Raw genomic sequence first — 144,179 nt, forward strand, 5'->3', positions numbered from 1 at the left:
CAGGTCAAGTCCAAGAATTATTCTGGTGTCCCGCGTTTTTGCCTCAATAATCTGATGTTTGAGCTGAAGCATTACATCCTGCGTAGAAAGTTTTGGTCGAAATCCAATCATGGTTGGAGGGTACAGCTCGTTCTCCTCCATAAACCGGTTGAGGCGGGTATGAACTACGTGCTCCATGAGCTTACCTACACAAGACGTGAGCGAAATCGGCCTGAGGTTCACAAGGCTGAGTGCCTTCCCTGGCTTTGGGATGAGAATGATCTCTGCCGTTTTCCATATTTGTGGGATGGAGCCCTCCGACCGGCATTTCTGCATATACTCAGTTAGTAATTGTAGCGACACTTCATCCAGGTTGCGGAGGATCTTGTTCGATACTGCATCTGGGCCAGTGGCGGATTTGCAGTTTAGCCTGGCAATCTCTGCCCTAACCTCATCCACAGTAATGGGGGAGTCGAGCTGCGTGTTTTCCGGACCAGCATAATCTGGGAAGGCTTGGATAGGAGCATTGCCAATATATCTATCTTTAAGTTCAAGGAAAAGGTCCTCTGGTGGGCCTGCATACTCATGCACAAGCTTCTGCAGGTTCTCCCTCTGGGTGGTTCTGCTACCTGTAGGGTCAAGTAGATGACGGAGCAAGTGCCAAGTCCTAGAGACTCCCATATTGCGATCCATTTGGTTGCATATGTCATCCCAGTTTTGTTGAGTAAGTTTAGCTGCATGATCCTCGATCTCCTTGTTTAGCCTAGCTATTCTTCTGCGCAGATTGCGGTTCCACCGCTGTCGTTTGAGTCGGTTCTTGAGTCCTCTCTTTGCCTCCCATAGGTGAAGAAGCCGGCTGTCCGCAATCTCCAGGTGGTCAGCCTGCTCTAACGTATGGTTGACTGCTTTGGCATCTTGACAAAGATCCTGTGCCCAGATATCTATGTCTAGTATTTCGGGGGTATCAGCTTCTCGGGCGGTTCTTTTAGCGCGGAACGTGTCCCAATCGACAAGGGTGGGGGCTCGAGCGCTACGACGTTTGGGGCCAGTTGAGGTCACTATTTCCAATATGTAGTGATCACTGCCGAAATTTTGTTGAGTGTTTATCCATCTTGGAGTGCCCGAATTTTTAGCAAAAGTCAGATCGGGAGACGTATCCCTGGAAACACTGTTACCGCAGCGGGTGGGGACTAGTGGATCTGTAAGAAGAGTCAACCCACACTGTTGTGCGGTGAGCCACAGTTTTCTACCTTTAATGTCCTCCTGTGCGTAACCCCAAGCCGAGTGTTGGGCAATAAAGTCTCCCGTGAAAATGACGGGGTGATTGCCTGCGAGCTTCAGGGTCGCCTGAAAAAGCGGGCCGAAGCTTGCTTTCCGTAACTTTGGGCTGCTATAGACATTCAGCACAAACAGACTGTGGTCGGGTTTCCTAGGCGGAATTAATTCGACTAGCACGTGTGTGACATTCGTGACTGGGGTATCGTGCTGTACTACCGTAATATTTCGTTTGACAAGAGTCGTGACTCCAAGCGTTCCACCCCCCGATGAAAAGGATTGATACCCAGCTAGCTTGCTATTAGTTTGTGTCTCTTGTAGTGCGATTAAGTCCGGTCCGTCCCTATTGTTGAGGAATTGTTGGAGTACAGCTCGTTTGCGGCTAAATTCTCGGCAGTTCCACTGCCAGATGGTGTAATAGGGTTGTGGCGCCATGTTGTTGCTAGTCGGATACCGCTTCAGAAGAAGCGGGTTTGCGAATTTTGTGAGGAAGGAGCCTGCTCTCTGCTTCCTGCTGCCAGCTGCCTAAATTAATTAATTCCTGCCGGTGTCTGCATAATTTTTCCATGATGGAAGTCATTGTAATCTGCACTTGAATGAGGGTGCTGTTAGTCTGCGTTTGCGCGTCTTCAATTTTGTGAATGGTGTCGGCTAGTGTTTGGCCTTCGGACAGGGAATCGCCTGCTTTTCGCTTAGGCGGGGGTGCCCGCGTTGATTCAGCATGCATGTCCGCTCCGGCGGAGGTTGAGGGGGTAGGGTTATTGGCGCCATCAGTCGTAGGCGGTGACTCAGCCTGCATTTGTTGCTGTTTTAGAGCGGCATTTTCTTTCTTTAGGTCCTCGACCTCACGAAGTAATTTCCCTACCAGCACTTTCAGGTCTGCTAGCTCAGAGTGGTTGGAGTTAGATTTCTGGGAGGCTTTATCTGCCCAGCCTACCTTTTGCGTGCCGACGGCGTCCTGGTTCAAACCGGGGTTCCGTGGCTGGTGTGAAGGAGTCCTGGATTTGGAGGCCGACCGGTCTCGGTTCCAGCCGTAGAAAGGAGCTGGATCGATTTGTTCGTCCCCTGCTTTTGGAGCGGCTGCGTCGCTCTTTAGACTGCGGCGACTCTTGGCTATGCTGGGTCAGATGTTGGCGTTCCTGTTCCCAGCGGCGTTTGCTGACAATGTATGGAGTGCGGTAGATTTCGCGGCATTTGTTGCTGCCCAGTTCACGGCCCTTACCGCACAAGGCACACTCAGGCTCGCAGCTATGTGTCTCAGGAGGATTGGCCACGCCGCATCCACGGCAGCGAGCGTTTTTCGGGTCCGGGCAAACGTCTCTGCCATGTCCGAGTTGTCCGCACAAAGAACACACTTCGTATTTATTTTGTAGAGGCAGCAGCGAATCATGCCACCACCGAAGCTGATCCAACGGGGAACTCGCTCACCGTTGAAGAGAATGAGGACCGTCTGCGACTGCGCACCCATGCGCCGGACTCCACATATTGGAGTATTCCTTGAATGCTGAAGGTTCGCAAGGATGTCAGCGTCCTATAGATGTTTCGGAACGCCTTGGATCACTCCTTTACCACTGCCATCCGGCGTGGCGACATACGAGGTGATGGCGATCTTGTTCGCGCCGTAGATGAGCTCCTTGATGTTTAAGTAGCGTTCCACTCGTACCGCAGAATGGGTGGCCACCAGTATGGTGTGTTGCTTGAAGTTGAGTAGCATGCAGTCTTCAGATGATTCTGCCAAGGTGACGCCCGCGGCGTCCCGGATGAGTTGAAAGATGCCGAGTTGGCCACAGCTCTCGAGTATACGGAGGCCGCCCGATGGCCGGAATATCACCTTGGTTAGGCCCTTGGGTAGGCGAGGTAGGTTCGACGCCACCAAATGTCGAGCAAGTCGTCGGCCAAGCTTTTTCGCAGAGGAGTCGGCAGAGTGCCTCATGCTGCCCTGTCCCAGGGCGCGATCGGTTCCATTGTGTGCCGCGGGGTTATTCTTTTGGCGTTCGTGACCGGAGCGTTTCGATTCACCGACGGTGAACCAACCATATTGGTGCGAAACTTCTTCGGGGCTAATGTCAGTCCCCTCCACGGTGACTTCCATGTCCAATGTTGGAAGAAGATCCCACTCAGATAATGCGGCACAGCCCCGTCAGAGCGGGGTCGCTAGGCCTGGCGTGGGCCTAGCGGGCCGTGCGTACCAGCGAGAGCCAAAATGCAGAAAAGTCCGCAGAAACAGGCAAAAAGGGACTTGCCGATGCGTCCGACGGCGTTATCCGAGCTTCAAAGACGAAATCCAGGCAAGAGCGGTGTTGACCGTCGCTGAATTCAGCGGTGGGCATGGGTGAAGCGAGGAGCGTTCGTGCGAGCGTCCTATCCACGCCACGTCCGAGCCGGTTCTCCTAAAAAGGAAGGAAAAGATTTTTGCTAGCCCCGGCATCTGCCATCGATACTGAAGCACCTGAGCTGGGGCAGCGGAAATAAAGGACAGCAGGCAGAATGGAGAAATGAAATGAAAGAGGTGAGGGGACAGGAATAGAGGACAGGGGGAAGCCGGAGTCGCACAGCAGATGAAGCAGCTTTGCCCTTTTCACAGCGAGGTAGGTTTGAAATGATTTGCGTTGAGCTTCAACATTTCGAACATTTTGCAAAAATGCTCACTGAAACATAAACATTAACTTTAAACTTATCGAAAGCCACGGAATGCATAAATATGTTGTGCACCATGTGCCGAAGCGTTAGTAATTTTTCGCAAAAAATGACATGTATACTTGAAATAACCAAGCCCTTTCAAGCGTTCTGAGGAATGGCCTGACTCGCATAGTATAGGAGAGAGTGGCTCCATGGGCAGGTCTGAGGGAATTGCTGTTTCCGGTTTTATAGAAGGATATGTGCCCCTTTTTTGATGGGCGTCTAAAAAAACAACAGTTGTGGGCAGTACGTTGCCATTTTTATAGTCACAAAAATTGCGGTGAGAGCTTCATCGGGGAACACTGAATAGTATAAGGAAACTACCGGAATGTGTCATCAAATATTTAGATAGCACTTAAGGATGTTTACGTGTCATTGTGCTGAATCCACTAGGATCCGAGTAAAGCACTCCGACACACGTTTCAAATACCACTCGCAAGCTGCTCTCCATCATTATCATCTCGAAAAACTTAATAAACGGCCCCACCGAGCTCAAGCTTTTGTTCCACCTGTCCTTAACGCTGACTGCCCGGTCGATAGCGATGGTCTGCACGACCTGGCCTTCGGAAAGCCAAGGATTCTTCCAGTCCGGACCTCCAGGTCTTAAAGTTCTGATGGCCTCACGGGGGACAATCCGCCGTGCAATGAGAATGGAGATGAAGCGCAGGAAGGGCAGGCTCGAGACAGAAAGTACAGGACGAATTAAAGGGGGTGAAAGCTTGCTAGTTTGACACCAGGGCGAGAATCACAAGCTATGAGAACTGAGAAACTGTATGACGCCACCCTCAACAGTGTGTTGCGAGCGGTTGCGTCGCAACTTCGAAACCGATTTCTAGGAACAAAAAGAGAGCAGTAACTGCGGAGTATCTCCAAAGATACAAGTGGCCATAAGGGAAGGCATGCAATCAAATGTTCAGAAGTCGTCGGTTTAAATCCCTGCCGCAAGCTAGCCCAAAATATGACTAGCGCATGTAGGCTATATGCAAAAAACAAATTAATGTCGATTAGCCCAGCTAATACAGCATATACAAAGCGAAAGCGAGATTGGGATCGCCACTGACCCACGGAGGCGGTTGTGTGCCTTTCCTTTCGTGAAAATGAATGGGCTTTTCAATGTTGTCAACGACAATGAACTCTATGAACGCCGTCGGCTCGCTTGTCTTGATTGATTTTGGGGAAAATGAAATGGCACACTGGCCGTCTCACATATCTCGACGGAGACCCAAACCTCGCCGTAAAGAAAGGAATAAAGGATGAAGGGAAAGAGGAATAATAATAATAATAATTGGTTTTTGGTGCAAAGGAAATGGCGCAGTATCTGTCCCATATATCGTTGGACACCTGTACCACGCCGTAAGGGAAGGGATAAAGGAGGGAGTGAAAGAAGAGAGGAACAAATAGGTCCGTAGTGGAGGGCTCCGGAATAATTTCGACCACCTGGGGATCTTTAACGTGCACTGACATCGCACAGCACACGGGCGCCTTAGCGTTTTTCCTCCATAAAAACGCAGCCGCCGCGGTCGGGTTCGAACCCGGAAACTCCGGATCAGTAGTCGAGCGCCCTAACCACTGAGCCACCGCGGCGGGGCAAAAGAGGAATGAGAAGACTGAAAATTGAAAGTTGTATTTTGAGGAAAGGCGCGGAGCAGCTGCGGAACACCTGTGGCTGGGTGCTGATAGTGGCTCATGCGCAGTAGCGACTAGGCAGCGAGAGAGAGAGAGAAAATTTGCATCGGCTTTTGTCGGCTATGTCAGTATGTACGTAGCGAAAGCAAAAAAATAGCGTTGTTAGCCTTGGTTGACCTTGATTGCAAGTGCAGGATAGTCTGGTTGTCTAGCTATGTTGCTCTCGCGTTGAAGACGACAGAGCTGTGGTTGCGGCGCATGCGAGCTCTCCTTTGCTATCCTCCGGCATGTTATGAGGCATGCGGAGGAGCTGGTGAAGCGAGCGGAGGCGAACGCGAACACAACGACGAGGAACGCTGTGTGGCGTTATACCAAACAGCGTCGGCGGCGAGCCGCGTGGTCTGACGCTATGCAAGATGGCGCGGCGAGTTCCCAAAGCACAGTAAGAATTTCACATGTGTCGGTGGACACCCGAACCGCGCCGTAAAGGAAGGGATAAAGGAGGGAGGGAAAGAAGAAAAAAACAACTGAAAATTGAAAGTTTCATTTTTAGGAAAGGCACGGCGCAGCGCAACGCTAGAACACTAGGGTGCCTCGATGCCAGTGTGTCCACGGGTCGAGACAACTTAAGCGACCCCGCCATATTGAAACACAACTGGCCTCTCCCATGTACCGCAAAATGCACGACTGGTAGCCCAGTGTAGCTCTCGCTGCAAAAGGCCGTTCAAGTTAAAGCACTTTGAGGCGCGCCGAGAGCATGAACGGCGCCGTTACAAACGCTAGCGCCGCTGATCCCGTATGATTCAATATGGCGGCGGCGCTGAAGATGTCTCCACGCCGGCGCCGCTGGCATAGAGGCGCCCTAATAAAATAATAATAATAATTGGTTTTTGGTGAAAAGGAAATGGCGCAGTATCTGTCTCATATCGTTGGACACCTGAACCGCGCCGTAAGGGAAAGGATAAAGGAGGGAGTGAAAGAAGAGAGGAACAAATAGGTCCGTAGTGAAGGGCTCCGGAATAATTTCGACCACCTGGGGATCTTTAACGTGCACTGACATCGCACAGCACACGGGGGCCTTAGCGTTTTGCCTCCATAAAAACGCAGCCGCCGCGGTCGGGTTCGAACCCGGGAACTCCGGATCAGTAATCGAGCGCCCTAACCACTGAGCCACCGCGGCGGGGAGGCACCCTAGCTAGCGGAGCACCTGTGGCTCGGCGCTACTAGTGGCGCATGCGCAGTTGCGACTAGGGAGCGAGAGAGAGAAACACGCCGTGTGTCGACACAGCTCCTTGCGCATACTCAGCACGGTTCTCCAGGATCACGCGAAAGTGTTCAACCTGCGGCCAGTAAAGATTTCGCTTTAAAAATGGTATGAAGCAAACGGCACAGTTGTACGACGAACGGCTGCTCAAATTTTTGGTGCGAATGTAGTCGGCAATATTGGCGCAGCATTGAAGTTATTCAATGGGGGATGGTTTCGGCGAATGAAAATGAAAATTGGTTGTTTAGACAAAGGAATGGTCGCAGGATCTGTCACATATCGGCGGACACTTGAGCCGCGCCTTAACGGAAGGGATAGAGACGGGAGTAGAAAAAGGAAGGAAGAAATAGGAGACGTAGTGGAGGGCTCCGAATTAATTTCGGCCACCTGGGATCTTCAACGTACACTTGACACCACACGTTAGTCATTCCCTGAAATTGCGAGGCTCGGCTTGCTGTTTGCATCGCATGGCCGCATGATAACGGTAGGCGGTGGTGGTAGTGGTTTTATTAAAAAAAATAGTAAAAAGGAAGGAAAAGATTTTTGCTAGCCCCGGCATCTGCCATCGATACTGAAGCACCTGAGCTGGGGCAGCGGAAATAAAGGACAGCAGGCAGAATGGAGAAATGAAATGAAAGAGGTGAGGGGACAGGAATAGAGGACAGGGGGAGAAGTAATATGTACAAACTATTTACACAATAAGTAATGTGTCCAGGTTGTGCGCGTGATAAGTTCAGTTTAGAGGAATTAAATCACACACGCGCACAGCACTGTGTAGGTTACAACTGGAGTGGGGCGTCCAGTTATTAATCGTTCAAGGTAGAACTCGCGGAGCGTTCGGTCACTGCGTGTAACTACCTGACGGAGAACAGACGGGACGTCAAGCCCGTGTGTTCGAGGAATGCACAGAGGCTCACCAAAGTTCGCTCACGAGTGCGCGCACTGCCCTGCGGCCACAATAACGTCTTGATGGAGTCTGGTAGTATGCCCTGCGCCCTATAGGCCGCGAGCATATCGCGACGAGCATCGGCGAACGCGGAGCAGCGAAGGAGCAGATGTTCTAGTGTTTCCACTGCACCGCATCCGTCACACACATCACTCATCGCGATTCCGTGCCGCACCCGTCGTTCCCCGGGCCACACGCAGCCAATGCGCGCGCGGAGGATCATTGCACGTTGCGACCGTGTAAGTGCGCGACAGCCGGTGACACTGTCGATGCGCTCACCTCCCGCGATGCGTGGGTCGGGGTGCTGCTTTCGGAGATGGTCGTGAATGGCCGCACGCACGTCCTCCAGCGCAAGGGGCAGATCGCTGGCAGGTAGTTGGTGTGCAGCGGTCGCGAGGTCGCCAGCTTCTTCGTTGCCGGCGATGCCGCAGTGACCGGGCACCCACTGTGCACGCACGGCACAACCTCTCTGCGCGAGGCGCTCGATGCGCGAGCGAATTTCCCGCACTAGTGGGGTACCGCGGCCGTTAGATTGCAGGCGGCTGAGGGCGGCGCGGGAGTCGCACAGCAGAGCACTCCTGGGCGGCGGAGGGCCGAGGGTGAGCAGCAGGTCCAGCCCGAGCCGGATCCCCATCAACTCCGCCGTGGTGGAGGAGCCCAGGAAGGTTGCGTGTTGCTGGCTGTGCAGTCGCAGGGCGGGGATGGTGGCCGCCGCAGCAAGGGAGCAGCTGTCGCGGGCCACTGAGCCGTCGGTGTACACGAGGAGATGGTCCTGGAGCTCCTCGTGTATGACGGCTCTGGCCAGCTGCTGCACAGCGCAGAGGGGTGTGCTCCGCTTTCCCGCGATGCCGACGATCTCTCGCTGTACCTCCGAGGCAGCAGGCCAGGGCGCGCAGGAGCCGTAGGGGGGTGGGCCTTGGGTCAATTGCTCATACTCGAGCAGCGCCGCGCCCATTCGTGAGCGCGGGTGCGAGCGCATACGCTGCAGCAGCGAGCCGCCGTCCGGTGCGCGGTGAAGCCGGTCGATGTGATTCAGTGCCCTGCGCGCTGCTTGGAGCTCAAGGGGCCATGCTCCTGCCTCGGCCAACGTTGCGGCGCACTGCGAGTTTTTGGGCAGGCCTAGGCACACGCGCAGGGACTTGCGGTGCTGAAGCTCGAGCTTCTTCCAGCACGTCTTGCGCACCGTGACGAGCGGCAGCGCATAGAGCACCGCCCCCAAAGCTGCGGCATTGTATAGACGCAGCGCGGCTTGCTGGGAGATGCCCTGGCCTCGAGCGGTGAGCTTGTGCACGGCGGCGGTGATCCTCTTCATCTGCAGACAGGCCTTGGTCGCCGCGGGGCGGAAGGAAAGGCGCCAGTCGATGTCCAGGCCAAGGTACCGCACCGATTTACGCCAAGGAATTGGAGTCTCGTCCAGTGACAATGGCGCAAGGTGCGCGCGCGAGCGCGAAACGCAGGCCATGGCCACCGATTTGTCCGCGCTCAGTGACAGACCAACGCCGCGCAATCTGGCATCGATTGCGGTCAGGGCTTCCTGAAGGCACCCCCGCACGCGGAACGCCTCGCCCGGTGGTCCCCGGCACCACAGAGCTATGTCGTCTGCATATATGGACATGTACACATGGTGTCGCCCGCTCGTGGGGAGGGAGGCCGGCACCACCGACATGGCCACATTAAACAGAAATGGTGATAGGACAGAGCACTGCGGCACGCCCATGTCGACCGGGCGAGGCTTGGAGAGCTTACCCCCTACTCGTACGCGCATGGTGCGCCCGCTCAGGAAGCCATGAACGTATCGCAAAAGGCGCCCGCTCACACCGGCCCCCTCAAGCACCGCGAGAATTGGTGCGCGGTGAACGTTGTCAAAAGCGCCCGAGACGTCCAGCAGCAGCAGCAGCGCAACCTGGCCTGCTGCCCTGGCATGCTCCAGCGCTGTAACAACGTCCGATATAGAATCAGCCGTGCACCGCATCCCACGGAAACCCGTCTGCCGCTCGTCAAACAAATCAGCCTCCGCAGCCCGCTCGTTCAGACGCTGCAACGCCATATGCTCCATGAGCTTACCTGCCGCCGATGTTAATGCCACTGGCCGGTATCCGCTCAGCTCCGTAGGTGGGCGCCCTGCCTTTCGGATGGGACAAACGACCGCGGTTCGCCAATCCTCCGGAAGCTCCCCGCGTTCCCACACCAGGTTGATCTGCTGCAGGAGGATCTGTCGTTGCTGCGCATCCAGGTTTCGCAGCATTTGGTATGTCACCCCGTCCGGTCCGGGCGCCGAGCGGCGGCGGCAGCGCTGCAGCGCATTGTTCAATTCCGCCGCGGTGAACGGCGCATCACATGGACCTTCCGAGGCGACGGGCGAGGGACTGGCGTCGCTTCTGGGGCTCTCAGGAGCAGCTATGTTAGCGGCGTTTGCGGGGCTGGGCGGCGCGAACCGATCGGCAAACCGCTCTGCCAATTCTACAAAGCTGAGCCCGCTGGAAATTGTGAGGGCGGCCAGCGGTTGACGGTTTGCCTGTGGTTCGGTGATGCGCCGCAGGGTGTCAAACAGCCTCCGCGAGCTGACATCTTCCTCCATCCTTTGACATAGTGAAGCCCACTGCCGGCGGTATAGCTTGTTGGCGTGGCGGCGCGCTGCTGCGTCCAAGCGGTTGTAGACAGTCCAGTCGGCGGCTCTGTCAGTCCGTCGCGCCCGTCGCTCTGCGCGATCTCTCTTCTCGCGCAGATTGAGCAGCTTCATATCAGGTGTGGGCTGCCCTGCCCTTACCTCTGCTCGTTGGGTGGCTGCGAGAGCGCTTCGGACTAGACTTGAAAAGAAATCTGCGCCAGTGGCCGCCGCCTCGTCGACCGCCCGCCTGAACGCACTCCAGTTGGTAATGGAGTAGGCACGTTTGGGGCGCGCCTCCATCGCAGTGGGTTCAATTAGGATGAGGTAATGATCCGAGCCCCAGAGAGATGGTGATCGGCGCCATGTCGCCTCGATGCCTCTGGATGCGAAGGCAACGTCGATGCAGGAGCCGGTTGTTCCGCGTCGTCGAAAGGTGGGCTCGCCGGTGTTCAAGGGGGTGAGTCCCAGCTGCGTTGCTGCGTCGTGCAGGTCGTCTCCCCGCGCAGAGTGGCGCGCACTGCCCCACGCACTATGGTGGGCGTTAAAATCACCACAGATGATTTGGCGCGGGGCACAGCACGAAGACACAGCACGAAAACACAGCGCGTTCCACGCGACAGCTGGACGCACATAAACACTGGCCACCGACGTGTCAACACCACCGACGCGCACTGTCACCACCACGCACTCCTGGGCATCAGATGTCGCCGCCGCCGAGCCGACGAGGGTGTGCTGGACGTCCTGCCGCACGTATATCGCGCACCTTGATTTCCCGGGGCGATGAGATGTGACACAACAGGGCACTGCAGCACAGGTGGGTTCCTCGCACGTGGTGGCTGAGTGGTAGCCAATATAGCCAGGTAGCCGCATCTGGGGCTCCCCGTCATGTGAACGTACGTACGTCTCCTGCAGCGCGATAACTTCCGGCGAATCCTGTGCGATGCGAACTCGCATTTCGGCGTACCGCGCCGCAAGTGAGCGCACGTTCCACTGCAGGATGGATGGTATGCGGGAGGGAGTGCGGCGGCTAGCCATCATGCTGGCTTATCTGTGCGGGAGCACCCGCTGCTTCTAAGCAAGCCCGGTGTCCATCGGTGCCCTCCGGGAAAAGTGCGCTGAGGGCGCGCAACGCCATCTTTAGGCGCGCGATCTCCGCGTCCCGTGCGTCAGGGGGCTGGCCGTGAGAAGCGGCCGCAGGCTCGGGCCGCCGCGCTGTACGGGACGCCGGGCAACCGGATCGCCGCTGCCGCTGCCGGCGCTGGCGTTGCTTCTGTGTCTGCTGCTGCTGCTGCTGGGGTGCACCCCTGACGACCTGCGCATAAGAAAGAGCGCGCGGCGTCTGCTGATGTTGCTGGGCTGGGGCCGCTGTCTCAGCCTGGACGACGGCTCGGACAACCCGCCTGGACATCGGGGCCATGGATGTGGCCATTAAAGTGGCCACGTGACGCTCTCGCTGCCAGTGTGGGCACGCTGGGTCAATGGCTGCGTGCCGCCCCCCGCAGTTAATGCAGCGGGGCTTGCTCGCGCAGGTACCAGGCTCGTGTGGCCCGCCGCAGCGCGTGCATCGGGCAGGAGCACGACACACCTCAGTGGCATGCCCCAGGCTGGCGCACTTGGCACACTGGAGCGGCCGGGGACGGCAGGGGCGGACCGCGAGCCTGCGCTTGAATATGGTGATGAACGCCGGGGGTGTCGGCGCCGCAAAACGGAGAGCGAGTGTGCTGCCCGACAGAGACGCCGACACCATCGGTACCGTTGACTCCGCCGCCGCTAGCAGCTCCTCCGCCGTCCTGCGCCCGTCCACACCGAAGACCAGGCCGGAGCTTTGATTCCGAGGAGGAGGCTCCTTGGCGCAGACCGGCACGCCGCGGATGACGGCCGTGGCTAGCAGGGCCTTGAGAGCATCGCTGCTCCCCGCGTCCACTGCCACCACATTTCGCCGCATGTTTACCCGGACGGCGAGGACGCCCGGGCGGGATCCGATCTCCTCGGCCAACTCCCAGCCCTGTTCCCTGGTGAAGGCGGTGCCCCGGTTCGCCGGCCGAAACAGCACCGTCCCCACAAGGCTGGACGGGACCTCCACTGCAGCCGCGGCTCGCTCCAGGGCAGCTCTCCGACGCCGCTGCGCCTTGGTAGTGATAATGCTCCACGGGACCCGGCTGGCCCCAGCATCAGCGTCGCCGCTGCCTGCGGGGCATTGCTGCGGCGCGCCGCGGAGTTGGGCGCGCTCGGTGCCAGCAGACGAAGCCCCAGCCGCAGCTTGGTCTCGTGCGGCGGGATTTGGTGAGGTCGCACCAGCAGCAGCATCAACAGCAGGCTGGAGGTGGGCTCCATGGGGCTCCTGCTGGGAAGGCCCTGCTCCTTCGAGTGTAGAGGGAGAGGGAGCAGTGACGGTGGGGGGCCTTCGAGCTTCCCGCTTGGCCACCGCGTAGTCCCTTTTGGTTTCCGAGTCCCTCTCCTCCTCGGACCCCGTTGAGCGTCGCCGTTTCCGGAGAGCAGACTCGTCCATTGGGGTGCACATGCTCTCCTCGGCTGCAGGTGTCCGCGGTGAGCCCGCAGCAGCAGCATCAGGGGGAGAGGGCAGCACAGCCGGTTCCCCAGGAGCAGCAATGGCGGCAGGAAGCGCAGGGGTGGCCAGAAATGGCGGGGAGGGAGCCGCCATGGAGTTCTGCGTCTGGTGAGCGAGCGCCATGGCGTCCCGCAAGGCTAGAACGCGTGGGTCCGCCGGCGACACGTCCAAGGTCCCGATGACGGACTCAAGGTTCTCCAATGTGGTGATGAGCGCCGCCGTCAGGCACCTCACCGTGTCCCGCAGATCAGCGATCTCGGCCTGCAGTCGCCGAATGGTGCTGGACGACCTTCCTCTGGACGGCGTTCGTCTCCGTGATCGTGAGCGAGAGCGGCCTGCCCTGCGTTGCTGATTGTCACCGCCAAACACAGGCCTTCGCTCGTTCACGGTGTCTGTGGCCTCCATGGGGAGACCCCGCAACGCCGCGAAGCCTTAGGCCCAGCGTGGATAACCACTGCAAATGACGGCCAAATAGAGGATTCCCGGCAGCAGGCAGTTGACATAATTGAAAATTGAAACTAACGCGCCGGGAGCGGGCCTTGAGTGTTCGCACTTGAAATCGAAACCACTCGTTCGTTTGTCAGGCCACGCGGTAGGAATTCAATCCTGACCCCCCCTACCCCTCTGAATGTATATGTGTAAAGACATCTGGCGAGGATGTTCGAACCATACGCATACTGCGCATGTACATACAGAACAACCGAAGAAACATCTAAACAATCAACCGACTCACGGCCACGGTCAACCAAACTGTGCGAATAATCAGGCGGATCTCCAGCAAAAGACGAGGCATGAAAGAGAAAGATTTATGTCTTAATAATAATATTTGGTTTTTGGGGAAAGGAAATGGCGCAGTATCTGTCTCATATATCGCTGGACACATGAACCGCGCCGTAAGGGAAGGGGTAAGGAAGAGAGTGAAAGAAGAAAGGAAGAAGGAGGTGCCCTAGTGGAGGGCTCCCGAATAATTTTTACCACCTGGGGATCTTTAACGTGCACTGACATCGCACAGGACACGGGCGCCTTAGCGTTTTTGTCTTACTTGTGCAGGCTTTCGTGCTGAGCAGGATTGTCTATTCCCTTCCTTACCTGCAACTGTAGTTCGCAGAAAAACACAAGGTCGAAGCTGCAATCATGTAGGCCTAGAAGGCGGCACTTTGGCTTGCTCACAGTACGTCCGCAGAAAGATTGCTTGCCCTTAGGGTGCACAACCCACTCTTGGAGCTGTCAGAAGGGGAACTCGCTTCACAGCCAAGACGACTCCCTCGTTCGAGCGCGGGAAGGGCCGTCCTATATACTCTAAAATTTCCGAACAGCTCCAAGAGAGGGTTATGAAAACGTAGGTACCCACACACACCAGGAAAGCTCTTTTGATTAAATCCCTACGCAAGAACATGCTCCCTGCGCACCACGAAAACAAGCACACAGGAGGGCTCGCGACCTACACACCCAATACGGCCGACACGAAAATGTGGCCTGCGTGGACGCAGCGGAATACCGCGAAACCTCGAAAAAAGCTTTGCACTGGTCGCGGTGACCGGAAACGGCGCCCAGTTGGCGGCCGCTTTGATAGAAACCATCTCCTCCGAGATGTTGGAAAAATAGACAATAGCATTAGCTATAGCGAACGCGCGTGCTGGTATTATATTCAGCGAATACAAAACAAAGAGCCATTCGCATTTTGGAGAGGGGCCGTATCACATATAGCTCACTTCGCATCCTTCAAATTGCCCCCATCTGATTAGAGAAGTTGAATTGATGTGGGTCCCGGCCGATTCGTCTAATCCCGGGAGTGAGGCGACTCTTGCGCAAGCCCGATGTTTTGTCGACCAGACAGTGAGTGCGCCTTCCGACCAGAATTTCACGAGGGACGGGTTGATTTCATTTCATGACTTAACACACCACTTTAGGCTGATGAGGCGGGCACATCCGCTTCCCCACAAATCGTTAACAAAAGCGCAGGAAGTTACCTGGCGCCGACTGCAAACACGCTGCCTTTTGACTCCGCCAGTGCTTGCTTTGATGCACCCTTGCGGCGCGCGATTAGTTTATAAAAAACTGATATTGTTCTTGAAGAAACGAAATGACGCAGTTACTTTTCACATACCTCGGTGGACGCCTGAACACCGACTTAAGGGAAGGTATAAACGAGAGACAGAGAAGAAGAAAGAAAGAGGCACTGTAATCGACAGCTCCGGTATAATTTCGGCCAGCTGAGGATCTGCAACACGTACTGTCATTGTACAGCACACGGGCCTCTTTGCGTTTCGCCTCCATCGAACGGCGGCCGCCGGTGTCTGTCTGGAACCCGGACACTATGGATTAGTAGCCAAGCGCCCTAACCACTGAGCCACCGCGGCTGGTAATGCCTGTTGTTTGCAATCGAATCAGGCAGCATTATGCATACTTTAAAAGCTCGAGGAAAAAAGCCTTCCTCACGGTGGTGGTGAAAATGTTTTAAATGAAAATGTTTAGGAGGTTGTAGTGGCAGTTATAACACTCGGTCCCGAACCCCATTGGCGTACGCTGCTGTGTGGGTTCTTTCCATGAGTTCTTTTCCACTCGTTTCGTTCGGGTTGGTCAGAGCTGCCTTTTACCCGTCCTGCGTTGGCTGGTTGTTAACAGTGACCACCTGATTTGGTTGGCAGGAACGTACTCTGTGGAACAGGTCCGCCTTCTTCCTGTAGAATTTGCATATTGAATCAAATGACTGTGGATCTATTGCGTGTAGTCTTTGTGGGAAGCTTTAAGTGCTAGTCTGCAGCTTTCGGAGCAATAGTTCTTCCCCTTTGTCTTGTATCTTAGCCTTCGGAGGTTAGACGCGACGGTATAATCTTAAGGGCTGAGGCATGTCGATGTAAGCTTGTGGGGGGGGGGGGGTGTACGAGCTTCCACGACATCCGTACTGAGTGCCCGGGAAAGAAATGCTCGGGCTGAGGTATGTACGTTCTCATTGCCTGGGATGTCCTGATGAGCTGGTACCCTTATTACGTCTTTCTGTGCAGTTGCTAGCCCGGATTCAGCTATCTTGCAGGATTTCAGCGGCAAGGGGTGCGATTCTGCCCCTCAGGTAATGGCAATACGCTGTCTATTCGGCGATATATATTGTAGTTGAATCGGGAAGTTTCTAAACATTTATCATTTTTTTATTTTGTTAGGCGCAGTGTGCGGATCCCAAAATATTTTCTATATTTAATTACAGGTTTCACCACGGTGTTTTAAGGGAGTATTTTTGCATTGGGAGTTGCACTACGGATTTTGCGTCTTAGTGCCCATATTGCTTCAAGCGCTTTGGATCATACGTTTCTTATGTGCTTATCTCGGTACAGGTCAGAAGAGAAGTTTAAGCGGGGATACTTGCGCGTTTGTATCCTGTTATTTAGTTTGCCTCCAATGGATTAACTGTATATTATATTTAATATTTTTAACAACAGATATATATATATATATATATATATATATATATATATATATATATATATATATGAATTAGTCTTTGTTTATCACCATTTCCACTTAGAGAACAACTTTTCTATTGCTTGTAGATAAGCCTTCAGTTGTTCTTCATCAGATGGGGTATCCATTCTTTGGTATAACAGGCAGTATTCAGCGAATATTCTGATTGAAACTGTGCTAGACTTCGAAATATCAATTATAAAAACCAAAATTAAAATAGGGTCCATAAAGCTTCTCCGCGCACTAGCTTATACCACAGGGAAAAAGACGATGTATACAAACTGCTCATGGGAGGAGAGGTAGGAAGACAACCAGTTTGCTATTGAGTTTCTGAATATAGCATTGTTTTTAGTAACAACTTTTGATGGGACAACCTTTGGAACCCTTTTATAAAGTCCAGGAATAGTATATCAGTTTAGCCACGACAATTTATTCCTTCGTAGAGGTTGTGAAAGGGGTCTATAAGCTGGGTAATTGTAGAAAGTCTTTTTCGGAACACGTGTTGAGAAGGATAAAGTATGTTATTACTTTCAAGGTACGCCATAAGGTGTCTAAATACAATATGCTAAAGCGACATAAAACATGTAAAAAGGATATAAATTTGTCGGAAAAAGTTGACAACAATTCTACAACCACTATTATGAATCGGAATAACTTTTGGCATATTTCGACGGAGACCGCAAATAACCTGTGGTGATAGATATTTGAAAATACATTTGTGATGTATTTGGCAATCCACTTGGCATATATGAACAGGAATTCGTTGGGGATTCCGTGAAGACTTGGGCTTTTATTTGCAGACAATTGAAGCAGGAATTTAAGAACTCTTTGCTCTCTGAAGTCTCTGTCTTGAACTGGAGCCTCCTACATTTGGGGACAAGTCTTTGTCAGAAGGAAAGACAGATAAAAAAACGAGTTATTGTTTCAGCTCCTTCTGTGTTATATTTATCTCCATTACTTCGAGTCTTCGCAGGAATATCAAAATTCTAAAGTTTGCTAGGTGCATCAACTACTCAGGTGCATCAACTTTCATTGTTGCATTGCAGAACTTGCCCTTAGCAACCTAGAGAATATGCTTGAGTTCCTTACTCATTTCACTAATGACATTACTCTCACCAAGAACATACTTTTTACTCTTATTCCTCCATTTTTGTTTTAATTTCCGTTTCATGTGTATGATTTGCCTTGTGATCTAAGGATTCTTCCTCCTTGTACATCTGAAAAGGTTGGGAGTGACGTGCTTAATAGAGTGTTTCACGATGTTTAAATGTAATGCAATGGTTTGTCAACGGTCTCACCGCTTTCAGAAAGGTACATAAAATAACAAAGGAGCCCTTGAGGCATTCCAACACACCATAAATGTAAATGGCTGAAAAGTTTTCAAACGAATTAAGTTTATTGTTGTAATGATCTGGAAACGTATAGAAATCAATTATTACCATCTTGTGATCAGATAAACTATTGTAGAGTTCACAGGTTCAATGTTTTGGCAGCAGTTCAGAATATATGAACACTGTGTCAAGTAGCGCTGATGTTGCTTCCATATGTCATCCTGCTTTGAATACATGTCCAATGGAGGAAAAACGGTAAGGCGCCCGTGTGCTGTGCGATATCAGTGCAGTTTATTAATCTCCACATAGATTTTCCAGATGCCCGAGCGGTTTTTTGGTCGAATTTTTATTCATACTGGTTCTATATTACATGGAACATCTAACACAGGTGATAATATATCGCTTATAACCAAGATTGCCACTAAACCTCTTCTTTGTAACCAAAATCTTATTATTATTTTGTTATCGGGCGGCGTGACCTCCTCATCCGGTACGTCCTGAACAAGCTTATTTTTTATTTTATTTTAACTTTTTATATTTTTTGTTTTACTTCTTATTAATATGCGTGTTTCCTGTTCCAAGGTAATGTATTAGTTGGCGGCTGCTTTGTTGACTTTTCTTCCTGCGAATATGTTCATCGCCTTTGAGCATGCATTGGGAGCATTATTGAATCACTTTTATTCTCTTTCGGTTGGGGTATGAAACTTCAATCTCTCACCGTCTGCTTCATCCCAAACCTAGAAGGCGTCGAAAATTTTAATCTTGTCCAAAACTAATTTAACTCTGGCCCGTTGATCCTTTCAGCATCTGATGAATTCCACACCATTTTGCAGATATCAACATCTTTTTTGGAATGGACTTCTGATATCTTCATTTGACTATCTTGGAGTTTTGTGGCAGTTCTGCATGTTATTCTTATCTCTAAAATAATTTGACTTCAGGGTAACAGGACGGTCCCTGCCTAACGTTATTTTTTTTGTAGCCTATGAATTCTTTCTATGGAATTTAGTTCTCAACAAGTTTTTCACCTGATCTATCATCTACCATCTTCAGCAAAGTCTCTGCAGATTCACGCAATTCGTCTATTACACCTTAAATAAAGAGGTTGCTGCGACCGGGTCAATTTTCTAAATTTTCAAGCTGCCTGGAAATACAATTCATGGTCAGGCCTCGGTATTCAACAGAACTTTCTTAGTCGTCAATGCTTTTGTGTGTTCATTGAAGGCTCTGCAATTTTTTTCAATTATCTGAAGCCTTCTTTGCATTCCAATAAATGCCTCAGCCGATGTTTCGCTTTGCGAAAGTTAAGAGATTTTGGACATTTCTCTCTAGGTGGTAATCAGTTCATAGAACATTTTTTTCACTAAGAGGGCTGGGATTGGACTCAATGTCTCCAGACAAGTTGAGTGAGTGCCATCCAGACACAGTCACAGACATAATGCAAAAAGCTATGCGGATAATGCAGCACTATTATACAAGGCTTTCCACGAAGAAAAAGGTACTTTACATCACCAACATTCCCAGGTAGGAGTACGTTTTGTCACATTGTCACGGCTCTGCCGCCGTGTCAACTAATGCTGAAGCTTGCTGGAGCGCCTTTTAAGTCTAATGGCTTTCTAGGCGGTGGTGGTGTGATGTCAGCATGCCAGAGAGCAATCGAGCTCGATAGATCAAAATGGGTCTAGAGAGCCACAATAGAACCCTTATTTTTAAGGTGCCCCGCAAAACCACCGGCCAAAGAAATTCAGAAGTTTTTAGTCTCGCAGAAATCGACTACCCATCTTGCGAGGTGTGATCCGGAAGAAGTTCGGGACACAGCATGAGCCCAGGAGGTGATGTTCAGCGCTGACTGAGGGCCATCTGGTTGGGTCGACAGAACTCATCACTCCCATTCCCTATGTTATAGTTTTATGACTTACAGACTCTATAGTTCTCGAAAACTTCGTGGGCATGTCTTGTTTTTCACTGCGCAGTGTTGATCAAATGACATAGCTTGAAATGAACAGTGTTCCACCCCTTTATGTTCACAAACTGGAGAGATCGCCAACTTGATTCTATTCGACATAACACGACGACAACTAGGGAAGCTACACATTTAAGTGTGCAGTTATTCCTCCTTGAGAAATAAATAACAATTTGTGCAGAAAATGGAGTTAACTTTGCGAACAACTCAACTTACAGGTTTTTTGTTACTTCTATACGACCGATTCTTCAATTAAAGTCGATCGACACATTAGTATCTAAAGCAAAGAAAATTCTGAAAAATACTTATACCAATAGCCTAAATGAACACTTTGAAGTCCTGTGAAAAAGAAGAGATTTGGTCCATCGCGGAAGGAATGTGAAAAAAAATTGTTGAACAAATTGCAAGCATTGGAGTAACCCACAAAATCATTCGGTATGCTGTGCTATAGCAAACAAGGCATATCGGAAACCGCATTCGACTTTTGCGAACATATTTTAATAAACTGCAGGGCTCCTTAGTAACCTGCCTAAACGAAACGAGAGAGCGTTGTGAGGTTGGTCTGTCTCCTCTCCACCAACAAACATTCGATGGGAGCTACATAAATGAAGGGAACCCATTATCTCCACCTTAAAGATACGACCCGAAAGCTTTAATGGGTTAATATATATATATATATATATATATATATATATATATATATATATATATATATATATATATATATATATATATATATATATATATATATATATATATATATATATATATATATATTTATATATATGCTGAATTGCTAATTCTCGACTTTACATTCTTAGATCGCCGGGAGTACTCCTACCACTACTGGCGCAGACGTGCAGTGCTTAAGCGATGCGCCGCTGCCTTGCGATCTCAGGTCCTGCCAAGTTTTGGGGCTTCTTGGACCCGCGTGGCTCATTAAGGAATGGTAGTTGCCTTCTTGACATCTAGATTTTAATCAGAACGCCTTGATAGAAAGCAGACTCGTTTACATTCAAAGTATTAAATTCAGTTCTGCTTGAAGTGGTTGGGATTGTTGAAGATTTATGGTTTTCTTTGTTTTGTTTGCTGTTTGTATTAATTGGTGATACTCTAATGATTACTTGCTATTACTAAAACATTCTGCACTAGGCATTAGACAGGGTAGCTGTGAGATAGTAAAGGAAGAAAGAAGGTGAATGTGCTCACAGTATATTTTTGTTCAAGGCGGATTGTTTAGTTGTAAGGTGATTGGGTGGTGGTCATGTTACTCGGTGGCCTCTATATATTTGAGTCCAGATCTGTTAAATAAACTGTTGGTAGTCAAGTCTCTTGTCTTCTGTTCCTCCCAGTTTTCAGTGTGCCTCTTCGTTTGGCTCGGGTTATTAACCTAAATGCAATGGCTAAACTCAACCCAAAAAGGTGTTTTACTAGAGTACCGTTCATCGTCGGTCTGTTGAAGCCAAGCATGAAGTAATAGTGACTTTAGCTGCACCGGTACATCCGGTGTTTCATTGTAGCAGGGCTAATTACAGTGACGGTCATCGACAGTTCAGTTGAAGCCAAAATGAGGCTTGCGCGCCCAGACTAGCTGCAGCGACTTTAATTTGAAGCGAACCGAATACGCTGTGAGGAAAGTACCTATCAGGGCTATGACAATGGGGTGTGGGAGCAATTGGCGGGCGATCTAAGGTCATGAATGGCAGCTTACAAGAATCCCATAAGTGCAAAGTACACAACAGTTCTGTCTGGCCAGTTCTCAATTAAGAGGCAGGGACGTGGAGGCTGATGCTAATGTTTGGTCTTAAGTTCAGGAGAGCAGAGTCAGCTATAGATTGCAAAATAGTTTGCGTAACGTCAAGAGATAGGAAGAGACTCGAGATATTCAGCAAACAATATTGAGCTCTGATAGTATAGTCGAGCTCGAGCCTTAATATGGCCATAGGCAGCGTATGAAACAACACGGTAAGAAAATCGATAGTCGTTAAGAGTAACGGACTAGATAATAAAAGAATGCAAACGCAGTAGGAGGAGGCAGCAATTCTGGAAAGTGGACGTCAAGAAAGTTAGGCTAGTAGGGCGGCCTCAACTACGTCATGAGAGGTATAATTGGAGGTATATGAAAAAAAAGTCCTTTTTCCAGCAGTGGGCTTAGGCTGGCTACAATGAGTGCATATTGTTAAGCTGATCATCGTATGCAAAGGATGCCTTTGTTGTTTCCGGAATAATGACTGGTCCGCAGGCATGTTATGGAAGCATGTAGTGTTCTTTCACAATTTTGTGAACATGAGGGCTTCATATGATTTTGGTTCGTGGTTTACGCTGGGTGTTCTTGCTGTGTGATATGTGTCTGTGTGTGTAAATACTAAGTCCATTCGTCTTCATATTATTTTGCACTGTCGAGTTCTCAAGTCATGTTTTATGATTTTACTTCTTTTACGCAATATCGAGGAGGGAAGAAAATGTTGTGAAACGCTTCCAAAATACTTAAACAAAGCGGAAGGGTAGGTGCACTGAAATGTAGGGGAAATATGCTGAGCTTGAATCTTCTGCCGGCAATTTGGTAAGTATTTTCCTGGCGGGTTTTTGATGGACACAAAGAACAAATTCGAGATGGTCAGATGTCGCTAAGGGTAGCTTTGTCACAAAGAACTAGCTTTTAATGACAAATATTTATTATAAACCAGACAGGGCTGAATTGCAGGTGCCGTTAAGGTGTATCCAGGCGGCGCGCCACGGACTGGCCTGCGGACCAGTCACGTGGGGTCGACCGCGCGTGGCTCAGCCGGGTCTGGCCGGCGACAGCATCCACACGACGGACCAAAAGAGCAGACAACAAGGCTGGCCAAGCCTCGGTGATCAGCCTGCAGCAAAGCTCGTCTCACACTTCGGGATTCGGCGGCCAGAACAAGCAGAAACCGCGGCCGCGGCAGAGATTCCGCCGAAGTACACAGCGGAAAGCTCGATCGGTACGGGACACAATTCCGCCGCGGTGAGGAGGAGGTAGCATTCCCGCGGCGACAAACATGGCAGCACGCTTCCAAGCAGGACCGCTCGCTTCGGACTGTATTCATTGTTGTTACTGCGTTTTTCTTTGCGTTCACTGGCAATAAATGGCGCAGCCATTTCTTGTTTGATCTAACCTCGCCTACAAGAAGACGTATGAGTGAAATAATAGCTTTTTTTTTTATTTAGAGCGACGATTGTGCCCCTTCCAGGCTTAGGCGGAGCGAACGTTTACCCGTCCTAACAACTACATGGCGCCTCAAGGCTGAGCGTATCCTTCCGTCTGTGTTTGCATACGCTGAAATTAAGGTGGGAAATGTGAGAAATGCCGTAGCGTGCTGAAAAATACCGGCGTTTAGCGTACATGAGAGTGCATACGCTCATTTCACGTAGACAGCGTCAGTTGTTCTTTTCTAACCATATCTGTCTACGTCGTGAACGCCAACGTTTCGACTAATTTTGCTCGCTCTCGCCGCCGAATGGCCACTTATGATCACGCCATAAAACTGTACTTAGGCTAAAAAGTAAAACGTAGCGTAGTCCGGCCACGTTGACTTATTAACAGTGGAACTAAAGAACTTTTCTGGTGTCGCCTCGACTGCTGGGAGCACTGAGTTGGGAAAGACCAGTGTGGTGTAGGTGCCAGACTTGATGTGTGCGAGTAGGCAAAAAGTCCGTGGTCATCCACCAGAAAAAATGCCCTCGCATTTCTCGCGCTATCCGGCCCGCGGACCATGCGCAGACCTCGTAGACCGGAAGCGAAACCTCACGGGACCGCTAGTCCGCAGGCCAAAACAGGTCCGTGGTCCGTCGCCTGGATACACATTAACGAGAGACCTATTTCACTGGTAAACTTCCATGAGGTGAAAGCTTCAATTTTACTGACGGATCTCCAGATCAATTTTACGGACGGAATGCCTGACAGCGGTCCATGGGCGAGGCGGTCCACCACCTCGTTGCCTATATGATCGGTGCCTATGTTGCCTATTTGTGAAGGCATGCATTGCAGTTGCATGCAGATGCCTTCGCTGTGAAGATTATCCACCATGCACAGAGAGCTATGAGACAAAGCTTCATTAAAGAGACCACATTCTAACCCTTCAAGGCAAATTTTCACTCCGTCAGGATCACAACAGATTGAGTCAGAGAATACACTGTCTTGCGTAAAGCCGACTGAAGTGTAACGCTCTCAGCCGATGTGGAGGGCACGACATCAGTAAGGCGTACAGACCAGGCAGTATGCAAAGAAGGAATGCTAAAAGATGCTGGGCTAGGTCCTCTCGCCTTGTCCACAGAACGTCAGTGAATATTTGGAGATGACAGGCATATTCTGTTTCAAAGGTTTGAGCACGAGAGAGCATGTTACCGCCACAGAAGAACTGCGCTTAGCGGCATTCCAAGAGTCGAGACCATAAAGGCGCTGCTCGCATAAGAACAGAGTTGTTTCAAGAGCTTGCTTTGTTGACGGACGTTAGGCCCAAGCAACTAAGAGTATTATGGCCTAGTAGGCTCGGTGCTCAGATATCTTTCGAAGTCGGTGCAGAAGGGTTTGACCAGCACCGTCTCTTCCAGGCGGCCAAGTGGAAATAGTAACCTTTGCGAACCGATTACGCTAAGAAACTTTTATAGCGACTTAGCAAGAATTTCATTGTTCGCTGCTGCCTGCAGAACTCCAAGGACTCTTCTTGTTAGGCTCTTTCTGTAAGAATTTTCGGGAGAGTCAAGCTCTGATACCGAGGGGACGATTAAAGGCATTGTGTGCAATATGCTAATGATCACCACTGCTTCGTGAAGTCTGATCATTGAGGTTTGGTGCTTACACCTCTGCTCACTTGCAACTGTGCGGGTCAGTTTCAGACGCGTAGATTAGATACGAGACGCTTCCACATGCGTGCTTCAATTTATTTCCGTTATAGTGGCGGAATTTAGCGTATGATCCTAATACGGGATATTCTTAATGTCACAGCAGAAGCTCCTTTCTTGGCTTCTTTTTCGGTTTACGGTGTAGAGCAGCAGTGGTCTCCTATCTCTATGCTTGTTTTTTCATGTATTGTAGATAATGAAGCAGTCCGGAATAAATTAGCGGCTCAGAACGTTTTCTTCTCACAGATATACATACGTACCTCAACGGTATCCGCGAGAAGGCCTAGAGAGTAATTTCGACCACCTGGAGCTCTCCACCGCTTAAATATTAAATTCACGGATTAGATTTGGAGTCCTCCCAGATGCCCCAGATATGGGGTGATCGTTTCAGTGCTTAGAACCCGCGCGCTCGTTTTAGGAATAATGTGGTATTTTTTCCGAATGGTCACTGCAAAAATATACTCGCTCGAAGAATATTTCGTTTTCATGTTTCACTAACACCACTCTTCTCAATTCCTTTACGGACCGTAAGCCGACCGTTCGCCAAATGCAAGGCACGTTGTGCGCCTGGGTACCGCTTGAAGTGTACTCGCGTAGAGTGCGTATGAGGCAGAAGACAAGAATGAAATAAATACGTATACAATCACGTTGTTTTATTTTCGCTGAATCACGTAAATGATGAAGAAAGTGGCTGTAAAGAATTTTCGAAACGATATCTAGACGGGGCTGAAACATCTCCGTCAGCAGTGACTGGTAGTCACGGAGTGAGGGCGCGCGAGTGTGCCTGATTATTCTACCTTCCCAATTGTTTCTTTTAATGACACTGATATCAGTGGGCTTTATTCTTGCGTTGCGCGATTGTCCAGTAGTGTGTTCTTTCCTGACGTGTCTCTGTCGGTTTGGTTCCGCCTATATACATTGGAGCTCAGACTGAATTCTTTTAGAAAGCCTTTCGGGGAAATCTTTCTTTGTGTGAAAATCTTGTCACGTTTTCGACACCACATATCTCTACTTTCCGTGAGTTCTCTTCTCGTTCTTGGTTATAACATACCGGCCATCAATTTAGCGCGTGAAGAAGAAATTAACCACGCACATGAACATGTTGCCTAGAGTGTCGCCCAATCTCGCCCTATGTACGTATTTGACGGACCTCCATTTTTCAAGCAGCTCAAAGATGCTGTTCTCTGTGCATTGTCTTCAGCTCCGCACACGTGTCCCAAACACACGCAGAACGGCACTGTATGGTTATTACTGGGTCGAGGAATCGACCTTACACAAAGACGGACTTGGCCTTAGAAGGAACAATTGTTGAGATCTCGCTGTCATGTGTCGGCCTTAAATTTAGCCCGTGGCTTCTCCTGCTTCGCGGTCTTCCTCCTGGTTCTGTGCTGGCGTCATGGCCGCCATCATGCCATGGCCACTTCTAAGCCTAGAATTGTGTCTATCGCGTGCGCGTACGCAGTGTAGCGAAAAGAACGTTCCTGCTTAGCAAAAGGAATTGTAAGAATCAAACCTTTTTCTAACTTGTTAATAGTCTTGTTATCTTTTATCTGCCTTCTCTCGACTCTGCAGCTGCCCGCACCTCGGTTCAAGAATAATTTTCGGTCATGCGCTGAATAAAGATAACGTTCCGGACCTCATGTTGCTTGTCTCGCCACAAACATTCCGCTAATCACTTTCTCGCAATCACTGGTTTTATTGCATATGTGTTGTTTCACTGTTACACAGTCGCGTGGGCGAAATTTTCAATTTACACAGAGAGGAGGTTCCTAGGAGAAGGCCTTCTGTGGTTTTACTTTCGTTTCTTTGTTTACTCAAACTGCAGTGGAGCAGTGCTGTGTCGTCTGTATCTAGTTCTGGATCGAAAGCTCCGCTTCTGGCGTAATTTTCTTGGAGGGCATGTTACGGCGCAGGTATGATATTGAAACGGCTTCAGTTAATAAAAGTACGAAAGGTAATTGTGGGACGTTTCCACGAGAACGCTTTCAATCCGCCAGGATTGACTGTTCTACTCTTGGAAGTGAACGAAGAAGCGTCTATAGAGATTGCACAGATGTCTAGAAAACGCATATTGGAGACATGTACTAAAGTGTGTTTGAATAATATAATAATGAGCATGCAAATACAGATGTCCCAACTAAGCAAGTAGCGAAGTACGTTTCCGGTGAATCTGCTTCGTGCACGGCGTGCAGTTGTAGCTTGATCTTTCAGAACGCACTGAATCCGCAAAACGCAATGTACTGCAACGGTCCAACCAACTAACCATGTTGTGTCGATACCAAATGCAGCCCCATTTCTTCTTGTTCTGCCACGTGGAGCGCGCCTTTCATGATCGTTCTTTTCTGGAAAAGCACGCATATTTGGACAGTTGTGTGAGTTACCCGAAACTCTACTTTTTTTCGTAAAGAACCTGTATATGACAGGTGTTTCAGAGAAGCCGTCGCCTAATTTTTAAAAATAGGCCATTTGAAATAAAGAGAATCCTTTTCCCGCATAGCAATAGCAGTGCCCAAAATCAGAGGCTTCTGGCCTTAGACAGAAAACAAACATGTCGAGAAACTCTGCAAGGCTTTCACGTAAAAAATGCCGGTTCAAATTCTGTTAGCGGCACATCTGTTTATCTCTGTGAGGCTGTGAAGAAATTCCATTCACGCCTTCTATTGTAATGCCTTTTGGTCGTACTTTCTTGTCCTTGCACACGTGCGCGAAAGTTCCGAAAGGTTGTATATTACGCGAGCTTTCACCTCATTAAATAAGCAGTTTTAAGTAAGTGTCCTTGCAGTCTATTTTCCTGTGTGTTGTACGTCTTGATGCAACAATGGTTTTTTATTTTGTTCGCAACCAAGTAGAAGCAGCTAATCTTTCTAATGTATTTCTTGTAAACTCTGTTACATGGCAGCGAAGCTTAGCAAGTTTCTGCCTGGAATAGGACTCAATTCCAACCTATGTACTAAAGGGTATCGTGCCCCAAACAGTCTAAAATAACGCTTTTCGGTAGAACAGTGCAGCGCTGCACTATTCAGGCTTACCAGACACAATGAAGTAGCGGCGTGCGCTGACGCGCTGTTGTGGTAAGAACGCTCCCGGGTAGCACAAGGAATTATAAGCATCAAACTTTTTTCTATGTTCTTGTTACTCTTCCTATTCTTTTATTATGTGCCTTCTCTCGACTCTGCTACTGCCCGCACTTCGCCCTGAGATTAATTTTCGCTCTCGCGAAAAATAAGATTACTTTCTTGACCTCAAGTTGTTTTTCTCGGCACATACGTTCTGCTACCGAGGAACCCTCCCTAATTCATTTTTGCACAATGTTTGCACAGGATGCTTGCTCTACCTACATATAGCACTCGCATCGAGTCCTTTCGCCAAGCCTTATCCTTTGGGGATGGTCAGTTTTCCTGAGTGTCTGTTGTTTAAATTTTGCATGTGTGCATACAATAGAAAATCGGACACCTATGAGCGTTGTCTAAATAAAAGTGGTGCGCACTGCAACACCCTAGTATATTAATGCGAACACGTTAGAGCAAACGTTTGTAGAAAATCCATGCGGTTTGTCGCCCTAATTCAGGATTGGTCATGAGGTTTTTGACGCCAATCGCTTAGCTAGAAAACGAAAATCATTACGACACAAGTTAAATTTCGAAGTTTAAGGTAAAGCATGCCTTAAAGGTCATTACGACATATAAGGATGCAAAGTAGTTTATATACGCTGGAAAGAAAATTGGGATAATTGGTCAGGGAGGCTACACATAGGCCATAGGGACTCTTTGGTGTGATTTTTTTAAAGGGAGACATGGTATGTCTTGCTAAATGTGAAGTGGCCTAGTATGCGTATTTATGAATGCTGTAGAGCGTGTGCAATTAGAAATAGGTACTAATTAACAAAGAAGTTCAAAATATTAAGCAACACTGTAACGTCATACTTTTGAGGCGGAGCTTCAGTGTCATAATTTGTACCTCTACAGACTCGAATGAGTTTGCTGTCGATACCCAATGGAAAGATAAATAGAAATAAAAACAATACTGGCGAGCGCGCACCGCCTAATCCACAATGCTCTGGATATGCTGTGGAGTGCGCTTGTGTCCGACCATACTTTGCTCTGTGATGTCATTCCCGCCCCTATACGCTGTTGAGCGTTGTCGCTACCTCGGCCCCTGTTAAGCTCCTAAAAGGAAGATGTTTACACGCAGTGAACAGCAGAGATGGAGTCAAAGCTTTATTATGGATAATGTTGTAGCTTTAGTTTGAATAATGCCCCGAATGGGGGGCGTTTGCAGCGTGCAGACTTTGGTAAATGGCGACACCAAGGGTTCCCGAGCATCCGCAGGGACGTCCACGCAGGGGAATGATCGTGAACAGTAGATCACCACGGACCCGAGCACCCGCACCTAGCCGTGCGTAGCATCGCCGTGAACAGGAAAAATGGGTTCTTGCTGGTTGAGCCGAAGCCGAGCGTTTGGACCCTTAAGACCCCTTGGTGGAGGCAAGACACCACATTGGCCCCAGTTTCCTGTAGACGGCACTTCCGCCCTACCCGACCGGGGAAAAACGGCAGTCGCCTTTTCCTATCTTGCCCTCTATCTTTTGCTTTCCTATCTTCTTTCTCACAACTGTTTTGTCTCCTATTCCCATCTCGGTTGTTCCGCTTTTCTTAGACGGCGAGCGTTAACCTTGTGTGACTGTACCTGAGTTGTGTCATATTTGGTTACAGTTAGCGTGTACAGCTGTCGTGGGCAGGGCTTGCTAGCAAGTTCCTGTGCCATACCCTCGTTGGGCTCCATGATGGGCGACTGGCACCGCGGCCGAACAATGCACATATTTCATGGCTCCCGCTTCTCCACAAATTATAGCCCTTAAAAGAGAGGGCGCAACAAGGTAGCAGATTTTTTTCAGAAAAAGAAGGTACCATTTCGTAAATAAAATGTAGTATACAGCAAAGTAGATGAAAAACCAGCTAGAGTTTTATCCCTGTTCGTAGTTTCAAAGACCTTGACGGATGCCTTGGGCCCAGGTTACAAAGTAAAGGAAATGGCCTGAGGTGATTTGGTACTCGAGCTCCAGAAAAACGTAAAGGACTCCCGAACTTCCAAAACTTCCGAACATTGTGGTAATAGGAGAAATCGTTGCTTCCATCACAGCCCATAGATCCCTGAACACAACCCGCGGTTTCATATCTGGGAGTGACTTTCTTCATTTGACACAGGAGGAACTGCAGGAAGGTCTCAAAGACCAAAATATAAGCGACGTGCACAGATTTAAGATCCGGAAAAATGACAAGGATATCTCTACCGAACACCTTATCCCGACGTTCAATACCAGTGCACTTCCTGAAACAAGAGAAGTGGGTGCGTGAAACTTCACGTGCGCCTCTACATGCGAAATCCCAGCAGGCACTTCAAGTGCGAGAGATGTGGTCATGTATCACTGAGCGGTCGCGGCCACGAAATGTACGCGAAATGTGCATTAAAGTAACATCCGTCATACAATGTTTAAGCTACACCTTATTGTGCAACCTTCGAAATGGACCGCCCGGCGTATTCCCGGGCATGTCCATCCTGGAAAGCGAAATAGAAGTCATAGCTATAATTACCAACGAGAATGTGTCATTCAAGGAAGCCCGAACGCGATTTGCACTCTCACAACACTCTTTCTCATTCACAGCAAGAACAAACTAAGCTGATGTAGTGCGCAGGGGCGTAGCACCACACTGAACTCCGTCACCTGCCGAGGCCACTTGTACCGAGCCTATGGCAGGGGCATCGGCGCCCTAGGAAGGGACAGCGAAGGCTGCAGCGCCATCTCCAAAGCAGGGAGCGCCGTTCCATGGGTCGGCATCCCGCAGGACTTTCCCCTGTCGGGGGACGCCTGAAACCCACACACCAGCGGCGTCCCCGCGGACCTCCAGCTCCTCTAGTGACGTGACGGATGTAACGTTCAGTGCGCCCGTTTTAAAGCATCGGAACAACTCTCTTGAGCGAAAAAAAGACAGACGCCTCATAACGGGCCCACCACATACGTGCACCCCATTTCATTCTCTCTCAAAATCATAAACATGGCTTTTTTCAGTTCAGTGGAATTCTAGAGCACATTTAAGGAATTACAGTGATATAACACTTATTCTAAGGTCAATGTTGCCCGTAGTTTTGTCTTCAGAAAACCAATTTTGGTCCACTACATATGCGTATCCTGAAACATTATTAAACTTTTAGACGCGATAGTGAGCAGGAGAAACGACTCACGGGACGCGTTCATGATAGTCGATCTAAGCGGCGCCCCTGGCAAAGAAATCAAACTCAAAACAAAACTTGAGGCGGTTGCACCTAGCATCATCAGCTACGAAATACTAACAATCTGTTCTGTATACATGCCTCCAGATTCACTATTAACAGTCCATAATCTACAAGAATTGATCAGTGAACTTCCGGAACCATACTCGTTAGTTTTGGATTTTAAAGCTCACTCCTCCCTTTGGGAAAGTGAAAGCTGTGACGCTAGAGGTCAATATTCGAAGATTGTACCCTTGCAAATAAGGTATGTCTTTTAAATATGGAAAAAGCCACATACTGTTCCAGGGCGTCTGGAAAAATTAGCCCTTTAGACCTCTCATTTTGTTTACGGTCTGTATTTAGCGATTTTAAATGGACTGTTTTGGATTGTGATCGCCTGCAAGTTTTTATCAGCCTAACGTCCTCCCCTGCAGTCATCCCAAAAAAACCACGACGACGGAAGCTCCATTTACTTGACTGGGCGCTGTTTATAGAAAAGGCCAGTTTAGAAAGCGGTTTCTGAGAAACACTTAGCATAGATGAACTCAATGAAATTCTCACAAAGTGTATCAACGGTGCAACACACCAATCTATTCCCCAATCAACAAGAGTGGTGCGCCAGAACCACAAGGTATGGTTGACGCGATTATGTAGGGAAGCTAAAAAACAACAAAATAAAGTCTTGGGTGTATTAGTAAGGTATCCTACTCACGCGCATCTTATAATTTTCAAAAAGACAAAATCTAAAGCCCGACATAATCAGTGGAATGCCGAAAAAATGTCTTGGAAAAATTATGTGTCTTCTATAAAGAGCACAGTTATATATAAAAAAACGTGGCAGCCGGTTAAAAAGTAAATGGCAGGTACTCCCCAATCACGCTTTTTCTGCTGACAGACACTGGTATAGAGACAAGTTTTAAAGAACAGGGAGACATTCTGGGTCTTTATCGCTCACGGACCTGCAGCTACATATGCGCCGTGCCCTTCTGGATTTTCGATCATCAGTGACGTCGACAGGGAGGCGTACAAAGGACGACCTTCAACGATTCCTATTCAGTGGGCTCGCCGAGACTGTGGGGATCAGGTCGCGCGCCGCTAAATTCCTGTTTTCTCTACAGGTTTGTGATGTTTTGTCAAACAGAAGTGATCGAATGTTTCTTGTAGTTGTGCCGAGCCGACATCTGTTACTAGAAATTGGTTCCAACTGCTTTTGTGCACTAAAGTTATTGCTTGGCGGTGATATTGATCTCAACCCCGAGCCTGACAGCGTTGAATCTATGTTGCGCGAACATTGGACAGGGCAGAAGGTAATAAGGGAAGACGTCAGAGAAATCAGAGCCGCGCAGATTTCGTTCTCAGATCGCATAGACGCAACGAATAGTAAAATATCGGATTTCGAACCTGCAATGGATCAGGTAAAAATGCACGAAGAAAGATTAAAGGAACTTGAAGAAATGCTGCAAGGTATAGAAAGTAACGAGCTGTCCCAACTAGAAAAAACAGCAGAGCTAGAAGACCGCTGCCGACGAAATAGTTTGATCATGTTGCGTATTGAGGAACAGATCAATGATAGGAATGATGACGTCAAGAACTAAGTACTGAAGGAAGTATTTCACGAACGCCTTGATGTGAAGGTTAGCAGAGTGGAAAGAATCCACAGACTAGGGAATAATGGGAATATAGTAAGGTCGGTCTTAGTAAGGTTATTTGATTACAACGAAAAAATTCGGATATTCAAGAACTGCTAAAAAACTGAAGGATACGTGTATGTTAGTTTCAGACAACTTTTTTGCAAGGACACTACGGAAACGGAAAAAACTCTGATACAGCGCTAAACAAGAAAATGATGCGGGTGCAAAGGTGTGGCTTGGGTGCGATAAGATTATAATTAGGGACGAAAAATTTTAGTGGGATGACGTGAAAGCATGCAGAATCAAACTAAAAAAACAACTAAAGAGCAAAGGCAAGCCTGAATGACTAATCAGAAACGAAAGTGATGATTTCACTCTGAATCATGTCAACGGGCGAAGCCTTGTCAGTAAAACAACTGAACTAGAGCACTTGCTGATACAATACAATCCCGACATATTGGTCGTGACAGAAACCTAGTTGCGACCAGAAGTCCAAGACTGTGAGATAATTCCAGCCACTTACAAAACGGTTCGATAAGATCGAGACTCACGCGATGGGGCGTCGCCGTTATTTCCAAGATTGACGTTATTCTCATAGCGATGGTAGGGAACCTTGATAAATTATTTCCTGCAAAATAAACCTTTATCACGTGCCTTGTATGGTAAGGCGGGCTAAAATGAGACATTTGGGAAAATGAGACGGGCCTCGTCTAGCGACATCAAGCGCAAATTATTTGAGATTAAACAGGTTTCTTTAGCTACCTTTAGGGGCCGCTAAGTGTCCCCTAAATATATGTTAAAAATAGCTGCAATCTTGCTTTGCTCACTTGCGCAAAAAATTCTGGAGCGACTTCGTGGAGTGGCTGTCCCGTCAAAAAGGTACGAAATTCTGAATTCCCGTTTGTTTGGACCTGTGCAACAGCGTAGCCCTGAATTCCTGCGACAAAGTACGTATTTGTGTTGTTACTGAATCAACTTGGCTAGCTGTGGAAACAATTACAGTTCCCCATGTGGTAATATTCATAACGATAAAATTGATTCAGTAGGAGCCTAAGGAAGGGGCAAAGCGCGACAGTTCATCGATGGGGCGAGCAATTGCAGTCTCTTCTCACGAAAAGTGCATTCTTTAGCTCTGATTGTTTTTTGTCAAGTTTTCTAGAATTGCCCGCACGTACAAACCAAAGACGACGAGGACTGCATGGAGCGAGGCCTATATGGCCTGGCGGCTTCCTCATTGTGCCCTTTATGTGCCGAACCTAACAATAGATCACTTCCAGCTGTTCTGCCGCCACTTCTCTCATTTGAGGAAGCGTCTTTTGCAAATTCCATTCCATCAACTGGGCTTGCCTGTGTCTTCCGCAGTTGTTATTTCAATTGGCGCTTCTTTGCTTGGACGAAGCGACAGGAGTGTGCGCTCTGCTGTGCAAAATTTTCTTCCAGAAACGCAGCGACTCCCATTCTAACTCCTTTTTCCCGCTCTCCGTCAGTAAGACATTGAAACACTACAGGCATTGTATACTATTATGCACATTAAGCCATTGTCTCGTATTCGGCCTCCAACCTAACAGGACCCCTGTCCTTCCGTCTTCCAATCTATCAGACTACACACTATTACCACTCGTTTTCCCTTCAAAACTTTACGGTACCTAGCATTAACCGCCTGTGTCTTGGCCACTCCCCCGTAGTTGGTATGTGCCAGCAACGTCTGAGGCATTCCTTCCTTCCTTCCAATATGAGGCTCTAGGAAGCGTGCGCCAGCGAAAACATTCTATTCGCGCTCCACGGGAAGCCTCCTCTGTGACTAAGGATGCTCTTCAACGGCGAGCAAAACGACTGGAGACGCATGGTTCATACGAGCTTTGCAATAAGCAGCTTGAATCAACCACACAAGCTGCAGTCACTTGACGTAAGCTTTTTCAAAGCCTTCAAAGCTGCCTACAACAACCCATACCGGTAGTGGCTGCTGAGCAACATTGCGATTCGCATCACGATGGGAATGTAGGTGAGCTGGTAAGCAAATCCTTTGAACTATCAGGAAACATCTGTAACATAAGGAATAGATTGCGGAAGTATGGTATTTGGCAACTTTCTCTTGCGCCGCATGATGATACTGTTTTCGGTGAAGCGCCATTGGGAAGCGCAGCGGGACATCAGGCTTGCGGTCAACACCAAGAATCCCGCGCTAACTGCTTCCCACCTACTTCTTCCGAAGACAATGAAGAGCCCGCTCATAGTGACACGACCTTTCAAGTTCTTTCTCCTGTTCCTGCTATAGAAAAACCAAAAAGTGGGAAGTCGGAGACAAGCACCGTTTAGACCCCATCGCCATACGAGGCGAAGCTAGTTTCAGCAATACCTGTCAAGGAGTCAGGTATGGCCTCAATAAAACGAAGCGGGAAATCGAATGAAAGGGCTGTTGGCGGCAGTGTTCAATCGAAGTGTATCGCACTGAAAGGGAAACGTTCCGCGAAGTGATTAACAAGCAACCAATGTCACTGGGAGTGCCTCGTGCCCAAGTAATTAAGGAGCAATACAGCGCCTCGTTCTGTGTGGATCCAATGCACGATGAGTCACGAGTGGGCTTACGAAGAGTGTGCAGGGCCCCATGGATTGTACTTCAAGTGGTCCGAGTGCAAGAGCTGAATTTGTTCGGTTTTGACAAAATGTCTTGTTTTGCCCCACCTTATGTCTCGTTTTGCCCCGTGGGTCGTGACAAAATGACACAAATTGGTCTTTTTTTTGTTAATGATCAATATTCATAGTTGTGATGTTGCAAGGTTTCTCAGTCTTGCTGACCGCTTAGCTAAGATGCCAAGGAAGGCTGCTGTACAACGTTTTCAGGTTTTGAAATAAAAGAGCAAAAACAGGATGAGTTTGCAATTTTTGTCTCGATTAACCCCGCCCTACCCTATACATGGAGCAGTGTACAGGCCGCCCAGTTCCCCACTGCAGTTCCTACAATCAGTAAAAGATTTTATTTTCGACAGAGTTAATTCTATCACGCACATCATTATAGCTGGAAATTTTAATCTCCCAAATATTTGTTGGAAAGATTATGACCTGGGTACTACAAGTTCTACACATGCCGAGGTAGTCCTTGACATTGCATTTAATCGTGATTTAAAGCAAGTAGTACAGAAAGCTACCCGCATTAGATCAAACACACAGTCATTGCTTGACCGGATATTTATGGATAGTAGGATTTCTAATTGTGATATTTGTGTTTCTTATGGGCTGTCCGATCACATGCTCATATCGTTTTGTGTGAAAAAGTTCTTACTACGGAAGGGAAAAACAAGAGGAATTGTGTGCGTTAGAGATTTCTTGAGAGCTGATGATGTTAGCATTCTGGATTACTTGGAAATTTCACTGTACTGTTTTGACAGAGCAAACCACGTTAATGCAATGTGGGTGGAATTTAAGAATATACTTTGTTATTGCATAAAAACTTGATTCTAAAGAAAATAAGGAGTGTCAGGAAAAGTAACCCTTGGGTAATCAGAGAAATCATTCAGCTCCAGCGAAGAATTAGACGTAGGAAGAAAACAAATTCAGAAATCACGCGATATGTTATTCTTGTCCGGGCTTCTTAAGGAGAAGTTAAAGAGTGCAAAAGAAAATATTACTGCTTTACACTAACAAATTTTATAAAGCAAGCACCGCAGCGGTTTTGGCGTCACCTTGCACCGTCAAAAGAAACAAATGATTATATTGTAACAGTTTTTACACTGAATAGGAACTGCAGCGGCTGAACGAGGGCACCAGAGAAACGGACCTACACTTCAGGGTCGTCTACTTCTAGAGGCTGCGATCTCTTTCTTCTTCTACTTCCAATCCTCGTGTCACTGCCCCCTCTTCAGGAGCATCGCCCCGATGCGGTGTTTCCGTCAGACCGAATAGCGGGGAGAAAAGGTGTTCAAGAGGTACACCACGAGTCTTACATCACGGAATATGACTACATGCAGCCGGAAAGTCACTCGGGGGGTCGCTCGTAGTACGGCTTCATTCGCACCACATGCACAACGTCGCTGCGCTTGCCTTTGTGCGATGAACGAGCTGGCGAGGCTGGTGCAACTTCGTACGTTACGTCGCTGAGGCGGCGGACAACAAGGTAAGGGCCGAAGTAGCGGCGCAGTAACTTTTCGGACAGCCCGCGACGACGAACGGGCGTCCAAACCCACACATAGTCGCCTGGGTGGTAGGTAACGTAGCGGCGTCCAAGGTTGTAGCGGTCAGCATCGATCTGCTGCTGACGATGAATGCGGTGTCTGGCCAGTTGCCGTGCTTCTTCCGCGCGCTGCACATAGGTGGCAACGTCGACAACAAGTTCACTCTCACTGTCAGGGGGTCCACGGGTAGCATAGCATCGAGGGGGGTGGTAACCTGTCGACCGAAGACTAATTCGAACGGAGTGAACTGCGTCGTCTCTTGCTGCGCGGTATTATACGCGAATGTTGCGTATGGGAGAATTTCGTCCCATGTCTTGTGCTCGATATCAATATACATGGAAAGCATGTCCGTCAAGGTCCTGTTGAGGCGTTCTACCAAGCCATTTGTCTGCGGGTGGTAGGCTGTTGTACGTCTATGGCTGGTGTGCGTGAGCTTGAGTACAGCCTGAGTGAAGCGGGCCGTAAATGCAGCTCCATGGTCAGTAATGATAGCTGCAGGAGCGCCATGACGCAGGGCGATGTTGTGGACGAAGAAGTCGGCGACTTCAGCAGCAGTACCGTTTGCAAGTGACGTGCTCTCAGCGTATCGGGGCAAATAATCTGTCGCGACCGCAATCCACCGGTTTCCTCTGGTCGACTTCGGAAAAGGGCCGAGGAGGTTATGCCAATTTGCTGAAAAGGGGGTTTTGGTGGTGCTATGGGCTCCAGAAAGCCGGCTGGCTTCAGAGGAGGAGATTTGAGCCGTTGGCAATCCTGACATGTTGTTACGTATCTACGCACGGATGGGAGTAAATTGGACCAGCAATACTTGAGCCGAATCTTTGCCAGTGTGCGACTAACCCCCAAGTGGCCGGCGGATGGTTCATCATGACAAGCGCTTAAGATTTCGGAACGTAACTGGAATGGCGCAACAAGCAGAAACGTCTCTTTGTTGCTGTCAAAGTTGCGCTTGTAGAGGACTCCACGCCGCAGAATGAAGGTCTGTAGTCCACGGCAAAACACACGAGGTACATGCGAATTCAAACCCTCCAGATACTTAACGAGTGGCGCCAACTCAGAATCAGCTCGTTGAAGCTGCGCCATACGGGAGATGCTAATGGCACAAAGAACAGGGCAATCTTCGGGGATGTCTTGCGTAGCCGGTTCCACGGGCGCTCGTGATAAAGAGTCCGCGTCCTGGTGCTGCCGACCCGATTTATAGACGACCGTAACGTCGTACTCCTGTAAACGGAGGCTCCATCTGGCCAACCGGCCAGAAGGGTCTTGAATGCTGGCCAGCCAGCATAGCGAGTGATGATCGCTGACAACACGAAGCGGTCGGCCGTAGATGTAAGGTCGAAACTTACTCAGAGCCCAGATGACGGCAAGGCACTCTTTTTCGGTCGTCGAATAGTTCCGTTCCGATCGAGAAAGTGTGCGGCTCGCGTAGGCGATTACTCGCTCTGCGCCGTCCTGCCACTGTACGAGGATCGCTCCGAGGCCGACATTGCTGGCATCAGTGTGGACATCAGTCTCTGCATTCTCGTGAAAATGAGCAAGTATTGGTGGACTTTGAAGGCGGCAGCGGAGTTCCTCGAAGGCTGCGTCTTGGGCACTTCCCCATACGAAGGGTGTGTCATCTCGAGTCAAGGCAGTCAATGGCTCAGCTAGGCGAGAAAAATCTTTAACAAAGCGGCGGTAATACGAGCAGAGGCCCAAAAAACGTCGAAGGGCCTTCTTGTCGGTTGGGCGTGGGAAACTGGAGACGGCGGAAGTCTTGTTGGGGTCTGGAAGAACACCTTGTGCGCTGACAACATGTCCTAAGAAACGGAGCTCCTCGAAGGCGAAATGGCATTTCTCTAGCTTGATCGTTAGTTGTGCAGACTGAAGAGCTTGAAGGACAATGCGCAATCGCTGCAAGTGTTGTTCGAAGCTAGACGAAAAGATGTCCACGTCGTCCAGGTACACAAGGCACGTCTGCCACTTCAAACCAGCTAAAACAGTGTCCATCATGCGTTGAAATGTGGCCGGAGCGGAGCAAAGTCCAAACGGGAGCACCTTAAATTCGTACAGACCGTCGGGTGTCACGAAAGCGGTTTTCTCGCGGTCTCGCTCGTCCACCTTGATCTGCCAATATCCGCTTTTCAGATCTAAGGAAGAGAAGATCCTGCCGTCCCGGAGTCGGTCAAGGGCATCATCGATCCTCGGGAGTGGTTTTACGTCCTTTTTGGTAACATTATTCAGTTTCCTGTAATCAACACAGAATCGCAACGTGTTGTCTTTCTTTTTCACCAGGACCACCGGCGACGCCCACGGACTTGTTGACGGCTGTATAACGTCGTCTGCAAGCATTTCATCGACTTGCGTCCTAATAGCTTCGCGCTCTTTAGGCGAAACGCGGTATTGACGCTGATAAACTGGTGGCGTGGTCGAATCGGTGACAATGCGATGCTTGGCTACCGGCGTACGTCCGACCTTGGAGCTCGCCGCGAAGCAATCTTTAAAATCAAGTAGCAGCGACGACAGAAGGTTCTTCTGATGAGGTGACAACTCCGGGTTGATTTTAACCTTCTGAAGGGCGTTACTTGGTGCGGCATCGTCGCGAAGATTCACCTGTACGGGGCACAGATTCGGCAACCTATCCACGTCGTCGAGGAAGGCGACGGCCGTTCCCTTGGCAAGGTGCTGAATCTCGTTCGTAAAATCCGTCAGAAAAACTGTCGCACAGCCGTCATTCAGTTCAACAAGACCGCGCGCTATAGCCACACCCTTCTCGAGCAACAGCGAAGGGTGACTGTCCGCAATACCTTTGTAGTCGTGAAACGAGTCGTTCCTCACTAACACCAGCACACTGGACCGTGGTGGCAGCATTACGTCGTCTTCGACTATACGCAGAGTGTTGACTCCTGAGCCTTCTGTGTTACTGTGCGCACACGGCTTGCTTCGTCGAAAATATGACTCGCGCCTCGTGTAGATCGATCACAGCACCGTTTGCCTGTAGAAAGTCGAGGCCCAGGATCAAATCTCTCGAACCCTCGCTCAACACGACGAATTCACCCACGTAGACGAAACCGCGGATGCCGACTCGGGCTGTGCACCTTCCGGCCGGGCTAATGAGGTGACCTCCAGCCGTGCGAATTCTAGGGCCGAAACATGGTGTCAAAACTTTTCACAATTCCTGGCGAAGGTGTGGCTCATCGCGCAATAGTCAGCCCCAGTATCAAGTAAAGCGATGGTGTCAGTTCCGTCAATCGTCACACGGAAATCAGAAGTAGCGCGTCGGATGCTGTCGCTACCCTGCCCCGGTGAGGAATCAGCGTATCGGTATATCGGTGGCGGAGGATCTTCAGTTTTCTCGACAGCAGCGGCCTTGCCTCCGGAGACCGCTGGAATTAGTTTTCCCGGCGCGGACTGGGAGAACGCCGCTCAGGGTAGCCGGCGTCTCGGCGAAGGCTTGTGGAACGGTAACGCCAAGAGGTTGTCAAGAGGCCCGAACTCAGGTGTCTCACCGCGGAGGCGGCGGCTTGGGCGCTGATGGACCGGTGTGAGTGCCATCTTTATCTCGTAGGCGTACGCAGGTCGGGAAGCGTACCCAGCACTGCTCCACCAGATGTGTCACAGTTGTTACACTGAAAAGGAACTGCAGCGGCTGAACGAGGGCACCAGAGAAACGGACCTACACTTCAGCGTCGTCTACTTCAAGAGGCTGCGATCTCTTTCTTCTTCTACTTCCAATCCTCGTGTCAATATTGTAGATGATGGATGCGTGATCAGAGACCTGTGTCCTATAGCACATAAGTGTACTTCATTTTTTCATTCAGTATTCGATCATACTCAAGCACTGACTGTAAATTTGAATGAACTTGATGTTGAATGGCACATGGCTATGAAAGACGTTATTCTTTCCGAAGAAGAAATTCTTTCACTTTTAAATATTTGGACATAAAAAAGTGATCTGGTCCAGATGGCATTCCTAACGAATTTTTGAAACGCTATGCTGAATTCATCGCGAAGTACCTTATTGTTATCTTCAAGCAAATCTAGAACAGCAAGGTTTGCCTGCCGACTGGTTGCGGGCATGAGAGGTCCCGATCCGCAATTCTGAGAACAAATACAATGTTGAAAATTAAAGGCCGATTTCAATAAATAATTATGCTTTAAAATCCTGGAGTATATCTTATCAAAAAGCATGCTTCACTGCTTCGAGAATTCTGATATCTTCCCACCAAATCAGCATGGATTCAGACGCCTGTCAACAGTTACGCAGCTCACTATAACAATTCATGATTTCGCATACGCGATTGATAGCAGAAACCAGATTGACGCTTTATGCTTGGAGTTCTCCAAGTCGTTTACCGGGTCGCGCATTCTCAGCTGTTTACAAAAGTATCTTCTCTTGGCTTTTACAAAAAATTTTTATGTGGATAAAATCTTACCTGGCAGACAGAACGCAGTTCGTAGTAGTACGTGGCGCAAAATCTGAAATGCTGCCAGTCACTTCGGGAGTTCCCCAGGGATCTGTTATGGGCCCGGTTTTGTGCTTAAGTTATAATAACGACATTCCCGAAAGTCTGAACACCAAAATTACAATTCTTCCATTTGCAGATAATTGCCCTACTTATTCAACAGTTTCTAGTCAAAAAGATCAAGTTTTGTTGATCCAGGGCTTAAACAGTATCCGACAGTGGTGTTCAAGATGTAAAATGAAAATAACTCAAGATAAAACAGTTTTTGCAAGGTTAACTAGGAAGACTAAATATATTTTATTTTTCGATTACCAGATAAATGGAAAGCCTATAACACGTGTCAGGCATTTCAAATATTTAGGCATGACTATATGTGAGAATTTGATTTGGAAATTACATGTGAATAACATGTGCATAAGCTGAGAAAAAACTGGTATTTGAAACGCAAACTTCGACTTGAACTCGTAGATGTCCGACTCACTGCATACGTGACTTTAGTGCGCCCCAGGATGGGGTATGCAAGTGTTGTATGAAATATTTTAGAAAAAAATCAAATAGATAAGACTGAGAAGGTTCAACCACGGGCTGCAAGGCTCATGCCCTCAAAATGCAGGTCAACAGACACGGTCACCGAATCGCTTGATAAATTAAACTTGCCGAAGCTTTCGCAACGACCACAAATAGCCAGACTAAAGTTTTTCTGCTAATAAGTAAAGGCCAATTCAATTTCAACACAGAACGGTACCTTCAAAAACAATCATCGCGTCCTGTACGCGGTAGTCATTATAGACAGTTCCTTCATCTACGGGTAAGAACAGATATTTTGAAGTTTTGGTTTTTTCCAAGAATAATTGAACATTGCAACACATTACCGTAGGAAATATTAGAAATTATTTCCTTTGAGAAATTTGAACAATCTATCTTTTCCCACTTGCCGCCGATACACTAACAGTATAGCAGTCAGACAGGTATCACTTCCTCTCTTTTACGGTTATTTTTATTTATAAAGTGCGCTGTAACCTGAACTGCGGTACCTCTGATACCTCTGTAACCCCAATTTTTGATGTGAATTGCCGACATTTGTGTTATTGTTCGGAGAGCTGACTTTAAGTGTCTCCGTGAAGAAAATTGTATGTATCGAAAACAGGCGCTTGCTTCACTTGCCGACTTAAGTTGAATTTACTGTACTCTGTGTGCGTTGCTACAAAAAAGTCATGGAATACCCACCCTGTGTCAGCGCAAGAAGGGCAAGCAGTATCAATAAATAAAATAAATAAACATTATTTTACAGTTTATACTTCCTCACACTATACACAGTCATTCATAAAATACAAAAATACAACCGAAAAACAAAGGCTCTCTACGGCCGGCTGGGCAAACGAGCCTTGCAATAATTTGATTACACTTCAGTACATAAAAAGCGTACTGTCTATTGGTAAACAAACATCACCAGACCCCAATAAAATTCATTATCAAATGCTGTCCCATCTAGTTGAACACTCTGCAGAAGTGCTGTTAAATGTTTTCAAAAAAATACGTGTACAAGAAAAATACCAGCCGCTCAGAAAGACGCCATTATTGTTCCAATCTAAAAGATTGAAAGCCACAAACCTCCGCAAGTAGTTACAGGCCTATTACCCCTGCAAGCTCTCTTGGCAAATTTTTTAAAGTGTTATATATATAGAATTATTGTTTATTCCAGAATCCCGTGAGCTTTTTGATGACCACGAACGTGGTTTTAAAAAACTTGTTCAACAGTTGACCATTTAGTCCGCCTGGAAAACACAGTCCGAGAGGCTGTTTGTCACATATATTAGGAAGTCCAGAATAAACGTATGAATGAAAGAGGTGTCAAGAAGGCGACGAGGATGGTGTGGATCAACCGAAGAACAAAGATGAAGTATTCAATGAGGTGGGAAGACATGATTGATGGAGAAGAAAAGGAGAATAAGACGACGACAAGGCTGACGTGGACTAACGCCAAGGCTATAAAAGGGCCAGAGAGAGAGGGAGAGCGATGCAGAGTGTGTGGGAAGAACAGAGAAGCGGGGGCTTCGGCAGGTCAGGGACGCTTCGGCTGAAAGAGGGCAACACCGTCTACTACTCTGGTGAGCTCGAGTTCTAGGACTTCACAACGGAGGCTTCCTGCCGTTCCTGGACCTGTTCCGGGGAGTCAGCGGAGGGCGCTACCACGTGCTACGGCCATGGGTGTCTCTAGCGCTGTTGCCAAACGTCCGGGTGGTGCCCGCAACGCCAACATCACCGGCATCACCTCCATGAGCCCTTGGAAGGGGAGCTTGCACGACGCAGCCTACGTCGCCGCCAGCCACGCCAGCCTGAACACGTCTACGGCCACCACGACGCCAGCTAGTGGATCCATGCAACGCCGCATCCGCACCGACCAAATCGTGAGCACGAACGCCGACAGCTAACAGTGGAACGCTAGTAGTAGACGCTAGTAGCAATGTTTCCAGGTAGTGTGTAGTAATGGTATTTGTGTTTTGTACAAGTTTAGTTAGTTTAGTGTGCTAGTGTTGGTGTCACGTAGGGTTATTAAATGTGCGTGTGTGGATGCACCTGTCGCCTAATCCATTCTTTCGGTCCGAGTGTTCTTCGTGGAGATCCATGACAAAGTTATGTGCCAAAAGAACTCCTCCGTGATCCTAGCCACCGTCTCTTGAATACCCTGGTGTCCGGCCATAAAGGCATCATGTCCTAAGCATAACACTCTCATATCGTTCGGTAACACCAGCTGTTCCACCCACCTTCGTGAGCTAATTATGCAATCCCTGTGCAGAAAGCAGTTTGCCAATTGATATTCGAATGACATACGACTTCTCTTTTATTTTTTCATGTTTCCCCAACTCTTTTGAAAGAGGCTGTCTTGGCCCGGGAAATATTTATTGTTCGTCCGGTGTAAAGCTGACACATCGCTACGGGAATAGAGAGCGGACACTGCGTTGCTCTCGCTGTCGATTGAGGTCGTGTCCTCACTGCCGACGAGAAACTGACTGTCCCATCACCCGCTTGAGCTGTCGTGGGCCTTTCCTCCATTGGCCGTTCTTCAACGTCGAGCAACCTCCACTTGGGATCGGGGTCCTCGACATATTTTGCACCCGTAATGTTTCCCAAGCTTAGATCGTAGATGGGTTGCTGTAGAAAATTTTCCACTACCCGTCCAGTACAATATGGCGTGGACACTAGAATCCTGGCTTCAGGAAGGTACCTGAGTGTACTATGTACAAGATTGATGGCCGATGCTTCCCCTGTAAGATCCTCGTCCTCTACCAGGCTTCTCCGAACCAAGAGAGTGTTGGCCAAGCTGTCTCTAAGCACCAATAAATGACGGTTCCCTGTTTACCCAACCAACACCGGCATTGGTGGTTTCGACATGGGTGTTCCACTCACCGTTACATTTTCCAGCGGCGTTTGCACTCCTTTCCGCTGTGAAACTCCAGGTGGTGCGACAAGTTCTGCCCAAGCGTCGACAACGCATGCAGCTTGGTCCTGCGTTCTGTATGTGCACTCATCCAGAGTATGACCCCGCCTTTTATCACCTTGACACACAACATGTGTCCTTTGGGCAACGCTACTATTCCGACAGTCAACTGCACGGTGACCCACCTTGCCCCAGAGGAAAAACTTTACTGGCGCCTTAGATAAACCGCTATAAGCTCTTGGTTGTATCGCATCTGCCTCTAAGACGTTTTGTGTTTTCTCCTTTGTCTTACTCATATTTCCCTGCCTTTGAGCCTCGAGGAATTGGTTTGCAGTGTCGGCAAACTATTCCAGTGAACACTACTTTCTGTCTTTCAAGAATAGCGGCAGCTTTAGACTCCAACATGCTAAAAAATGCTTTTACACAAGCTTAACACGCACTCCTTCAAACCTCTTGTCTGTGTTTGGCATATTAAGCTACCTATCAAAGTAGTTAGTCTGCCTACAGGAAAGCTGCTTAAAAAAGTAGTTAGTCTGCCTACAGGAAAGCTGCTTACCGGTTTCAGAATCATCAGGTTTCGCGGTGCAGAATCCTTCAAGAAAACCCTTTGCCGTAAGCCTGAATCTTTGGAGGAGTGTCTTCTTAAATTTCTCGTAGTCATTGCAATCAGCAGCAGGCATTCTCCCAAACACATTCAGTGCCTTCCCGACTATACACATGTTCAATGCCGTGGCTCATTCGCTATGCTCCAGATTTGCCCCAAAGCCATCCGCTCGAATTTGTCGCAGCTATGCGTCCAAATCATTTCTTTTATCATTAAAAGGAGCCATCAGCTTTATTGGACAAAGTCTAGCTGGTCTAGAAGATTCTGTACCCGCTAAGGAACGCTGATAATTGTGCGTGATCTCCTCATAACCTTCCGCGACATGCGTCTGCTTCCAAAAAAAATTAACTCCTCCCGTTCTACCCTTCTTTTCTCCTGTTATTCTGCCTCGAGAGCTCTTCTCTGTTCCTCGCGAGCTCGTTTACCTTGCCGCTCCTCTGCTGCGCAAGCGTCTTCACTTGCTTGCTCCCTTTCCTCTCTCTGCCTTTTTGCCTCGTCTTTATAATGACACATCGCCTCTTTCTTGCTCTGCCCTAGCTCGAGAGCCAGTTCTAACGCTTTTGCCAAATCCGTACTTTCTGCCGTCGACAGAGACCAGAAAGATCTGATAAAAAACAAAAAGAAACAGGGAAATGTATCCTGACACAAGCTCAGCACTTAAATTTGTCAGGGATCTCCCCGGAGAACACTCGGGCCGAAACAATGGACTAGGCGAGAGGTGTACCCACACAGACGCACATTTAATACACCCTATGTAACACAAACACTAGCACAAAAATGTAACAAAACTAATACAAAACACAGAAGAGGTGCCATAGTGGAAGGCTCCGGAAATATTTTGGACCACCTGGGGATCGTTAACGTGCACTGACATCGCACAGCACACGGGCGCCTTAGCGTTTTTCCTTCATAAAAACGCAGCCGCCGCGGTCGAGTTTGAACCCGGGAACTCGACTACTGATCCGGAGTTCCCAGGTTAAAACCCGACCGCGGCGGCTGCGTTCTTATGGAGGAAAAACGCTAAGACGCCCGTGTGCTGTGCGATGTCAGTGCACGTAAAGATCCCCAGGTGGTCGAAATTGTTTCCTGAGCCCTCCACTAGGGTACCTCTTTCTTCCTTTCTTCTTTCACTCCCTCCTTTATCCCTCTAATTACGGCGCGGTTCCGGTGTCCAACGATATATGAGACATACTGCACCAATTCCTTTCACAAAAAAAACAATTAAAATAAACATGACCCTGGAACACCTCTACTAGCGTCTACACCTAGCGTTCTACTGTTAGCGGTTGGCGTTCATGCTCAAGATTGGTTCGGTGCGGATGCGGACTTGCATGGTTCCAGTTACCGGCGTCAAGGTGGCGTTCGATGTGCTCAGGCTGGCGTCCCTGGCGGCGATGTTGGCTGCCTCGTACAAGATCCTGGTCCAAGCGCCCGTGGAGGTGATGCCGGTGATGTTGGCGTTGCGGGCACCACCTGGGTGGGTGGCAACAGCGCTGAAGACACTCCTGGCCGTAGGACGTGGTAGCGTCCTCCGATGACTTCCCGGAACGGGTTCAGGAACGGCAGGAAGCCCCCGTTGCGAAGCCGTAGAACTCGAGCTCACCGGAGCTGTCGCAGGCGTTGCTCTCTTCTGGTCGAAGCGTTTCTGACCTGCCGGAACCACTGCTTCTCTGTTCTCCGCCGTGCCACGTTCTCCGTCGCGCTTTTATAAACTTAACGTTAGTTGCGTCATCCTTGTCGTCGCCCTCTTCTCTTCTACGCCAATCATCTCTTCCCACCTCACTGAATACTTATCCACCTTCTTTCTTCTTCGATTAATCCACGTCATCCTTATCGCCATCCTCGTCGTCTTTGCACCTCATTCTCTCGTAACTTTATTCTGGACTTATTATATATGACACCTTTATACACAAACAACAGTGCCTAGCAGTCTTTTTAGACATGAAGAAGGCATATGACACGGCCTGGAGGTTCAGGATTCTTCGTGACCCGGCAGAGCTTGGCATCCGAGTTCGGATTTTTAAATTTTTGAGCGACTTTTTGTCCAACCATTCATTCAAAGTTCGTCTCGGTGCCACTCTCTCGAAGTATTTCGCTCCGGAAAATGGTGTTCCGCAGGGATGCATTTTAAGAACTACGTTGTTCATAGTAGATATGAATTAGGCTGATATAATTCCACAGTCCCTTATGTACTCCATCTACGTCAATGACCTTCAAATTGCATTAACAGCTTGTAGCTTGTCAAGTTGTGAGAGACAAATACAACTCGCAATAAACAAATTAGCATTTTGGGCAGAGAGAAATGAATCTAGGTTTTCACCACAAAAACTGTTGCGGTTCTATTTTAGCTGCAAAGAGGACTGCAGATTAATCCCACCATCCATTTAAATGACACCGTATTTCCAGTAAAATAAGGACAAAAATTTTCAAGCTAACTTTTGAGAGAAAGCTCACGTTCCTATCGCACATAAGCACCATAAAAAAGAAAGCAACCCAGTCCCTGAATATACTCAGAGTACTGTCACGATAACGCTGGAGTTTCAATAGGATGTGCCGATTGCGCATCTATCGCTCACGAATAAACTTTTCCTTAGACTATATATGCATAGTGTATGGGTCTGCGAGGCCATCGTACCTTAAAAGTCTGGAACCAGTACAAAACCTCGGTTTGCGCCTTTCAACTAATGCTGACAGAACATCACCCGTAAATAGTTTTCACGTAGAAGGGAATGAACCGCCCTTCACTGAGAGGAGAACAAGGCTTACCTGGGCGTACGTACTGAATATAATGTCGCTAACAACACATCTGTTACCCCATGATTACTAAATGCCCATCCAGAATACTCTTCACCAACAAACTTCAAGCTGTAATACCACTACTTCTCAGCTTCGACGAAAAATGCCAAGAAATGTACATACTGGACGCACTTCTCGATGTTGCCCGGACCCCCGATCAATTGCCACCTTAGTACATGTTTCCTACTGTATGTGAATTCGCACTGACACACATTCATAAAGGGCATACTGCACATGTATATATATATATATATATATATATATATATATATATATATATATATATATATATATATATATATATATATATATATACAGCAAGAATTTTTTGGAATAAGGAAAAAATACAACAATTACATCGATTTCTACACAGACGGGTCTTAAACGGGATTCTATGTGGGAAGCGCGATAATACAAGGGAAGTGGGAGAAATAGTCAGGCTGTCTCCGTGCGCTTCGATCTTTACAGCTGAATGCCGCGCCATTGCTGTAGCTGTAGAGCAAATATTAAAGAAAAATGTAGGAAACATTGCGATCTACACTCACTTCCTCTGCGTATTTACAGCAATAAACCCCAAAATGCAGTCGAACCCTCCATATAAAACATAATATGCAATGTAATACGAGCTGATACACAAGAACATACAAAAAAGCTATGCTGGGTTTCAACTCACGTGGACATCAGCGGAAACCAGAGCGCTTATTCAAGCACCGCACTTGACCGAAATACTAAAGTAAAATCAGTAAACGTACCGCATAAGGACTGCATCAAGTTAGTCCAAAATAAAGTGAGTGAAAAATTTCAGGCTTCATGAGACAACGAGGTTAACAACAAGCTGCACAATGGAAGACCTGTAGGCACCAGGAATGATTTATTGAAGTAACTTTATGTGGCATACGCATTGGACATACCCACATAAAACATAATTTTTTACTCAGGAAGCAAGACAAACCAATTTTCGAAAGAAGTGTAGACGAACAGACATTTAGCCATAATTTATTCTCTTGTGCAGAACTCGGAAGCTCAGAAAGAAACTTTATTAAGTTTTGTAATGAATACATTGCTTCGCACCCATCGCTGCTCTTAGGTGAAAATGCCATTGTTAACACGTCTTGTGGTTTCGCTTTTCAAATGATGAAGGTGTTCTTGAGGAACACTAAATTTGGATCCACATCTTTGCTTTTTTATTTGATACACTTCATTCATTTTAACACCTGAGAAGAAGGCTGAGGTACTTATTTGATTGCTTGGGAGCGTCAAGATCCTTGCCCACCCAAGGATAGCAACTGAGGTTACCTGGCCTTTATTAAAGCATATATTATTAGCCATTTATAAAATTTCTTTCGTCTCATATTACTAGTAGAACGAATTAATATTTTAAGTCCTCTGCACCACCATGTATCCTCCAGTCTACAGAAACAGTTTCCTCTACCTTGAGCTTGGCGCATGATAGCCTTAGCTGCTTACGTGTCAGTAAGCCCAACACAACAAAACACATAATTTGAATGATCAGTTTGTAACAGCAAAAAAATGTGACCACAGCGTCCATAGGGCAGCGTTTCTGGGACGCTTGCACAAATTGTTTATAGACAACAAAATCAATAGTATATGAATACTGGATAAACTGCAGACTCCAACTTTGTAACCATTGCTTGATTGTTTGATTCCGAAAGGAATCCCCGGCTGATATAGAACACCTTTCAAAATGGGTGAATACGCTCACGAAGGACATCGAAAGTGCCACGTCCCAAGACCCGAGCAATTGGGAAGCGGAAATTGTGGACAGCAGACTTCTCCAGATGCGGGAAGCACGCTCCAGTATTCAAAAACAATGGTTCAAAAACAAGCACAACATACCTCTTAAACTAAGGATAGCGGGCTTAGTAAAAAAATCAAAGCACATGCAGCCCACCTAACCCGCCAACAGTGTGGAGACATTTGCAACCGCATGGTTTGCAACCCGCCGCGGTGGCTCAGTGGTTACGGCACTCAACTACTTATCCGGAATACACGGGTTCGAACCCCACCCCAGCGGCTGCGTTATTATGGAGGAAAAACGCTAAGGCGCCCGTGTAGTGTTCGATGTCAGTGCACGTTAAAGATCCCCTGGTGGCCGAATTTATTCCGTAGCCCTCCACTTGGGCACCTCTTTCTTCATTTCTTCTTTCACTCTCTCGTTTATTTTTTATTTATTGAATGCTGCGGACATGCTGTGTGGCCAAGCAGGAGAGTGAAATACATACAGGGGAAAGGAAAAGCAAGTACCGAACAATACATATGCCATAATCCCTTACCTTACGGCGCAGTTCTGGTGTCTGCCGAGATATGAGAGAGATACAGCGCCTTTTCCTTTCCATGCGGAAACCAATTAATTTTATCAATCGCATGGAACGAAATCTGGGATTGTAAGACTCGTGAAATTTTCTATTTTGCTTCGTGGAAACAGAAAAAAATAGAATGTAAGGTTCGACGAAATCTCGTCTGGTCGGGTGAATACATTTGCGAAAATAACGAAGCGCCGACCAAAAGGTGTTGCCAAGATGGAAGGACGTTTCGACTTCCACACGGAAGTCTTGTTCACTGATGAAAGAATTTCGCACACAAAGCTTAAGTACGTTGTGCTAATCGTCGCAGGCATCTAGCGTACGCGGGCGGTAGATTGCCGCTGTTACGGTTGAGCGTCTGATCTGTTGTCTGGATAAACAAAGACTCCAGATATTGGCGTGACATCCAGTTTTTCTCACGGCCGATAATTGCCGCTTCTTCCCAAGCGATATCATGCTTCGTGTTTTCAACGTGTTCAGCCAGTGCGTTGGAACAAGCCTTCTTTTTCTTGACATCATTCTTGTGCTCATTCAGCCGTGTTTCAAAGTTTCCGCTTTCACCTATGTAGGAGTGATAGCAGTCTGAGCAGGAGATTTTATGAACTACTCCGGGAAACGTTTCCTTCTTTAGCTGGTCCTTTACGGACACCAACTCGTGACGAAACTTGCACGCAGGCACGTGAGCTATATGCACATCGTAGGTGCGAAAAACGCGGGCCAATGACTCGCTCATGCCTGGCAAATAGGGTATTGCAGCTCGGGCACGGCAAGGTAGGCGAACGGGCTGAGCTTGTCTCGTTGTCTGCTGTATTACAGCGTTCACGAATTGCTGTGGGTAGCCACAATTGTTGAGCTCGCGTCGCTATTGGCATATGTACGATTAGCACAACGTACTTAAGCTTTGTGTGCGAAATTTTTCCATCAGTGAACAAGACTTCCGTGTGGAAGTCGAAACGTCCTTCCATCTTGACAACACCTTTTGGTCGGCGCTTCGTTATTTTCGCCAGAAAAAAATAGACTTCCAACAACATAACGTCACCCGCATTATCCACAAATTAGGTGTGGACGACTGCACCTTGACACAAAACTTAAAAGACAGGTATCTCGTAACCACAGATATGCCCCACTCTCCCAGTGCTCGGCCCACCGAACCCCGAGCTCAACGAAGAGATATCAAGGTGGGAAGTGAGAGCAGCTAGGCACAAACTGCTCACCACGTCGGCGCCGGGCGCAGATGAAATTCGTAAAAGAACGTTATGGAGCCTGGACTAATATTCGATTCCAGCCGCAAACCAAACTGTCCAACAAACACTGGAGCGAGGACACCTTAACCCCGGAAAAAACCCACGCTAAGGTCACCTTTATTCCAAAGTCAGAAAAACCACTTCAATTGGCGAACCTCCATCCCATATCGCTGACCTCAGGCCTGGGAAAATCTATCGAACACCTTATAATCGTCAATCTCTAAACCTACATACACGAACAGGACCTTTTCCCCCATACGATGCTGGGACTTAGAACCAACTTGTCCACGCAGACATGATGCTTCAAATCTCGGAATAAAATCTACACCCCCCGACAAGGAAAGCGCACAAGTGGACTTCTAGCCCACTGCCTAACGAAAGCGTTTGACAATGTCCAGCACGAAGCCATACTAAACGCCCTACCTGACTTAAGCGCAGCAAGTAGAACACACGCTTATATAACCGCCTTCCTGAATAGCAGCGGAGATAAGGTTTCAGTCCGCGGAATCATCCCTCTCCCCTAGGAAGCATGGGCACACCCCAAGGCTCAGTTTCATCTGCATTACGCTTAAACATTAACATCACACCGATGGCCCGAAAATTAGGGCGCATCCCACATCTATCCTATTCCTTCTATACAGATGACAACAATTTGTGGACGACCGTGGGAAATGTCGGCGAAATGGCTTAATCCCTACAAGTGGGAGCGCACGCGGAAGCCGAGTACGCTACCTGTAAAGGCCTCGCATGCGAGCCGACCAAACCCGAAATTCTGCTGCTCCAGCCGACAGCGCACCGTCCCAAAAAGGAGAACACCTCTGTTAAGGTGAAGGTCGACGGGTTTCCCAGTACCGGAGTTACTGATACACCGCATTCTGGAAACATTTATCCAAAGCAACGGCCTCCATACAGACACCATCTCCCAACTGGCAGTCATGACATAACATAGCATCTGGCTAATCAAACGAACAGCAAACAAACACCGAGGCATGCGAGAAGACAACCTCCGGCGGTTAGAGCAAGCATTCTTGATTAGCCGGATGTCATACTCTCCTATCTTCGCCTGACAGAGGCAGAAACGGCCAGAGTAAACTCTATTAGACAGGCCTACAAATTGGCGCTAAATCTCCCAGAAGGGACATCAAACCACAGACTCCTCCACATTGGCTTACACAGCACTCTGCAAGAGCTGACCGAAGACCACCGCACAGCAGAGTTGGACAGACTATCCTCCACAAACAAAGGCAGACACATTCTATCCGCATTAAAGACTCAACCAACGGGTCCCGCTCCTGACAACCCCCCCCAGCATTCCTAAACAACTCAAAGAAAATGTAATCGTGCACACACTACCCAGGAACGTTCACCCAACCCACAACCGGGAAAGACGCGAAGCACGCGCAAAAGCGTTGTATAAAAACACGCGGACAGCGGAGACGCAGTTCACCCAGACGCGGTACAATATCCATGCAACTCAGCCTACGCCCTAAGCGTGGTGTCACACGACCTCAAATACAAGTCTTCGGGCTCGATTAGGGCAACCACCTCCCTCGAAGTGGAAGAGGAGGCCATATCACTTACCATAGCATCTTCCACTGCCACAGATATAATGACCGACTCCAATACCGCAATCAGGAATATTTCATCGAGACAGCTCCATTCAGCCAACTACAAAATTTTCCAATAAAGCCTCTAGCCCCCCCCCCCCCAGCCCCCCAAAAATTGAACTATTTTTGGTGCCCGACCACATAGGCAACCCCCGAAACAAGGAGGCGCACTCTACTGTTTGAGCATACGTCTACCGAACAAGCCAAACAGTCGAGAGGGATTGTACGCGGGCAGACTAATTACTTACTATGAAATCAGCCTGCAGTACAGAGGGGTAAGGCTCACCTATATGGAGGCAACTCCAATCCAGAACGTTTCCTTCACCGGCCTGTCTGGCACTCATACACCCGGGTCAACGCATGCCCGAATGCTGTGTGTGTGGGGCTCGGGAGCAAACTTCGAACACACTTTTCACATGCCAAGAACTCCAGCCACCATCTTGCTGCAACCTCACAGACCTAGCAGGTTGGCAGACCGCGGTCTCTAGCTCAGAGCCGGCCTCACAGGAGAAGCTATTGGAATGGACGGAGAAGGTCGCCAGAAGTCATGGACTGATGGCGGCCAACCGAGATTAAGAACCAAGCCTACCAAACTTCCCCTAACGCCTTCCGTTATCTGGTTCGCCAATAAACCTTTTACCTGCCTACCTTCCTGCCAGCCAAGCAAAGCCGCCTCCCAGTCCTCTCGGGTAAGCGAATGGGTTATGGCGGGGGAAAGAAAGATGTCCAAACCATGTGAAAGGTGTCAGCCACCTCCCCACAGAATTAGCAGCGGTGTCAAAAGAAGAATCAAAGTCCTTGAGAACCGCCGAGCACAGCAGGTTGTTTGTAAAGAGCCTAAGAAGAGTTCGTTCGCCAGGTTTACCCAGTCCTTTCATAGGAACCGGGTAGCGCCAGTGTTCAACTTGATAGTGCACAGTAATATCTTTAAATAAAGAAGATTGCTGTGATTTGAGTTAGGGACCTCCCAAGAAACGCCTGGTGCCCGGTAAGTGAGTGTGCAAGTTGCCTCATGTATAGCTTATTCACCTGGCATGCATTGGTAGCCGGTGACGCATATGATAGAGTGATAAGTTAGATCGCAGTCGCGAATACTGTAGTGACGAATTTGGTGAGCAATTAGGATGATCCAACCGAACTCAAAGTTACGACAGGCTCTCGAAGAGTCTGTGACGATAGATTTAAAGTCGGGATGGGAAGCTGCGAGGGCGATCGCAACCTCCTCCTCATTAGTTGAGATGACAGCTCTGAACGAGAGGCCGTCCACCCGGATTCAATCGGGTATGACTGCAGCCGTACACCATTCCCCCTGGAGAGGTAGAGGCCTGCAGTGTCAACGTAGAATAGGCTTTTCTTTGAGCCATAGTGACGATGCAGGGAATCCACCCGCTCATGACGCCGGCCATTATCGGCAATCTTTAGGCTTCTACGTTTTCAATGAAAAAATTTTGGTGGTGGTAGTGGTTTTTGTATTGCGAAGCAATACTAGTTTAGGTCGCACTGCAGACCGTTCCGTGGCGAGGCGGTGGTAGGCACCGTTGACCTTTAGCGTTACCTCGTGGCGTGACGTCACACCACGTGACCTAGAGTGACGTCACACCAGCTGTGTAAAAACGGGGCCCCATCTCACGCCGTCGCGAGGTGAGGCGGTAGCCACCAACGACGGCCTAACTCCCGCTCCTCTCACCAGGGGCGCTACGGTCGGTGTGACGTCACATCAGCTGTGTAAAAACGGGGCCCCATCTCACGCCGTCGCGAGGCGAGGCGGTAGCCACCAACGGCGGCCTAACTCCCGCTCCTCTCACCAGGGGCGCTACGGTCACAGTGACGTCACACCAGCTGTATAAAACAGCTCCGCTACTCTCGCCTTCGCATTCACCAGGGTTAACCAAGCTAAGCCACGGCCGTTTTTTATTAAAATAATAGTAAAAAGAAAGAAAAGGCTTTTGCTAGCCCCGGCGTCTGCCATCGATACTGAGCACCTGAGCTCGGGCAGCGGAAATAAAGGATAGCAGGCAGAAAGGAGAAATGAAAAGAAAGAAGTGATGGGAGAGGAAGAGAGGATAGGGGGAACGTAATATATACTAACTCTTCACAGAGTTAGAAATGTGTCCAGATCGCGCGGTTGATTAGTTCATGCTGGGGAATTAAAACACACGAGCACAGCACTGTGTTGGCTACAACTGGAGTGGGGCGTCCAGTTATTAATCGTTCAAGGTAGGACTCTCTTAGCGTTCGGTGACTGCGTGTAACTACCTGACAGAGAAGAGACGGGACGTCAAGCCCAAGTGTTCGAGGAACGCACAGAGGCTCAGCAAGTTTCGCTCACGAGGGCGCGCACTGCCCTGCGGCCACAATAACGTCTTGAGGGAGTCTGGTAGTGTGCCCAGCGCCCTATAGGCCGCAAGCATATCGCGACGAGAATCGGCGAACGCGGCACAGTGAAGAAGCAGGTGTTCTAGCGTTTCCACTGCACCGCATCCGTCACACACATCACTCGTCGCGATTCCGTGACGCACCCGTCGTTCCCCGGACCCCACGCGGCAAATGCGCCCGTGGAGGATTATTACACGTTGCGACCGTGTAAGTGCGCGACAGTAAGTGCGCGTTCGCCTCCTGCGATGCGTGGGTCGGGGTGCTGCTTTCGGAGATGGTCGTGGATGGCCGCACGCACCTTTGGCCGCACACACGGGAGATCGCTGGCAGGTATTTGATGTGCAGCAGTCGCGAAGTCGTCAGCTTCTCCGTTTCGTGCGATGCCAAAGCGACCTGGCATCCAATGTTCACGCACGGCACATCCTCTCCGCGCGCAACGCTCGATACGCGAGCAAATTTCCCGCTCAAGTGGGGCACCGCAGCCGTTAGATTCCAGGCGGCTGAGGGTGGCGCCGGAGTCGCACAGCAGATGAAGCAGCTTTGCCCTTTTCACAGCGAGGTAGGCTTGAAATGATTTGCGTTGAGCTTCAACATTTCGAACATTTTGCAAAAATGCTCACTGAAACATGAACATTGACTTTAAACTTATCGGAGGCCACGGAATGCATAAATATGTTGTGCACCATGTGCCGAAGCGTTAGTAAATTTTCGCAAAAAATGACATGTATGCTTGAAATAACCAAGCCCTTTCAAGCGTTCTGAGGAATGGCCGGACTCGCATAGTACAGGAGAGAGTGGCTCCATGGGCAGTATGAAAGTCATTGCTGTTTCCGGTTTTATAGAAGGATATGTGCCCCTTTGTTTTTTGATGGGCGTCTAAAAAAAACAACTGTTTCATATGCTTCTCCACAGTTGTGGACAGTACGTTGCCATTTTTATAGTCACAAAAATTGCGGTGAGAGCTTCATCGACAACACTGAATAGTATAAGGAAACTACCGGATTGTGTCATCAAATATTTAGATAGCACTTAAGGATGTTTGCGTGTCATTGTGCTGAATCCACTAGGATCCGAGTAAAGCACTCCGACACAGGTTTCGAATACCACTCGCAAGCTACTTTCCATCATTATCATCATCTCGAAAAACTTCATAAACGGCCCCACCGAGCTCAAGCTTTTGTTCCTCCTGTCCTTAACGCTGACTGCCCGGTCGATAGCGGTGGTGTGCACGACCTGGTCTTCGGAAAGCCGAGGATTCTCCCAGTCCGAACCTCCAGGTCTTAAAGTTCTGTTGGCCTCACGGGGGACAATCGGCGATGCAATGAGAATGGAGATGGAGAGCAGGAAGGGCAGGCTCGAGACAGAAAGTACAGGACGAATTAAAGGGGGTGAAAGCTTGCTAGTTTGACACCAGGGCGAGAATCACATGCTATTAGAACTGAGAAACTGTATGACGCCACCCTCAACAGTGTGTTGCGAGCGGCTGCGTCGCAACTTCGAAACCGATTTCTAGGAACAAAAAGAGAGCAGTAACTGCGGAGTATTTCCAAAGATACAAGTGGCCATAAGGGAAGGCATGCAATGGAATGTTCAGAAGTCGTAGGTTTAAATCCCTGCCGCAAGCTAGCCCAAAATATGACTAGCTCATGTAGGCTATATGCAAAGAACAAATTAATGTCGATTAGCCCAGCTAATATAGCATATACAAAGCGAAAGCGAGATTGGCATCGCCACTGACCCACGAAGGCGGTTGTGTGCCTTTCCTTTCGTGAAAATGAATGGTCTTTTCAATGTTGTCAACGACAATGAACTCTATGAACGCCGTTGGCTCACTTGTCTTGTTTGATTTTTGGGAAAATGAAATGGCACACTAGCCGTCTCACATATCTCGACGGAGACCGAAACCTCGCCGTAAAGAAAGGAATAAAGGAGGAAGGGAAAGAAGAAAGAGAAGACTGAAAATTGAAAGTTGTATTTTAAGGAAAGGCGCGGAGCAGCTGCGGAACACCTGTGGCTGGGTGCTGATAGTGGCTCATGCGCAGTAGTGACTAGGCAGCGAGAGAGAGAAAAAATTTGCATTGGCTTTGGTCGGCTATGTCAGTATATACGTAGCGAAAGCAAAAAAATAGCATTGTTAGCCTTGGTTGACCTTGATTGCAAGTGCAGGTTAGTCTGGTTGTCTAGCTATGTTGCTCTCGCGTTGAAGACGACACAGCTGTGATTGCGGCGCATGCGAGCTCTCCTTTGCTATCCACCGACATGTTATGAGGTATACGGAGGAGCTGGTGAAGCGAGCGGAGGCGAACGCGAACACAACGACGAGGAACGCTGTGTGGCGTCATACGAAACGGCGGCAGCGGCGAGCCGCGTGGTCTGACGCTATGCAAGATGGCGCGGCGAGTTCCCAAAGCACTAGGGAGCCTACATACATGCCGCCTGCCGCCTGGCTTAGGGTGGTGACATCTCTCCCAGTGTTGCCGAAAACGGCCGCTAAACATGACGGGCAGCCATGTTGTTCCCCTTGAAGAGAGCATCCCCGGCTTTCAGTGGCGTGGTCGCTGGGGCGATCTACAACATTAGTTTATATTCTAGTTTATCGGCGTTTTTTTCGAAGTTAGTACCAACAGATGACGCCGTTCCGACGACATAGAGCAGTTCTCAGCGACGGTGCATTACACTCCGAACGGGTCTCTCCTCTGCGCGCGTCATCGCGCCAAAAGGCAGCGCTTATCAATTACGTAAAAAGGGTTCCTCCTCACGATGAGCACTAACCGAGCTTAGGTGTTGGGCGTTCAGAATTTAATGTTATGACGGTAATCAAAAGATTACGCAGGCCCACTTTTTAATGCTTATCAATTACTTGGTTCATGCGCGGCCTGTACAGAATGTGGCCGTAGTGGCTGTGTAGCTTATGTCGGGCATAATCGCCGCAAGTGTTCTATCGTTGGATAGCTTATGTCGAGTATAATTGCACCGGACTAATTGTAGGTCTCAATTAATTACCGGTAATTAGTTAATTGTAATGTAATTGAAATTTACGCTACATCACTAAGTCGCTGGATAGCTTATGTTGAGTACAATTGCACTGAACTAATCTTGTCTTACCGACCATTAATTAGATAACCGTGATTAAAAATCAATCGTTATGCTCCATCATCAAGCTATATATCGTTGGATAGCTTATGTCGAGTATAATTCCACCGGAGTAATCGCAGGTCTTAATTACCATTAATTATTTATTTGATATAAAATTGAACCTAATGCTATAGCATCGTCATATATCGTTGAAAGGTCTCGATGAGTAGAATCGAAAATGTAACGGTAAACCGAGCTAACGCTGGTCTATGTAGGTTCAAAATAAAACCACGCAACAGAAGCAAAACAGTAGCACCAAATGCTTATGCATTCACAGCACTGGAAGAGACTTAAGTGCCCCAGTAGTTCTATTACCGACATCACTATGGCATTTGCGTGTGCAATGTACCATTAGTTTGTGCATTTTGCTCTTCTGTGAGCAATTACACATGCTCTACGCAATGAGCTATGCAACCCCATACTAGCACACTGTAGCTTCAGCAAAAGGTATAAACATACTTAAAAAAATTTAGGGAATCTTGAGGCTGATGTTAACAAATTAAGATCGAGTGTTGTAAGCGTCTTAGTTTTGTACAGATTGCCATTGAGTTAACATTAAAGCAGTGCTTCATTTCACATTGCCTACCATTCTTCCACGTGTGCTGAGAAACTAACTTACACAGGGTGTTCAGTAGGAGGCTCAAATGTTCAGAGTGTAACATGAGACTTGCTGGAATGGAATCAGAGAAAAAGGAGCAATACAAACAATGGGACAAGTGAGAAAACCTAAAATCAAGAAACCAAATGACATTTTCAGACGCCTTCGTGTAAACATTCAAGAAGCTTCTTTTATTGCCGACACACTTCTGGCAACTGTCAATTAAAGGGGAGGTGCTCATATTCTTTCTCAAGCAAACTGACAGAATATATAAGCATCCGCAGCCAGCTAAAGTGCATATGAAATTACATTCTTCCATTATCAGCATCTGTGAAACCAGTGAAATTTTTGTACACATATCAGTCACTCCTGTAAAACATATCTGGTGCGCACACTGATGGTGTAATTGCAAACAGGCTTATTATTTTTAAACATTGACCGAAGTAAAGCAGCTTCGTTGCTCAATGAACACTTCTACATAAAACAAAATATACTGATAGCCATGAACAAATTGCATGAGTGCAGTACAGAGGACACAATAAATGGGCTAAATTAGCAGGACTAGTAATGCAAACAACTCAAATGATAATGAGAAACACCACGGCAACTCTGTGGGAGCGTATGTTTTACAGCCCCTAAATAATGCAAGGCATGGTAGTGATGCTCCAGCCACAAAAATAAGACTGTTACGCACTTCACAAAAGACTTGAAACAGTGGTTTACACATTTGCATCTAGTTCCAACACTTGCTCCTAAAAACTTCACCTTTGATGAACACACTAGTGGCACGCACTGTAAATCAGTTTGCTATTTCCAAATGCTGACTGAAGCAAAGCAGCTTCATTGGTTAGTGCACACAATCTGCAAGCAACAGCTTGCTACAGAGAGGTGACATAAAAATATGCTGAAAGACGTGAACAATTTACAGGCGAGCAAAGTACACACGACATACACAGTGAAAGTGTCAGAGTGCTATATTCAGGTACAACCCAAGGAAGTAGTGGCAGATGCCCCCCGACCGTTTCCCTCCAGCCAATAGCAGTGACCGATTTTCATGACAACGCGGTCAATCCGATTAAGCCACGGTTAACTGCCGTTCATCTGCCACTCCCAGCGATGCAACTTCCCAGCATTAAACATGGTGTCATGAAAATCGGTTGGCGCCATTGGCTGGATAGAATTCTTTAAGGACATCTCCCCTATTTTCTTGAGTTGTGTCAAACTATAGAAAAACAACGAAAGCAAGGCCAAATCATTAACTAGCTGACTGCAAGCATCTAAGCATATGATGTTACCATCCTTCTCAGAGTTCAGACCAGGTTTGTTGCGGCACATGTTTTGCTAGACATTCCATCCACCCTCTGTGCATGCTGCTGTCGTAGATGGATCCTCAGTCTTGTCCTCACATATTTTGTCAGGAGGACCTTCCCTGCCTGAGCATGATGTGTTTCACAGCAACCTAAGTTCAACTTGACAGCCTTGCACAGGGCATTCAGAATGCTAGCAAATGGGGTTTTGAGCACCATGATTTCCTTCATATCTGCAAAAGTCTTAAACTGCTCCTCACATTCTATAAGGACATTAATCACTGCTTGCGTTGGACAAATGAGGTTCTCAGAATTTTTCACGTACTCTTTAAGCCTAATAAGATTGCTATACTGATTTGTAGCATCTCCAACAAGGGCATTTTTGCAGTCACTACAGTTACCAATGGACTTCATGACAGACTTGACCAGGAATCCTCCTAGATAAGCAAGAATGTCACATTCTGCTTCTGTGAGAGCACACACAAACAGGTTTTCTAGCTCTTCAGGCTCTTGGTTTTGTCCTTCATGTCTCTGGATAGTTGGGTCAAGGAGGTCAGCTAGATGCAAGCTGTCATCAACCTCGTAGCTAGAATTTGTAGGTGTGTGCATGAACTGTCCAACACAAATCAGCTTCAGTGCACACTTAACGTCGTATGCACTAGGGACCGGCTTCTTGAGTCTCAACACAGAGAATATGTTTTCGAGACAATCTTGTACGAGCCGGCCAAGAAGCACATACTTGTAGCTTTGGTTGTCCGAGAGGTCTTGCGACAGGCTGAGAGCAACAGTGGTCGATGCCAGAAGGCCAGCTTGTGAAGGCTTCCAATGTGCCGTTGCTCCCATTTTCATTTGACGGAAAGTGCTGCACGTCAGTTCCAAAAGCGCAGTGGCCTCTTTATGCTTTGAAGGATCTATATCGCTCAGAGCAACAACCGGATGTCTGGCCGACATAAGGGTGTACCACCTGCTCACGAGGTTAAAAAACCACGCTGTAGCCTCTGCTTCGGGGGGCAAAATTTTTTGTTGGATTAAATATCGGATAGCAGCAGGAGCCTCACGGAACAATTGCACAGCAATGTTCACTTTCATGGTAGTGAAATGTCCACTGCTGATGTGGATTTCCGACAGCCTATTTGCAATCTTCAGCTCACTTTGACAGTCGTACTTCAACACTGCTTCAACATGCTCCGCCTTGACAGTGCCAGAAGGAAGACTTTGTTCCTTAACAGTTTCTTCACCCAGAGTGAATTCTCCCACTCGGAGTAGTTGGGCACGGATGTCCTTCAAGACGTGGGCGGGGTCAGCCATAAAGAATAGTTGCCTGCCACGGAGGTGCGGGTGCGGAATACAGCAGACAGTCTGTGAGTTTCTGTGGTTGGACAAGCCAAGCAGGCGCCAAACTGCACGGTTGGCAGCTCCCATGTCACATGTGACAACAAGCACTCTAAGCGAGATTTGAAAACAAAGCTCAATCAAGTGGAACACAATGTCCTTCAAAATAGAGCCATCTATCGACCTTCCAGTGAAGTGATAGGCGATAACCTGTTTCCATCTCGTGTTCACGCCACCAACCATGAACACAAAAGCATGGTTGGCAACATCTGTAGCGGACTCCGGCAATGTAGTGCTCCCAAAAAAGCAATCAAGCGAGCGATCGTGGTCAAATCCTTGGGAGATTTCCATCTCATCCATGAAGAGCACACAGTCTTTTTCTATGTCTTGCATTGTGGCTACTTTGGATTTCAGGACATTAAAAACTTCATGAAGAACTCCAGGCAAAAATTTAATATTTTGAAGCCTTCGTATTAATGTCCTATTGCATGGCAGTGGATATGATAATGATCTTAATAATTCATAGCCTGCTGTTCCACATGCGTGCTTTATTTGAAGGGCCTCTCGAATAGCCTTCTCAGACCACTTAAGGCCCTTCGTAGTTTTCACCGTCAAAGCCCTTCTCTGGTCGTGTTTGAGGAACGGTAATTGTTCCAAGGTTATCATTTTTTGTTGTGGCGACTGTGACTTCTTTACAAGACTGCGCAGTTTTCTCTTTGTTTGCTCGTGAAGCCTCTGTAGGTTTCTGTACTTTTGGGCCAAGTCCTTATTTCTCTTTCTCAGCTCAGCATTCTGTCTTTGAAGAGACAAGTCAGTTGAAGCCGTACTTGAACCAAGTGTGAATGCAGCTTGAGGTATTTCTTTACTTGATCGCTCATTACTATGCTGTGACCTTTCAGCGCTTAAGGATTCGGCCTCCATGGGTGAAGCTGCGGGCAGAGGAAGTCGACTTGCATCAGTGGAATCTTCCCCACTGGCTTTATCTGTTCTCAGAAAGGAATGGGCAACGCTGTCTGCATAGATAACAGTGTCGACAGCTTTGGGCGGCAGCAAGGTGGTTGTTAAAGGTAGATCATACCCTGGTACCTGAGCACATTGTAGTGGACTGACAGTGTCCTGGGAACTCATGCTGTCACTCACAGCCGAGTCTTGTGTTTGTTCGGCTGTTGATGCGAAGACAGGCTCTAGAGCAGCACTACCACATGGTTCATTTCCGGTGGGGTCAAGTACTGGGCTTTGCGTTGGCGTGGCCGGACGAAAGCAAGACCGCTTCTTCGGAGGCTTCCGGTGTTTTGGGATGGCTGAAATAAAAAATTCAGTCAATAGGGTAGCACTAGACTCAAGAACTGCAGAAATTCTGCATTTACAGAAGAGCAACCTAGTACCTGCATAAAACTTCCAAATAAACTTCAGGAGTAGTAATATCAGTTGGGTTTTAAGATCCCAAAGCTGTACTGGGGGGCTTTAGATTTCTTACCGCCAGTGCATATTTAACAGCGTCGGAAAGCATGCTACAACTGGCAATGATTCAGTCGTGCAAAATTGTGCTCAACAGCAGGTTGTGTTAGCAGCTGAGGTACCATTGATGCAACTAGAATTACTAATCGTCCTGAATTTTGCCATTTTAGCTTCTGTGCCAGGTGACATAGAACAAATGAGACAGCACAGTATGCAGTCTGCTTTAGGATATTTGTTTGATTCTAGACGCCCCCTTTCTCGCAGGCGTCGGGTGAATTATAAAGAAAAAACGATGCTATACAAAGTATAAACACACTATAGGTGGCCTTGTGCTCTTTGAATACAAGGCTATATCTGTGTGTTACGTTTTGGATCTTAGTATCATATATATGAGTGCATTCAATGTGTAGAGAAGATAAACAGTAGTCCCTTAGGGAAGCAGTGGGTGTTCAAGAAAAGCAAATATAGTAGGGGTAGGCAGAGAGTTAGGTGGCAAAAGTTTTGTTTAGTGCCATACTTTATACCTTTATGGCTTACACGGAAGAATTCAATTGTCATTCATTCATTTTTTTTTTCAATCTACAGTGAAAAATGAGCCAGAGGTAATGCAGAAGCCGTTAAAACACGGCTTAAGGTGATTTTACGTTTGAAGGTGCTGTTCGAATGCATGATCCTACAATAACGTGCAATATACATATTTTTTTATGCCCGCGATTTAGTTTTACAAGAAATGAATTGCATGGATCCCAACAAATTTCTAGCTAGGTATCTAGATGCTGATGCAAACATGCGCTGTAGGAATGCTTGGATATAAAAGCCATATCAATAGACCAAGAAGTTTGTGTGGATAATGTGGCCACAGATGGCACAGGAACCGGTTAAAGGGAAGTCAGTAGGATAGGCTTCGTCCTGCTATGGACCTTGAAATGCTGATGGTGATGAACCTTTCTTTGCAGCCTTCTAAAAGCAGATGAGCGCACATTTTTGAGCTTGCACAAAGCAACCACAGCACTACCGTATACGTGTAGACAAATTTCTTTGCAAACATTTCATATGAATGAGGCAGAGTTGTATTTAAGAGATGGATCAAAATTAGAAGCTTACCTCGATAAGTAAAAAGTGTGGGAACCGCATCTGGCCTTAGCTTCTTTAAGCCATCCTGTCTGTTTTGCTCGAAACTTGTTTCTTCAAAATGTGCCTGAAATGAATGGCAGCAAGTACTTCATAAGCATCAAGAAGTATATTCATACCTGCACATAACTGTGACAAATGCTGCAAACCGGAACATGACTAGCGTTACAACTACAGAGCTGTTTCTACCTGCTGTAATGTTTTCACATGCTGTCTTTTACCAGGCTATAGTGCCAAGCTAAAAAAACTGGATAAGGGCTTCCTAAAGGCTTCATATGCATGCCAGTAACCGGGCATATACAAAATGTGTTCTTTTAGTCTGATCTTGGGTTTCCAATCTTTTTCTACCGAATAGCGTCGTACAGCAGAACGGTGCCTAGATAACCAGACCTGTCTGAAAATAAGTTCCTCCGACCACAGCGCTCACGAAACAGCGAACGCGTACAATGTCAGAGAGATGTAGAAATTTATTTTCACTACCTCAGTCATGTTCTCTGACATGAGTCTTGGCGCATGTATTACAGCGCAAACAAGGAAGCGGGCGCCAATATATCGTGAGTGCACTCGCGTGAGAATTACAGTCAGCGAGGGCGAATGCGAACCATTGCTTCTCGCCCTTGGTGCTCGAGACACGCCGCCAGCGCATCTAAAAACTAACGAGAAGATTGCACCCACGCCCGCAATGCGTAGCCTGTTATCAAACCCACGCCGCGCACGCCGTTCGAGGCGGCCGTGGTTTAATTATCGTAAACGTGAAGCACAGTACACCAAACATAACAAGCGAGCAGGTAACAAAAGAGAAAAAGGTACGGTACTCACAGAACATATGCGAGAAGCAGCAGTGGGTTCCCAGCAGTCTCGCTTTACTTGTGCCAGCCAACGTTTTCTTCGGTTGGAGTCAGCCGGGAAACGAAACATCCGTGTGCCCTTCCTGCAGTGGTTCGAGCACTGCGGAACGCAACACCCGGGCATTGCTGCTGCGTAAGCTTCCTGGCGCACTTAGTGCAACAACCGACAACATATGACTGTCCCACTCAACGATGAACGGCGATGAAGACGCAACTGCTGCAGCAGCTAATGCGCGCCTATGCACGGCGGGGAACAAGATGGCGCGGCGTCTTCCCGTAACCATGACAACACACGCGCTGGCAACATGGGTCTTAGCGGGAGGCGGCATGTGCTGTGTCAAAGGAAGTCACCACCCTAAGCCGGGAGGGGGCGCGACATGTAGGCTCCCTACCAAAGCACAGTAACAATCTCACATGTGTCGGTGGACACCCGAACCGCGCCGTAAAGGAAGGGATAAAGGAGGGAGCGAAAGAAGAAAGGAAAAACTGAAAATTGAAAGTAGCATTTTTAGGAAAGGCACGGCGCTGCGCAACGGCAGAACACTAGGGTGCCTCGATGCCAGTGAGTCCACGGGTAGAGACAACTTAGGCGACCGCGCCATATTGAACACAACTGGCCTCTCCCATGTACCGCAAAATGCACGACTGGTAGCCCAGTGTAGCTCTCGCTGCAAAAGGCCGCTCAAGTTAAAACACTTTGAAGCGCGCCGAGAGCATGAACGGCGCCGTTACAAACGCTAGCGCCGCTGATCCCGTGTGATGCAATATTGCGGCGCCGCTGAAGTTCTCTCCACGCCGGCGCCGCTGGCATCGAGGCACCCTAGCGGAACACCTGTGGCTCGGCGCTACTAGTGGCGCATGCGCAGTTGCGACTAGGGAGCGAGAGAGAGAAACACGCCGTGTGTCGACACAGCTCCTTGCGCATACTCAGCACGGTTCTCCAGGATCACGCGAAAGTGTTCAACCTGCGGCCAGTAAAGATTTCGCTTTAAAAATGGTATGAAACAAACCGCACAGTTGTACGACGAACGGCTGCTCAAATTTTTGGTGCGAATGTAGTCGGCAATATTGGCGCAGCATTGAAGTTATTCAATGGGGGATGGTTTCGGTGAATGAAAATGAAAATTCCTTGTTTAGACAAAGGAATGGTCGCAGGATCTGTCACATATCGGCGGACACTTAAGCCGCGCCATAACGGAAGGGATAAAGACGGGAGTAGAAAAAGGAAGGAAGAAAGAGGAGACGTAGTGGAGGGCTCCGAAATAATTTCGGCCACCTGGGATCTTCAACGTACACTTGACACCACACGTTAGTCATTCCCTGAAATTGCGAGGCTCGGCTTGCTGTTTGCATCGCATGGCCACTTGATAACGGTACCATTTGTAGGGAAAGCTACAGAGGTTTTGTCTTCCACTGTGGGGTGGTTCTGGTGTCCGATGAGAAGTGACAGATATACTGCTCCGTCTCCTTTCCCTAAAAATCGATCTTCATTCCGATGCGTGTCGAAGGAAGCAGAACGCATAGGCACCCGTGTTTTGTGCGACGTCCGTGCATGTTAAACATCCCCAGGTGGTCGAAATTATTACGGAGCTCTCCACTACGACACCTCTTTCTTCCTTTCTTCTTTCATTCCCTCCTTTATCCCTTCCCTTACGCCGTAGTACAGGTTTCCGCCGATATGGAAAAACCAATTTTCAATTTCTAGAAAATGAAAATTGGTTTTTGGGGCAAGGAAATGGCGGAGTATTTGTCTCACATCTCTTCTGACACCTGCACCGCGCCGTAAGGAAAGGCATTAAGGAATGAAGAAAAGGAAGAAAAAGGTGGAGGGCTCCGGAATAATTTATTAATAATAATAATTGGTTTTTTGAAGAAAGGAAATGGCGCAGTATCTGTCTCATATATCGTTGGACACCTGAATCGCGCCGTAAGAGAAGGGATATAGGAGGGAGTGAAAGAAGGAAGGAAGAGGGAGGTGCCGTAGTGGAGGGCTCCGGAATAATTTCGACCACCTGGGGATCTTTAACGTGCACTGACATCGCACAGCACACGGGCGCCTTAGCGTTTTGCATCCAAAAAAACGCAGCCGCAGCGGCCGGGTTCGCACCCGGGAACTCCGCCAAATTGGGATCTTTGACGTGCCAATGACATCGCACTGTACACGGGCGGGCGGCTGTGCGTTTCGCCTCCATCGAAAAGCTGCCGCCGTGGTCGGGTTCAAACCAGCGTACTCCAGATCAGTAGCCGAGCGCATTAACCACATAACCGCCGCGGCGGCTACATAGGCCAGTCAGCGGCGCACTTCTGGTAACCTTCGCAATTCACTACTCCGCAAGTTCCACTGGTTGCATCGTGCCACAGGTGTACCGCCGCAGTGCAGCGTCTTTCCTCAAAATCCAATTTACAATAATAAATTTACTATTTCTCCCTTTATTCTTTCCTTCCCTCCTTCATCCCTTCCCTTACGGCTGTGCTTGGGTGCCACAGAGATACGCGAGACAGTTAGTGCACCATCTCTTTTCCTAAAAAACAGAATAAGTGAGCCGCCGGCCTTCATTGGGTTCATTGGCGTTGACGACGTTGCAGAGGTCGCTGATTTTAACGAAAACAGAGGCGCACAGCTGCCTCCCTGGGTCAATTGTCACCGCAGTCTCGCTACGGCGCCCGTGTGCTGTGCAATGTCATTGCACGGTAAAGATCCCCGTGTGGTAGAACTTTTTCCGAAGCCCTCCACTACGGCACCTCTTTCTTATTTTGTTCTTTCACTCCCTCCTTTATCCCTTCTTTTACGGCGCTGTTCAGGTGTCTGCCGATATGTGAGACAGATATCGGGCCAATTCCTTTCCCTAAATATTTAATTCTTTTCAAGTTTCCGCTGAGGCGCTTTCATGTCCATGGCGTTGGCGTCCAATAATAATAATAATAATAATAATAATTGGTTTTGGGGGAAAGGAAATGGCGCAGTATCTGTCGCGTCCAACTGAAAAAGAAAATGCTGTTGGCCTAGCTCTGTTATGCCAGGATACACATAGCAAAAGCGCGGCGACAACTGGATCTGATGAGGAATTATATGAAACCCGTGCATTCAGTAGATGCGCCTTTATTCATGATGAAACCTGAGGCATCATGGCGGTGTAGTAGCGTCTCCGCCTCAAACGCCAAAGGCCTTGGTTCGATGCACAGCCTCGACAGAGATTTTTTTTATTCATTGAGTGTTGGGGGTTTGAATGGCTTGCATATAGCGCCACCGGATACCTTGGGTAGCGGTTAGGCATGCAAGGGCGGGTAAGGAAAAGGAGGCATAGAGCGGCCGGATCGCGCGGCGAGTGCGCAACATATGCAAGCTAGAGCCATTGCTAGGCAGCGGCTGAGTGCCTCCTCCTCGGGAGTGCCACAGCAAAGTCGCATGTTCGCGGCCAATGCAGATTTCGCTGCAAAACCTGCTTCGATTGCGTTCCGCGCACTGGAGGGGCATAGCCGCCACAATGCCACCCTGGCAAGTGGGCAATGAATGGTTCAGCGCGAAGTACATCACCCAATGAACGCTGTGGCCTATTGCTGCCGAGCCGCGTGCCTGCGAAAGATTTGTCAGAGCTATTGCATGCAGCATGCATCTCTCTCTGTCTCACCACCGCCACGTACCTGAAGCGCGATTGAGGCTTCAACTCACCGCGGTGGCTCAGTGGTTAGGGCGCTCGGCTACTGATCAGCAGTTCCCGGGCTCGAACCCGACCACATGGGCTGCGTGTTTATGGAGGCAAAACGCTAATGCGGCCGTTTGCTGTCCGACGTCAGTGCAAGGTAAATATTATTAATATTAACAATAATAGTTGGCTTTTGGGGAAAAGAATTGGCGCCGAAAGAAAAAGGAAGAGCTGGCGTAGTGGAGGGCTCCGGAATAATTTCGACCACCTGTGGATCTTTAACGTGCACTGACATCGCACCGTACACGGGCGCCTTAGCGTTCTGCCTCCATAAAAACGCGGCCGCAGTTGTCGGGTTCAAATCCGGGAACTTGGGATCTGTAGCAAATTTAATGAAGTTTTGCTCTTTTCGCAGCGAGGTAGGCTTGAAATCATCTGCGTTGAGTTTCAATATTTCACTCATTTTGCAAAATTGCTTCCTGAAACATGAACATTGAATTCAAACTTATCGCAGGATACTGAATAATTAAATAATTTATGCACCATGTGCCGAAACATTATTAAATTTTCGAAAAAAATTACTTGTTTGCTTGAAATAACCATGCATTTGCAAGCGTTCCGTGGAATGGCCTGAATCGCATAGTCCAGGAGAGAACGGCTCCATTCGCAGTACTCCATGTGTGGCTCAGCATAATAAAGGGATCGGTGTCACTTTTCAGGTGGCCGTTCAAACGAACAGCTCTTTCGTCTGATCTTCCACAGTTGTGGGCAGTACGTTGTCAGTTACAGAAAGTCACAAAAATTAGGTTTGTAGGTTGATCGGGCAACACTGAATAGTTTAAAACAACTTCCGGAATGTCTCAACAAAACTTTAGATAGCACTTAACGCTGGTGACGTATCATCGTGCTGAATACACTAAGGCCCGAGTAAAGCACTCGGACACTTGCACTATCGTCATCTCGAAAAACTTTTTAAATGGCCCTCCCGCGCTGAAGTTTTTGTTCCTGCTGTTCGTAATGCTGACTGCCCGTTCGATCACGATGGTCTGCAAGACAAGGTCTTCGGAAAGCCGAGGAGTCTCCCAGTCCTCCCAGGTATTACAGTGCTATTGGCCTCACGGGGGACGATCCGCCGTGCAGTGAGGACGGAGATGAAGAGCAGAAAGGACAGGTTTGAGACAGAAAGTACAGGACGAAATAAAGAGGGTGACAACTTGCAAGCTTGCAACCAGGGGGAGAATCACATGCTATTAGAACCGAGAAACTGTGTGACGCCACCCCCAACTGTGTGCGGCGAGCGGTTGCGTCACAACTTCAATATCGGTTTCTGGGAACACAAAGAGAGCAGTAACTGCCAAATATCTACATACATACTTGAAACCGCAATTCGGGCATGGGTAATGTCTGGGAAGGTATGCAACGTTATGTTCAATAAAATGGAGAGTAGAGCGAATTGGTGCACACTGCTGGGAATAACAGCGCCGAGACGAGAGACAAAGAGAGAAGAAGACAACAGGACTGGCTCGTTTCCTCTTCTTTCTTTGTCCCTCGTCTCAGTGCTGTTATTCCCAGCAACGGTATGTTCACAAGTCGTCGGTTCAAATTCCTGCCGCTAGCTTGCACAAAACTTTACTATGATATGTAGGCTATATGCAAAGAAAAATGGTGTGAAACAAATCGGAAAGCTGTAGGACGAACGGTTGCTTAAACTTTTGGAACGAATGTCGTCGAGAATATTGGCGCAGCATGAAGTTAGCCAATGGCGGATGTGTTAGGGGAATTATTCTCTCATATTGCGCTGCTCGGCTTGCTGTAGGCATCATATGGTCGCTTGATAAGGGCGATATTGTCCGGACCCGTGGAGTGTCTGGTACGGGTCCAAATTGGACCTATGTTTGGAAATGTGGCGGAGAGTTTGAAGGATACTTCACTCCCGCCACCTGTTGCCCCAGTATTGCACTACCTCGGGCATCGGCCTTGTCTTTAGCGCGTTTTTACTATCCTGTCTTTCTATCCCCTCTTTCAACTCTCCTTCTATCTGCATGTGGTAGGTATTGTGGCTCGGCTTGAACCAGTGAGCAGGCCTGTGCACTTTCCTTTCTTGTTTCCTGGCAGTAACAGACAGACAGACAGACAGACAGACATACAGACAGACAGACAGACAGACAGACAGACAGACAGACAGACAGACAGACAGACAGACAGACAGACAGACAGACAGACAGACAGACAGACAGACAGACAGACAGACAGACAGACAGACAGACAGACAGACAGACTCTTGATAACGTTACCATTTGTAGCGAAAACTACACAGTTATTCCTTCCCCTAGGGCGTGGCTCTGGTGTCTGACAAGATGTGAAACAGATACTGCGCCACTTTTATCCCCCCAAAACCAAATTTATTTTTTAGATCCGGAGTTCCCGGGCTCGAAACCAACTGTGGCGGCTGCGTTTGTATGGAGGAAGAACGCTAAGGCGCCCGTGTGCTGTGCGATGCCCGTGAACGTTGAAGATCCCAAGGTGGTCGAAATTATTCAGGAGCCCTCAACTACGGCACCTCGTTCTTCCTTTCTTATTTCACGGCCTCATTAATCCCTTTCCTTGCGGCTCGGTGCGCGTGAGCAACGATATACGAGACAGATACTGCGCCATTTCCTTTCCCCAAAAACTGATTAGTATTTTTATTTTCTAAAAAATTAAAAAAAAAATTTTTGGGGAAAGGAAATGGCGCATTATCTGTCTCACATATCGCACACTTCCACCGCGCCGAAGGCGAAGGAATAATGGAGAGAGTGAAAGAAGCAAGGAAGAAAGAGGTGCCGTAGTGGAGGGCTCCGGAATAATTTCGACCACCTAGGGATCTTTAACATGCACTGACATCGCACAGCACACGGGCGTCTTAGCGTTCTGCCTCCATAAAAAAGCAGCCGCCGCGGTCGGGATCGAACCCGGGAACTCGGGATAGGATCTTTAACGTTCAGAGATACCGTGCAGTACACTGACACCGTGTCAGTGCAGGTTAAATATCCCCAGGGGGTCGAATTTATTCCGGAGCCCTCGACTACGGCACCTCTTTCTTCCTTTAATCTTCTACTCCCTCATTTATTTCTTGAAATGCACTTTCATTTTGCTACGCAGAGCTACTCGCCGAACTGCAAAAACGCTACTTGAACACGTCGCGTACAGACCCCCTGCCCGCATACAGAGGCCTTCCCAATGAGACCCTGGACGCAGACACAGTAGATGCCGAGGTCTTCTTTGCTCTGGGTCAGCTACGTACCACCTCTGTGGCGGGACAGGACAGAGTGTCGAAGACGCTCATAAACCTAGGCCCCAAGTCCATCTCGGCTCTGACAAACGTAATGAACACCAACTGGAGGAAACGCGAGATCCCCCTGGAATGGAGGCATGCACGGGTGACCTTCATGCCGTACCCGGGAAAGAAACTCTCGATCGAGAATCGGCAACCCGTCTCCCTCACGTCTTGCTTCGAAAAACTCACGGAGCGTGTCATCTTTAACCGATTGCAAAATTATGCGGAGGAGCGCGACGTACTTCCTCCCAAAATGATTATCTTTAGGGCTACTTTGTCCGCACAGGACGTGATTCTCTAGCTTTAGAAGGACGTGCTGGACCCTACACGCGGAACCGCGACCAAGGCAGTGCTCGGGCTAGACCTGAACAAGGCCTTAGACAACGTCTCGCATAAGGCCATCCTCACAAATCTCTCTAAAATAGACCCGAAGGAATGGACATTCATTTACGTTCGATCATTATTATTCGAGCGGACCGCAGAGCTTGCAGTAGGTGTCCTCAAATCTAGCCCAATTCTCTGGAAAGCTGAGGCATGCCACAAGGCTCGGTGCTCTAGCCTTTCCTCTTTAACCTTGCACTCATTACACCACCCCCCAATCTCGCCGCCTTGCCGGAGCTGCAGCACACCTTATACGCGGACGGCATCACCCTGTGGGTAACCACTGCAAACGACGGCCAAATAGAGGATACCCGGCTGCAGGCAGTTGCCATAATTGAAAATTGAAACTAACGCGCCGGGAGCGGGCCTTGAGTGTTCGCACTTGAAATCGAAACCGCTCGTTCGTTTGGCAGGCCACGCGGTAGGAATTCAATCCTGACCCCCCCTACCCCTCTGAATGTATATGTGTAAAGACATCTGGCGAGGATGTTCGAACCATACGCATAGTGCGCATGTACATACAGAACAATCGAAGAAACATCTAAACAATCAACCGACTCACGGCCATGGTCAACCAAACTGTGCGAATAATCAGGCGGATCTCCACCAAAAGACGAGGCATAAAAGAGAAAGATTTATGTCTTACTTAATAATAATAATTGGTTTTTGGGGAAAGGAAATGGCGCAGTATCTGTCTCATATATCGCTGGACACATGAACCGCGCCGTAAGGGAAGGGATAAGGAAGAGAGTGAAAGAAGAAAGGAAGAAGGAGGTGCCGTAGTGGAGGGCTCCCGAATAATTTTTACCACCTGGGGATCTTTAACGTGCACTGACATCGCACAGCACACGGGCGCCTTAGCGTTTTTGTCTGGTGCAGGCTTTCGTGCTGAGCAGGATCGTCTATTCCCTTCCTTACCTGCAACTGTAGTTCGCAGAAAAACACAAGGTCGAAGGTGCAATCATGCAGACCTAGAAGGCGGCACTTTGGCTCCCGCACAGTACGTCCGCAGAAAGATTGCTTGCCCTTAAGGTGCACAACCCACTCCCGGAGGAGCTGTGAGATGGGGAACTCGCTTCGCAGCCAAGACGACTCCCTCGTACGAGCGCGGGAAGGGCCGTCCTATATACTCTAAAGATTTGCGAACAGCTCCAAGAGAGGGATCTGAAAACGTAGGTACCCACACACACCAGGAAAGCTCTTTTGATTAAATTCCTACGCAAGAACATGCACCCTGCGCACCACGAAAACAAGCGCACAGGAGGGCTCGCGACCTACACACCCAATACGGCCGACACGAAAATGTGGCCTGCGTGGACGCAGCGGAATACCGCGAAACCTCGAAAAAAGCTTTGCACTGGTCGCGGTGAACGGAAACGGCGCCCAGTTGGCGGCCGCTTGGATAGAAACCATCTCCTCCGAGATGTTGGAAAAATAGACAATAGCATTAGCTATAGCGAACGCGCGTGCTGGTATTATATTCAGCGAATACAAAACAAAGAGCCATTCGCATTTTGGAGAGGGGCCGTATCACATATAGCTCACTTCGCGTCCTTCAAATTGCCCCCCATCTGATTAGAGAAGTTGAATTGGTGTGGGTCCCGGCCCATTCGTCTAATCCCGGTAGTGAGGCGACTCTTGCGCAAGCCCGATGTTTTGTCGACCAGACAGTGAGTGCGCCTTCCGACCCGAATTTCACGAGGGACGGGTTGATTTCATTTCATGACTTCACACATCACTTTAGGCTGGTGAGGCGGGCACATCCGCTTCCCCGCAAATCGTTAACAAAAGCGCAGGAAGTTACCTGGCGCCGACTGCAAACACGCTGCCTTTTGACTCCGGCTGTGCTTGCTTTTATGCACCCTTGCGGCACGCGATTAGTTTATATAAAAATTGATATTGTTCTTGTGGAAACGAAATGACGCAGTTACGCTTCACATACCTCGGTGGACGCCTGAACACCGACTTAAGGGAAGGTATAAACGAGAGACAGAAAGGAAGAAAGAAAGAGGCACTGTAATGGACAGCTCCGGTATAATTTCGGCCAGCTGAGGATCTGCAACACGTACTGTCATTGTACAGCACACGGGCCTCTTTGCGTTTCGCCTCCATCGAACGGCAGCCGCCGGGGTCTGGCGTGAACCCGGACACTCTGGATTAGTAGCCAAGCGCCCTAACCACTGAGCCACCGCGGCTGGTAATGCCTGTTGTTTGCAATCGAATCAGGCAGCATTATGCATACTTTAAAAGCTCGAGGAAAAAAGCCTTCCTCACGGTGGTGGTGAAAATGTTTTAAATGAAAATGTTTAGGAGGTTGTAGTGGCAGTTATAACACTCGATCCCGAACCCCATTGGCGTACGCTGCTGTGTGGGTTCTTTCCATGAGTTCTTTTCCACTCGTTTCGTTCGGGTTGGTCAGAACTGCCTTTTACCCGTCCTGCGTTGGCTGGTTGTTAACAGTGACCACCTGATTTGGTTGGCAGGAACGTACTCTGTGGAACAGGTCCGCCTTCTTCCTGTAGAATTTGCATATTGAATCAAATGACTGTGGATCTATTGCGTGTAGTCTTTGTGGGAAGCTTTAAGTGTTAGTCTGCAGCTTTCGGAGCTATAGTTCTTCCCCTTTGTCTTGTATCTTAGCCTTCGGAGGTTAGACGCGACGGAATAATCTTAAGGGCTGAGGCATGTCAATGTAAGCTTGTGGGGGGGGGGGGGGGTGGGGGTGTAGGAGCTTCTACGACATCCGTACTGAGTGCCCGGGAAAGAAATGCTCGGGCTGAGGTATGTACGTTCTCATTGCCTGGGATGTCCTGGTGAGCTGGTACCCTTATTAAGTCTTTCTGTGCAGTTGCTAGCCCGGATTCAGCTATCTTGCAGGATTTCAGCGGCAAGGGGTGCGATTCTGCCCCTCAGGTAATGGCAATACGCTGTCTATTCGGCGATATATATTGTAGTTGAAACGGGAAGTTTCTAAACTTTTATCATTTTTTTATTTGTTAGGCGCAGTGTGCGGATCCCAAAATATTTTCTATATTCAATTACAGGTTTCACCACGGTGTTTTAAGGGAGTATTTTTGCATTGGGAGTTGCACTACGGATTTTGCGTGTTAGTGCCCATATTGCTTCAAGCGCTTTGGATCATACGTTACTTATGTGCTTATCTCGGTACAGTTCAGAAGAGAAGTTTAAGCGGGGATACTTGCGCGTTTGTATCCTGTTAATTAGTTTGCCTCCAATGGATTAACTGTATATTATATTTAATATTTTTAATAACATATATATATATATATATATATATATATATATATATATATATATATATATATATATATATATATATATATATGAATTAGTCTTTGTTTAGCACCATTTCCACTTAGAGAACAACTTTTCTATTGCTTGTAGATAAGCCTTCAGTTGTTCTTCATCAGATGGGGTATTCATTCTTTGGTATAACAGGCAGTATTCAGCGAATATTCTGATTGGAACTGTGCTAGACTTCGAAATATCAATTATAAAAACCAAAATTAAAATAGGGTCCATAAAGCTTCTCTGTGCACTAGCTTATACCACCGGGAAAAAGACGATGTATACAAACTGCTCATGGGAGGAGAGGAAGGAAGACAACCAGTTTGCTATTGAGTTTCTGAATATAGTGCCGCGAATATTTGCAGTGTTTATTCGTTTTTCAAATCTGCCGCGACACCACCTTATCGCTTTGTTTGCGACGCAAGACGCGACTAGATTTATCTCGATTGATCGCAGCCAGGCAAAGCTGATTCTACGTTGTTCCGGAATGTTCTAGTAACTTTGCGCCCTTTATCTCGAATGTTCGCTATCAGCTTTAAATTGAGCACGGCCGACAGCGGCGGGCATTCTGTTCGACGACCGCCGAGCACGCTTGTCGCTTCGCCGCCGCCGAGTGATTCAGTCCATTTTGGGTGCAAGTCAGCCCAATAAACAGTTCTTTTAGAAGATCCTTTCGTCCGTCTTCATCGCTGCTTCGACTGCCGTCACCACTACGTGACATCTGGTGGAGGTGCGGGGTAGCCTTCCATGTTCCGGACGCCCCCTTCAAGTCGTGAAGCCAGCCTTGAGCGCTTCGCACCCGAGGACGAGCCAGCAGCTCAGCGAGCCAGCCGACGTCTCCAGGGAGAGGAGCCTGAGTTCGGGAAACTGCCGGACCGCACAAGACAGCGAAAAGACGCGGCTACGAGCACCGCAATCTCGCCGAAGATGTCGACACCGATCATACTGCAGCAGCCGCGGGTGCCACCAACTTTCAATGGATCCCTAGGCGAAGACCCTGAAGAATGGTTGGATCAATTTGAGCGCGTGGCGTCATTCAACAAGTGGGATGATGCGGCAAAGATTGGACACGTTTTTTTCTCATTGGATGGCTCCGCACGCACGTGGTACGAAAACTACGAGTCGTCCCTTACGACATGGGAGCTATTCAAGAGAGAATTATTGAAGGTATTTACCAGTGTCGTGAGGAAAGAAAGAGCCGAACGACTCCTCGAGTCCAGGATCCAGCTTCCGAATGAGCCCGTCCGCAGTTACGTCGAGGAGATGAAGCGCCTATTTCGCTGCGCCGATCCCGGGATGACCGAGGAAAAGAAAGTTCAGTTCTTAATGCGCGGCGTAAAAGAACAACTCTTTGGCAGCCTCGTCCGTCAGCCGCCAAAAACGGTCGAGGAATTCATGCAGGAAGCCTGCACGATTGAGAAGACCCTCGACGTCCGAGCTCGGCAGTACAACCGCCCTTCCTCTGCCTATGCAATCAGTTCGGACACGCCGGCGACCACCAGCGACAGCTTGCGGGACTTTATCCGCGAAATCGTCCGAGAGGAGCTACGCCGATTACTGCCATCCTCCCCACAGCCACAAGCATCGACTCTGATGGACGTGGTACGGGAAGAAGTGCAACAGGCACTTGGCACCCCGACGGCCACAGAACCCCAGGCCATGACCTACGCCGCTGCAGTAAGGACTGCTCAGCCCCAACGACAACCCCCACGTCCTCCCCGAGATGAGCCACTTGGTCCACAACGCCGCCTCCCAGCCCCCGCCCGCCCAGCCTATGACCGACCCTCAAGCCCCAGGAAATGCGACGCCTGGAGGACTTCCGACAACCGGCCGTTGTGCTTCCATTACGGTGAGGCCGGCCATATTCCTCGTCACTGGCCGTGCCGGCGTATCGATCTTCGAGGATTTGCCGTTAACGCCCCACGACCACGCTTCGGACAACGTCCGCACGAAATCGACGAGTACCTGCGTCGAGAAGAATACACGCCGAACCGCTTTTCGCGCTCACCATCGCCGTCAACCTCGCGCTTTGCGTCGCCACGCCGCAGCTACGCAGCCGCGGTACGAGGAAGGTCGCCCAGCCCCCGTAGGGGAAACTAAAGGCAGCAACCTCTGGAGGTGAGGTTGCTCACGAGCTAAACGCCGAAGATCCTCCACCGACCACGCCCCATGAAGACGCTGCACCCGCGACGCCGCATGAAGAACCGACACTCGCTGCACCGACGCCGCACACAATGAGAACCTCGATCACGACGCAAGCTACCTTGAAATCGACGCCCCACCCAGAGGAGCTTCGACCACACGCCCAACCCGTGGCTCGCATACGCGACGAAGCCGTGACCCGACGCCGAGAGCGACATGCAATGCAAGAGCCAGGACCTCCGACCTAGAAGTGACTATCGACGGCCGGAAAGTTGCCGCTCTAGTCGACACAGGAGCCGATTACTCGGTGATGAATGGAACATTCGCTGCGCAGCTCAAAAAAGTCACAACGGCTTGGGACGGCCCACAAATTCGCACCGCTGGGGGCCACCTCATTACGCCATCAGGACAATGCACAGCGCGAGTGACTGTCAAAGGACATACCTATCCTGCGACCTTTGTTGTGCTACCGCAATGCTCCCGCGAAGTAATCTTGGGTATGGATTTCCTTAATGAGCATCAGGCGATCATCGACCTGCGATCCAAGCTGATCACGCTTTCGACGGACGAAGCCATCGCTTCGATGAAAAGTCGGGAAAATCACGTTGCCCTAAGTGTCCTGGAGGAAGAAGTGAGCGTCCCACCCCGTTCAAGCGTTATCGTGACCGTAGGCGCCACGAAAGCCATAAACACTGAAGCCATCATCGAGGGGAACATGCAGTTGCTACTAGACCGAGGAATCAGCATCGCAAGAGGCATCGCACATTTCCGCAATGGCCAGGCCGAAGTACTGCTGACTAACTTCAGCGAAGAATACCGGCATATTAACAGAGGAACGACGATTGCTTTCTACGACGAAATATCTGACGTACGAGATTCCTTCGCCCTCTCCGACCCCTCCGCAGAAGATCCGCCTGACCAAGAGAACTCGCCCACTTTCGACATCAACCCAGCCCTGCACCGGAACAGACAAGACCAGATCCGCAATCTGCTTCAAAACTACAGTGAGTGCTTTTCGACATCGCCGAAGGTGCGACAGACGCCAATTGCCAAGCATCGCATTATAACAGATCAACACGTCCGACCTCTCCGTCAAAGCCCCTACCGTGTGTCTCCGCGAGAACGACAAGCCATCCGGGACCAAGTCGAAGAAATGCTTCGCGACGACGTCATCCAGCCTTCAAACAGCCCATGGGCGGCACCGGTTGTTCTAGTGAGAAAGAAAGACGGCGCACTTCGATTCTGCGTGGATTACCGCCGCTTGAACAACATAACAAAGAAGGACGTCTACCCCCTCCCCCGCATCGACGACACACTGGACCGCCTCTGCAACGCCAAATATTTCTCATCGATGGACCTCAAGAGCGGCTACTGGCAAATTGAGGTCGACGAAAGAGATCGCGAGAAGACAGCATTCATAACTCCGGATGGGCTGTTTGAGTTCAAGGTGATGCCATTTGGTCTCTGTTCCGCACCAGCGACGTTTCAGCGAGTAATGGATACAGTGCTGGCAGGCCTGAAGTGGAAAATATGTCTGGTATATTTAGATGACGTCGTTGTCTTCGCCTCGAACTTTGAAGAGCACCTCAAAAGACTTCGAACAGTACTAGACGCAATCAAGTCGTCTGGCCTAGCCTTGAAAGCAGAGAAATGCCACTTTGCCTACGAAGAGCTGCTGTTTCTAGGCCACATCGTTAGCAAGGAAGGAGTACGCCCAGACCCGCAGAAAACAGCCGCTATTGAACAGTTTCAACCGCCGGCCGATAAGAAAGCAGTGCGCAGATTTCTCGGACTATGCGCATATTACCGACGATTTGTGAAAAACTTTTCGCGCATCGCCGAGCCCCTGACCCAACTGACGAAGGCAGACGTGCCGTTTAAATGGGAAGCGCCGCAAGCAGAAGACTTCAAAGAACTTCAGCGTCGTTTACAGTCCCCACCGATCCTTGCGCATTTTGATGAAAACGCCGATACTGAAGTTCATACCGACGCAAGCAGCGTGGGACCAGGCGCCGTTCTCGTTCAAAAAAGTGACGGGCTGGAGAAGGTCATCGCATACGCTAGCCGTTCCCTTTCTAAGGCCGAGGCTAACTATTCGACCACTGAGAAGGAGTGCCTTGCCATCATCTGGGCTACGTCGAAATTCCACCCCTACCTCTACGGACGGCCGTTCAAGGTGGTCAGCGACCACCACGCGCTCTGCTGGCTTGCCAATTTGAAGGATCCCTCTGGCCGACTCGCTCGATGGAGTCTGCGTCTCCAGGAGTTTGACGTCACCGTCGTTTACAAGTCCGGACGCAAGCACACTGACGCCGATTGCCTCTCACGAGCCCCTGTAGATGCACCGCCGCTGGACGACGATGAGGACGCCTTCCTGGGACCCATCAGCGCAAGCTCTTTTGCTCAGCAGCAACGCTCGGACCCCAACCTAAAAGGCCTCATCGAGTACCTGGAAGGCAAGGTTTCTTCACCCCCCGCTTCATTCAAGCGAGGACTGTCTTCTTTCTGTGTGCAGAATGAGGTCCTTGTGAAGAAGAACTTTACAGCGAACAAAACAGCCTACCTCCTTGTTGTACCTACTTGTCTCCGCGAAGAAGTTCTACAGGCTTCACACGATGAGCCGACAGCTGGACATCTCGGGTTTACTCGCACCCTCCGCCGCATTCAAGACAAGTATTACTGGCCCCGACTGTCTGCCGATGTCGCACACTATGTGAAAACATGCCGAGATTGTCAGCGACGAAAGACTCCTCCCACACGACCAGCAGGATTTCTGAACCCCATTGAACCTCCCTCAAGACCCTTTCAGCAGATTGGCATGGACTTGCGTGGCCCTTTTCCAACGTCAACATCTGGAAATAAGTGGATCATCATAGCGACCGACTACCTGACCCGCTACGCCGAGGCGAAAGCCCTACCGAACGGAACAGCAGCAGAAGTGGCCAAATTTTTCGTGGAGTGCATTCTTCTTCGACACGGCGCCCCCGATGTGCTCATCACGGACAGAGGAACAGCATTTACGGCGGAACTCACGCAAGCCATCCTGCGCTACAGCCAAACCAGCCACCGGAGGACAACTGCATACCATGCGCAGACCAACGGACTGACCGAGCGCCTGAACAAAACCATCGCCGATATGCTCGCTATGTATGTCGATGCCGAACATAAAACCTGGGATGTCATCCTGCCTTACGTCGTCTTCGCCTACAACACCGCAGTGCTGGAGACCACCCAGATGACGCCTTTTAGGCTCGTCCATGGCAGGGATGCCACGACCACGCTAGACGCCATGCTGCCCAACGTTACAGAAGAAGAGAACGTCGACGTTGCCGCCTACCTTCAACGCGCAGAAGCAGCTCGAAGGCTTGCCCGATTACGGATCAAAGATCAGCAGCGGTCCGACGCCAGACGCTACAACCTACGAAGACGCAACGCGGAATACAAGCCAGGAGACCAAGTCTGGGTGTGGACGCCCATTCGCCGCCGTGGATTGAGTGAAAAGCTTTTGCGCCGCTATTTCGGCCCGTACAAGGTTCTTCGTCGGCTGGGTGAACTGGATTATGAAGTCATCCCTGACGCAATGACTGCATCCCAGCGACGCCGCGTACGACCAGAAGTTGTCCATGTAGTCTGTCTGAAGCCGTATTATGCGCGCTAAAGGCCGCTGCATTTCCATGCTCTATTTTCGCAAGATCCGTTTTTTTTCCCGTACTAGTCGCATTATTTGTTTTGATGCATCGGGTCGATGCTTCTTTGAGAGGGGAGTAATGCCGCGAATATTTGCAGTGTTTATTCGTTTTTCAAATCTGCCGCGACACCACCTTATCGCTTTGTTTGCGACGCAAGACGCGACTAGATTTATCTCGATTGATCGCAGCCAGGCAAAGCTGATTCTACGTTGTTCCGGAATGTTCTAGTAACTTTGCGCCCTTTATCTCGAATGTTCGCTATCAGCTTTAAATTGAGCACGGCCGACAGCGGCGGGCATTCTGTTCGACGACCGCCGAGCACGCTTGTCGCTTCGCCGCCGCCGAGTGATTCAGTATATTTTGGGTGCAAGTCAGCCCAATAAACAGTTCTTTTAGAAGATCCTTTCGTCCGTCTTCATCGCTGCTTCGACTGCCGTCACCACTACGTGACAATAGCATTGTTTTTAGTAACAACTTTTGATGGGACAACCTTTGGAACCTTTTTATAAAGTCCAGGAATAGTATATCAGTTTAGCCACGACAATTTATTCCTTCGTAGAGGTTGTGAAAGGGGTCTATAAGCTGGGTAATTGTAGAAAGTCTTTTTCGGAACACGTGTTCAGAAGGATAAAGTATGTTATTACTTTCAAGGTACGCCATAAGGTGTCTAAATACAATATGCTAAAGCGACATAAAACATGTAAAAAGGATATAAATTTGTCGGAAAAAATTGACAACAATTCTACAACCACTATTATGAATCGGAATAACTTTTGGCATATTTCGACGGAGACCGCAAATACCCTGTGGTGATAAATATTTGAAAATACATTTGTGATGTATTTGGCAATCCACTTGGCATATATGAACAGGAATTCGTTGGGGATTCCGTAAAGACTTGGGCTTTTATTTGCAGACAATTGAAGGAGGAATTTAAGAACTCTTTGCTCTCTGATGTCTCTGTCTTGAACTGGAGCCTCCTACATTTGGGGACAAGTCTTCGTCAGAAGGAAAGGCAGATAAAAAAACGAGTTATTGTTTCAGCTTCTTCTGTGTTATATTTATCTCCATTACTTCGAGTCTTCGCAGGAATAGCAAAATGCTAAAGTTTGCTAGGTGCATCAACTACTCAGGTGCATCAACTTTCATTGTTGCATTGCAGAACTTGCCCTTAGCAACCTAGAGAATATGCTTGAGGTCCTTACTCATTTCACTAATGACATTACTCTCACCAAGAACATACTTTTTACTCTTATTCCTCCATTTTTGTTTTAATTTTCGTTTCATGTGTATGATTTGCCTTGTGATCTAAGGATTCTTCCTCCTTGTACATGTGAAAAGGTTGGGAGTGACGTGCTTAATAGAGTGTTTCACGATGTTTAAATGTAATGCAATGGTTTGTCAACGGTTTCACCGCTTTCAGAAAGGTACATAAAATAACAAACGAGCCCTTGAGGCATTCCAACACACCATAATTGTAAATGGCTGAAAAGTTTTCAAACGAATTAAGTTTATTGTTCTAATGATCTGGAAACGTATAGAAATCAATTATTACCATCTTGTGATCAGATAAACCATTGTAGAGTTCACAGGTTCAATGTTTTGGCAGCAGTTCAGAATATATGAACACTGTGTCAAGTAGCACTGATGTTGCTTCCATCTGTCATCCTGCTTTGAATACATGTCCAATGGAGGAAAAACGGTAAGGCGCCCGTGTGCTGTGCGATATCAGTGCACTTTAATGATCTCCACATAGATTTTCCAGATCCCCGAGCGGTTTTTTGGTCGAATTTTTATTCATAGTGGTTCTATATTACATGGAACATCTAACACAGGTGATAATATATCGCTTATAACCAAGATTGCCACTAAACTTCTTCTTTGTAACCAAAATCTTATTATTATTTTGTTATCGGGCGGCGTGACCTCCTCGTCCGGTACGTCCTGAACAAGCTTTTTTTTTATTTTAACTTTTTATATTTTTAGTTTTACTTCTTATTAATATGTGTGTTTCCTGTTCCAAGGTAATGTATTAGTTGGCGGCTGCTTTGTTGACTTTTCTTCCTGCGAATATGTTCATCGCCTTTAGGCATGCATTGGGAGCATTATTGAATCACTTTTATTCTCTTTCGGTAGGGGTATGAAACTTCAATCTCTCACCGTCTGCTTCATCCCAAACCTAGAAGGCGTCGAAAATTTTAATCTTGTCCAAAACTAATTTAACTCTGGCCCGTTGATCCTTTCTGCATCTGATGAATTCCACACCATTTTGCGGATATCAACATCTCTTTTGGAATGGACTTCTGATATCTTCATTTGACTAGCTTGGAGTTTTGTGGCAGTTCTGCATAATGTTATTCTTATCTCTAAAATAATTTGACTTCTGGGTAACAGGACGGTCCTTGCTTAACGTTTTTTTGTAGCCTATGATTTCTTTCTATGGAATTTAGTTCTCAACAAGTTTTTCACCTGATCTATCATCTACCATCTTCAGAAAAGTCTCTGCAGATTCACGCAATTCGTCTATTACACCTTAAATAAAGAAGTTGCTGCGACCGGGTCAATTTTCTAAATTTTCAAGCTGCCTGGAAATACAATTCATGGTCAGGCCTCGGTCTTCAACAGAACTTTCTTAGTCGTCAATGCTTTTGTGTGTTCATTGAAGGCTCTGCAATTTTTTTCAATTATCTGAAGCCTGCTTTGCATTCCAATAAATGCCTCAGCCGATGTTTCGCTTTGCGAAAGTTAAGAGATTTTGGACATTTCTCTCTAGGTGGTAATCAGTTCATAGAACATTTTTTTCACTAAGAGGGCTGGGATTGGACTCAATGTCTCCAGACAAGTTGAGTGAGTGCCATCCAGACACAGTCACAGACATAATGCAAAAAGCTATGCGGATAATGCAGCACTATTATACAAGGCTTTCCACTAAGAAAAAGATACTTTACATCACCAACATTCCCAGGTAGGAGTACGTTTTGTCACATTGTCACGGCTCTGCCGCCGTGTCAACTAATGATGAAGCTTGCTGGAGCGCCTTTTAAGTCTTATGGATTTCTAGGCGGTGGTGGTGTGATGTCAGCATGCCAGAGAGCAATCGAGCTCGATAGATGAAAATTGGTCTAGAGAGCCACAATAGAACCCTTTTTTTGAAGGTGCCCCGCAAAACCACCGGCCAAAGAAATTCAGAAGTTTTTAGTCTCGCAGAAATCGACTACCCATCTTGCGAGGTGTGATCCGGAAGAAGTCCGGGACACAGCATGAGCCCAGGAGGTGATGTTCAGCGCTGACTGAGGGCCATCTGGTAGGGTCGACAGAACTCATCACTCCCATTCCCTATGTTATAGTTTTATGACTTACTGACTCTATCGTTCTCGAAAACTTCGTGGGCATGTCTTGTTTTTCACTGCGCAGTGTTGATCAAATGACATAGCTTGAAATGAACAGTGTTCCACCCCTTTATGTTCACAAACTGGAGAGATCGCCAACTTGATTCTATTCGACGTAACACGACGACAACTAGGGAAGCTACAAATTTAAGTGTGCAGTTATTCCTCCTTGAGAAATAAATAACAATTTGTGCAGAAAATGGAGTTAACTTTGCGAACAACTCAACTTACATTTTTTTTGTTACTTCTATACGACACATTAAAGTCGATCGACACATTAGTATCTAAAGCAAAGAAAATTCTGAAAAAATACTTAAACCAATAGCCTAAATGAACACTTTCAAGTCCTGTGAAAAAGAAGAGATTTGGTCCATCGCGGAAGGAATGTGAAAAAAAATTGTTGAACAAATTGCAAGCATTGGAGTAACCCACAAAATCATTCGGTATGCTGTCCTATAGCAAACAAGGCATATCGCAAACCGCATTCGACTTTTGCGAACATATTTTAATAAACTGCAGGGCTCCTTAGTAACCTGCCCAAACGAAACGAGAGAGCGTTGTGAGGTTGGTCTGTCTCCTCTCCACCAACAAACATTCGATGGGAGCTACATAAATGAAGGGAACCAATTATCTCCACCTTAAAGATATGACCCGAAAGCTTTAAAGGGGTAATATATATATATATATATATATATATATATATATATATATATATATATATATATATATATATATATATATATATATATATATATATATATATATATATATATATTTATATATATGCTGAATTGCTAATTCTCGACTTTACATTCTTAGATCGCCGGGAGTACTCCTACCACTAGTGGCGCAGACGTGCAGCGCTTAAGCGATGCGCCGCTGCCATGCGATCTCAGGTCCTGCCAAGTTGTGGGGCTTCTTGGACCCGCGTGGCTCATTAAGGAAAGGTAGTTGCCTTCTTGACATCTAGTTTTTTAATCACAACGTCTTGATAGAAAGCAGACTCGTTTACATTCAAAGAATAAAATTCAGTTCTGCTTGAAGTGGTTGGGATTGTTGATGATTTATAGTCTTCCTTGCTTGGTTTGCTGTTTGAATTAATTGGTGATACTCTAATAATTACTTGCTATTACTAAGATTTTCTGCACTAGGCATTAGACAGGGTAGCTGTGAGATAGTAAAGGAAGAAAGAAGGTGAATGTGCTCATAGTATATTTTTGTTCACGGCGGATTGTTTAGTTGTAAGGTGATTGGGTGGTGGTCATGTTACTCGGTGGCCTCTATATATTTGAGTCCAGATCTGTTAAATAAACTGTTGATAGTCCAGTCTCTTGTCTTCTGTTCTTCCCAGTTTTCAGTGTGCGCCGTCGTTTGGCTCGGGTTATTTTCCTAAATGCAATGGGTAAACTCAGCCCAAAAAGGTGTTTTACTAGAGTACCGTTCATCGTCGGTCTGTTGAAGCCAAGCATGAAGTAATAGTGACTTTAGTTGCACCGGTTATCCGGTGTTTCATTGTAGCAGGGCTAATTACAGTGACGGTCATCGACAGTTGAGTTGAAGCCAAGATGAGGCTGGCGCGCCCAGACTAGCTGCAACGACTTTAATTTGAAGCGAACCGAATACGCTGTGAGGAAAGTACCTATCAGGGCTATGACTATGGGGTGTGGGAGCAATTGGCGGGCGATCTATGGTCATGAATGGCATCTTACAATAATCCCATAAGTGCAAAGTACACAACAGTTCTGTCTGGCCAGTTCTCATTTAAGAGGCAGGGACGTGGAGGCTGATGCTAATGTTTGGCCTTAAGTTGAGGAGAGCGGAGTCAGCTATAGATTGCAAAATGGTTTGCGTAACGTCAAGAGATAGGAAGAGACCCGAGATATTCAGCAAAAAATATTGAGCTATGATAGTATAGTCGAGCTCAAGCCTTAAAATGGGCATAGGCAGCGTATGAAACGGCACGGTAAGAAAATCGATGGTCGTTAAGAGTAACGGACTAGATAATAAAAGAATGCAAACGCAGTAGTAGGAGGCAGGAATTCTGGAAAGTGGACGTCAAGAAAGTTAGGCTAGTAGGGCGGCCTCAACTACGTCATGAGAGGTATAATTGGAGGTATATGAAAAAAAGTCCTTTTTCCAGCAGTGGGCTTAGGCTCGCTACAATGAGTGCATATTGTTAAGCTGATCATCGTATGCAAAGGATGCCTTTGCTGTTTCCGGAATAATAACTGGTCCGCAGGCTAAGTTACGGAAGCATGTAGTGTTCTTTCACAATTTTGTGATCATGAGGGCTTCATATGATTTTGGTTCGTGGTTTACGCTCGGTGTTCTTGCTGTTTGATATGTGTCTGTGTGTGTAAATACTAAGTTCATTCGTCTTCATATTATTTTGCACTGTCGAGTTCTCAAGTCATGTTTTATGATTTTACTTCTTTTACGCAATATTGAGGAGGGAAGAAAAAGTTGTGAAACGCTTCCAAAATACTTAAATAAAACGGAAGGGTAGGTGCACTGAAATGTAGGGGAAATATGCGGAGCTTGAATCTTCTGCCGGCAATTTGGTAGGTATTTTCTTGGCGGGTTTTTGATGGACACAAAGAACAAATTCGAGATGGTCAGATGTCGCTAAGGGTAGTTTTGTCACAAAGGGGCTAGCTTTTAATGACAAATGTTTGTTAGAAACCAGACAGGGCTGAATTGCAGGTGCCGTTAAGGTGTATCCAGGCGGCGCGCCACGGACTGGCCTGCGGACCAGTCACGTGGGGTCGACCGCGCGTGGCTCAGCCGGGTCTGGCCGGCGACAGCATCCACACGACGGACCAAAAGATCAGACAACAAGGCTGGCCAAGCCTCGGTGATCAGCCTGCAGCAAAGCTCGTCTCACACTTCGGGATTCGGCGGACAGAACAAGCGGAAACCTCGGCCGCGGCAGAGATTCCGCCGAAGTACACAGCGGAAAGCTCGATCGGTACGGGACACAATTCTGCCGCGGTGAGGAGGAGGTAGCATTCCCGCGGCGACAAACATGGCAGCACGCTTCCAAGCAGGACCGCTCGCTTCGGACTGTATTCATTGTTGTTACTGCGTTTTTCTTTGCGTTCACTGGAAATAAATGGCGCAGCCATTTCTCGTTTGATTTCACCTCGCCTACAAGAAGACGTATGAGTGAAATAATAGCTTTATTTTTTTTTATTTAGAGTGACGATTGTGCCCCTTCCAGGCTTAGGCGGAGCGAACGTTTACCCGTCCTAACAACTACATGGCGCCTCAAGGCTGAGCGTATCCTTCCGTCTGTGTTTGCATACGCTGAAATTAAAGTGGGAAATGTGAGAAATGCCGTAGCGTGCTGAAAAATACCGGCGTTTAGCGTACATGAGAGTGCATACTCTCATTTCACGTAGACAGCGTCAGTTGTTCTTTTCTAACCATATCTGTCTACGTCGTGAACGCCAACGTTTCGACTAATTTTGCTCGCTCTCGCCGCCGAATGGCCACTTATGATCACGCCATAAAGCTGTACTTAGGCTAAAAAGTAAAACGTAGCGTAGTCCGGCCACGTTGACTTATTAACAGTGGAACCAAAGAACTTTTCTGGTGTCGCCTCGATTGCTGGGAGCACTGAGTTGGGAAAGACCAGTGTGGTGTAGGTGCCAGACTTGATGTGTGCGAGTAGGCAAAAAGTCCGTGGTCATCCACCAGAAAAAATGCCCTCGCATTTCTCGCGCTATCCGGCCCGCGGACCATGCGCAGACCTCGTAGACCGGAAGCGAAACCTCACGTGACCGCTAGTCCGCAGGCCAAAACAGGTCCGTGGTCCGTCGCCTGGATACACATTAACGAGGGACCTATTTCACTGGTAAACTTCCATGAGGTGAAAGCTTCAATTTTACTGACGGATCTCCAGATCAATTTTACGGACGGAATGCCTGACAGCGGTCCATGGGCGAGGCTGTCCACCACCTCGTTGCCTATATGATCGGTGCCTATGTTGCCTATTTGTGAAGGCATGCATTGCAGTTGCATGCAGATGCCTTCGCTGTGAAGATTATCCACCATGCACAGAGAGCTATGAGACAAAGCTTCATTAAAGAGACCACATTCTACCCTTCAAGGCAAAATTTCACTCCGTCAGGATCACAACAGATTGAGTCAGAGAATACACTGTCTTGCGTAAAGCCGACTGAAGTGCAACGCTCTCAGCCGATGTGGAGGGCACGACTTCAGTAAGGCGTACAGACCAGGCAGTATGCAAAGAAGGAATGCTAAAAGATGCTGCGCTAGGTCCTCTCGCCTTGTCCACAGAACGTCAGTGAATATTTCTAGATGACAGGCATATTCTGTTTCAAAGGTTTGAGCACGAGAGAACGTGTTACCGCCACAGAAGAACTGCGCTTAGCGGCATTCCAAAAATCGAGACCATACAGTCGCTGCTCGCATAAGAACAGGGTTGTTTCAAGAGCTTGCTTTGTCTTCGGACGTTAGGCCCAAGCAACTAAGAGTATTAGGGCCTAGTAGGCTCGGTGCTCAGATATCTTTCGAAGTCACTGCAGAAGGGTTTGACCAGCACCGTCTCTCCCAGGCGGCCAAGTTTAAATAGTAACCTTTGCGAACCGATTACGCTAAGAAACTTTGATAGCGACATAGCAAGAATTTCATTGTTCGCTGCTGCCTGCAGAATTCCAAGGACTCTTCTTGTTAGGCTCTTTCTGTAAGAATTTTCGGGAGAGTCAAGCTCTGATACCGAGGGAAAGATTAAAGGCATTGTGTGCAATATGCTAATGGTCACCACTGCTTCGTGAAGTCTGATCATTGAGGTTGGGTGCTTTCACCTCTGCTCACTTGCAACTCTGCGGGTCAGTTTCAGACGCGTAGAGACGAGACGCTTCCACATGCGCGCTTCAATTTATTTCCGTTATAGTGGCGGAATTTATCGTAGATCCTAATACGGGATATTCTTAATGTCACAGCAGAAGCTCCTTTCTTGGCTTCTTTTTCGGTCGACGATGTAGAGCAGCAGTGGTCTCCTATCTCTATGCTTGTTTTTTTTTCATGTATTGTAGATAATGAAGCAGTCCGGAATAAATTAGCGGCTCAGAACATTTTCTTCGCACAGGTATACATACGGACCTCAACGGTATCCGCGAGAAGGCCTAGAGAGTAATTTCGACCACCTGGAGCTCTTCACCGCTTAAATATTAAATTCACGGTTTAGATTTAGAGTCCTCCCAGATGCCCCAGATATGGGGTGATCGTTTCAGAGCTTAGAACCCGCGCGCTCGTTTTAGGAAGAATGTGGTATTTTTTCCGAATGGTCACTGCAAAAATATACTCGCTCGAAGAATTTTTCTTTTTCATGTTTCACTAACACCACTCTTCTCAATTCCTTTACGGACCGTAAGCCGACCGTTCGCCAAATGCAAGGCACGTTGTGCGCCTGGGTACCGCTTGAAGTGTACTCGCGTAGAGTGCGTATGAGGCAGAAGACAAGAATGAAATGAATACGTATACAATCACGTTGTTTTATTTTCGCTGAATCACGTAAATGATGAAGAAAGTGGCTGTAAAGAATTTTCGAAACGATATCTAGACGGGGCTGAAACATCTCCGTCAGCAGTGACAGGTAGTCACGGAGTGAGGGCGCGCGAGTGTACCTGATTATTCTACCTTCCCAATTGTTTCTTTTAATGACACTGATATCAGTGGGCTTTATTCTTGCGTTGCGCGGTTGTCCAGTAGTGTGTTCTTTCCTGACGTGTCTCTGTCGGTTTGGTTCCGCCTATCTACATTGGAGCTCAGACTGAATTCTTTTAGAAAGCCTTTCGGAAAAATCTTTCTTTGTGTGAAAATCTTGTCACGTTTTCGACACCACATATCTCTACTTTCCGTGAGTTCTCTTCCCGTTCTTGGTTATAACATACCGGCCATCAATTTAGCGCGTGAAGAAGAAATTAACCACGCACATGAACATGTTGTCCAGAGTGTCGCCCAATCTCGCCCTATGTACGTATTTGACGGACCTCCATTTTTCAAGCAGCTCAAAGATGCTGTTCTCTGTGCATGGTCTTCTGCTCCGCACACGTGTCCCAAACACACGCAGAACGGCACTGTATGGCTATTAGTGGGTCGAGGAATCGACCTTACACAAAGACGGACTTGGCCTTAGACGGAACAATTGTTGAGATCTCGCTGTCATGTGTCGGCCTTAAATTTAGCCCGTGGCTTCTCCTGCTTCGCGGTCTTCCTCCTGGTTCTGTGCTGGCGTCATGGTCGCCATCATGCCATGGCCACTTCTAAGCTTAGAATTGTGTCTATGGCGTGCGCGTACGCAGTGTAGCGAAAAGAACGTTCCTGCTTAGCAAAAGGAATTGTAAGAATCAAACCTTTTTCTACCTTGTTAATAGTCTTGTTATCTTTTATCTGCCTTCTCTCGACTCTGCAGCTGCCCGCACCTCGGTTCAAGAATAATTTTCGGTCTTGCGCTGAATAAAGATAACGTTCCGGACCTCATGTTGTTTGTCTCGCCGCAAACGTTCCGAAAATCACTTTCTCGCAATCACTGGTTTTATTGCTTATGTGTTGTTTCACTGTTACACAGTCGCGTGGGCGAAATTTTCAATTTAAACAGAGAGGAGGTTCCTAGGAGAAGTCCTTCTGTGTTTTTACTTTCGTTTCTTTCTTTACTCAAACTGCAGTGGAGCAGTGCTGTGTCGTCTGTATCTAGTTCTGGATCGAAAGCTCCGCTTCTGGCGTACAATTCTTGGAGGTCATGTTACGGCGCAGGTATGACATTGAAGCGGCTTCAGTTAATAAAAGTACGAAAGGTAATTGTGGGACGTTTCCACGAGAACGCTTTCAATCCGCCAGGATTGACTGTTCTACTCTTGGAAGTGAACGAAGAAGCGTCTATAGAGATTGCACAGATGTCTAGAAAACGCATATTGGAGACATGTACTAAAGCGTGTTTGAATAATTTAATGATGAGCATGCAAATACAGATGTCCCAGTTAAGCAAGTAGCGAAGTACGTTTCCGGTGAATCTGCTTCGTGCACGGCGTGCAGTTGTAGCTCGATCTTGCAGAACGCACTGAATCCGCAAAACGCAATGTACTGCAACAGTCCAACCAACTAACCATATTCTGTCGATACCAAATGCAGCCCATTTCTTCTTGTTCTGCTCCGTGGAGCACGTCTTTCGTGATCGTTCTTTTCTGGAAAAGCAGGCTTAATTGGACAGTTGTGTGAGTTACCCGAAAGTCTACTTTTTTTCGTAAAGAACCTGTATATGACAGGTGTTTCAGAGCAGCCGTCGACTAATTTTTAAAAATAGGCCATTTGAAATTCTTTCACTCCCTTCCTTATCCCTTCCCTTACGGCGCGGTTCAGGTGTCCAACGTTATATGAGACAGATACTGCGCCATTTCTTTCCCCAAAAACCAATTATTATTATTATTATAAATAAAGAGAATCCTTTTCCCGCATAGCAATAGCAGCGCCCAAAATCAGAGGCTTCTGGCCTTAGACAGAAAACAAACAGGTCGTGAAACTCTGGAAGCCTTTCACGTAAAAAATGCTGGTTCAAATTCTTTTAGTGGCACATCTGTTTATCTCTGTGAGGCTGTGAAGAAATTCCATTCACGCCTTCTATTGTAAAGCCTTTTGGTCGTACTTTCTTGTTACCTTGCACACGTGCGCGTGCGCGAAAGTTCCGGAAGGCTGTATATTACGAGAGCTTTCACCTCATTAAATAAGCAGTTTTGAGTAAGCGTCCTAGCAGTCTATTTTCATGCGTGTTGTACGTCTTGATGCAACAATTGTTTTTTATTTAGTTCGCAACCAAGTAGAAGCAGCTAATCTTTCTAATGTATTTCTTGTAAACTCTGTTACATGGCAGCGAAGCTTAGCAAGTTTCTTCCTGGAATAAGACTCAATTCCGACCTATGTACTAAAGGGTATCGTGCCCAAAACAGTCTAAAGTAACTCTTTTCGGTAGAACAGTGCAGCGCGGCACTATTCAGGCTTACCAGACACAATGAAGTAGCGGCGTGCGCTGACGCACTGTTGTGGTAAGAACGCTCCCGGGTAGCACAAGGAATTATAAGCATCAAACCTTTTTCTATGTTCTTGTTACTCTTCCTATTCTTTTATTATGTGCCTTCTCTCGACTCTGCTACTGCCCGCACTTCGCCCCGAGATTAATTTTCGCTCTCGCGAAAAATAAGATTACGTTCTTGACCTCAAGTTGTTTTTCTCGGCACATACGTTCTGCTACCGAGGAACCCTCCCTAATTCATTTTCGCACAATGTTTGCACAGGATGCTTGCTCTACCTATATATAGCACTGGCATCGAGTATTTTCGCCAAGCCTTATCCTTTGGGGATGGTCAGTTTTCCTGAGTGTCTGTTGTTTAAATTTTGCATGTGTGCATACAATAGAAAATCGGACACCTATGAGCGTTGTCTAAATAAAAGTGGTGCGCACTGCAACACCCTAGTATATTAATGCGAACACGTTAGAGCAAACGTTTGTAGAAAATCCGTGCGGTTTGTCGCCTTAATTCAAGATTGGTCATGAGGTTTTTGACACCAATCGCTTAGCTAGAAAACGAAAATCATTACGACACAAGTTAAATTTCGACGTTAAAGTTTTAGCATGCCTTAAAGGTCATTACGACATATAAGGATGCAAAGTAGTTTATATACGCTGGAAAGAAAATTGGGATAATTGGTCAGGGAGGCTACACATAGGCCATAGAGACTCTTTCGTGTGATTTTTTTAAAGGGAGACATGGTATGTCTTGCTAAATGTGAAGTGGCCTAGTATGCGTACTTATGAATGCTGTAGAGCGTGTGCAATTAGAAATAGGTACTAATTAACAAAGAAGTTCAAAATATTAATCAACACTGTAACGTCATACTTTTCAGGCGGAGCTTCAGTGTCATAATTTGTACCTCTAGGGACTCGAATGAGTTTGCTGTCGATACGCAATGGAAAGATAAATAAAAATAAGAACAATACTGGCGAGCGCGCACCGCCTAATCCACAATGCTCTGGATATGCTGTGGTGTGCGCTTGTGTTCGACCATACTTTGCTCTGTGATGTCATTCCCGCCCCTCTACGCTGTTGAGCGTTGTCGCTACTTCGGCCCCTGTTAAGCTCCTAAAAGGAAGATGTTTACACGCAGTAAACAGCAGAGATGGAGTCAAAGCTTTATTATGGATAATGTTGTAGCTTTAGTTTGAATGATGCCCCCGAATGGGGGGCGTTTGCAGCGTGCAGACTTTGCTAAATGGCGACACCAAGGGTTCCCGAGCATCCGCAGGGAGATCCCCGCAGGGGAATGATCGTGAACAGTAGATCACCACGGACCCGAGCACCCGCACCTAGCCGTGCGTAGCATCGCCGTGAACAGGAAAAATGGGCTCTTGCTGGTTGAGCCGAAGCCGAGCGTTTGGACCCTTAAGACCCCTTGGTGGAGGCAAGACACCACATTGGCCCCAGTTTCCTGTAGACGGCACTTCCGCCCTACCCGACCGGGGAAAAACGGCAGTCGCCTTTTCCTATCCTGCCCTCTATCTTTTGCTTTCCTATCTTCTTTCTCACAACTGTTTTGTCTCCTATTCCCATCTCGGTGTTTCCGCTTTTCATAGACGGCGAGAGTTAACCTTATGTGACTGTACTCTGAGTTGTGTCATATTTGGTTACAGTTAGCGTGTACAGCTGTCGTGGGCAGGGCTTGCTAGCAAGTTCCTGTGCCATACCCTCGTTGGGCTCCATGATGGGCGACTGGCACCGCGGCCGAACAATGCACATATTTCATGGCTCCCGCTTCTCCACAAATTATAGCCCTTAAAAGAGAGGGCGCAACAAGGTAGCAGATTTTTTTCAGAAAAAGAAGGTACCATTTCGTAAATAAAATGTAGTATACAGCAAAGTAGATGAAAAACCAGCTAGAGTTTTATCCCTGTTCGTAGTTTCAAAGACCTTGACGGATGCCTTGGGCCCAGGTTACAAAGTAAAGGAAATGGCCAGAGGTGATTTGCTACTCGAGCTCCAGAAATACGTATTGGACTCCCGAACTTCCAAAACTTCCGAACATTGTGGTAACAAGGGAAATCGTTGCTTCCATCACAGCCCATAGATCCCTGAACGCAACCCGCGGTTTCATATCTGGGAGTGACTTTCTTCATTTGACAGAGGAGGAACTGCAGGAAGGTCTCAAAGACCAAAATATAAGCGACGTGCACAGATTCAAGATCCGGAAAAATGACAAGGATATCTCTACCAAACACTTCAGTCCGACGTTCAATACCAGTGCGCTTCCTGAAACAAGAGAAGTGGGTGCGTGAAACTTCACGTGCGCCTCTACATGCGAAATCCCAGCAGGCACTTCAAGTGCGAGAGATGTGGTCATGTATCACTGAGCGGTCGCGGCCACGAAATGTACGCGAAATGTGCATTAAAGTAACATCCGTCATACAATGTTTAAGCTACACCTTATTGTGCAATCTTCCAAATGGACCGCCCGGCGTATTCCCGGGCACGTCCATCCTGGAAAGCGAAATAGAAGTCATAGCTATAAAAACCAACAAAAATATGTCATTCAAGGAAGCCCGAACGCGATTTGCACTCTCACAACACTCTTTCTCATTCACAGCAAGAACAAACTAAGCTGATGTGGTGCGCAGGGGCGTAGCACCACACAGAACTCCGTCATCTGCCGAGGCCACTTGTACCGACCCTATGGCAGGGGCATCGGCGCCCTAGGAAGGGACAGCGAAGGCTGCAGCGCCATCTCCAAAGCAGGGAGCGCCGTTCCATGGGTCGGCATCCCGCAGGACGTTCCCCTGTCGGGGGACGCCTGAAACCCACACACCAGCGGCGTCCCCGCGGACCACCAGCTCCTCTAGTGACGTGACGGATGTAACGTTCAGTGCGCCCGTTTTAAAGCATCGGAACAACTCTCTTGAGCGAAAAAAAGACAGACGCCTCATAACGGGCCCACCACATACGTGCACCCCATTTCATTCTCTCTCAAAATCATAAACATGGCTTTTTTCAGTTCAGTGGAATTCTAGAGCACATTTAAGGAATTAGTGATATAACACTTATTCTAAGGTCAATGTTGCCCGTAGTTTTGTCTTCAGAAAACCAATTTTGGTCCACTACATATGCGTATCCTGAAACATTATTAAAATTTTAGACGCGATAGTGAGCAGGAGAAACGACTCACGGGACGCGTCGCGATAGTCGATCTAAGCGGCGCCCCTGGCAAAGAAATCAAACTCAAAACAAAACTTGAGGCGGTTGAACCTAGCATCATCAGCTACGAAATACTAACAATCTGTTCTGTATACATTCCTCCAGATTCACTATTAAGAGTCCATAGTCTACAAGAACTGATCAGTGAAGTGCCGGAACCATACTCGTTAGTTTTGGATTTTAAAGCTCACTCCTCCCTTTGGGAAAGTGAACGCTGTGACGCTAGAGGTCAATAATCGAAGATTGTACCCTGGCAAATAAGGTATGTCTTTTAAATAGGGAAAAGGCCACATACTGTTCCAGGGCGTCTGGAAAAATGAGCCCTTTAGACCTCTCATTTTGTTTACGGTCTGTATTTAGCGATTTTAAATGGACTGTTTTGGATTGTGATCGCCTGCAAGTTTTTATCAGCCTAACGTCCTCCCCTGCAGTCATCCCATAAGAACCACGACGATGGAAACTCCATTTACATTTACTTTGACTAGGCGGTGTTTATAGAAAAGGCCAGTTTAGAAAGCAGTTTCTGAGAAACAATTCGCATAGATGAACTCAATAAAATTCTCACAAAGTGCATCAACGGTGCAACACACCAAGCTATTCCCCAATCAACAAGAGTGGTGCGCCAGAACCACAAATTATGGTTGACGCGATTATGTAGGGAAGCCAAAAAACCACAAAATAAAGTCTTGGGTGTATTTGGAAGGTATCCTACTCACGCGCATCTTATAATTTTCAAAAAGACAATAGCTAAAGCCCGACATAATCAGTGGAATGCCGAAAAAATGTCCTGGAAAAATTATGTGTCTTCTATAAAGAGCACAGTTGTATAAAAAAAATGTGGCAGCAGGTAAAAAAAATAAGTGGCAGGTACTCCCCAATCACGCTTTTTCTGCTGACAGACACTGGTATAGAGACAAGTTTTAAAGAACAAGCAGACATTCTGGGTCTTTATCGCTCACGGACCTGCAGCTACATATGCGCCGTGCCCTTCTGGATTCTCGACCATCAGTGACGTCGACAGCGAGGCGTACAAAGGACGACCTTCAACGCTTCCTATTCAGTGGGCTCGCCGAGACTGTGGGGATCATCTCGCGCGCCGCTAAATTCCTGTTTTCTCTCCAGGTTTGTGATGTTTTGCCATACAGAAGTGATGGAATGTTTCTTGTAGTTGTGCCGAGCCGACATATGTTACTGGATATTGCTTCCAACTGCTTTTGTGCACTCAAGTTATTGCTTGGCGGTGATATTGATCTCAACCCCGAGCCTGACAGCGTTGAATCTATGTTGCGCGAACATTCGGCAGGGCAGAAGGTAATAAGGGAAGACATCAGAGAAATCAGAGCCGCGCAGATTTCGTTCGCAGATCGCCTAGACGCAACTAATAGTAAAATATCGGATTTCGAACCTGCAATGGGTCAAGTAAAAATGCACGAAGAAAGATTAAAGGAACTTGAAGAAATGCTGCGAGGTATAGAAAGTAACCAACTGTCCGAAAAAGAAAAAACAGCAGAGCTAGAAGACCGCTGCCGATGTAATAGTTTGTTCGTGTTGCGTATTGAGGAACAGATCAATGATAGGAATGATGACGTCAAGAACTAAGTACTGTAGGAAGTATTTCACGAACGCCTTGATGTGAAGGTTAGCAGAGTGGAAAGCATACACAGACTAGGGAAGAATGGGAATATAGTATGGTCGGTCGTAGTAAGGTTATTTGATTACAACGAAAAAATTAGGATATTCAAGAACTGCAAAAAAACTGAAGGATACGTATGTTAGTTTCAGACAATTTTTTGCAAGCACACTACGGAAACGGAAAAAAACTCTGATACAGCGTTAAACAAGAAAATGATGCGGGTGCAAAGGTGTGGCTTGGGTGCGATAAGATTATAATTAGGGACGAAAAATTTTAGTGGGATGACGTGAAAGCATGCAGAATCAAACTAAAAAAACAACTAAAGAGCAAAGGCAAGCATGAATGACAAATCAGAAACGAAAGTGATGATTTCACTCTGAATCATGTGAAGGCGCGAAGCCTGGTCAGTAAAACAACTGAACTAGAGCACTTGCTGATACAATACAATCCCGACATATTGGTCGTGACAGAAACATAGTTGCGACCAGAAATCCAAGACTTTGAGATAATTCCAGCCACTTACAAATCGGTTCGATAAGATCGAGACTCACGCGATGGGGCGTCGCCGTTATTTCCAAGATTGACGTTATTCTCATAGCGATGGTAGGGAACCTTGATAATGAAATTATTTCCTGCAAAATAAACCTTTATCACGTGCCTTTTATGGTAAGGCGGGCTAAAATGAGGCATTTGGCAAAATGAGACGTGCCTCGTCTAGCGACATCTAGCGCAAAATATTTGAGATTAAACAGGTTTATTTAGCCACCTTTAGGTGCCGCTAAGTGTCCCCTAAATATATGTTGAAAATGGCGGCAATTCTGGAGCGACTTTCGCGGAGTGGCTGTCCCGTCAAAAAGGTACGAAATTCTGAATTCCCTTTTGTATGGACCAGTGCAACAGCGTAGCCCTGAATTCGTGCGACAAAGTACGTATTTGTGTTGTTACTGAATCAACTTGGCTAGCTGTGGAAACAGTTACAGTTCCCTATGTGGTAATATTCATAACTATAAAATTGATTCAGTAGGAGCCTAAGGAAGGGGCAAAGCGCGACAGTTCGTCGATGGAGCGAGCAATTGCAGTCCCTTCTCGCGGAAAGTGCATACTTTAGCTCTGATTGTTTTTTGTCAAGTTTTCTAGAATTGCCCGCACGTACAAACCAAAGACGACGAGGGCTGCATGGAGCGAGGCCTATATGACCTGGCGGCTTCCACATTGTCCCCTTTATGTGCCGAACCTAAGACAATAGATCAATTCCTGCTATTCTGCCGCCGCTTCTCTCATTTGAGGAAGCGTCTTTTGCAAATTCCATTCCATCAACTGGTCTTGCCTGTGTCCTAGGCGGTTCTTTCCATTCTCACTCCTTTTTTTTTTTTTATTCGAGAAGTGTGCCATGAGGCATAAGTTGAAAAAGGAAAGGGGGGAAGGAATGCACGGGATTGAAAGTTAAAAGAAGGAGTGAAGAACCGTTGCGCTGAGGTAGTCGCAGAGGTTGTTAATGAAACGGTTGTCCATTGTCCACTTCACGAAGTCACTTTCGCGGTTCCACCGCAGGCCCACCTCCCTGAGGAGCCGTTTTCTGATAGCAGCCGTCGCTGGGCACGTCCACAACAAGTGCCGCACATCACATATGTCCGGTGCAGCGCCACAGTGAGGGCACCTGTCAGGTAGTGGCAGATCTTTGGCACGCCACCGATGACGGACAGATGGTGTCAGAGCCGCCCCTGCCCGAATCCGGCGCACGGATACCTCCTCCTGCCGAGTAAGACTACGGGGGAGAGGGTGCGAACACGGAGGAATTAGAGCGCGTGTTCGCTGGCGCAGAACTTCGGAATCGGAAACGTGGGACAGGAACGGATCTGGGGGAAGAGGGGTAGGTGGCGGATCGTCTAATGTATGAAGATGAGTCATAGCATCCGCTTGAATGTTATGTGGATCCTGGGCATGGCCGCGAATCCAGTGTATGCGCACAGGACATGGATACTTTGCACAGAGCACATGAATAGATTGTGAAATCTGGAACGTTCGTCGAACAGCCTTCAGCTGTTTAAGGGCGGCGCGGGAGTCGGTGTAAATGTGAACTGCATTGAATGTTGGAACGAGCGGAAGGGAAGCAATGGCATTGTAAATGGCTTGAAGTTCCAATGCCAGGGGAGTACACGTATCCGCAGTATACGTCGCGCGAGAGTTGAGATGCGGATGAGATGGACTATACACAGCAGTAACTCCCCTCTCTGCAGAATGAGATGCATCCGTGTATAATATGCACCCTTCAGGCAGATACGCTGCTGATACCGACGGGGAAACAGTGGGGCGATTGTCAGTGAGCTGGCAATAGGACCACGGTGGAAGTGTCTTTAAACGATGAAGTTTGAGAGACTGTTTTCGAGCTCTATTTGCCACCCGTTGGTCGATGATCTCACTGAGTGTATTAAGTTGGGCGAACTCCTGTAGCACAGGTATGGGTGTTAAACGAGGCAGATATGTTATGACGCGCATAGCCTCACGATTGATAGCTTCAAGGGAGTCCCACTGTCTGCGGGTGAGACGTTGAAATTGAGCCTGATATACTATCCGTGGCTGAAGGATAGAGCGCACAAGCTGGCGGGCCGTATCAGCACGTGCGCCACCAGAGCGCATAGCTATGCGACGAATCAGACCTAGAGTAGCGTGAGCCGATTTACGGGTGGCTGTCAGCCACGGGGTGCCAGTCCCAGATGTATGGAGGAGAAGACCAAGAATACGAACAGTTTCTACCTGAGGAATCAGAGAATTATGTACCGTAAAATTTAAAGGGGGAGCTTTCCGTAAGGCGGCTTTATTTCCAATTCGAATGAAACATGATTTAGTAGGAGAGAGTGTTAGACCCAAAGGTGGGAGGCGAGATGTCAATACATCCAGCGCGTGTTGAAGGACCGACTGATGAATAGACACATCTGGATGACAGCACCACAAGGTGATATCATCGGCATATGCAAGCACGCGGATAGAAGGGATGGACTCTAGGGCTCGAACCAGAGGAATTAAAGCCACATTAAATAATGTGGGGGCGAGAACGGAGCCCTGCGGCACTCCTCTATTGGAAGTGAAATTACCAAAGGGCTTTCCGTGGACACGCACGCTGAAGGTTCGATTTGCTAAAAAGGCGTGAATGGAGAGGAGGAACCGGTGAGGGAGACCAAGAGTTTGAAGGGAGGCAAGAATGGCAGAGTGAAGGATGTTATCATATGCCTTTGTTATGTCTGTAGCGATTACGGTTCGTACAAGGTGACTCTGTGGAGAGTGGTCAAGCACGTCAGCAGCCAAAGTAGCAAGGCCGTCCTCCGTTCCAATATGTGGGCGGAACCCAATTTGGGAATCTGGGTAACAATCATGGGATTCCAGCCACCATGATAAGCGTGCGGCTAGAATGTTTTCATAAAGCTTGCAGATGGTAGGGGTAAGGGAAATTGGACGAAGGGCCGAGAGAGATACTGGAGGCTGACCTGACTTGGGGATTGGAACCACAATAGAATGCTTCCAGTCTCCCGGCATGACGCAAGAAAGCCACACTTCGTTAAAAGTATCAAGTAGGGTTTCCAAAGCCCTCCCTTCCAAGTTACGGAATAAGGAGTTAGGTATGCCGTCGTGCCCGGGAGTAGTAGTAGTTTTTAAACGGTCAATGGAGGCCAGCAGCTCTGCCATGGTGAGGTCAGAAGTAATCCCATCGGGGGCTCTGTTACCGATAAGTCAGGTGGAGACGTAGCGGTGCAGTCATGGTTTGGAAAAAATTGACGGGCCGCTTGTTGTGCAAATGTGTCCTCATCCACATTTAGCGCGAGGCGAATGCTCTCTGTGTAATCTGCAACCTGAGAAGGGCGCTCCATGGCGTGAAACACTCTCCAAAGATGTCGATTGCCCTGCGTAGAGGACAGGCGGGCACACCATGCAGCCCAGCGTTGCCTGCCTAGCCGCTTTGCATAGCGCCGCGCCCGGGCGGTAGCGCGGTGAAGAGTAGGAAGAGCCGAAGGGTCATCGGGGTGACGAGTAGCGTAAAGATCCGCCTGGCGACGAAGAGCCCACAGATTCAAGAGATGTATGTCCGGGTTTGGGTCATCTTCATTTACAGTAGTGGTAATAGTGTGAGTAGCGAGAACATCAGATAGAGTAGACAATGCTGAAGAGGGGTTGAATGTAGATAAATGATTGTCGGCGCGTACAGAATCCCATGATGTTATTCGTACAGTGCGGCGTATTTTCCGTAGACGCGTAGGCGTGAGGGAGATAAAAATAGGGCTGTGATCGCTACCCCAAGTATCAGAATCAACAGCCCAACGAGGGTTACCGGGGCCTAACCACCAAATCAAATCAGGTGAATACAGGCCACCTCGTGGGCGGGTAGAAGTATTCGGGTGGTTTAAAAGTTGAAAGGAATGATCTGAAAAGCTCCCTTGGATGTGTGAACCCCTTGAGGAATCCGATGGGTAACCCCACGCAGTGTGTGCGCCGTTGAAGTCACCGCCAACTAGAATAGGGATACCCGAGTTGGTAGAACGTAGAAAACGAACCCATCCCAGATTGGGAGATGCGGAGCCAGGACGACTATAAAAAGAAACTAGAATAAGGGGTGTGCGTGCAGGTTTTACGAGAAGGGCGACAACCTCTTGACGTGTGTTGCACCACCGTGAAAGGTCGAGCGGTGTGTGCGGAACTGAACTGTGAATATAAATTGCAGATTTACCTGGGCTGAGGGAGGAGGCGGTGCAACGGCGATCAGGGATAGATGGTGAATGGTATGCGCAGAAACCTGAAAGGCGTGGGAGTGCATTATGCTCTTGCAGTAGGAACGCCCATGCCCTCAGCTTTCCGTCGCGAAGGCGGATGTTCACTTCAGAGGCCTTATTAGCGAAACCGCGACAGTTCCACTGCACCACCACCGATGATGATGCGCTATCCATCACGAGGCCGAAGAGCTTCCACGATGAGGGATGTCACCTGCTTCATCAGCGCTAATATCTTGTCCACTGTCGGGGTAGTCACGGCTAACAGGTGGTCGGCACCTGATTGTGGGCCAGGGCTTACCCTAGGTGATTCCTCTGATGATTGCTCCCGAGTTATGAGAATTCTTCGAGAGGATTGAGAACGACGCTGTTCCCGGCGCTGGGTGAGTTCGTCTAGTCGGCGGCGAGCCTCCGCGATTGCATTGTCTAAAGCTGTGTCTTCATCTGTAGTATCCACATGTGATGGATGCACTGGACGTTTGGGCGTACCATTTGATCCGGGAAGGTGAGCCGCTTGTGCATATGTACTCCTTTGCTTGGACGAAGCGACAGGAGTGGGCGCTCTACTGTGCAAAATTTTCTTCAAGAAACGCAGCGACTCCCATTTCAATTCTTTTTTCCCGCTCTCAGTCAGTACGACATCGAAACACTACAGGCATTGTATACTATTAAGCACATTAGGCAATTGTCCCCTATTCGGCCTCCAACCTAACAGGACCCCTGTCCTTCCGTCTTCCAATCTATCAGACTACACACTATTACCACTCCTTTTCTCTTCAAAATTTTCCTGTGCCTAGCATTAACCGCCTGTGTCTTGGCCACTCCCCCGTAGTTGGTATGTGCCAGCAATGTCTGAGGCATTCCTTCCTTCCTTCCTTCCTTACTTCCTTCCTTCCTTCCTTCCAATATGAAGAAGGCTCTAGGAAGCCTGCGCCAGCGAAAACATTCTATTCGCGCTCCACCAGAAGCCTCCTCTGTGACTAAGGATGCTCTTCAACGGCGAGGAAAACGACTGGAGACGCATGGTTCATACGAGCTTTGCAATAAGCAGCTTGGATCAAACACACAAGCTGCAGTCACTTGACGTAAGCTTTTTCAAAGCCTTCAAAGCTGCCTACAACAACCCATACCGGTAGTGGCTGCTGAGCAACATTGCGATTCGCATCACGATGGGAATGTAGGTGAGCTGGTAAGCAAACCTTTGAACTATCAGGAAACATCTGTAACATAAGGAATAGATTGCGGAAGTATGGTATTCGGCAACTTTCTCTTGCGCCGCATGATGATACTGTTTTCGGCGAAGCGCCATTGGGAAGCGCAGCGGGACATCAGGCTTGCGGTCAACACCAAGAATCCCGCGCTAACTGCTTCCCACCTACTTCTTCCGCAGACAATGAAGAGCCCGCTCATAGTGACACGACCTTTCAAGTTCTTTCTCCTGTTCCTGCTATAGAAAAACCAAAAAGTTGGAAGTCGGAGACAAGCACCGTTTAGAACCCATCGCCATACGAGGCGAAGCTATTTTCAGCAAAACCTGTCAAGGAGTCAGGTATGGCCTCAAGAAAACGAAGCGGGAAATCGAATGAAAGGGCTGTTGGCGGCAGTGTTCAATCGCAGTGTATCGCACTGAAAGGGAAACGTTCCGCGAAGTGATTAACAAGCAACCAATGTCACTGGGAGTGCCTCGTGCCCAAGTATTTAAGGAGCAATACAACACCTCGTTCTGTGTGGATCGAATGCACGATGAGTCACGAGTGGGCTTACGAAGAGTGTGCAGGGCCCCATGGATTGTACTTCAAGTGGTCCGAGTGCATGAGCTGAATTTGTTCGGTTTTGACAAAATGTCTTGTTTTGCCCCACCTTATGTCTCGTTTTGAGCCATGGGTCGGGACAAAATGAGACAAATTGGTCTTTTTTTATAAATGATCAGTATTCATAGTTGTGATGTTGCAATGTTTCTCAGTTTTTCTGACCGCTTAGCTAAGATGCCAAGGAAGGCTGCTGTACAACGTTTTCAGGTTTTGAAATAAAAGAGCAAAAACAGGATGAGTTTGCAATTTTTGTCTCGAATAACCCCGCCCTACCCTATACATGGAGCAGTGTACAGGCCGCCCAGTTCCCCACTGCAGTTAATACAATCAGTAAAAGATTTTATCTTCGACAGAGATAATTCTATTACGCACATCATTATCGCTGGAAATTTTAATCTCCCAAATATTAGTTGCAAAGATTATGACCTGGGTACTACAGATGCTATACATGCCGAGGTAGTCCTTGACATTGCATTTAATCGTGATTTAAAGCAAGTAGTACAGAAAGCTACCCGCATTAGATCAAACACACAGTCATTGCTTGACCGGATATTTATGGATAGTAGGATTTCTAATTGTAATATTTGTGTTTCTCATGGGCTGTCCGATCACAGGCTCATATCGCTTTGTGTGAAAGAATTCTTACTACGGAAGGAAAAAACAAGAGGAATTGTGTGCGTTTGAGATTTCTTGAGAGCTGATGATGTTAGCATTCTGGATTACTTAGAAATTTCACATTACTGTTTTGACAGAGCAAACCACGTTAATGCAATGTGGGAGGAATTTAAGAATATACTTTGTTATTGCATAAAAAACTTCACTCTAAAGAAAACAAGAGTGTCAGGAAAAGTAACCCTTGGGTAATCAGAGAAATTATTCAGCTCCAGCGAAGAATTAGACGTAGGAAGAAAACAAATTCAGAAATCACGCCGATATGTTATTCTTGTCCGGGCTTCTTAAGGAGAAGTTAAAGAGTGCAAAAGAAAATATTACTGCTTTACACTAACACATTTTATGAAGCAAGCACCGCAGCGGTTTTGGCGTCACCTTGCACCGTCAAAAGAAACAAATGATTATATTGTAGATGATGGGTGCGTGATCAGAGACCTGTGTGCTATAGCACATAAGTGTAATCCATTTTTCCATTCAGAATTCGATCGTACGCAAGCACTGACTGTAAACTTGAGTGAACTTCATGTTGAATGGCACATGGCTATGAAAGACGTTATTCTCTCCGAAGAAGAAATTCTTTCACTTTTAAATATTTGGACATAAAAAAGTGAGCTGGTCCAGATGACATTCCTAACGAATTTTTGAAACGCTATGCTTAATTGATCGCGAAGTACCTTATTGTTATCTTCAAGCATATCTAGAACAGCAAAGTTTGCCTGCCGACTGGTTGCGGGCATGAGTGGTCCCGATCCGCAATTTTGAGAACAAATACAATGTTAACAATTAAAGGCCCATTTCAATAAATTTATTATGTTTTAAAATCCTGGAGTATATCTTATCAAAAAGCATGCTTCACTGCTTCAAGAATTCTGATATCTTCCCACCAAATCAGCATGGATTCAGACGCCTGTCAACAGTTACGCAGCTTACTATAACAATTCATGATTTCGCATACGCGATTGATAGCAGAAGCCAGATTGATGCTACACGCTTGGACTTGTCCAAATCGATTACCGGGTCGCGCATTCTCAGCTGTTCACAAAAGTATCTTCTCTTGGCTTTAACAAAAAATTTTTATGTGGATAAAATCTTACCTGGCAGACAGAACGCAGTTCGTAGTAGTACGTGGCGCAAAATCTGAAATGCTGCCAGTCACTTCGGGAGTTCCCCAGGGATCTGTTATGGGCCCGGTTTTGTTCTTAAGTTATAATAATGACATTGCCGAAAGTCTGAACACCAAAATTACAATTCTTTCATTTGCAGATAATTGCCCTACTTATTCAACAGTTTCTAGTCAAAAAGATCAGGTTTTGTTAAACCAGTGTTTAAACAGTATCCGACAGTGGTGTTCAAGATGGAAAATGAAAATAATTCATGATAAAACAGTTTTTGCAAGGTTAACTAGGAAGACTAAATATATTTTATTTTTCGATTACCAGATAAATGGAAAGCCTATAACACGTGTCAGGCATTTCAAATATTTAGGCATGACTATATGTGAGAATTTGATTTGGAAATTACATGTGAATAACATGTGCATAAGCTGAGAAAAAACTGGTATTTGAAACGCAAACTTCGACTTGAACTCGTAGATGTCCGACGCACTGCATACGTGACTTTAGTGCGCCCCAGGATGGTATATGCAAGTGTTGTATGAAATATTTTAGAAAAAATCAAATAGATAAGAATGAGAAGGTTCAACCACGGGCTGCAAGGCTCATGCCCTCAAAATGCAGGCCAACAGACACGGCCACCGAATCGCTTGATAAATAAAACTTGCCGAAGCTTTCGCAACGACGACAAATAGCCAGAGTAAAGTTTTTCTGCTAATAAGTAAAGGCCAATTCAATTTCAACACAGAACGGTACCTTCAAAAACAATCATTGCGTCCTGTACGCGGTAGTCATTATAGACAGTTCCTTCATCTACAGGTAAGAATAGATATTTTGAAGTTTTGGTTTTTTCCAAGAACAATTGAACATTGCAACACCTTACAGTAGGAAATAATAGAAATTAATTCCATTGAGAAATTTGAACAATCTATCCTCTCCCACTTGCCGCTGATACACTAACAGTATAGCAGTCAGACAGGTATCACTTCCTCCCTTTTACTGTTATTTTTATTTATAAAGTGCGCTGTAACCTGAACTGCGGTACCTCTGATACTTCTGTAAGCCCAATTTTTGATGTGAATTGCCGACATTTGTGTTATTGTTCGGAGAGCTGACTTTAAGTGTCTCCGTGAAGAAAATTGTATGTATCGAAAACAGGCGCTTGCTTCACTTGCCGACTTAAGTTTAATTTACTGTACTCTGTGTGTGTTGCTACAAAAAAGTCATCGAATACCTACCCTGTCTCAGCGCAAGAAGGGCAAGCAGTATCAATAAATAAAATAAATAAATAAACATTATCTTACACTTTATACTTCCTCACACTATACACAGTCATTCATAAAATACAAAAATACAACCGAAAAACAAAGGCTCTCTACGGCAGGCTGGGCAAACGAGCCTTGCAATAATTTGATTACACTTCAGTACATAAAAAGCGTACTGTCTATTGGTAAACAAACATCACCAGACCCCAATAAAATTCATTATCAAATGCTGTCCCATCTATTTGAACACTCTGCAGAAGTGCTGTTAAATATTTTAAACAAAATACGGGTACAAGAAAAATACCAGCCGCTCAGAAAGACGCCATTATTGTTCCAATCTAAAAGCTCGAAAGCCACAAACCTCCGCAAGTAGTTACAGGCCTATTACCCCTACAAGCTGTCTTGGCAAATCTTTTTAAAGGGCTAGATATATAGAATTATTGTTTATTCCAGAATCCCGTGAGCTTCTTGATGACCACGAACGTGATTTTAAAAAGCTTGTTCAACAGTTGACCATTTAGCCCGCCTGAAAACACAGTCCGAGAGGCTGTTTGTCACATATATTAGGAAGTCCAGAATAAAAGTATGAATGAAAGAGGTGTCAAGAAGGCGACGAGGATGGTGTGGATCAACCGAAGAACAAAGATGAAGTATTCAATGAGGTGGGAAGACATGATTGATGGAGAAGAAAAGGAGAATAAGACGACGACAAGGCTGACGTGGACTAACGCCAAGGCTATAAAAGGGCCAGGGAGAGAGGGAGAGCGATGCAGAGTGTGTGGGAATAACGGAGAAGCGGGGGCTCCGGCAGGTCAGGGACGCTTCGGCTGAAAGAGGGCAACACCGGCTACTACTCTGGTGAGTTTGAGTTCTAGGACTTCACAACGGAGGCTTCCTGCAGTTCCTGGACCTGTTCCGGGGAGTCAACGGAGGTCGCTACCACGTGCTACGGCCATGGGTGTCTCCAGCGCTGTTGCCACCCGTCCGGGTGGTGCCCGCAACGCCAACATCACCGGCATGACATCCACGAGCCCTTGGAAGGGGAGCTTGCACGACGCAGCCTACGTCGCCGCCAGCCACGCCAGCCTGAACACGTCTGCGGCCACCTCGACGCCACCTAGTGGATCCATGCAACGTCGCATCCGCAACGACCCTATCGTGAGCACGAACTCCGACAGCTAACAGTGGAACGCTAGTAGTAGACGCTAGTAGCAGTGTTTCCAGGTAGTGTGTAGTAATAGTATTTGTGTTTTGTACAAGTTTAGTTAGTTTAGTGTGCTAGTGTTGGTGTCACGTAGGGCGTATTAAATGTGCGTGTGTGGATGCACCTGTCGCCTAGTCCATTCTTTCGGTCCGAGTGTTCTTCGTGGAGATCCATGACAAAGTTATGTGCCAAAAGAACTCCTCCGTGATCCTAGCCACCGTCTCTTGAATACCCTGGTGTCCGGCCATAAAGGCATCATGTCCTAAGCATAACACTCTCATATCGTTCGGTAACACCAGATGTTCCACCCACCTTCGTGAGCTAAATATGCAATCCCTGTGCAGAAAGCAGTTTTCCAATTGATATTCGAATGACATACGACTTCTCTTTTATTTTTTCATGTTTCCCCAACTCTTTTGAAACAGGCTGTCTTGGTCCGGGAAATATTTCTTGCTCGTCCGGTGTTAAGCTGACACATCGCTACGGGAACAGAGAGCGGACACTGCGTTGCTCTCGCTGTCGCTTGAGGTCGTGTCTTCACTGCCGACGAGAAACTGACTGTCCCATCATTCGCTTGAGCTGTCGTGGGCCTTTCTTCCATTGGCCGTTCTTCAACGTCGAGCAACCTCCACTCGGGATCGGGGTCCTCGACACATTTTGCAACCGTAAGGTTTCCCAAGCTTAGATCGTAGATGGGTTGCTCTAGCAAATTTTCCACTACCAGTCCAGTACAATATGTCGTGGACACTAGAATCCTGGCTTCAGGAAGGTACCTGAGTGTACTATGTACAAGATTGATGGCCGATGCTTCCCCTGTAAGATCCTCGTCCTCCACCAGGCTTCTCCGAACCAAGACAGTGTTGGCCAAGCTGCCTTTAAGCACCAATAAATGACGGTCCCCTGTTTGCCCAACCACCACCGGCATTGCTGGTTTCGACTTGGGTGTTCAACTCACCGTTACAGTTTCCAGCGGCGTTTGCACTCCTTTCAGCTGTGAAACTTCAGGTGGTGCGACAAGTTCTGCCCAAGCGTCGACAACGCATGCAGCTTAATCCTGCGTTCTGTTGCGCACTCATCCAGAGTATGACCCCGCCTTTTACAACCTTGACACACAACCTGTGTCTTTTGGGCAACGCTACTATTCCGACAGTCAACTGCACGGTGACCCACCTTGCCCCAGTAGAAAATCTTTACTGGCGCCTTAGATAAACCACTATAAGTTCTTGGTTGTATCGCATCTGCCTCTAAGACGTTTTGTGTTTCCTCTTTTGTCTTACTCATATTTCCCTGCCTTTGAACCTCGAGGAATTGGTTTGCAGTGTCGGCAAACTATTCCAGTGAACACTACTTTCTGTCTTTTAGGAACAGCGGCAGCTTTAGACTCCAACATGCTAAAAACTGCTTTGACACAAGCTTAACACGCACTCCTTCAAACCTTTTGTCTTTTTTTGGCATATTAAGCTACCTATCAAAGTAGTTAGTCTGCCTACAGGAAAGCTGCTTGACGGTTTCAGAATCCTCAGGTTTCGTGGTGCACAATCCTTCAAGAAATCCCTGTGCCGTAAGCCTGAATCTTTGGAGGAATGTCTTCTTAAATTTCTTGTAGTCCATGCAATCAGCAGCAGGCATTCTCCCAAACACATTCAACGCTTTCCCGACTAAACACATGCTCAATGCCGTGGCTCATTCGCTATGCTCCAGATTTGCCCCAAAGCCATCCGCTCGAATTATTCGCAGCTATGCGTCCAAATCATTTCTTTTATCATTAAAAGTAGCCCACAGCTTTATTGGACAAAGTCTAGCTGGTCTAGAAGATTCTGTACCCGCTAAGGAACGCTGATAATTGTGCGTGATCTCCTCATAACCTTCCGCGACATGCACCTGTTTCCAAAAAAAAATTAACTCCTCCCGTTCTACCCTTCTTTTCTCCTGTTATTCTGCCTCGAGAGCTCTTCTCTGTTCCTCGCGAGCTCTTTTACCTTGCCGCTCCTCTGCTTCGCAAGCGTCCTCACGTGCATGCTCCCTTTCCTCTCTCTGCCTTTTTGCCTCGTTTTTCTAATGACGTATCGCCTCTTTCTGGCTCTGCCCTAGGTCGAGAGCCAGTTCTAACGTTTTTGCCAAATCCTACTTTCTTCCGTCGACAGAGACCTGAAAAAGCTGATAAAAAACGAAATGAAACAGGGAAATGTTTCCTGACACAAGCTCACCACTTAAATTTGTCAGGGATCTCCTCGGAGAACACTAGGGCCGAAACAATGGACTAGGCGAGAGGTGTACCCACACAGACGCACATTTATTACTCCTTATGTAACACAAACACTAGCACACAAAACTAACAAAACTAATACAAAACACAGCGTCTACACCTAGAGTTCTACTGTTAGCGGTTGGCGTTCATGCTCAAGATTGGTTCGGTGCGGATGCGGACTTGCATGGTTCCAGTTACCGGCGTCAAGGTGGCGTACGATGTGCTCAGGCTGTCGTCCTTGGCGGCGTCGTTGGCTGCCTCGTACAAGATCCTGGTCCAAGCGCCCGTGGAGGTGATGCCAGTGATGTTGGCGTTGCGGGCACCACCTGGATGGGTGGCAACAGCGCTGAAGACACTCCTGGCCGTAGGACGTGGTAGCGTCCTCCGCTGACTTCCCGGAACGGGTTCAGGAACGGCAGGAAGCCCCCGTTGCGAAGCCGTAGAACTCGAGCTCACCGGAGCTGTCGCAGGCGTTGCTCTCTTCTGGTAGAAGCGTTTCTGACCTGCCGGACCCACTGCTTCTCTGTTCTCCGCCGTGCCACGTTCTCCATCGCGCTTTTATGAACTTAACGTTAGTTGCGTCATCCTTGTCGTCGCCCTCTTCTCTTCTACACCAATCATCTCTTCCCACCTCACTGAATACTTCTCCACGTTCTTTCTTCTTCGATTAATCCACGTCATCCTTATTGCCATTCTCGTCGTCGTCGCACCTCATTCATTCGTAACTTTATTTTGGACTTATTATATATGACACCTTTATACACAAACAACAGTGCCTAGCAGTCTTTTTAGACATGAAGAAGGCATATGACACGACCTGGAGGTTCAGGATTCTTCGTGACCCGGCAGAGCTTGGCATCCGCGTTCGGATTTTTAAATTTTTGAGCGACTTTTTGTCCAACCATTCATTCCAAGTTCGTCTCGGTGCCACTCTCTCGAAGTATTTCGCTCCGGAAAATGGTGTTCCGCAGGGATGCATTTTAAGAACTACGTTGTTCATATTAGAAATGAATTAAGCCGATATAATTCCACAGTCCCTTATGTACTCCATCTACGTCGATGACCTTCAAATTGCATTTACAGCTTGTAGCTTGTCAAGTTGTGAGAGACAAATACAACTAAGAAAAAACAAATTACAATTTTGGGCAGAGAGAAATGAATCTAGGTTTTCACCACAAAAACTGTTGCGGTTCTAATTTTGCTGCAAAGAGAACTGCAGATTAATCCCACCATCCATTTAAATGACACCGTATTTCCAGTAAAATAAGGACAAAAATTTTCAGACTAACTTTTGAGAGAAAGCTCACGTTCCTACCACACATAAGCACCATAAAAAAGAAGGCAACCTAGTCCCTGATTATACTCAAAGTACTGTCACGATAACGCTGGGGTTCCAATAGGATGTGCCGATTGCGCATCTATCGCTCAGAAATAAGCTTTTCCTTAGACTATATATGCATAGTGCATGGGTCTGCGAGGCCATCGTACCTTAAGTCTGGAACGAGTACAAAAGCTTGGTTTGCGCCTTTCAACTGGTGCTGACAGAACACCCGTAAATAGTTTTCACGTAGAAGGAAATGAACCGCCCCTCACGGAGAGGAGAACAAGGCTTACATGGGCGTGCGTACTGAATATAATGTCGATAACAAAACATCTGTTACCCCATGATTACTAAATGCCCATCCAGAATACTCTTCACCAACAAACCTCAAGCTGTAATACCACTACTTCTCAGCTTCGACGAAAAATGCCAAGAAATGTGCATACTGGACGCACTTCACGATGTGGCCCGGACCACCGATCAATTGCCAACTTAGTACATGTTTCCTACTGTATGGGAATTCGCACTGACACACATTCATAAAAGGCATACTGCACATGTATATATAAATATATACAGCAAGAATTTTTTGGAATAAGGAAAAAATACAATAATTACACCGATTTCTACACAGACGGGTCTAAAACGGCACTCTATGTGGGAAGCGCGATAATGCAAGGGAAGTGGGAGAAATAGTCAGGCTGTCTCAGTGCGCTTCGATATATACAGCTGAATGCCGCGCCATTGCTGTGGCTGTAGAGCAAATATTAAAGAAAAACGTAGGAAACATTGCTATCTACACTCACTTCCTCTGCGTAATTACAGCGATAAACCCCAAAATGCAGTCGAACCCTCCATATAAAACATAATACGCAATGTAATACGAGCTGATACACAAGAACATACAAAAAAGCTATGCTGGGTTTCAACTCACGTGGACATCAGCGGAAACCAGAGCGCTTATGCAAGCACCGCACTTGCCCGAAACACTAAAGTAAAATCAGTAAACGTACCGCATAAGGACTGCATCAAGTTAGTCCAAAATAAAGTGAGTGAAAAATGTCAGGCCTCATGAGACAACGAGGTTAACAACAAGCTGCACTTTAAAAAGCCCGTCCTGGGTGAATGGAAGACCTGTAGGCACCAGGAACGATTTATTGAAGTAACTTTATGTGGCATACGCATATTGGACATACCCACATAAAACATCATTTTTTACTAAGGAAGCAAGACAAACCAATTTTCGAAAGAAGTGTAGACGAACAGACATTAAGCCATAATTTATTCTCTTGTGCAGAACTCGGAAACTCAGAAACGCTTTATTAAGTTTTGTAATGAATACATTGCTTCGCACCCAGCGCTGCTCTTAGGTGAAAATGCCGTTGTTAACACGTCTTGTGTTTTCGCTTTTTAAATGATGCAGGTGTTCTTGAGGAACACTAAATTTTGATCCACTTCTTTGCTTTTTTATTTGATACACTTCATTCACCTTAACACCTGAGAAGAAGGCTGAGGCAGTTATTTGATTGCTTGGGAGCGTCAAGATCCTTGCCCACACAAGGATAGCTACTGAGGTTACCTGGCCTTTATTAAAGCATATATTATTAGCCATTTATAAAATTTCTTTCGTCTCATATTACTAGTAGAACGAAATAATATTTTAAGTCCTCTGCACCACCATGTATCCTCCAGTCTACAGAAACAGTTTCCTCTACCTTGATCTTGGCGCATGATAGCCTTAGCTGCTTACGTGTCAGTAAGCCCAACACAACAAAACACATAATTTGAATGATCAGTTTGTAACAGCAAAAAAATGTGACCACAGCGTCCATAGGGCAGCGTTTCTGGGAAGGTTGCACAAATTGTTTATAGACAACAAAATCAATAGTATATGAATAGTGGATAAACTGCAGACTCCAACTTTGTAACCATTGCTTGATTGTTTGATTCCGAAAGGAATCCCCTGCTGATATAGAACACCTTTCAAAATGGGTGAATGCGCTCACGAAGGACATCGAAAGTGCCACGTCCCAAGACCCGAGCAATTGGGAAGCGGAAATTGTGGACAGCAGACTTCTCCAGATGCGGGAAGCACGCTCCAGTATTCAAAAACAATGGTTCAAAAACAAACACAACATACCTCTTAAACTAAGGATAGCGGGCTTAGTAAAAAAATCGAAGCGCATGCAGCCCACCTAACCCGCCAACAGTGTGGAGACATTTGCAACCGCATGGTTTGCAACGCGCCGCGGTGGCTCAGTGGTTACGGCACTCAACTACTTATCCGGAATACCCGGGTTCGAATCCCACCGCGGTGGCAGCGTTATTATGGAGGAAAAACGCTAAGGCGCCCGTGTAGTGTTCGATGTCAGTGCACGTTAAAGATCCCCTGGTGGCCGAATTTATTCCGTAGCCCTCCACTTGGGCACCTCTTTCTTCATTTCTTTTTTCACTCCCTCGTTTATTTTTTATTTATTGAATGCTGCGGACATGCTGTGTGGCCAAGCAGGAGAGGGAAATACATACAGGGGAAAAGAAAAGCAAGTACCGAACAATATAGATGCCATAATCCCTTACCTTACGGCGCAGTTCTGGTGTCTGCTGAGATATGAGAGAGATACAGCGCCTTTTCCTTTCCATGCGGAAACTAATTTTTTTATCAATCGCATGGAACGAAATCTGGGACTGTAAGAATAGTGAAATTTTCTATTTTGCTTCGTGGAAACAGAAAAAAATAGAATGTAAGGTTCGACGAAATCTCCTCTGGCCGGGTGAATACATTCGCGAAAATAACGAAGCGCCGACCAAATGGTGTTGCCAAGATGGAAGGACGTTTCGACTTCCACACGGAAGTCTTGTCCACTGATGGAAAAATTTCGCACACAAAGCTTAAGTACGTTGTGCTAATCGTCGCAGGCATCTAGCGTACGCGGGCGGTAGATTGCCGCTGTTACGATTGAGCGTCTGATCTGTTGTCTGGATAAACAAAGACTCCAGATATTGGCGTGACATCCAGTTTTTCTCGCGGCCGATAATTGCCGCTTCTTCCCAAGCGATATCATGCTTCGTGTTTTCATCGTGTTCAGCCAGTGCGTTGGAACAAGCCTTCTTTTTCTTGACATCATTCTTGTGCTCATTCAGCCGTGTTTCAAAGTTTCCGCTTTCACCTATGTAGGAGTGATCGCAGTCTGAGCAGGAGATTTTATGAACTACTCCGGGAAACTTTTCCTTTTTTAGCTTGTCCTTTACGGACACCAACTTGTGACGAAACTTGCACGCAGGCACGTGAGCTATAAACACATCGTAGGTGCGAAAAACGCGGGCCAATGACTCGCTCATGCCTGGCAAATAGGGTATTGCAGCTCGGGCACGGCAAGGTAGGCGAACGGGCTGAGCTGGTCTCGTTGTCTGCTGTATTACAGCGTTCACGAAGTGCTGTGGGTAGCCACAATTGTTGAGCTCGCGTCGCACTTGGCGTATGTACGATTAGCACAACGTACTTAAGCTTTGTGTGCGAAATTTTTCCATCAGTGAACAAGACTTCCGTGTGGAAGTCGAAACGTCCTTCCATCTTGACAACACCTTTTGGTCGGCGCTTCGTTATTTTCGCCAGAAACAAATAGACTTCCAACAACATAACGTCACCCGCATTATCCACAAATTAGGTGTGGACGACTGCACCTTGACACAAAACTTAAAAGACAGGTATCTCGTAACCACAGATATGACCCCACTCCCCCAGTGCTCAGGCACACCGAACCCCGAGCTCAACGAAGAGATATCAAGGTGGGAAGTGAGAGCAGCTAGGCACAAACTGCTCACCACGTCGGCGCCGGGCGCAGATGAAATTCGTAAGAGAACGTTATGGAACCTGGACTAATATTCGATTCCAGCCGCAAACCAAACTGTCTAACAAACACTGGAGCGAGGGCACCTTAACCCCGGAAAAAACCCACGCTAAGGTCACCTTTATTCCAAAGTCAGAAAAACCACTTCAATTGGCGAACCTCCATCCCATATCGCTGACCTCAGGCCTGGGAAAATCTATCGAACACCTTATAATCGTCCATCTCTAAACCTACATACATGAACAGGACCTTTTCCCCCATACGATGCTGGGACTTAGAACCAACTTGTCCACGCAGACATGATGCTTCAAATCACGGAATAAAATCTACACACCCCGACAAGGAAAGCGCACAAGTGGACTCCTAGCCCACTGCCTAACGAAAGCGTTTGACAATGTCCAGCACGAAGCCATACTAAACGCCCTACCTGACTTAAGCGCAGCAAGTAGAACACACGCTTATATAACCGCCTTCCTGAATAGCAGCGGAGATAAGGTTTCAGTCCGCGGAATCCTCTCCCTCTCCCCTAGAAAGCATGGGCACACCCCAAGGCTCAGTTTCATCTGCATTACGCTTAAACATTAACATCACACCGATGGCCCGAAAATTAGGGCGCATCCCACATCTATCCTATTCCTTCTATACAGATGACAACAATTTGTGGACGACCGTGGGAAATGTCGGCGAAATGGCTTAATCCCTACAAGTGGGAGCGCACGCGGAAGCCGAGTACGCTACCTGTAAAGGCCTCGCATGCGAGCCGACCAAACCCGAAATTCTGCTGCTCCAGCCGACAGCGCACCGTCCCAAAAAGGAGAACACCTCTGTTAAGCTGAAGGTCGACGGCCTCCCAGTACCGGAGTTACTGATACACCGCATTCTGGAAACATTTATCCAAAGCAACGGCCTCCATACAGACACCATCTCCCAACTGGCAGTCATGACATAACATAGCATCTGGCTAATCAAACGAACAGCAAACAAACACCGAGGCATGCGAGAAGACAACCTCCGGCGGTTAGGGCAAGCATTATTGATTAGCCGGATGTCATACTCTCCTATCTTCGCCTGACAGAGGCAGAAACGGCCAGAGTAAACTCTATTAGACAGGCCTACAAATTGGCGCTAAATCTCCCAGAAGGGACATCAAACCACAGACTCCTCCACATTGGCGTACACAGCACTCTGCAAGAGCTGACCGAAGACCACCGCACAGCAGAGTTGGACAGACTATCCTCCACAAACAAAGGCAGACACATTCTATCCGCATTAAAGACTCAACCAACGGGTCCCGCTCCTGACAACCCCCCCAGCATTCCTAAACAACTCAAAGAAAATGTAATCGGGCACACACTACCCAGGAACGTTCACCCAACCCACAAACGGGAAAGACGCGAAGCACGCGCAAAAGCGTTGTATAAAAACACGCGGACAGCGGAGACGCAGTTCACCCAGACGCGGTACAATATCCATGCAACCCAGCCTACGCCCTAAGCATGGTGTCACACGACCTCAAATACAAGTCAAGTCTTCGGACTCGATTAGGGCAACCACCTCCCTCGAAGTGGAAGAGGAGGCCATATCACTTACTATAGCATCTTCCACTGCCACAGATATAATGAGCGACTCCAATACCGCAATCAGGAATATTTCATCGAGACAGCTCCATTCTGCCAACTACAAAATTTTCCAATAAAGCCTCTAGCCCCCCCCCCCCGACCCCCCAAAAATTGAACTATTTTTGGTGCCCGACCACATAGGCAACCCCGGAAACAAGGAGGCGCACTCTACTGTTTGAGCATACGTCTACCGAACAAGCCAAACAGTCGAGAGGGATTGTACGCGGGCAGACTAATTACTTACTATGAAATCAGCCTGCAGTACAGAGGGGTAAGGATCACCTATATGGAGGCAACTCCAATCCAGAACGTTTCCTTCACCGGCCTGTCTGGCACTCATACACCCGGCTTAACGCATGCCCGAATGCTGTGTGTGTGGGGCTCGGGAGCAAACTTCGAACACACTTTTCATATGCCGAGAACTCCAGCCACCATCTTGCTGCAACCTCACAGACCTAGCAGGTTGGCAGACCGCGGTCTCTAGCTCAGAGCCGGCCTCACAGGAGAAGCTATTGGAATGGACGGAGAAGGTCGCCAGAAGTCATGGACTGATGGCGGCCAACCGAGATTAAGAACCAAGCCTACCAAACTTCCCCTAACGCCTTCCGTTATCTGGTTCGCCAATAAACCTTTTACCTGCCTACCTTCCTGCCAGCCAAGCAAAGCCGCCTCCCAGTCCTCTCGGGTAAGCGAATGGGTTATGGCGGGGGAGAGAAAGATGTCCAAACCATGTGAAAGGTGTCGACCACCTCCCCACAGAATTAGCAGCGGTGTCAAAAGAAGAATCAAAGTCCTTGAGAACCGCCGAGCACAGCAGGTTGTTTGTAAAGAGCCTAAGAAGAGTTCGTTCGCCAGGTTTACCCAGTCCTTTCATGGGAACCGGGTAGCGCCAGTGTTCATCTTGATAGTGCACAGTAATATCTTTAAATAAAGAAGATGGCTGTGATTTGAGTTAGGGACCTCCCAAGAAACGCCTGGTGCCCGGTAAGTGAGTGTGCAAGTTGCCTCATGTATAGCTTATTCACCTGGCATGCATTGGTAGCCGGTGACGCATATGATAGAGTGATAAGTTAGATCGCAGTCGCGAATACTGTAGTGACGAATTTGGTGAGCAATTAGGATGATCCAACCGAACTCAAAGTTACGACAGGCTCTCGAAGAGTCTGTGACGATAAATTTAAAGTCGGGATGGGAAGCTGCGAGGGCGATCGCAACCTCCTCCTCATTAGTTGAGATGACAGCTCTGAACGAGAGGCCGTCCACCCGGATTCAATCGGGTATGACTGCAGCCGTACACCATTCCCCCTGGAGAGGTAGGGGCCTGCAGTGTCAACGTAGAATAGGCTTTTCTTTGAGCCATAGTGACGATGCAGGGCATCCCCCCGCTCATGACGCCGGCCATTATCGGCAATCTTTAGGCTTCTACGTTTTCAATGAAAACATTTTGGTGGTGGTAGTGGTTTTTTTATTGCGAAGCAATACTACTTTAGGTCGCACTGCAGCCCGTTCCGTGGCGAGGCGGTGGTAGGCACCATTGACCTTTAGCGTTACCTCGCTGCGTGACGTCACACCACGTGACTTAGAGTGACGTCACACCAGCTGTGTAAAAACGGGGCCCCATCTCACGCCGTCGCGAGGTGAGGCGGTAGCCACCAACGGCGGCCTAACTCCCGCTCCTCTCACCAGGGGCGCTACGGTCAGAGTGACGTCACACCAGCTGTATAAAACAGCTCCGCTCCTCTCGCCTTCGCATTCACCAGGCTTAACCAAGCTAAGCCACGGCCGTTTTTTATTAAAATAATAGTAAAAATAAAGAACAGAGTGTTGCTAGCCCCGGCGTCTGCCATCGATACTGAGCACCTGAGCTCGGGCAGCGGAAATAAAGGATAGCAGGCAAAAAGGAGAAATGAAAAGAAAGAAGTGATGGGAGAGGAAGAGAGGATAGGGGGAGAAGAAATATATACTTACTCTTCACAGAGTTAGAAATGTGTCCAGATCGCGCGGTTGATTAGTTCATGCTGGGGAATTAAAACACACGAGCACAGCACTGTGTTGGCTACAACTAGTGTGGGGCGTCCAGTTATTAATCGTTCAAGGTAGAACTCGCTGAGCGTTCGGTGACTGCGTGTAACTACCTGACAGAGAAGAGACGGGACGTCAAGCCCAAGTGTTCGAGGAACGCACAGAGGCTCAGCAAGTTTCGCTCACGAGTGCGCGCACTGCCCTGCGGCCACAATAACGTCTTGAGGGAGTCTGGTAGTGTGCCCAGCGCCCTATAGGCCGCAAGCATATCGCGACGAGAATCGGCGAACGCGGCACAGTGAAGAAGCAGGTGTTCTAGCGTTTCCACTGCACCGCATCCGTCACACACATCACTCGTCACGATTCCGTGAAGCACCCGTCGTTCCCCGGACCACACGCGGCAAATGCGCCCGTGGAGGATCATTACACGTTGCGACCGTGTAAGTGCGCGACAGCCGGTGACCTGTCCATGCGTTCGCCTCCTGCGATGCGTGGGTCGGGGTGCTGCTTTCGGAGATGGTCGTGGATGGCCGCACGCACCTTTGGCCGCACACACGGGAGATCGCTGGCAGGTATTTGATGTGCAGCAGTCGCGAAGTCGTCAGCTTCTCCGTTTCGTGCGATGCCAAAGCGACCTGGCACCCAATGTTCACGCACGGCACATCCTCTCCGCGCGCAACGCTCGATACGCGAGCAAATTTCCCGCTCTAGTGGGGCACCGCAGCCGTTAGATTCCAGGCGGCTGAGGGTAACGCCGGAGTCGCACAGCAGATGAAGCAGCTTTGCCCTTTTTACAGCGAGGTTGGCTTGAAATGATTTGCGTTGAGCTTCAACATTTCGAACATTTTGCAAATATGCTCACTGAAACATGAACATTGACTTTAAACTTATCGGAGGCCACGGAATGCATGAATATGTTGTGCACCATGTGCCGAAGCGTTAGTAAATTTTCGCAAAAAATGACATGTATGCTTGAAATAACCAAGCCCTTTCAAGCGTTCTGAGGAATGGCCGGACTCGCATAGTACAGGAGAGAGTGGCTCCATGGGCAGTATTGGAAGAATCGCTGTCTCCGGTTTTCTAGAAGGATATGTGCCCTTTTTTTGATGGGCGTCTAAAACAACAACTGTTTAATCTGCTTTTCCACAGTTGTGGGGAGTACGTTGCCATTTTTGTAGTCACAAAAATTGCGGTGAGAGCTTCATCGGGCAACACTGAATAGTATAAGGGAACTACCGGATTGTGTCATCAAATATTTAGATAGCACTTAAGGATGTTTATATGTCATTGTGCTGAATCCACTAGGATCCGAGTAAAGCACTCCGACACACGTTTCGAATACCACTCGCAAGCTACTTTCCATCATTATCATCATCTCGAAAAACTTCATAAACGGCCCCACCGAGGTCAAGCTTTTGTTCCTCCTGTCCTTACCGCTGACTGCCCGGTCGATAGCGGTGGTGTGCACGACCTGGTCTTCGGAAAGCCGAGGATTCTCCCAGTCCGAACCTCCAGGTCTTTAAGTTCTGTTGGCCTCACGGGGGACAATCGGCCGTGCAATGAGAATGGAGATGGAGAGCATGAAGGGCAGGCTCGAGACAGAAAGTACAGGACGAATTAAACAGGGTGAAAGCTTGCTAGTCTGATACCAGGGCGAGAATCACATGCTATTAGACCTGAGAAACTCTATGACGCCACCCTCAACAGTGTGCTGCGAGCTGTTGCGTCGCAACTTCGAAACCGATTTCTAGGAACAAAAAAGAGCAGTAACTGCCGAGTATCCCCATAGATACAAGTGGCCATAAGGGAAGGGGTAATGTGCGGGAAGGCATGCACTGGAATGTTCAGGTGTGGTCGGTTTGAATCCCTGCGCAAGCTAGTCCAAAATATGACTAGAGCATGTAGGCTGTATGCAAAGAAAAAATTAATGTCGATTAGCCCAGCTAATACAGCATATACAAAGCGAAAGCTAAACTGGGATCGCCACTGACCGACAGAGGCGATTGTGTGCATTTAATTTCGTGAAAATGAATGGTTTTTTCAATGTTTTCAACACCAATGAACTCTATGAACGCCGTCGGCTCACATGTCTTGTTTGATTTTTGGAAAAATGAAATGGCACACTAGCCGTCTCACTTATCTCGACGGAGACCCAAAACGCGCCGTAAAGAAAGAAATAAAGCGGGGAGGGAAAGAGGAAAGAGAAGACTGAAAATTGAAAGTTTTATTTTGAGAAAAGGCGCGGAGAAGCTGCGGAACACCTGTGACTGGGTGCTGATAGTGGCCCATGCGCAGTAGTGACTAGGCAGCGAGAGAGAGAGTGAGAGAAAATTTGCATTGGATTTAATCGGCTATGTCAGGCAATACGTAGCGAAAGCAAAAAAAATAGCATGGTTAGCCTTGGTTGACCTTGATTGCAAGTGCAGGTTAGTATGTTTGTCTAGCTTTGTTGCTCTCGCGTTCAAGACGACACAGCTGTGGTTGCGGCGCATGCGAGCTCTCCTTTTCTATCCTCCGACATGTTATGAGGTATACGGAGGGGCTGGTGAAGCGAGCGGAGGCGAACGCGAACACAACGACGAGGAACGCTGTGTGGCGTCATACGAAACGGCGGCGGCGGCGAGCCGCGTGGTCTGACGCTATGCAAGATGGCGCGGCGAGCGCCAAGGCACAGTAACAGTCTCACATGTGTCGGTGGACACCCGAACCGCGCCGTAAAGGAAGGGATAAAGGAGGGAGGGAAAGATGAAAGGGAAAACTGAAAATTTAAAGTTGCATTTTTGGAACGGCACGGCGCTGCGCAACGGCAGAACACTAGGGTGCCTCGATGCCAGTGTGTCCACGGGTAGAGACAACTTAAGCGACGCCGCCATATTGAAACACAACTGGCCTCTTCCATGTACCGCAAAATGCACGACTGGTAGCCCAGTGTAGATCTCGCTGCAAAAGGCCGCTAAAGTTAAAGCACTTTGAAGCGCGCCGAGAGCATGAACGGCGCCGTTACAAACGCTAGCTAGCGCAGCTGATCCCGGAAAAGATTCTTCGGCGGGCGCTCGAAGCGAGCGGACAAGTTTTTTAGCTCTCTGCTCCTTCGGAAAATGGGCCTATGGCTTCGCGGCGTTGCGGGGTCTCCCCATGGTGGCCACAGACACCGTCAACGAGCGAAGGCCTGTGTTCGGCGGTGATAATGAGCAACGCAGGGCAGGCCGCTCACGCTCACGATCACGAAGACGAACACCATCCAGAGCGAGGTCGTCCAGCACCATTCGGCGAATGCAGGCCGAGATCGCTGATCTGCGGGACACGGCGAGGTGCCTGACGGCGGCACTCATCACCACTTCGGAGAACCTCGAGTCCGTCATCGGTACCTTGGGCGTGTCGCCTACGGACCCACGCGTTCTATCCTTGATGGATGCCATGGCGCTCGGTCACCAGACGCAGAACTCCATAGCGGCTTCCTCCCCACCTCTGGCCACCCGTGCGCTTCCTGCCACAATTGCTACACCTGGGGAACCGGCTGTGATGCCCTCTCCCCCTGATGCTGCTGCTGCGGGCTCAACGCGGACACCTGCAGCCGAAAAGAGCATGTGCACCCCAATGGACGAGTCTGCTCTCCGAAAACGGCAACGCTCTACGGGGTCCGAGGAAGAGAGGGACTCGGAAATCAACAGGGACATCGCAGTGGCAAAGCGGGAAGCTCGAAGGCCCCCCACCGTCACGGTTCCCTCTCCTTCCACACTCGAAGGAGCAGGGCCTTACCAGCACGAGCCCCATGGAGCCCACCTCCAGCCTGCTGCTGATGCAGCTGCTGCTGTTGCTGCGGGGGCGACGGCGTCCGGAAGAATACCGGGTACGACCTCACCAAATCCCGCCGCACGAGACCAGGCTGCGGCTGGGGCTTCGTCTGCTGGCAGCGATCGCGCACAACTCCGCGGCGCTGATGCTGGGGCCAGCCTGGTCCCGTGGCGCATTATCACTACCAAGGGGCAGCGGCCTCGGAGAGCTGCCTTGGAGCGAGCCGCGGCTGCCGTGGAGGTCCCGTCCAGCCTGATGGGGACGGTGCTGTTTCGGCCGGCGAACCGGGGCACCGCCTTCACCAGAGAACAGGGCTGGGAGTTGGCCGAGGAGATCGGATCCCGCCCGGGCGTCATCGCCGTCCGGGTAAACATGCGGCGGAATGTGGTGGCAGTGGACGCGGGGAGCAGCGATGCTCTCCAGGCCCTGCTAACCACAGCCGTCATCCGCAGCGTGCCCGTCTGCGCCAAGGAGCCTCCTCCTCGGAATCAAAGTTCCGGCCTGGTCTTCGGTGTGGACGGGCGCAGGACGGCGGAGGAGCTGCTAGTGGCGGCGGAGTCACCGGTAGCGATGGTATCGGCGTCTCTGTCGGGCAGCACACTTGCTCTCCGTTATGCGACGCCGACACCCCCGGCGTTCATCACCATATTCAAGCGCAGGGCCGCGATCCGCCCCTGCCGTCCCCGGCCGCTCCAGCGTGCCAAGTGCGCCAGCCTGGGGCATGCCACTGAGGTGTGTCGTGCTCCTACCCGATGCACGCGCTGCGGCGGGCCACACGAGCCAGGTACCTGCACGAGCAAGCCTCGCTGCATTAACTGCGGGGGATGGCACGCAGCCATTGAGCCAGCATGCCCGCACTGGCAGCGAGAGCGTCACGTGGCCACTTTAATGGCCACATCCATGGCACCGATGTCCAGGCGGGTTGTCCGAGCCGTCGTCCAGGCTCAGACAGCGGCCCCAGCCCAGCAACAGCTGCAGACACCGCTCGCGCTTTCTTATGCGCAGGCCGTCAGGCGAACACCCCAGCAGCAGCAATCACCGAAACAACGGCAGCGCCGGCAGCGACAGCGGCGATCCGGTTGCCCGGCGTCCCGTACAGCGCGGCCCAAGCTTGCGGCCGCTTCTCGTGGCCAGCCCCCTAACGCACGGGACGCGGAGAACGCGCGCCTAAAGCTGGCGTTGCTCGCCCTCAGCGCAGTTTTCCCGGAGGACACCGATGGACAGCGGGCTTGCTTAGAAGCAGCGGGTGCTCCCGCGCAGATAAGCCAGCATGATGGCTAGCCGCCGGGCTCCCTCCCGCATACCATCCATCCTGCAGTAGAACGTGCGCTCACTTGCTGCGCGGTACGCTGAAATGCGAGTTCGCATCGCACAGGAATCCCCGGAAGTTATCGCGCTGCAGGAGACGTATGTACATTCACATGACGGGGAGCCCCAGATGCGGCTACCTGGCTAGATTGGCTACCACGCTGCCACCACGTGCGAGGAACCCACCTGCGCCGCAGTGCCTTGTGTCACATCTCATCGCCCCGGGAAATCAAGGTGCGCGATATTCGTGCGGCAGGACGTCCAGCACACCCTCGCCGGCTCGGCGGCCGCGACATCTGACGCCAAGGAGTGCGTGGTGGTGACAGTGCGCGTCGGTGGAGTTGACACGTCGGTAGCCAGTGTTTAAGTGCGTCCAGCTGTCACGTGGAACGCGCTGCGTCTTCGTGCTGTGCCCCGCGCCAAATTATCTGTGGTGATTTTAACGCCCACCATAGTGCGTGGGGCAGTGCGCGCCACTCCGCGCGTGTAGACGACCTGCACGACGCAGCAACGCAGCTGAGACTCATCCCCTTGAACACCGCCGAGCCAACCTTTCGACGACGCGTAACAACTGGCTCCTGCATCGACGTTGCCTTCGCATCCAGAGGCATCGAGGCGACATGGCGCCGATCACCATCTCTCTGGAGCTCGGATCATTACTCCATCCTAATCGAACCCACTGCGTTGGAGGCGCGCCCCAAACGAGCCTACTCCATTGCCAACTGGAGTGCGTTCAGGCTTGTGGTCGACGTGGCGGCGGCCACTGGCGCAGATTTCTTTTCAAGTCTAGTCCGAAGCGCTCTCGCAGCCACCCAACAAGCAGAGATAAGGGCAGGGCAGCCTACACCTGGTATGAAGCTGTTCAATCTGCGCGAGAAGAGAGATCGCGCAGAGCGACAGGCGCGATGGACAGACAGAGCCGCCGACTGGACTGTCTACAACCGCTTGGACGCAGCGGCGCGCCGCCACGCCAACAAGCTATACCGCCGGCAGTGGGCTTCACTATGCCAAAGGATGGAGAAAGATGTCAGCTCGCGGAGGCTGTTTGACACCCTGCGGCGCATCACCCAACCACAGGCAAACCGTCAACCGCTGGCCGCTCTCGCAATCTCCAGCGGGCTCAGCTTTGTAGAATTGGCAGAACGGTTTGCTGATCAATTCGCGCCGCCCAGCCCCGCAAACGCCGCTAACATAGCTGCTCCTGAGAGCCCCAGAAGCGACGCCAGTCCCTTGCCCGTCGCCTCGGATGGTCCATGTGATGCGCCGTTCACCGCGGCGGAACTGAACAATGCGCTGCAGCGCTACCGCCGCCGCTCGGCACCCGGACCGGACGGGGTGACATACCAGATTCTTCGAAACCTGGATGCGCAGCAACGACAGATCTTCCTGCAGCAGATCATCCTGGTGTGGGAACGCTTGGAGCTACCGAAGGATTGGCGAACCGTGGTCGTTTGTCCCATCCGAAAGGCAGGGCGCCCACCTACGGAGCTGAGCGGATACCGGCCAGTGGCATTAACATCGGCGGCAACACAGTGATGTGCGCATGTGTGATTTAATTCCTCTAAAATGAACTAATCACGCGCACAACCTCGACACATTTCTTATTGTGTAAATAGTTTGTACATATTACTTCTCCCCCTATCCTCTCTACCTGTCCTCTCACCTTTTTCATTTCATTTCTCCATTCTGCCTGCTATCCTTTATTTCCGCTGCCCCATCTCAGGTGCATCAGTATCGATGGCAGATGCCGGGGCTAGCAAAAATCTTTTGCTTCCTTTTTACTATAATTTTTTTAATAAAACCACTACCACCGCTGATCCCGTATGATACAATATGGCGGCGCCGCTGAAGTTGTCTCCACGCGGGCGCCGCAGGCACCGAGGCTCCCTAGCGGAACACCTGTGGCTCGGCGCCACTAGTGGCGCATGCGCAGTTGTGACTTGGGAGCGATAGAAACGCGCCGTGTGTCGACACAGCTCGTTGCGCATACTCAGCATGGTTATCCAGGATCACGAGAAAATGTTCAACCTGCGGCCAGTAAAGATTTCGATTTAAAAATGGTATGAAACAAACCGCACAGTTGTACGACGAACGGTTCCTCAAATTTTTGGTGCGAATGTAGTCGGCAATATTGACGCAGCATTGAAGTTGTTCAATGGGGGATGGTTTCGGCGAATGAAAATGAAAATTGGTTGTTTAGACAATGGAATGGTCGCAGGATCTGTCTCACTTATCGGCGGACACTTGAGCCGCACCGTAACGGAAGGGATAAAGAAGGGAGTAGAAAAAGGAAGGAAGAAAGAGGAGACGTAGTGGAGGGCTCCGAAATAATTTTGGCCACCTGGGATCTTCAACGTACACTTTACACCACACGTTAGTCATTCGCTAAAATTGCGAGGCTCGGCTTGCTGTTTGCATCGTATGGCCGCTTGATAACGTTACCATTTGTAGGGAAAGCTACAGAGGTTTTGTCTTCCAATGTGGCGTGGTTCTGGTGTCCGACGAGAAGTGAGAGATACACTGCTCCGTCACCTTTCCCTAAAAATCGATCTTCATTCCGATTCCTGCTGATGCAAGCGGAACGCATAGGCACCCGTGTTTTGTGCGACGTCCGTGCATGTTAAAGATCCCCAGGTGGTCGAAATTATTACGGAGCTCTCTACTACGACACCTCTTTCTTCCTTTCTTCTTTCATTCCCTCCTTTATCCCTTCCCTTACGCCGTGGATCAGGTGTCCGCCGTTATGGAAAAACCAATTTTCAATTCCTAGAAAATTAAAATTGGTTTTTTGGGCAAGGAAATGGCGCAGTATGTCTCCCATCTCGTCTGACACCTGCACCGCGCCGTAACGAAAGGCTTGTAGGAATGAAGAAAAGGAAGAAAAAAGTGGAGGGCTCCGGAGTAATTTAATAATATTAATAGTTTTTTGGGGGAAAGGAAAGGCGCAGTATCTGTCTCATATATCGTTAGACACTTGAACCGCGCCGTAAGGGAAGGGATAAAGGAGGGAGTGAAAGAAGGAAGGAAGAGGGAGGTGCCGTAGTAGACGACTCCGGAATAATTTCGACCACCTGGGGATCTTTAACGTGCACTGACATCGCACAGCACACGGGCGCCGTAGCGTTTTGCCTCCAAAAAACGCAGCCGCAGCGGCCGGGTTCGCACCCGGGAACTCCGCCAATTTGGGATCTTTGACGTGCCAATGACATCGCACTGTACACGGGCGGGCGGCTGTGCGTTTCGCCTCCATCGAAAAGCTGCCGCCATGGTCGGGTTCATACCAGCGTACTCCAGATAACTAGCCGAGCGCCTTAACCACTTAACCGCCGCGGCGGCTACATAGGCTAGTCAGAGCCGCGCTTCTGGTAACCTTCACAAGTCACTACTGCACATGTTCCACTGGTTGCATCGTGCTACAGGTGTTACGCTGCAGTGCAGCGTCTTTCCTCTAAATCCAATTATCAATAATGAATTTCCCATTCCTCCCTTTATTCTTTCCCTCCCTTCTTCATCCCTTCCCTACGGCTCTGCTCGGGTGCCACAGAGATATGCGAGAAAGTTAGTGCACCATCTCTTTTCCTAAAAAACAGAATAAGTGAGCCGCCGGCCTTTATTGGTTTCATTGGCATTGACGACGTTGTAGAGGCCGTTGATTTTAAAGAAAAGAGAGGCGCACAGCTGCCTCCCTGGGTCAATTGACACCGTAGTCTCGCTATGGCGCCCGTGTTCTGTGCAATGTCAATGCACGTTAAAGATCCCCGTTTTGTAGAACTTTTTCCGAAGCCCTCAACTACGGCACCTCTTTCTTATTTTGTTCTTTCACTCCCTCCTTTACCCCTTCCTTTACGGTGCTGTTCAGGTGTCTGCCGATATGTGAGACAGATATTGGGCCATTTCCATTCCCTAAATAAGCAATTTTTGTTTAATTTTCCGCAGAGGCGGTTTTATGTCCATGGCGTTGGCGTCCAACTGAAAAAGAAATTGCTGTTGGCCGTGTGCTGTGCGATTTCAGTGCACGGTAAAGATCCCCAGGTGGTCGAAATTATTCCGGAGCCCTCCACTACGCGCACCTCTTCCTTTCTTCTTTCACTCTCTCCTTTATCCCTTCTCATACGGTGCGGTTCAGGTGCCCAACGATATATGAGACAGATACTGCACCATTTCCTTTCCCCATAAACCAATTATTATTACTATTTGGCCTAGCTATGTTATACCAAGATATACGTAGCGAAAGCGCGCCGACATCTGGATTTGATGAGTGATTATATTAAATCCGTGCATTGAGTAGATGCGCGTTTATTCATGATGAAACCTGATTCATCATGGCGGGATAGCAGCGTCTCCGCCTCAAACGCCAAAGACCCTAGTTCCATGCACAGCCTTGACAGAGGTTTTTTTATTCATTGACTCTTCGGGGGTTTAAATGGCTCGCATATAGCGCCACCGGATAGCTTGGGTAGCGGTTAGGCATGCAAGGGCAGGTAAGAAACAGGACGCGTAAGAGCGGCCAGATCGCGCGGCGAGCGCGCAACATCTGCAAGCTAGAGCCGTTGCTAGGCAGTGGCTCAGTGCCTCCTCCTCGGTAGTGCCACAGCAAAGTCGCATGTTCGTGGCCAATGTAGATTTCGCTACAAAACCAGCTTTGATTGCGTTCCGCGCACTGGAGGGGCATAGCGGCCACACTGCCACCCTGGCAAGTGGGCAGTTAATGATTCAGCGCGAAGTTCATCACCCAATGAACGCTGTGGCCTATTGCTGCCGAGCCGCATGCCTGCGACAGACTTGTCAGCGCTAGTGCATGCAGCTTACACCTCTCTGTCTCACCACCACCACGTACCTGAAGCGCGATTGAGGCTTCAACTCACCGCGGTGGCTCAGTGGTTAGGGCGCTCGGCTACTGATCAGCAGTTCCCGGGCTCGAACCCGACCACAGGGGCTTCGTGTTTATGGAGGCAAAACGCTAAGCCGACCGTGTTCTGTGCGATGTCAGTGCAAGGTAAATAATAATAATAATAATAATAATAATAATAATAATAATAATAATAATAATAATAATAATAATAATAATAATAATTGGCTTTTGGGGAAAAGAAATGGCGCCGTATCTGTCTCATATATCGTTGGACACCTGACCTGCGCCGTAAGTGAAGGAATAAACGAGGGAGCGAAAGAAAAAGGAAGAGGTTACCTAGTGAAGGGCTGCGGAATAATTTCGACCACCTGGGGATCTTTAACGTGCACTAATATCGCACAGCACACGGACACCTTAGGGCTTTATATGCGTTTTTTCCCCTATTTAAACGCCGTGGTCGGGTTCGAGACCGGGATCTCCAGATCAGTAGTGAAGTGCCCTAACCACTGAGCCATCGTGGCGGGTTGCGTCACAACTTCAAAATCGCTCTCTAGGAACAAAAAGGAAGCACTAACATTTAAATATCTCCATATATACTTGAAACCGCAATAACGGCAAGAGCAATGTGTGAAAAGGTATGCAATAGAAAGTTCATATGTCGTGGAGTAGAAATCTTTCCGCTAGCTATCCCAATACTTGACTATAACATGTAAGATATATGCAAAGAAAAATGGTATGAAACAAACCGGACAGCTCTAAGACGAACGGTTGCTCAAACTTTCGGTACGAATGTAGTCGGGAATACTGGCGCAGGATGAAGTTACCTAAAGTCCGATGGGTTATGGGACTAATTCTCTGAAATTGCCGGTGCTAGTCTTCCTGTGTACATCCTATGACAGCTGGATAACGGGCCCTTTTGTAGCTAAAACTACTTAGGTTGTCTATTCCCTACGGCGTGGTTCAGGTGTGTGACAAGATGTGAGACAGGTACTGCGCCATCCTATTTGCCCAAAATCAGTTTTTATTTTATATATGAGACAGATACTGCGCCCTTTCCTTTCACCAAAAACTAATTACTAATATTATTTTAAAGAAAATTTAAAATAGGTTTTTAGTGAAAGGCAACGGTGAATTATCTCTCTCAAATATGGGCTGACACCTGAACCGCGCTGAAAGAAAATAAATAAAGGAGAGAGTGAAAGAAGAAAACAAGAAATAGGTGTCTTAGTGAAGGGCTCTGGAATAATTTTGATTAACTGGGGACCTTTTTCGTGCACTGATATCGCGCCGTTCGCGGGCACCGTGTAAGAGCAGGTTAAAAATCGTCAGGTGGTCGAAATTATTCCAGGCAAACCACCACGGCACCTCCTTCTTTCTTTCCTCTTCCACTCTATCATTTATTCCTTGAAAGGAGGACGTGCAAGCAGAAAGAAAGAAAGCGGCTGGTGTTTCATTTTGCTACGCAGAGCCACTCGCCACACTGAAAGAAGCTACTTGAACACGTCGCGTACAGACCCCGACCCGCATACGAAGGCCTCCCGAATAAGCTGAAGTTGCCCTGCAGTCTCGAGTGAAGCTACCAAATGAGAGCGTCGCCATGCTCGTATTACATATGACGCTTTTCTTCCACGGCGCAGATTCTACCATATCTGAAACGGAGGTACGTCATCTTATGTGAGGAGTCAAAAAGCTACTTTTCATAATACATGTGCGCGACACTCCTAGCACACTGGTTGACTTTGCTCGGGAGGTGACGAGCATGGAGCACGCCCTGCAGCAGAGTTTCACTCATTACGGCCGTCCGGCGAATATACCTGCTTTGGACGCCAACATGCCGCTGCCCGGAATCGAGAGTGAGGCCCTCCGTGAGCTTCTCAGGAGCATTGTGCGCGAAGAGCTACAGAAGCTTCGCCCTGTAGAGCAACACCCGGGTGCCAGAGCCATCTCTGATGTCATTCGCGATGAAGTACGTCGAGCGGTGCAGCTAATGGCCTGTCCCCAGCTGCCACCTCAGCCGTATGTCATGACATAGAGTGAAGCGTTGCGCAGCTCTGCGCCAGCACTACCGGCGTTTTATTCCCCTGGCCCTTCTGCACCGCATCAACACTTTTCGACTTCGCCTGCACTCTCCGACGCACGACCACCCATCAGAAAAAAACACGCGTAGCTCACATCGAACAACCGCCCCTGTGTTTCCACTGCGGTGAAGCCAGCCTCATAGTGCGCCACTGCCCGTATCGTCGGACGGGTCTTCGAGGTTTTTCACCAGCCACACCCATGCCACGCTATGGTGAAAGACGCCGTGACATCCGGCAATAGCTGTCGGCCATCGTCTCTTCTGCACCTTCGCCACAGCGCCAGTTCAGGTCGTCGTCGCCTTGTCGGTTCTCTTCCCCAGGTTGCCGGACGTCCATCCGGCAGTCCCGTAGTCAATGTCGGGAAAACTGAGGACGGCGACCTCTGGGGGCAGGGCCGCCGTTGCACCGCAATTCGAACAACATCCTCCGCTCGCCGATTTGAGCCTTCAACCTGATCTTCGACCTGCTTGGACCACCTTCCGACGCCCAGAACGGCTTCCTCTCGACGCCCTATTTGTACGAACACCTCGACTCTCCACTCCAGAACCCTTCGCGACGCGCAGTCCATAGAATTAGGTTGTTTCCGCAGAAATACCGGTCCTCGCTGACAACCACCATGTGACTGTCCTCGGCGATACCGGCACAGATTTCTCCGTTAAGAGTCGTGATCTTGCTACCCTCTTGAGAAAATTGCTGACACCCTGGCATACAATACCAATTCGGACCACTGGCGGTCATTTGGTGATTCCGCTCGGCATCTGCATCGCTAGGATTGAGATTCGCGGTATCATCTACACTGGTTGGTTCGCTGTGCTGGCTGAGTACTCCATGGACCATATCCTCGGTCTCGATTTTCTTCGCGAAAATGGGGCTGTCATCGATCTCCGCGACCTCATGGTGATATTCTCCGCCCCATGCATCATAGCCGACGACAGTGCGCAAGGCAGACCCGTTTTTCGCGTGTCCAACGACCATATCACTTTTCCACAGCGTGCCAGCTTATTTGTTACGGTGGACTGCGACAACCCCCGTGCGTCCGACGGCATCGCAGAAGCCAACTTGTCTTTACTGCTGAGCGACCAATTCTGCATCGCACGGGTGTCATTTCCCTGCAGAACGAGCGAACTGAGCTTCAAGCTACGAACTTTAGAGCCGAATACCGCTACTTGGCGAAAAATATAGTCATCTCCTATTCCGAACAGATTAACGAGCCCCGCTGCGGTGGCTCAGTGGTTAGGGCGCTCGGCTACTGATCCGGAGTTCCCGGGCTCCAACCCGTCAGCGGCAGCTGCGTTTTTATAGAAGAAAACCGTTAAGGCACCCGTGTGCTGTGCCATGTCAGTGCACGTTAAAGATCCCCAGGTGGTCGAAATTATTCCAGAGCCCTCCACTATGGCACCTTTCTTTTTTTCTTCTTTCACTCCCTCCTTGATTCCTTCCCTTACGGCGCGGTTAAGGTGTCCAACGATATATGAGCTGGATACTGCGCCATTTCCTTTCCACGAAAACAATTTATTTTCTATTATTAGGGAGCCCGCCGCGCACTGCGCGTTATTAACGTCCCGGTACACCCCTGCAGGAGGATCTAGCCGAACTGTTAAGGCTGATGTGAACCCTGCTTTGAACGCTGATCAACATCGCCGGTTGCAAACAATCCTTGGCTCTTTTCATGACTGCTTTGCGACCAACTTTAAGGCTAGGCAGAGGTTCATAACGAAACATCGCATCATAGATGATGACAGTAAGCGGCCTATTCGTCAACACCCCTATCGAGTGTCGGCGAGGGAACGTGAGGCGATGCGACTGCAGGCGGACGAAATACTCCGAGACGATGTCATACAACCGCCTGCAAGCCCATAGGCTTCGCCCGTTGTGCTGGTTGCCAAGAAGAACGGGAGACTGATATTTTGTAAAAACTATCGAAGACTTAACAAAATACCAAAAAGGACGTTTACCCGTTACCTCGAATCGATGACTCGTTCGACCGGCTGCGTCATGACCGGTACTTTTTTCTCTTGACCTCCGCAGTGTGTAGTGGTAGACTGAGGTAAGATGAACGGGACCGCGAGAAGACAGCGTTCGTTACTCCTGACGGCTTGTACGAGTTCAAGGTGCTCCGCTTCGGCTTGTGTTCCGCTGCTGCCACCCTTCAAAGAATGATGGACACTGTCCTCGTTGGCCTGAAGTGGCAGTCCTGCCTCGTCTATCTTGATGACGTCATTTTTTCTGCCACCTACGACGAGCTCCTCAAGCGCTTGAGTGCAGTACTGAAAGCCATACGATCGGCTTACCTCTCGCTCAAACAAGAGAAATGCCACTTTCTGTTCACACGGCTGAAGTTCCTGAGCCATGTCGTGAGCACTGAAGGTGTTAGACCCTGCCCCGACAAAACGGCTGCCGCCCCTGCGTTTCGTACCCTCAATGTTAAGCGTGTTGTGCGCCTTTTTTGGATCTTTGCGCCTATTACCTAGGTTTTTTGCGAGACTTCTCCCTTATAGTCGAGCCTCTAGCTTGAAAAAGGACGACCATCCTTTCATCTGGGACCAAGAAGAGGATACGGCGTTCTACGACCTCAAGAACCGCCTCAAAACTACGCCCAATTTTGGCCACATTGACATGGAGGTGGACACGGAACTACACACCGATGCCAGCAACGTTGGTATGGGGGCCCCCTACGTTCAGTGGCAAGATGGTGTTGAGCGCGTCATTGCTTATGCAAGCGGCACTTTGTCGCGATCTGAAGCGAATTATTCTACCACGGAAAAGGAGTGCTTTGCTGTGGTTTGGGCGGCAACGAAATTTCGCCAATACTTGTATGGTCGAACGTTTAGAGTCGTCATCGGTCACCACTCGCTTTGTTGGATTCGGAACCTTGAAGACCCATCAGAGAGGCTAGCGCGTTAGAGTTTCCGCTTGCAATAATTCTATGTTACCATCGTGTACAACTCTGGCAACAAGCAGAGTGCCGCAGACGGTCGGTCCCGTGCTCCTTTCTCGTACACCATTGCTGACACGCAAGACGATCCTGTTTTTCTTGGCGCTTTAACCACGTCCATCCTTGTTCAACAACAGCGAGATGACGCACAGATACGACCCCTCATAGAGTACCTCGAAGGCCGCACCTCGTCACCACCCCGCTTTTTCACACGTGGGCTATCGTTTCTGATTGCAGGGCGGAATTATCTACAAGGAAAACTACGGTCCCACGGACAATCCGTACCTTCGCGTTGTTCCAACGGTGCTTCGAGACATAGTTCTGCACGCATGCCACGACTACCATTCTTCCGGCTACCTCGACTTTTCTCGAACGTTGGCGCCGATACGGCTCATGTGTTACTGGCCGGGCTTGTTACAGTTGTCCAGCATTACATTAAGTCTTGACGCGAGTGCCAACGTAGGAAGACGCCACGTGTAAAGCCGGCCGGCCTATTGAATCCCATTGACCCGCCTGGAATCCTTTTCCACCAGGTTGGCATGGACTTGATGGGACCATTTTCGACATCATCTTTGGGCAACAGGAACATAAGAGTTGCTACCGACTACCTCACCCGGTATTGTGAGACGAAATCCCTTCCCTGCGGCACAGCTTCCGAAAATGCAGACGGTTTTTTATCTTTAACATTGTCCTCAGTCGCGGTGTACCTGCGGTAGTTTTGACTGATCGAGGCACGGCTTTTGCGTCAGATCTTACTGAGGAAGTTATGCGTCTCAGTGGCACCAGTCACTGTCGAACCATTGCCTACCATGCTCAAAAACACATACTGAGCGGCTGAATAAGATCATTGCCGGCGTGCTTTCCATTTACGTCCACTCCGATTATAAGAACTGGGACCAGATATTGCCTTACATTACGTTCCGATACAACACTGAGTTTCACGAGAAGACGCGCTTCACACTGGGCCATTTGGTAAACGGTCGCGAAGCCATGACTATGCTGGACGCAATGTTACTGCCAGATGTTGCACGTCGCTCCGTAGCTGGCGCTGAAGAGTTCGTTCGGCACGTAGAAGCCGTCCGCCAGCTAGCTAGACAGAGAACCCGTACCCAAACGGAAAGCGACGCTCAACGTTACAACCTTCATCAAAGGGTGGTGCTTTACCACCCTGGCGATCAAGTTTGGGTCTGGACCTCAATCCGTCGGCGGGGTCGCTCCTAAACAGTTCTGCGCCGCTACATCGGTTCCTACGAGGTACTGCGCAAACTTAGTGATGTTAACTACAAAGTGCTCCAGAAATAGTCTGTTCGCTCCTCCAGGCGGCATTCCAAATCGTCCTCGTTGCCAGAATGAAGTCCTACCACGTCCGATATGACTTATTCTGCCAAGCCCGGCGCCACAAACTTTATTCCGGATTTCCTTGATTCCGCGGAATAGGGGCGATGCCCTTTGCAAGAGGAGGGGTAATGCCACAGTGTTAGCCATTTACTGGCGCCGACATGCGGCGGGACCGCCCCCGCCGGTCTTCCTTGTCTTCCCTTGCTCGTGTGTTCGTTCTCTGAGTGTGTCTGCCTGTGATCTGCTTTTTCTGTCGGCTTTCGGTGACACGATGTTTTGCTCGGGTGTGTTCGTAGCATGGGCGACATTAAACTCGCGTGCGAGTGTGCTGTTACCTGCAGAGGCTCACCCCACCGTCAAGAAGCAGGTGTTCGCATTGGTGTATCCAGCGTGTGTTTCAAAGCCGTACGTGTGCTGCAAATCGGGCGAAATCGCAATGTCTGGCGTAACGGGCATTTTGCTCAAGCCAAGCCGCACACGGAGTGGTCGTTTGTGCGCCACCAATGATCCATCGCTGCAATAAGCCGGTCACTTTACGGGCTAAATTCCATCAAAGTGAGGCTCGTACGACTTGCCTTGTATAGTGTGGCGCGGGACGTTTGGGAAGGCTGACAGAAGTCGCCTGTTTTTTTACTGTTGATGCATCTGTTTTATGCCAGTTAGTTTTGTATAAATATAAAAAAATATCAGCATTGATTTTGAGACTTTTTTCACTTTTCTCTTTGACCATTCCAGTTTCAAGATTTCATCGCTTGATTTTGTAGACTTTAAATTTAATCACAAAAATGCTTTCTCATGTTTTGACGTACTCATCCAATTACAGCTCAAAACTACACATATTCGCACCTACCATCACAAACATATCGAGTCACTCACCACTTTGAGGTGAGTGATTGAGCGAGGCCGACTGAGTTAGAACTACATAGTTAGAATGCCGACCTATGCTTAGTAGCCACGCTGGCAATTGAGTAGGTGTCGAGAAACTGCATGCCTCCACAAATAGCTGTCTCCAAGATGAACGCAACCATGCTGTAGTACTCGGCACATACATTTCGCGCATCGCCGCCGCCGTGCTCATTGCCGAAGTGCTCTCCGCTGCTGTAGCAAACCCGTAGAATCGTCATTGATATATTGAGAGGGTATTTCAACGACGATGGTGACATGCCGTCCAGAACACGTTATCAGTGTACGGGGAAACAGCTCGATAATGTGAGTGTGACAAAAAACAGACAGCAGGTTGGTTGCGCACCTCATCCTGAACGGGGAAAGGACGGCGGAGACAGGATTAAAAGATGCCTGGCTGAGCGCTCCCCTCTTGTCCGCGCGGCCATAAAAAGTGATGGGGTTGTTACACGTCGGAAGCACAGGTGAGAGACCCGGTCTGCAGTGATTACTCAAAACAGTTTCGCTGTGCAGGTGATGTGGCTTTACAACTGACGTTAAATATTTGACGCTGTGTAAATATGGCTGCAACATCGCTAAGATGTGTGAACGAACGTTTTAACGAAACCACTCATTTATAGAGACTATTTAACAACGCATTTTATATAAAAGTAATCATTTTAGGATTAGGCTTATAGAAAAAAATGAGCAACCACAACCGTAAGTTATTTGAAGATTGAAGGAAGAAGCATCGAAGGCCGCTGGCTTCTTGGCTCATTTTTGTACAACACTGTTGCTTGTATTGCTGTAAACCATACCGGCTGCTATAAACGAAGTGCTTCGAAGCCAGGAAATATTTAAGCCACTACAGAAGCTATTTCTCTCTTTCTTCTCTTAGTCCGTCCTGTATTCCTTCCCTTGCGGCACGCTTCATATGTCGGCCGACATGTGAGACACATACCGCGTCATCCTTTAATCAGGCGCGCCACACCATGCAATCATGGGGTGTCCGAACGCGAAACACTTAATATGACCAATGCATTATTCATTAGCAGCATTACGTACCCCCTCCCTTACCACACACTCCTTCAGCGCCAAGCACAACAGGCAGACATCCTAATACGCACGGCTGTGACCTCCGCCCTACGTCTTCCGCGGTTGGTTAGCACGAGACGTCTAATGGCCATTAAAGCTGTGAACTGGGCGAGTTGGTATTGATTCATATTTGAACAGCGCAATAAAACAACAGGACACAACGAAGAAAGGACACCTCGACAGCGCTTGTGGTGTCCTTTCTTCGTTGTGTCCCGTTGTTTTATTGCGCTGTTCAAATATGAGTCTAATGGCCACTTGTACCCACAACGGCGTAATCAAATTAATAGAGGCTCAAAGCACCAACCAATTAGTCCGTCCGAGTTGCACGGAAACACGACAACACCTACTGCCACAGCTCCGTCTCAATCAACCCACTCCCACCCCAACAAGTACTGCACCTTACATAATTTCTCTGCGCACGCATGATCACATATATACCGGAAGCCCCTAGCGCCCACTATGAGCGCTAGCCTACATCAGGGTAGGCGGCAGGCCCGAGCGAGCTATTTCACCAAAATATACAGCAACCGCTCCGATATCTTTAATGACGACGCGGCAGAAATTTTAAGGCAGGATTTTTCACAGCAGTCGCAGCCTATGACGACTGCGCAGTGGGGGCCGCTGCCACTATCCGAACTATTTCGCCTGCAGAGGCAGGACGAGCGGCCATCGCACTTCCGCTGGCCCACTACACCATTGACAAAAATTTAACCAAAATTTCCAGCATTTTGGCTGCGTACCGCCACTAACTAAACGGCGTGGCGACGCGGACCACACGCCATATTCTTGCCACAGCCACCTCTCCCCAGAGAACTCCCCACCCGGTACCCGGACGATCAGGCACCAAACCCGCGCAAGAGGCCACATCGTTCCTTCCTATACATCATCAAATCACATTTACAAACTCAGCGGCATGATATTTTTACCACCGCAAAGTACCTCGTCGCTGTTATTAAGCGCCACATGGCGACAATACAAATGGGCTGCTTTATTTCATCTTACGGGCTCTCTTGCTATCACCCCAGCTTCGCCCCTCATTGTAACATCTAGGAACTGCCCAAATCGATATTTTCCTCTGCCTCTGGAAATTTCGTTCTTCGCAGGCAGCACCCGTAAATCCATTCCTTCTCATTCTTAATGAGAGGATGCTTTAGGAACCGCTCAGCCCGCCGTCTAGAAATGGGCAGCGGATGTGGCTCTATGTGAAACAGAAGCCCGCGGACCCCTGGACATGTAGAGGACCACCCTGGAATTTGTTTTCGTGTAAAATCAGCTGTTTAAGTCCATCCATCCCTGAATCTATCCCTACATACATACATACATCCCTACATACATACATACATACATCCCTACATGCATACATACATCCCTACATGCATACATACATCCCTACATGCATACATACATCCCTACATACATACATATATCCCTACATACATACATACATCCCTACATACATACATACATTCCTACATACATCCCTACATAGATACATCCCTACATACATCCCTACATACATACATCCCCACATATATACATCGCTACATACATACATCCCTACATACATACATCCCTACATACATACATCCCTACATACATACATCCCTACATGCATACATCCCTACATACATACATCCCTACATACATACATACATACATACATACATACACCCTACATACATACATACACCCTACATACATACATACATCCCTACATACATACATACATGCATACATACATACATACATACATACATACATACATACATACATACATACATGCATGCATGCATGCATGCATGCATACATACATACATACATACATACATACATACATACATACATACATACATACATACATACATACAACGAAATGCGACCGCCACGATCGCGATCGAATTTGGGCACTTTGGTGCAGTACACATGCGCCTTAACCACTAAGCAACCGAGGCGGGTGGCATTCTTGAAGCTTCTGTATTTTCAGGAAGTAGTAATAATAATAATTGGTTTTGGGGGGAACGAAATGGCGCAATATCTGTCTCATATAACGGCGTACACCTGAACCTCGCCGTAAGGGAAGGTTTAAAGGAGGGAGTGAAGAAGAAAAGAAGATAGTGGTGCCGTAGTGGAGGGCTCTGGAATAATTTCGATCACATGGGTATCGTTAACGCGCACTGAAATCGCACAGTACATGGGCGCCTTAGCGTTCTGTCTCCATAAAAACGCAGCCGCCGTTGTCGGGTTCAAACCCAGGATCTTGGGATCTGTAGCAAATTTCATGAAGTTTTGCTCTTTTCGCAGCGAGGTAGGCTTGAAATCATCTGCGTGGAGTTCCAATATTTCACTCATTTTGCAAAATTGCTTCCTGAAACATGAACATTGAATTCAAACTTATCGCAGGAAACGGAATAATTAAATAATTTATGCACCATGTGCCGAATCATTATTAAATTTTCGAAAAAAATTACTTGTTTGCTTGAAATAACCATGCATTTGCAAGCGTTTCGTGGAATGGCCTGAATCGCATAGTCCAGGAGAGAACGGCTCCATTCGCAGTACTCCATGTGTGGCTCAGCATGATAAAGGGATCGGTGTCACTTTTCAGGTGGCCGTTGAAACGTACAGCTCTTTCGTCTGCTCTTCCACAGTTGTGGGCGGTACGTTGCAAGTTTCAGAAAGTCACAAAAATTAGGTTTGCAGGTTGATCGGGCAACACTGAATAGTGTAAAACAACTTCCGGAATGTCTCAAGAAAACATTAGATGGCACTTATCGCTGCTGACGTGTCATCGTGTTGAATAAACTAAGGCCCGATAAAAGCACTCGGACACTTGCACTATCGTCATCTCGAAAAACATTTTAAACGGACCGGCGCTCAAATTTTTGTTCCTGCAGTTCGTAATGCTGACTGCCGGTCGATCACGATGGTCTGCAAAACAAGGTCTTCGGAAAGCCGAGGAGTCTCCCAGGTCCTCCCAGGTATTAGTGCTATTGGCCTCACGGGGGACGATCCGCCGTGCAGTGAGGACGGAGATGAAGAGCAGAAAGGACAGGTTTGAGACAGAAAGTACAGCACGAAATAAAGAGGGTGACAACTTGCAAGCTTGCAACCAGGGGGAGAATCACATGCTATTAGAACCGAGAAACTGTATGACGCCACCCCCAACTCTGTGCGGCGAGCGGTTACGTCACAACTTCAATATCGGTTTCTGGGAACACAAAGAGAGCAGTAACTGCCAAATATCTACATACATACTTGAAACCGCAATTAGGGCATGGGTAATGTCTGGGAAGGCATGCAACGTTATGTTCAATAAAATGGAGAGTAGAGCGAATTGGTGCACACTGCTGGGAATAACAGCGCCGAGACGAGAGACAAAGAGAGAAGAAGACAACAGGAGTGGCTCGTTGTCTTCTTCTTTCTTTGTCCCTCGTCTCAGTGCTGTTATTCCCAGCAACGGTATGTTCATAAGTCGTCGGTTCGAATTCCTGCCTCTAGCTTGCACAAAACTTGACTGTGATATGTATTCTATATGCAAAGAAAAATGGTGTGAAACAAATCGAAAAGCTGTAGGACGAATGGTTGCTTAAACTTTTGGAACGAATGTCGTCGAGAATATTGGCGCAGCATGAAGTTAGCCAATGGCGGATGTGTTAGGGGAATTATTCCCTCATAATGCGCTGCTCGGCTTGCTGTGGGCATCATATGGTCGCTTGATAAGGGCGATATTGTCCGGACCCGTTGAGTGTCTGTTACTGGTCCAAATTGGACCTATGTTTGGAAATGTGGCGGAGAGTTTGAAGGATGCTTCACTCCCACCACCAGTTGGCCCAGTATTGCACTACCTCGGGCATCGGCCTTGTCTTTAGCGCGTTTTTACTATCCTGTCTTTCTATCCCCTCTTTCAACTCTCCTTCTATCTGCATGTGGTAGGTATTGTGGCTCGGCTTGAACCAGTGAGCAGGCCTGTGCACTTTTTACTTTCTTGTTTCCTGACAGTAACAGACAGACAGACAGACAGACAGACAGACAGACAGACAGACAGACAGACAGACAGACAGACAGACAGACAGACAGACAGACAGACAGACAGACAGACAGACAGACAGACAGACAGACAGACAGACAGACAGACAGACAGACAGACAGACAGACAGACAGACAGACAGACAGACAGACAGACAGACAGACAGACAGACAGACAGACAGACAGACAGACAGACAGACTCTTGATAACGTTACCATTTGTAGCGAAAACTACACAGTTATTCCTTCCCCTAGGGCGTGGCTCTGGTGTCTGACAAGATGTGAAACAGATACTGCGCCACTTTTATCCCCCCAAAACCAAATTTATTTTTTAGATCCGGAGTTCCCGGGTTCGAAACCAACTGTGGCGGCGGCGTTTTTAAGGAGGAAGAACGCTAAGGCGCCCGTGTGCTGTGCGATGCCCGTGAGTGTTGAAGATCCCAAGGTGGTCGAAATTATTCCGGAGCCCTCAACTACTGCACCTCGTTCTTCCTTTCTTATTTCACGGCCTCATTAATCCCTTTCCTTGCGGCTCGGTGCGCGTGACCAACGATATACGAGACAGATACTGCGCCATTTCCTTTCCCCAAAAACTGATTATTATTTTTATTTTCGAGAAAATTTAAAAAAAAATTTTTGGGGAAAGGAAATGGCGCATTATCTGTCTCACATATCGGCTTACACTTCCACCGCGCCGAAGGCGAAAGAATAATGGAGAGAGTGAAAGAAGCAAGGAAGAAAGAGGTGCCGTAGTGGAGGGCTCTGGAATAATTTCGACCTCCTGGGGATCTTTAATAATAATAATAATAATAAGTTTTTTGGGGAAAGGAAATAGCGCAGTACCCGTCTCATATATTGTTGGACACCTGAACCGCGCCGTAAGGAAAGGAATAAAGGAGGGGTGAAAGAAGAAATGAAGAAAGAGGGGCCGTAGTGGAGGGCTCCGGAATAATTTCGACCACCTAGGGATCTTTAACATGCACTGAAATCGCACAGCACACTGGCGTCTTAGCGTTTTGCCTCCATAAAAACGCAGCCGCCGCTGTCGGGATCGAACCCGGGAACTCGGGATAGGATCTTTAACGTTTCGAGATACCGTGCAGTACACTGAAACCGTGTCAGTGCAGGTTAAATATCCCCAGGGGGTCGAATTTATTCCGGAGCCCTCGACTACGGCACCTCTTTCTTCCTTTAATCTTCTACTCCCTCATTTATTTCTTGAAATGAGGGAGTGATAGTAGTAAGGAAGAAAGCGGCTGCACTTTCATTTTGCTACGCAGAGCTACTCGCCGAACTGCAAAAACGCTACTTGAACACGTCGCGTACAGACCCCCTGCCCGCATACAGAGGCCTTCCCAATGGGTTCCTGGACGCAGACACAGTAGATGCCGAGGTCTTCATTGCTCTGGGTCAGCACCGTACCACCTCTATGGCGGGACAGGACAGAGTGTCGAAGACGCTCATAAACCTAGGCCCCAAGTCCATCTCGGCTCTGACAAACGTAATGAACACCAACTGGAGGAAACGCGAGATCCCCCTGGAATGGAGGCATGCACGGGTGACCTTCATGCCGTACCCGGGAAAGAAACTCTCGATCGAGAATCGGCAACCCGTCTCCCTCACGTCTTGCTTCGAAAAACTCACGGAGCATGTCATCTTTAACCGATTGCAAAATTACGTGGAGGAGCGCGACGTACTTCCTCCCAAAATGATTATCTTTAGGGCTACTTTGTCCGCACAGGACGTGATTCTCTAGCTTTAGACGGACGTGCTGGACCCTACACGCGGAACCGCGACCAAGGCAGTGCTCGGGCTAGACCTGAACAAGGCCTTCGACAACGTCTCGCATAAGGCCATCCTCACAAATCTCTCTAAAATAGACCCGAAGGAATGGACATTCATTTACGTTCGATCATTATTATTCGAGCGGACCGCAGAGCTTGCAGTAGGT

The sequence above is a fragment of the Amblyomma americanum genome, chromosome 9 (assembly GCF_052857255.1).
Source record: "Amblyomma americanum isolate KBUSLIRL-KWMA chromosome 9, ASM5285725v1, whole genome shotgun sequence".
NCBI classification, from domain to species: domain Eukaryota; kingdom Metazoa; phylum Arthropoda; class Arachnida; order Ixodida; family Ixodidae; genus Amblyomma; species Amblyomma americanum.